At 31.6% G+C, this 144,179-nt stretch overlaps 5 protein-coding genes across 5 annotated transcripts in view; 4 read left to right on the top strand and 1 right to left on the bottom strand.

The window, feature by feature from the left end:
* Window positions 1-323, top strand: part of LOC139516529 (uncharacterized) — a 16,768-nt gene extending 16,445 nt beyond the window's left edge. The window contains exon 4 of the mRNA XM_071306696.1: window positions 1-323. This exon is cut by the window's left edge and continues 87 nt beyond it. Coding sequence (XP_071162797.1) covers window positions 1-323 — 323 coding nt within the window.
* Window positions 324-576: 253 nt separating this feature from the next.
* Window positions 577-5,727, top strand: LOC139515263 (ankyrin repeat domain-containing protein 50-like). The gene is made up of 3 exons (XM_071304827.1): window positions 577-1,258; window positions 4,646-5,305; window positions 5,339-5,727. The coding sequence occupies exons 1-3, from the start codon at window positions 577-579 to the stop codon at window positions 5,725-5,727; spliced, it is 1,731 nt and encodes a 576-aa protein (XP_071160928.1).
* Window positions 5,728-24,141: 18,414 nt separating this feature from the next.
* On the bottom strand, window positions 24,142-90,006 carry LOC139515262 (uncharacterized). The gene is made up of 3 exons (XM_071304826.1): window positions 90,003-90,006; window positions 67,331-67,813; window positions 24,142-24,269 (listed from the first exon to the last, which is right to left on the bottom strand). Exons 1-3 carry the CDS (start codon window positions 90,004-90,006, stop codon window positions 24,142-24,144), a joined length of 615 nt encoding a protein of 204 aa, XP_071160927.1.
* Window positions 90,007-91,081: 1,075 nt separating this feature from the next.
* LOC139516528 (uncharacterized) lies at window positions 91,082-96,331 on the top strand. Its single transcript, XM_071306695.1, has 2 exons — window positions 91,082-92,035; window positions 96,223-96,331. The coding sequence occupies exon 1, from the start codon at window positions 91,213-91,215 to the stop codon at window positions 92,026-92,028; it is 816 nt and encodes a 271-aa protein (XP_071162796.1). The 5' UTR covers window positions 91,082-91,212; the 3' UTR covers window positions 92,029-92,035; window positions 96,223-96,331.
* LOC139515261 (integrase/recombinase xerD homolog) lies at window positions 95,202-95,879 on the top strand. Its single transcript, XM_071304825.1, has one exon. The coding sequence runs from the start codon at window positions 95,202-95,204 to the stop codon at window positions 95,877-95,879; it is 678 nt and encodes a 225-aa protein (XP_071160926.1).
* Window positions 96,332-144,179: the final 47,848 nt, after the last annotated feature.

Raw genomic sequence — 144,179 nt, 5'->3', positions numbered from 1 at the left:
TTTTGACACAAAGTTCAGTAACCCTGGTGGGAAATTCTGGCACTGGAAAAAGTTTTCTTTCTAAACACATTGCCCTCATAATGAAGAAACATGGCTATACTGTCATTCTATGCAGTAAACCAGAAGATATTGGAAAATGGTTTAAACATGGGAGGAAAACTTTGTTTGTATTTGATGACGTCTGTGGCAGATATACTCTTAATCAACAAATTTACACTGACTGGAAACAAAGACTTGATCACATTATATCTCTTCTTGAAGACAAATGTTGTAAAATCATCTCTACATGTAGGTTGGAGGTTTACAAAGATGAAACTATTTAGCAATCTCTCTATTTTCAAAATTTGTAACATTGATTTAAGTTCACAAGAATTCAAACTTAGTGCTGCTGAAAAAATTGCTTTAGCTGAAGTGTACTTTAAGGAAAATACTGATGAAGTAAAGGAATGGTCAGAAAAATATGACTTTTTCCCACTTTTATGTAGTTTATATCATAAACAGAACCTCCAGAAGAATGTAAGCATTAGCTCTTTTTTTAGTAATCCTTTTGATGTTTTTAAAGATCAAGTTGTACAAATGTATGGAGAAAGTGATAGTGGTAAGATGAAGTATTGTAGCTTAGTCCTTTGTGTGATGTTTAACAACTCATTAACAGAAGAAAACTTGTCACCAAAAGATAAAAAGATAGGAGCAATCATAGAAGATTTACTAGAAGAATGTGAACTGATTAAAGGAACATCCATCAAACGTTTAAGGAAATCCCTGGAAACACTTGAAGGTACCTATGTGGTCAAGGTGGATAATAAATACAAAATAATCCATGATAAGTTGTTTGATTTCCTTGCCAAATACTTTGGGGAGAAGATGATACAGATTTTTATTGATCATGCTAATACTGGTTTTATTAGAGAAAGATTTCTTTGGCAAATAACAGATAACATGGGCACAGAAATAGAGTTTGTAATAAGAATACCTGATACCTATATAGATAGATATATAGAAAGATTGGTGAAAGACTGGGAGAATGGTAATGTAACCAATGTATGTGTCAACAGAAACATGAAATCTACTTTATTTACTGAAAACTTGGTAACTCATTTAAACCAACTTGATCTATCAAAGCAACAAGAACTTGTTTCTACTAAAGATATTTACGATAAAGATATAGCACTAGGTGGAAGTTGTTATGTGGGTACTATTACACTTGTCAAATGGTTGATCAGTAGGAATAGTGATGTTAATCATTGTACAGAGGATGGTTGGTTTCCTTTATTATGGGCAAGTCAGGAAGGACATGTTAATGTTGTTAAGGTAACACGATACCGAATGGCATATCTCCCGATTTCCAAACTTTTTGGCACACGTGTTCTTTGAATTGAGTTACATCGGAATATGTAATAAAAAATGGGGGTCACCATTTTTGTTTTCTTGGTATTTTCATAGGAAAACGTCAATTTTGGCGACAAATTTACCTAGGTATATAGGGGAAATGCCTTTTTTTTCGGCTTAACTTTTTAGATTTTCCAATGGATGGCTATGTTCTTATATACGGAGAAAAACAAAAAACTAACATAATATCCAGAATTACATACTGAATCCATACACGTATAGAAACTCATATGTCACCATCCTTGTTTTTGAGATAAATGGCTTCAAAGTTGATTGATACAATTAGAATTGGACCGAAAACGTGTGACGTTATTGAATACAGAATGTAACGTTACGGTATTACTACTCAGAGATATTGAAAACAAAATATGTGTCGGGATCTGAATGGTGTTTATTTTTATGTTTATTTCCGCTCGTCTGATTTTCATAACGAGCATATACTTGAAACTTGCTTGAACTGGTTGGTTCCACGTGAATCATGCATAAATCAGGTACACGTTGAATTCACGTAAATTTTCAAAATAAGATTATTAAAATATTTAATTAAAATCATGAAAAATACCTTCATATTTTTGTAAAGTTCACGTGAAAATAACATGAAAACTTTCACGTGGGATTCATTTGAATTACTGAGTTTTTAACTCCATCATTTAAGACAATGGTGGTGTCGTTGCTTCATCCATGCAGAAATAGAGTACTTTAAAAATTTGATTCAGTTAACAGTTTTCTAATTGATCGGTTTTTGATGGTTCTTTAACGTTCAGTGGCAAATAGTTCATGCATGTTCGGGACGATACAATACAATTTTGAAAACAGTTGTTAATAAAAGACACATTTGATGCACCAGTCAAAAAAGGTTTAACATTCTGTTAGTTGTGAATATTATGAGGGAAAATAATGATCCTGATAAAATGCACATTCTAAAAAATAAAATAACAAAACTCAAAGAAAAAATTCAAAACTTAAAAGTCCCTTATCAAATGACGTAATCATAAGCTCAAATACATTAAAAGAATGATAGATAAACAGCCATCATATTCTTGACTTGCTACACACATTGGTTTAGCGTGGTGTAAATGTGTGAGTTGGCTGCTCAACAAGTCGGACAAACCTTGCAAACTGTATGCAAAATTTCACAGTGTCATTTGTGGAAAATTATTTACGAACAAATCTTGAGATCATATATGCATTCTTTATAAGTGAAACAAACTGCAAATGCGAAATATAAAAGTTTCAGCTTGAAATTCCACATGTAGGAGATGTAAGCCGGAGTCTGCGTGCCTTTTATATTTTATCAAAACGCCTTATCCAGCAACCTGTCATGAACAAAAAATAAAGAAAATCCAGACGATATGCGCACTTTTAATATGAGTAGTAACACCAGGTACATAATTTAAACCTGAAGCAAAAAGACTGTAAACCCTATATACACCAAGTGCGGGATTGACGGTAGAACGGACGAGGAGAAAAAAAGCATTCTATAATAATTCCGAGTAAATTTTCTCCAGAAGAACAAAAGTTTTAGGACTTAAACACATATGTACTAGGAGACTGAAATGTTACTGTGATAATTATACTTTCCAATTTAGGGGGCCAACGTTTACTAAATTTACAAATTAGAAATAAAAAGATGCTCGTCCAATTTCCATTAGTCAAATTTTGCTTGATGTCTTTGGTTTTGATGTCGTTAAATGTCCAGATGTTGCTATCTCATAAATTGCAAATCCCATGTCTCTATTTATCATTCTTTGTACAAATGACATGTTCCATATATTTTTTTGTTTTATTTGTACTTGTAATTTTACAAATAAAGTTTCATGTTACCCCACTTTCATACTTAGCAAGCGGAAACGTAGATATTTCTTTTTGCGTAAATATTCGTAAACTTTGTCGATTTCTTTGAAAAAAATAGAGGCAATGATTTAAATTTTAACAACTGAAGTTTCAAGTGACGGGTGTAAATTGTAGGATTGATTGTTGGTTGCTTAAACGTCCAGTGGCAAATATGTCATGCATGTTCAGGACGAGAACAAGTTAACAATAATAGATAGGTTTTGTAATAGAGGCGATCTGGGAAGATGGTTGAGAAAATTTGGACTGACACTGGAAAATGAGGGTATACCATGTGAGCAATATGCCACCCATGACCTAAAAAGGCAACTATGTTAATTATCTATCAGTCATTTTGTCTCCGAACTTGTACATGTACATCATTTCCAACTCAAATCACACAAAAATATTTATAGATGCAAGTGGATACTTCGGACTTGCTTTAATCAGACTCTAACGGGACCTGGTTTTATTTTTTTTAAATTTTTGCCGAATCAAGTTCCCATGTATTTCTCAGCCTACGGTAACTTTCTCAGGCCTCATTCTCATGTTGCTGTCTGTCCTGTGTAGACTTGGTCTATGATATTACTAAGCTAGCACTTTATTTTTAAAATGTTTCCGAAACTATATCAGATTTACTCTGTACAGCCAATGAGAATGTTTACACTTGGAACACAGGAAATGTTATTCGGCAAAATAACCAAGTTAAACCACTTTTCTACATTCCATAATAACAATCTATTTTCTGTATGAGTTTCAAAGTCTGCTTGTATTGTGCTTTTTTGCCTTATTCTATCCGTATTCTCATCCAGATAAATTTCCTTTTTCCATTTTGCCCGAGCGGTGTTTTTGACGACCATTTTAACACCAATTAATAGTTGTACAGTTCCCCGTTTTTTTACACATCATCCTAAGTTTCTATAGACAAGATTTCTATTTTCAAAACAAAATTTCATTGGCATACGGCGTGCATCATGAAAAAGTTTTTATTGCAAAAATAAACTAAGAGTAAAATAAAGTGATAAAACTCGGTCTATTTTGCATAAGAACATATATAGATAAATCGTGCAGATGCTAAAATATTAAAGAAACAGAATATGAATTAAAAGTAAAAGTAAAGTAATACATTTTTAAAGGTTAAGAATGAGCAGAAGAATTGCCGGAAAACGATAAAACAATCTATGTCGAAAAGTTAACCGTTACGTATTGCATCAACACTCTCGGCACTCTGCATCTAGAAAAAGTAACCGTTAAAAATGTCACATAGTTTTGCATTGGCTTGTATGTGTGAACGTTATTCGATAACGTCAGGAACGATAACTCGTGGCGTAACGTCATTCGGTATCGTGTTACCTTAAAGAACTGATACAACATTCAGCTGATGTCAATAGGTGTGACAATAATGATGTATCACCTCTGTGTATAGCAAGTTATAATGGACATATTCATGTTGTTAAAGAACTGTTACAACATTCAGCTGATGTCAATAAATGTAACAATAGTGATGTATCACCTCTGTTTATAGCAAGTGAGATAGGACATGTGGATGTTGTTAAAGAACTGTTACAATATTCAGCTGATGTCAATAAGTGTAAACATAATGGTATATCACCTCTGTATATAGCAAGTCAGAATGGACATGTTAATGTTGTTAAAGAACTGTTACAACATTCAGCTGATGTCAATAAGTGTAACAATAATGGTGTATCACCTCTGTCTATAGCAAGTCAGAATGGACATGTTAATGTTGTTATAGTACTGTTACAACATTCAGCTGATGTCAATAAGTGTGACAATGATGGTGTATCACCTCTGTTTATAGCAAGTCAGAATGGACATGTTAATGTTGTTATAGTACTGTTACAACATTCAGCTGATGTCAATAAGTGTGACAATGATGGTGTATCACCTCTGTTTATAGCAAGTCAGAATGGACATGTTAATGTTGTTATAGTACTGTTACAATATTCAGCTGATGTCAATAAGTGTAAACATAATGGTATATCACCTCTGTATATAGCAAGTCAGAATGGACATGTTAATGTTGTTAAAGAACTGTTACAACATTCAGCTGATGTCAATAAGTGTAACAATAATGATGCATCACCTCTGTATATAGCAAGTCAGAATGGACATGTTGATGTTGTTAAAGAACTGTTACAACATTCAGCTGATGTCAATAAGTGTAGGAATGATGGCACCCCACCATTACAGATGGCTTGTTACAACAACATGATAGAGGTTGTACGTGTACTTCTTCAGTGTGATGATGTTGATATTGATCTTTGTGATGATGATGGATGTTCTTCACTTTATATAGCAAGTCAGAAAGGACATGTTAATGTTGTTAAAGAACTGTTACAACATTCAGCTGATGTCAATAAGTGTGACTTTAAAGGTAAAAATGCTCTCAATGTAGGACAGGAGAAAGGACATATAGAAATAGAATCATTGTTAAAGGGAAAAGGATTAAATCAACTTTTATGTCAAAATGATCAATTCCAGTGAAAGTGGCAAATGATGGGTTTTTTTATTGTTAGAATTTGAACATTTTCATACATTATATTTCATTTATTCAAATCCCTCATACATGTCATATAGCATGCAGTGGTCTCGCTAGCCCAAAATAGAAGGGCGCCTCGCCCTGGGTGCCCTCAGCCGCGCCCTGGGTGCCTTCATCGGCGCCCTGTGTGCCTTCATCCGCGCCCTTCTGCCCTGACGTCTTTTTCCAAAATTCTCTTGTGCCGTTTTGGTAAAATTGCCTTTTGTTTCATCGATTTCTGATCTCCAAGTTAATTACATATCTGACACCTGTGTGATTGCCCCCAGGTTAATCATGTCATTATAATCAATTACAATGACAAAGACTTAAAATGTGTTAATATCTAGGTAATTTAATTAGGACAATGTATCTTTTTGTCATACATTTGATGAATGTGTCAGCGAGTGTGTTTAGCTTGGGTCGGCATTTTCGATTTCCAAGTCACAATGGAAGAGTGTATAAATGAAGACTTTCATGACTTTAGAATTGAATTTAAGTCATCAAAATAAAACTATGCCTTCACAGAAATGCCTTCCATCACAACTTGTTAGCGACAAGCACAGTTTTTAATTAACGCAAACGTGTTGGAAATTAATTTTGGAGTTACTTCCCCTGTTTTAGCTTATTACAAATTTGTGCTCTAAAAATATTATCTAGTATCAAAAAAAGGAATAAAGAACCAATTGAATATATAATAACATAATAATGTTACCTTAAGGATATTAACTGTCTATGAACATATTAAAAAAATATATTGCAATTTCTGTTTGATAATTATACTTTTAGCAATCCATGTTCTAAACATTGATAAATTAGTAATACACAAATAGTTAGAGATAGTATGTTTAAAAAGCTGAAATTCTTATAAAGATAGAAAAAAAATTCTTCGACAATGGGTAGAGTGAAGCTAAACTATAAACACATAATATGTTGATGAAGATGTACTATATAATTCATAACTACACAAACAATGAAATAAAGACTATAGTTAAAATGCATCTTTATTTTAAAAAAAACAACATATACAGTAAAAAAAAAGAGATTCGTTAACTCGTGATACACACAGAAACGTAGACAAAAAAAATAGCAGTGCCTTTTCTTATCATAAAAAGTGCCCTGCCCTCCACTGGCACCCTGCCCCTTTTGATTTCTAGCTAGAGCACTGGCATGTATAGCTGAAAATAGTTTATAGTTTGAAGTATTGGCACTAGTCAATACATTGTACTTCCATTAACCGTTAGCTGTTTTGTTTTGTTTTTCTTTTTCTTAATTGTATTGTTGGGTTGCTGTCTATATTAACAAATCTCTTTTTATGCATAAAAATCTTGTCTTTCTGAATAATTGGAAAGATTTTTGTGAAAATACTGTTACATCAGATAAGGTAACTAACTCATGACTTGTTTTTTTCAATAAAAAAAACATAAGCAAATTATTTGGAATTGAAAGCATTTAAAGATTGACCAGCAGTATGCAAAATACGTACACACCCTCTAAAAACAGAGATGGATGGATATGCAAAAAGAAAAAACAATTATATAGATAATAACAAAGGTTATTTTGGATAAATTTGAAAATGAAAAACAATGTATTTGTGAATGTCCTCATTATAATCTCTTGGAAAAAATAGTTCTATAATATTGTAAAATTGTAAAAATTTTAAACCCAAATACAAATTTCAAATTGACTTGTTATTCAATAAAACCTAGTGGTATTAAAAATTATTGAAAAATTATTGAAATACACACATATATATAAATACTTAATATCTTGAACATAAAAAGTAGAAGGTTCACACTGCCTTTTTTAAGTTTTACATCTCAGTTCATACATGTATCTCCATGACATATACTAGTATCAATAGTGCTGAACGTTGTGTTCAATACCAATCAATCAAATCATAACTCCATGACTATAAGTACTAGTATCAATTGTGCTGAAAGTGGCGTCAAACACCTATCAATCAAATCAGATCATACCTCCCTGACTATAAGTACTAGTATTAATAGTGCTGAAAGTGGCGTTAAACACCAACCAATCAAATCAAATCATTACTCCATGACTATAAGTAATGGTAATAAAAGTGCTGACAGTGGCGTTAAACACCAATCAATCAAATCAAATCATATCTCCATGACTATAAGTACTAATATCAATAGTGCTGAAAGTGGCGTTAAACATCAACCAATCAAATCATATCTCCATGACTATAAGTACTAGTAACAATAGTGCTGACAGTGACGTTAAACACCAATCAATCATATCAAATCATACCTCCATGACTATAAGTACTAGTATCAATAGTGCTGAAAGTGGCGTTAACCATCAACCAATCAAATCATATATCCATGACTATAAGTAATGATATCATTTTTAACCTGAAGAGGATACATAATAAGAAGTAGGTCACTATAACTGTAAAGGTCAAAATTAGAGAAAAGGTAGTTCTATCTGACTTATTATCACGATAACAATGTAGTTTTATTTTAAAGCTTAGATCTAACTGTCATTACATAGTCCTTTGTTATGTAATACTGGTTAATTGATTTTTTTTATATTCATGTTATATCAATGGTCAAGTATTTAAATGTTTCATGTTAAACTACCCATATAAGTCTTAAAACAGATACATGTACAACTGAATTTGAATTTTCATAATGATTTCTAGTAGAGGTATATCTTGTTATTGTTAGTAATACAACATGTATATATATATCTGTTAGGATAGTTCTAGTAAGTTCGTTTAAATAAAAACATTATATCAGTTGTAGCTACTTAATATACTTACACATTTCTATAGGTATACATTATATCAGTTGTAGCTACTTAACAGACTTGGGGTAATTGTAATTGTAATCGTTAATCAGCTGTAATTGATTACAATTTTTCAAGTAATCAGTGTAATCATTAATCAGCCAAAAATCTGATTACATGTAATTTAATTTAATCAATTACTCTTCAAAATACCCTGTAATCATGATTACTTTTTGATTACATTTTGATTACAATGAAAAAAATCTAAAATTGTGTTTTTGGTCATTAAATGAACCTCTTTGTTCATATTTGATAAATTTTTAACATACTAAAATGGTTTGGTTACTTTAAGCTTGTCTACTTCAGTTAAAAATAAACTGTTACAGTATTGAAAAGTCATCATTAGCCTAAGCAGAGACATATAATACAATTATATACCTTTTATCTTGGTAAAAGATATTGTACATACATGTATATTCATCGTTTTATAATGATCTTCATATTAATATTTGATAATAACTGTTATATATTCAAGTAATACTTTTCTTTAACCCTGAATTATAATTTTTTGTTAATTTTTGTGATTTTTGTCAACTTTGAATTGACAGGTAGGAGACTAATTAAGGTTTGTTTTTATTGCAATTACCAATTGAGTATAGCTGTAGGGAAATATATATGATAAAAGATAAATCAGACATGAAAATTTATCTAATTAGAACAAACTAAATTAAAAGTTGGACAAATATGTTGTTTAAACTTTTTTTTGTATTTGGACTGGACGTGTAAAATGCAATGGTTTTTAGTACTTTAATACATATTGTATACAATTTGATTAAACATTTCTATTAAAATTTAACATAGTTTTAACTGGTACAAATGTAACTTTATTTCATCCATATTTAAACTTCCATAAACTGCAACTTGGAATAAATAAATTATGAAAGAGGTCAGAAGACAAACAAAAAACTCTTGATTATGATATATCTTTATTAAATTTAATTCAAAATAATTTAGAGATCATTGGTGATAAAGTGTAATGTATATATATGTAGTGAAATTTGGTGTTTATTTAAATAGATGACGTTTAATTTGAAGTTATCATTTTATAATTGAACCAAATAAAATATGTTCTCAAAAATGCTATAGTTATATTAAACATTTATTCATCCACATCATTCAAAATGTTTTGTTTTTAAATTCATTGTAATCAGATGTAATCATGATTACTTTGCCAATGTAATCATTAATTTAATCAGATACTTTCAGAAATGATGTAATCATTAATTTAATTTAATCGTACAAATGACAAAGTAATTGTAATTTAATCAATTACATTGAAAGTAATCGGACCCATCTCTGCTACTTAATATACTTACACATTTCTATAGGTATATATTATGTATACTTACACATTTCTATAGGTATATATTCTATCAGTTGTAGCTACTTAATATACTTACACATTTCTATAGGTATATATTATATCAGTTGTAGCTACTTAATATACTTACACATTTCTATAGGTATATATTATGCCAGTTGTAGCTACTTAATATACTTACACATTTCTATAGGTATATATTATGTATACTTACCCATGTCTATAGGTATATATTATGTATACTTACACATGTCTATAGGTATATATTATGTATACTTACACATGGCTATAGGTATATATTATGTATACTTACACATGTATATAGGTATATATTATGTATACTTACACATGTCTATAGGTATATATTATGTAAACTTACACATTTCTATAGGTATATATTATGTATACTTACACATTTCTATAGGTATATATTATGTATACTTACACATTTCTATAGGTATATATTATGTATACTTACACATGTCTATAGGTATATATTATGTATACTTACACATGTCTATAGGTATATATTATGTATACTTACACATTTCTATAGGTATATATTATATCAGTTGTAGCTACTTAATATACTTACACATTTCTATAGGTAAATATTATGTATACTTACACATGTCTATAGGTAAATATTATGTATACTTATACATTTCTATAGGTATACATTATGTATACTTACACATGTCTATAGGTATATATTATGTATTTAAAAAGAAATATAACGAAGTAGAATGTTCAATAGAAGGACCGAAAAAATAGGTATGATGCAAATATAACAAAGTTTTAACATACATACAGATATTCTAAATTTTATTATTTGAGAATGGAAATTTTGTAGAAATTTAAATAAATAAACAACATAAAAGAAGGAAAAAAAGGAAATAAAGATAATGTTCTGATAAATATTTTTTAAGAATTTTCGGTTTTGAGTTTTCCTTGAAGTTCGTATAATTTTGTTAATCTATAATTTTTTTTTCATAAATTTAAAAATTCCAAATGAATAAATCAGAATATTTGAATTTAATCTGTAAATTTAGACTTAATAAATTATGTTTATGTATAATATAAGCCAGTTATATATTTTTGCTGAGTGTTACCTGTATCAAATATAGATGAAAGGCTTTGGTAATATTGATGTATTTTAGACCAATAGATGTACATACATGTATATGTTATGTACAAGTTGTAATGTTGTACACATTATAATTTTTACAGATATTTTGTACAAGTTATCAGTGTTTTGTGAATTGCTTAACACAAATAGATGATTCAAGCACATAGTCTTTTGTTTCGCATATTTCTGTCATACTTTCACAACTTTATGATACAATATAATACTAAGCATTGATACAAAAAATATTATAAGACCACAAAAATTACTTTTAACGGATATCAGGAGAAAAATAAAATTTAAATTTAAAGCATTCAGATATTCTCATTTACAGTTGAGTGCCAAGTAGAATAGCACTAAATGTTAAGTTGAAGTATATAACTTTGAATTTAAAACATTAAACTAGTGCATTTTAGAAGATAAAACTGTATCACTTGGTACAAGAAGGTGTGTGTCAAAAAACTTATAATTTGTACAAAAACTCTGTACAAATTATAATTTGTATTAACTTATATCTTATACACAACATATACATTTATTCCATAGTGTTTATTTATTATTTTTTCTTTAGAATATTTTTATGAGCGTTTTAATGATTTACTGTATCTAAATAGTGAAAAAGTAAAGATTTTGAAGTTTTGTATATTTTTACCTCAAAAGAAAGAAAAGGCACTAAAATCTTATAAATAAAGTACATGTATATGGGCTTTGCTCATTGTTGAAGGCCTTACGGTGACCTATAGTTGTTAATGTCTGTGTCATTTTGATATCTTGTGGAGATTAGTCTCATTGGCAATCATACCACCTCTTCTTTTTTATGTATAGTACATGTATTTTAGATCTATATAATTACTAGTAGACAAGAAGCTGAAAATAATTGAAATGTTTATTTATTTTGACACATTCTAAAAAATTGTCAAAGCAAAACAAAAATAAATAGACATTTATAGTATATTGTTTTTTGAGGAGTACTCATTTATAAATTGCTGTATTATTGTATTTGGAGTCTTTAAAGAACAGTGGAGCATGAGAATGTGTTTATATTCTCTATAGAAGATAGAACTTTCATACACTGTAAATGAATTACAGCCTCAATAAACCAAATAATTTCTTACTTTTTGTAGTTTGTCATATTAACTTATACTTTCTAATAAACTTATATACGTATGACTGAATTTTATGTTTTGGAGGGTGGGCATTAAGTGTTATCCTTGTCCGTCCGTCCGTCCGTCCATCCGTACGTCCCAAAATTGGTTTCCGTTCTGTAACTTCAGTTTGCCTCTTCTAAACGTTATGAAACTTATATGCAATGCTTATTATAACTGTTCTAGAGTGCTGCCCCTTTATAAATAAAGAAAAATACAAAATATTTAGATTTCGTTCTCTAACTTACAAAATGTTAGTTTGCCTCAAATAATGTATGCAATTTACACACAATGCTTATTATCACAAATACAGATCAAGTTTGAATATTGATGTCGTCACTTTAATCATTCTCGAGGTATGCCCCTTTATAAATGGAAAAAATGCTAAAATTTTCATTCCTTTCTCTTACTTTAGTTGACTCAACTAAATTTTGATGAAACTTATACACATAAGACATAAAGCTTTAGACATAAAGCTTTATTTAGAGTCAGTATAAGCAAGCAATTACAAACATAAGCTCTGAAGAGCTTTTAAAACCGACATAACAACAAATAAAACAAAACATACATATCGAGTCATGCACACAACATTAAACATATAAAGCAAGAGTTCAATCAGTATATAAACATGCAGCACAAAAGTTCTTTAAGTATCTTACAAGTTTAACACATACTGGTACATGCAATTATGAGATAAAAACACAAAAGCTCAAATGAAATGGTTTGCACATAAAAAGCATAAAAGCACGTTAAGTTTCTAAAATTAGCACAAAAGCAGCAGAAGCACTATAGTAAAGATATTAGAATAAATTTGCCATGCTGAAAATAAAGCAACAAAACAAAAAAATAATAAGCAGAGATTAACTGGTTTTGCAGGCAAAGCATTGGCATGAGCTGCCAGACCAAGAATTTATCAAGTTCTTGAATTGATTTAAAGATGATTGCTTACGAAGCTCATCTGGCAGCTCATTCCAAAGCCTAGCACCTGCATACCTGAAAGATTGTAGGCCATATGCAGTTGTTCTTACATGTGGTAGATCTGCTGTATTCTGGTATCTGAAAGAGTAAGTGTTTTCCTTTAAGTGAATCAAATCATGGAGATAAACAGGACAATCTTTATTTATAATTTTGAAAACTTCAATCGCCAAAGATCGCATTCTTCTTACTTTTAAAGATGGTAATTTTGATTTGCAGAGTAGATCTTCATAACTTGCTGAATGGTCTTCGTAGATAAACCTTAGTGCTCTCTCTTGGATTTTCTCTATCTTTTTTGTATTTACCTCCCCACAAAAGTGCCAAACTAGTGGGCAGTAATTAAAGTTGGACATTATGAAAGAATAGTAAATTGTTAATTTTCCGAGTTTAGTCAGGTGTTTACCTATTCTTTTTAATACATTTAATTGTTTGGATGCTTTTTTACATATTATAGAGACATGTTCATTGAAATTTAGTTTAAAATCTATTGTTACACCTAGCAGTTTAACGTTATCTTCACACTCTATTTCATTACCTTCTAATTTAAATTTTGCTTATTACAACAAAACAACTATCAAGTTGCATGTTTATGGCGTCACTTCAACCATTATCGAGTTAAGATCTTTTAGCAATGGAAAAATGGCTAAAACAGTATTTTCCGTTTTGTAACTTGAATTTTCTCATCCAAACATTATGAAACCTTATTACTTATGACCACAAAACTCAAATAAAGTACACATTTGGCAAGCATCACTTTTATAGTTCTCGAGGAATGTCCCTTTTTAATATTGTATTCAAGCGGGGACATCATCTGTGTTTATGGGGACACATTCTCCATTTCTTTTATATAAATCAAAACGAATGGATCATTTCAATACTTACCATATATAATGTATATATTTCACAACATTATCCCTGAATAATCTTCTCAATGTATTAAAAAAAGAAACAAAAAATCTACAACACAAACTTGCAATCCACACTTTTTCCTGTAAGAGACAACAGCCATCACACATACAAACGGCAAACACGGCCATCGCAAATACAAGAGGAGAAAATGGCCGTTGAACATAAAACAATACAAAATGGCCATTATGCATACAACCGTTGAAAACGACCATAACACATCAAACAAAATGGGGCGGTTATTCACACATCAGACCAGAGAAATTAACCATTTCAAATACAAAATTATAATATGGGCATTACACATGTAAAAAGACAATACGGTCATTACAGATGTGTAAAACGGCAATTTCACATGAAAAAGAGAATACAAAACATTTAACATGGAACAGGAGACAACGGTTAGTAGACACACAAGAGGAAACGGCAATTACAGTTAAAACAAGAGGAAACGACAATTACAGTTAAAACAAGAGGAAGGGGCAATTACAGTTAAAACAAGAGGAAACGACAATTACAGTTAAAACAAGAGAAAACGGCAACTACAGTTAAAACAAGAGGAAACGGCAATTCCAGTTAAAACAATAGGAACGAAAATGACAGTTAAAACAAGAGGAAACGGCAACTACAGTTAAAACAAGAGGAAATGGCAAGTACAGTTAAAACAAGGGGAAACGGCAATTAAAGTTAAAACAAGAGGAAACGACAACTACAGTTAAAACAAGAGGAAACGGCAATTCCAGTTAAAACAAGAGGAAACGATTGCTACAGTTTAAACATGAGGAAATGGTACTAACAGTTTAAACAAGAAATAAAAAGGCAATTACAGTTGAAACAAGAGGAAACGGCAACTACACTTATAACAAGAGATAAAATGGCAATTACACTTAAAACAAGAGGAAACGGCAATTAAAGTTAAAACAAGAGGAAACGACTACTACAGTTAAAACAAAGAGGAAACGACAATTACAATTTAAACAAGAGGAAACGGCAACTACAGTTAAAACAAGTGGAAACGGCAATTAAAGTTAAAACAAGAGGAAACGGCAATTAAAGTTAAAACAAGAGGAAACGACAACTACAGTTAAAACAAGAGGAAACGGCAATTACAGTTAAAACAAGAGGAAACGACTACTACAGTTAAAACAAGAGGAACGACAATTAAAGTTAAAACAAGAGAAGACGGCAACTACAGTTAAAACAAGTACAATTAAAAAAAGAGGAAACGACAACTACAGATGTTAATACGAGAGGAAACGACATTTACAGTTAAAACAAGAGGAAACGGCAACTACAGTTAAAACAAGAGGAAACGACAATTACAGTTATAACAAGAGGAAACGACAATTACAGTTAAAACAAGTACAATTAAAACAAGAGGAAACGACAACTACAGATGTTAATACAAGAGGAGACGACAATTACAGTTAAAACAAGAGAAAACGGCAACTACATTTAAAACAAGTACAATTAAAACAAGAGGAAACGACAACTACAGTTAAAGCAAGAGGAAACGGCAATTACAGTTAAAACTAGAGGAAACAGCAAGTACAGTTAAAACAAGAGGAAACGACAACTACAGTTCAAATAAGAGGAAACGACAATTACAGTTAAAACAAGAGGAAACGGCAACTACTGTTAAAACAAGAGGAAACGGCAACTACAGTTAAAACAAAAGGAAACGACAATGACAGTTAAAACAAGAGGAAATGACAACTACAGTTAAATCAAGAGGAAAAACAATTACAGTTAAAAAAAGAGGAAACGACAACTACAGTTAAAACAAGCGGAAACGGCAATTACAATTAAAACAAGAAGAAACGACAATGACAGTTAAAACAATAGGAAACGACAACTACAGTTAAAACAAGAGGAAACGGCAATTACAGTTAAAAAAATAGGAATCGACAACTACAGATAAAACAAGAGAAAACGGCAACTACAGTTAAAACAAGTACAATTAAAACAAGAGGAAACGACAACTACAGATGTTAATACAAGAGGAAACGACAATTACAGTTAAAACAAGAGAAAACGGCAACTACAGTTAAAACAAGTACAATTAAAACAAGAGGAAACGACAACTACAGTTAAAGCAAGAGGAAACGGCAATTACAGTTAAAACTAGAGGAAACAGCAAGTACAGTTAAAACAAGAGGAAACGACAACTACAGTTCAAATAAGAGGAAACGACAATTACAGTTAAAACAAGAGGAAACGGCAACTACTGTTAAAACAAGAGGAAACGGCAACTACAGTTAAAACAAGAGGAAACGACAATGACAGTTAAAACAAGAGGAAATGACAACTACAGTTAAATCAAGAGGAAAAACAATTACAGTTAAAAAAAGAGGAAACGACAACTACAGTTAAAACAAGCGGAAACGGCAATTAGAATTAAAACAAGAGGAAACGACAATGACAGTTAACACAATAGGAAACGACAACTACAGTTAAAACAAGAGGAAACGGTAATTACAGTTAAAAAAATAGGAAACGACAACTACAGATAAAACAAGAGGAAACGACGATTACAGTTAAAACAAGCGAAAACGGCAATTACAATTAAAACAATAGGAAACGACAACTGCACTTAAAACCAGAGGAAACGGCAACTACAGTTAAAACAAGATGAAAGGACAATTACAGTTAAAACATGAGGAAACAGCAACTACAGTTAAAACAAGAGCAAATGACAATTACAATTAAAACAAGATGAAACGACAATTACAGTTAAAACAAGAGGAACCGGCGATTACAATTAACACAAGAGGAAACGGCAACTACAGTTAAAACAAGAGGAAATGACAATTACAATTAAAACTAGAGGAAACGGCAATTACAGTTCAAACAAGAAGAAACGAAAACTACAGTTAAAACACTAGGAAACGGCAATTACGCTTAAAACAAGAGAGAACGGCCAATGTAAATAAAACAGGCGGATATAGCAATTGCACATAAAACAAGACGAAACGGTCATCACACATCAAACACTAAAAAAATGCCATTAAACATAAAACAAAAGAAAACGGCCATAACACATAAAACAAAATGGGGCGGTATTTACACATTTGACTAGAAATGTGTTAAACGGCAATTGCACATGAAAAAGAGAATACAAAACATTTAACATGGAACAGGAGACAACGGTCATTAGCATACAACAATAAGAAACGGTAACTACAGTTAAAACAAGAGGAAACGACAACTAAAATCAAAACAAGAGGAAATGACAATTACAGTTAAAACAAGAAGAAACGACAATTACAGTTAAAACAAGAGGAAACGGCTATTACAGTTAAAACAAGAGGAAACGGCAATTACAGTTAAAACAGGACGAAACGGCAATTACAGTTAAAACAAGAAGAAACGACAATTACTGTTAAAACAAGAGGAAACTACAATAACAGTTAAAACAATAGGAAACGGCAATTACAGTTAAAACAAGAGAAATCGACAATTACAGTTAAAACAAGAGGAAACGGCAATTACAGTTAAAACAAGAGGAAAGGAAAATAACAGTTAAAACAAGAAGAAACGGCAATTACAGTTAAAACAAGAGGAAACGACAATTACAGTTAAAACAAGAGGAAACGGCAATTACAGTTAAAACAAGAGGAAAGGAAAATAACAGTTAAAACAAGAAGAAACGGCAATTACAGTTAAAACAAGAGGAAACGACAATTACAGTTAAAACAAGAGGAAACGGCAATTACAGTTAAAACAAGAGGAAAGGAAAATAACAGTTAAAACAAGAAGAAACGGCAATTACAGTTAAAACAAGAGGAAACGACAATTACAGTTAAAATAAGAGGAAACGACAATTACAGTTAAAACAAGAGGGAACGACAACTACAGTTAAATCAAGAGGTAAAACAATTACAGTTAAAAAAAGAGGAAACGAGAACTACAGTTAAAACAAGCGGAAACGGCAATTACAATTAAAACAAGAGGAAACGACAATTACAGTTAAAACAATAGGAAACGACAACTACAGTTAAAACAATAGGAAACGGCAATTACAGTTAAAACAAGAGAAATCGACAATTACAGTTAAAACAAGAGGAAACGGCAATTACAGTTAAAACAAGAGGAAAGGAAAATAACAGTTAAAACAAGAAGAAACGGCAATTACAGTTAAAACAAGAGGAAACGACAATTACAGTTAAAATAAGAGGAAACGACAATTACAGTTAAAACAAGAGGGAACGACAACTACAGTTAAATCAAGAGGTAAAACAATTACAGTTAAATAAAGAGGAAACGAAAACTACAGTTAAAACAAGCGGAAACGGCAATTACAATTAAAACAAGAGGAAACGACAATTACAGTTAAAACAATAGGAAACGACAACTACAGTTAAAACAATAGGAAACGGCAATTACAGTTAAAACAAGAGAAATCGACAATTACAGTTAAAACAAGAGGAAACGGCAATTACAGTTAAAACAAGAGGAAACGAAAATAAGTTAAAACAAGAAGAAACGGCAATTACAGTTAAAACAAGAGGAAACGACAATTACAGTTAAAACAAGAGGAAACGACAATTACAGTCAAAACAAGAGAAAACGGCACATACTGTTAAAACAAGAGGAAACGGCAACTACAGTTAAAACAAGAGGAAACGACAATTACAGTTAAAACAAGAGGGAACGACAACTACAGTTAAATCAAGAGGAAAAACAATTACAGTTAAAAAAAAGAGGAAACGACAACTACAGTTAAAACAAGCGGAAACGGCAATTACAGTTAAAACAAGAGGGAACGACAATTACAGTTAAAACAGTAGTTTTAGTTTAAACATATTTTATTTGCTCAAAGCGAAAAAGGATCAGACACAAGTAAAACATACTTATAAAGTCTTCTCCACAATACAATATATATAACAATACAAATTGAACGTGAGCATACATCATATAATATAAACAACATAAATATAACTTATCTATACTGAAAAAAGTAGAGGGAATGAGGAAAGAACGACAGAGATTAGGTTGATGATGATAATGATGATGATGTGTGTTTTACCTATGTTGATACTATACTACGAGGAATCGTTTTGATCTCTTTATAAAATTGAATACTTGTTTAACAATTTGCACATTTTGATCATAGGAAAGAGTGTCTCTTCCAAAAACCAGTAGTGTTAAGTCCAAATCGCAGCCTTCGGGAAGCCAGCTGAGACCATTAAACAGAATAGCCCTTTCATTTAGATAGAAAGGACAATCAAAGAAAAAATGGTGCATGTCCTCAATATCTAAACCACATTTACATGTTGGATCAGATATAATGTTAGCTCTAAACAAGTCACAATTCAAGAACGATGCCGAACATCTAAATTGGGTTAATATTATGTTCAATTTTCTTGGACCATATAAATAATGTTTTAAGTTAGATTGATTCTCATTTCGAATGTCGTAGTTTTTTAGTTCTACTTTGAATTTTGATAACGAGTCTACATTTCGAACTGCTATGTTCAAATTATTCCAAAGTTTAATTGTTGATGGGATAAAGGATTGGGAAGTTAGAGTCAGCCTGCAAAATGGTAAAATGATATCTTGTCCATTTCGCAAGTGATATTGTGTTGTACTTTGAATTTTAGGGGGCACAAGGTTACATAAATATTCAGGGGCATTATTATTCTGAATTTTATAAAATAATTGTAGTTTTCTTCTTTTTCTTCGTTCCACTAAAGTTTCCCAACCAACCTCTTTTAAGACAGTCTCAGAGTGTGTGTAAACAGGCAAACCTGTTACAATTCGTGCAGCTTCAAGTTGTAGCTGTTCTAGTTTAATTGAATAACCTTTTCCACAATTGTCCCATACTTCAGTTGCATATTCAAAAATTGGTCTAATAAATACTAGATATAATTTTTCCAAATTTTGTCGGCTAAGTTGATATTTGAGTTTTCGCAGTATATTCAGATGTTTTTTAACACTATTTAATATATTTTCAACATGGTTGCTAAAACAGTAGGAAACGACAACTACAGTTAAAACAAGAGGAAACGGCAATTACAGTTAAAAAAAGAGGAAACGACAACTACAGTTAAAACAAGAGGAAACGACAATTACAGTTAAAACAAGAGAAAACGACAATTACAGTTAAAACAAGAGGAAACGACAACTACAATTAAAACAACAGGAAACGGCAACTACAGTTAAAACAAGCGGAAACGACAATTAAAACAACAGGAAACGGCAACTACAGTTAAAGAAAAGAGGAAACGACAACTACAGTTAAAACAAGCGGAAACGGCAATTACAATTAAAACAAGAGGAAACGGCAACTGCACTTAAAACAAGAGGAAACGACAATTACAGTTAAAAAAATAGGAAACGACAACTACAGTTAAATCAAGAGGATAACAATTACAATTTAAAAAAAAAGAGGAAACGACAACTACAGTTAAAACAAGCGGAAACGGCAATTACGATTAAAACGAGAGGACACGACAATTACAGTTAAAAAAATAGGAAACGACAACTACAGTTAAATCAAGAGGATAACAATTACAGTTAAAAAAAAGAGGAAACGACAACTACAGTTAAAGGTGTCAGACCACCAATTAAAAGTCCCTATCTGTTCAACCAAATTTTGCAATTTTCATAGCTTTCTAAATTTTTTATCTTAAGTTTAACCTCTTACAAACCAGGTATGTCCTGAATCGTACAGGTATCACCTTTCTGCATGCCAATTTTCGACATACCTTTAAAGCCATATAAGAAAGAAGAGACCTTCCGAATGGATGTACCACTAAAAATAACCCCTGGTTTTCTTGAAATCTTAAATTAGTATACTATGGAGCGCATTAATCCTCAATTTTTAATTTCAACTCATAGACAAGTAAATTTGGGCTCAAAATGGTCTTAATATATTTCTCTTTCACCAAAAGTTTCATTTCTGCAAATTTGTTGAGTAGTTTAAGTAAACAATGACATCAAATGCACTATTTTTTGTCCCGAGTAGGCCTACTTTTACATACGTTCTAAATTTGAGGGAGTAATTGGTGGTCTGACACCTAAAACAAGCGGAAATGGCAATTACAATTAAAACAAGTGGAAACGGCAATTACAATTAAAACAAGCGGAAACGGCAATCACAGTTAAAACTAGAGGAAACGATAATTACAGTTAAAACAAGAGGAAACGATAATTACAGTTAAAACAAGAGGAAACGGCCATAACAATTAACACAAGAGGAAACAGCAACTACAGTTAAAACAAGATGAAAGGACAATTACAGTTAAAACATGAGGAAACAGCAACTACAGTTAAAACAAGAGCAAACGACAATTACAATTAACACAAGAGGAAACGGCAACTACAGTTAAAACAAGAGGAAATGACAATTACAGTTAAAACAAGAGGAACCGGCGATTACAATTAACACAAGAGGAAACGGCAACTACAGTTAAAACAAGAGGAAATGACAATTACAGTTAAAACTAGAGGAAACGGCAATTACAGTTCAAACAAGAAGAAACGAAAACTACAGTTAAAACACTAGGAAACGGCAATTACGCTTAAAACAAGAGAGAACGGCCAATGTAAATGAAACAGGCGGATATAGCAATTGCACATCAAACAAGACGAAACGGTCATCACACATCAAACACTAAAAAAATGCCATTAAACATAAAACAAAAGAAAACGGCCATAACACATAAATCAAAATGGGGCGGTATTTACACATTTGACTAGAAATGTGTTATACGGCCATTTCACATGAAAAAGAGAATACAAAACATTTAACATGGAACAGGAGACAACGGTCATTAGACATACAACAAGAAGAAACGGCAATTACAGTTAAAACAAGAGGAAACGACAACTAAAATCAAAACAAGAGGAAATGACAATTGCAGTAAAAACAAAAAGAAACGACAATTACAGTTAAAACAAGAGGAAACGGCTATTACAGTTAAAACAACAGGAAACGGCAGTAGTAGTGTTATGCCTGTTCTGGAACAGCTTCCGGTTTAATCGTATGCCTGTTCTGGAACAGGAGGTCAATCAAAGTTCAAATAAGTGACATTCCAACAATTGTCAGAATGATGTCATCAAGAATGTTGTAACCTTAGGAATGTGTAGAATGTGTGTATTTTGATTTTATGAATATACAGTATACATAGGTATACCTCATTCAATAAAGAAACTAATATGTTGTTTTCTCAGCTAGTAAATGATGTGATAAAGAAAAGATGATTAAAGCAAATTAAAATTTGTTCACATCTAACATCAGTGTTTCAAGTGGCTAAATTATTTTTTAAGTAAACATCATGTTCTCAATAACCTATATGTATATATAATATAAAATTGCGATTTTTATCCAACGCAATTATAGGTTTGAACGTAGTTTTCAATTTAGACTCGTTTATATATAATATATATATATAAGTCGTCTAAATATCAGCCCAACAAAGTTAGATTTGTAAATTTGCTTTCGCAAATGTTTTGTTCTTCCTTCGCCAGGATTAGAACTCATGGTACTGATATATCGTGCCATCAAATCGCCTCGCACTATGTCCGATGCGAAAGACCACTCAACTACCTAGGCTTACTATGGTACATTGTTTTAAAATATGTTACCTGAGTTTTTTTCATTGAGAAAATTATGCAGTGTATAGTTGTTAAACATCAATATATAAACATATAAACATATAACCTGATATAGTATTCAAAAATATGTTACCTGAGATAGCTTTGATTTAAAGAAATACAATAGTCAAGGACAATTATGTGATAAATACTATTATGCATTTACACTATATTTTGACATTGATGACATGATGTGTAAAATAGACGATAAACAACTATATACATGTCAACATCAATAATATTCATACATATGATAAAGTCTTTAACATATGTAAAAAACAAATAAAAAAACCCGCTAAAATTGAAAACGTACCTGAAACGAAATATATTGAGCTCATTTAATCGATATATATATTAAACTTTAAACTATACATTAAATTTTGAACTGATATAAGGTATGAAAAAAGTTACCTTATTTTTTTTTCTTCTTTGAAACAGGTTTCTAAATAAAAATAAATAAATTGATTTTTTTTTTAAAAAGAATTGCACCAATATATCATAAAGAATCATAGAATAAGTATCAAATGAAACCCATAAAAAAAAAACCAATCAAAGTATACACATGATTATATAAAAAATAATTTGATAAAAAATATATCTGAAACACGGCAAAACCATAAAAATGCGACAATATTCTGTATACTAAACTTGGATAAACTAGAAACTATGTAAAATGAGACATATATAAAAACAATCAAAAGAATGACTTAAATATCAAACTGTAATTTATAACATAAAAATTTGTCTATAAACCCATCAAGCGCAAGACTCGAAAAATATCATTTTCATAAACACCATCTATTTTAATTGAAATACCCGACCATGTAGTAGCTGAAGGTGTGACATATCACATATCACATAATTGATTTATGTAAAAACACGACACATACCACATTTCCTGTAAAATAAAAAAACAGCAAAAACTTCCTTTCAGAACTGTCTCGAATATCTGGAATAAAAGTGGGGAATGGTAAAAAAAAAAGATTAATGTATTGATAGTTAAGTTCTATCTTTACATATTAATATTAACAACACTAAGAATGTTAAGGTATATATCATATAAAAATCAGTTATATTAAAAGATCATATATTAAGAAAATAATTGACATAAATAAGTGTTTAATTATATAGATGAGAACGTTTACAACTTAATGATTTTATATGCATTGGTAAAGCTAGATTTTTAACATGCATTTTGAAACATTAAGGAACTCTCAAAAAGAAGCAATAAGATTGATAAAAAGAACTTCACATACAAAATTTACACAAACAAAATTTTTCCATCCATAGTATTGTATTTATGTACGCATTTATTTATCTGTTTCTGAATAAAATATTGTTTACACTAAAATTTGACAAGTTTGGTCTTATAACTGTGGTTTTTTTTTTTTGGTCTTTGAGACCTTCTCAGTACTTCCATTACATTGACATATGGTATTGGTTGATTCTGAAGGGATTATTTGTTTATTCCGAGCAAGTGCTGGTCCTGACCAGCCTATGGTTTATCATCTTGTTGTGCAGCAGGGTTTTCTTGGTGGTTAAGTAAATTTTGAAGTCTTTGTACAAATTTTCTTATAATTTCTATGATACCTTCAACAATCATCACCACAGCTAAGATATATTCTGTAAAAATAGTATTATCTACTTATTATTACATCTCTTGTTTCATCTACTGATATTCCATCATCAATTGATGTATAATCCTCATTTTACTTCTATCCAGTTGAAATTGTTCCATTTGAAATTCTTCAATAGGAGCTCCTTTTCTTTTGATATTTGATTATGAATAATGTTGAAGTGCTCAAAAGGATTATCAAAACTGAAAAATAAGAAGAATGTCCGAATATCATGGCTCGCACATTTCAATTATTTGGTTTTTTTCTGCCACAAGATATGATATGAATAGTTTTATTTTGAAGGCACCATATAACATAACTCCAAATGCTATAGCAAAAACCACTGAAAAGATGTAAAAAATAAAGATAGTTATTTTGAACTTACCTTTCTTCTCAGTGTTTTATTGTGTAATTATATTTTCCTTTTCTGTGATTTTTTTTCTTTCTTTAGTTGTATTTCTTTTGTTTAAGTTGTATTTCTTCTTTATGAATATGTTTTTTTTTTCTTTAACTGTATTTCTTATGTTTAAGTTGGATCTATTTTTTATAAATATGTTTTTTTTTCTTTAATTGTATTTCTTTTGTTTACGTTTGTATTTATTTTTTGTGAATGTGTTTTTTTTTTTTTTTGGCTAAATTTATCATAACATGTCAACAATTCTATTGAATACCTACTTTTTTTTATTAATAAATTTTATGAACGTTTACTTAAATATATATCCTACCAAGCTTACCCCATAAAATTAAAAAAGTAACTAAATAAACTCATGATATATTGCAAGAATGAAATTTTGTATTTGCGTAAAACACGCGTTTCGTCTTAAAAAAAAATCACTTGTGACGCTCGAAGAAACAAAGTCGAGCATTATAGTCCATACCAAACGACAGAAATACAGTGTTTTGTGGTCATTGCTACACGAAATAAATGGATTTTATGTAGATTTTTTTTAAACAAATGTATGTCAAATTGTTTAAAGGACAAACAAAATATGAAATATAGAACCCCATCTTGAGCCTGATATTACACACCATTTCAGTTCCTGGTTTTTTTTTAAGACCTTGCTTTACTTTTTACATCAAAAGAATGTAAAATGTCTGCAAACCTCTTAGTTCATGTTTAACGAGATCAATAATCTATTAATTGTTATGCCAAATATAATTATCTACATGTATTGTAATTGTTTCTATCTTTTCGAATAATGACTGCATGAATTTTATTATATATATATATAAATATATATGAGACCGTTTGTTGTGTTTCAATATAAAATATGATTGGTTTAAATGACAATTATGTATTGTTTACATGTTAATATTTGGATAATGCAGTACTGTTTTCTTATAAATTTTTTTGCTGGTATATAGACTTTGAAGGGGTTCTTTTAAAACAAATACACATAAAAAAGTTGATAAACAAAAATGAAATTTGGGAGAAGTTTTCGGGGATAAAATTTTCGTTCTCTTTGTTAAATATTCATATTTTATGCAAAACAAACCCATTTTCAATGATCTCAATTTCTAGTAATCAGAATGATTTTTTTTACATTCTACATATTCAAGAAGGTGCTATATGTATATATAAATATATATGTATTAAAAACTGTAACACAATTAAAATATTGTCCATACAATTCTGTCATTACGGCCCTTTTCATTGGAATAAGTTCCATATCTATATGTTTTTAGGGTAAAAATCAATGATACAAACAAAAATAGTTCATATCAGAAAAGAAAGCAATAAAATGAATAATATGTATATATTTATAAATGTATATGTTGAAATGAAGAATTACTAACAAAATAGATAATAAGTTAACGGAAAAGAAATTTGAGAAATTTGAGGTGATTTTACCCATAAAGAAGTCAACCCATTTATGGTTAAAGTATTTTGTAATGGGGGTTTATTCTCTAAAATATTCCTTTTCATGTAAGAATTCTTTATATATTTTTTTAGAAATGTTTTTTGTTGCAATAAAAGAATCGATAGTAGTTTGTATAAGTTTTATGTAGACTGAAGATGTGCGAATATTCTGGTAGCTGCCTTGTCAAATCAAACATATATAGCTACAGAAAACTTTTGACAATATTCTGTTACACAAAAAAAAAAACCAACTTGTTGAAAAATCCCTAACGAAAAAAAAAACACCGTTATAATATGAATTATTTTTAGAAGCAGACGAATTTCTGATTAAATTTTCGTAGCCATATTTGGAATAACGTTTTGAAATGTGTAGGTATAAATTCCTGTCCACTTCCATTCAACATGTTTGTAATCTGGCAAAACTGTTCTTTTATTAGACATTTAGTTAGTAGAAATACTGGTTTGCCAAATTATTGGCTTGCCATCCTTGATGATTTTATTTTATGAACAGACTCGTACCAATACTGAGTCATACTTGAGTTTTGAGATTTCAGAGTTTCTTGTTTGAAATAATTTTTGTGGAATTCAAACAGGTGCATACGGACAGTTAACACAAAGTCAGTATTGAAAATATCATAAACTGTACAATACCTTCAAAATAGACAAGATGAAGGCATCTCACTAAAGTTCATTTAATGGAATAATTCCCCGAATTAAAAAATATGTAGCTACTATTAGAACAGACCAATTGATCCTTCTAGGAAATCAAATACCGTCATATATAAGACCTTCGGATTTGTTAGACATTATCGGTCCATTTTTGTTTTGTTTAAAAGTTTTCTTTCTTTCTAAATTTAATTTGCCAAAATCTGATATTTTATTTATAATGGTTACTGTATACTTTTGTCCTTTAGCTTGCCTGACCTCACAATACACACGAGATATTGCTATGACTTGGAAAATTTTGGAGTTAATAATAATGTTTTTCTTTAAGTATATACATAAATAGATAAAGATTATAGCATTAACTGGAGTTAACTAATTTATGGTTGAAGTATTTTGTGATGAATTTCATTTCTCTGTAAAATATTCCTTTACATGTAAGAATCTTTGAAGCTTTTTCTTTCCTTCTAAACTTACTGATTTTAAGAAGATGTCTTATGATGTATATATTAATGTTTTTAAATGTTTTTTTGTTGAAATAAAAGAATCGATAGAATTTTCTGTAGGTTTTATGTAGATTGAAAGTGGGTGAATATTCTTGGTACTGCCTTGTCGGCTGCCAAATCAAATACCGTAATACAATGCCATAGTACCATTAGGGCTTATAAAAAGACATCAGTTTTCCATTATTTTTTTATTAAAAGTTTTCTTATTTTCTGAATTAAATCAGCCAAAACCTGATTTCTTTTTATAGTTGTTACTGTTTACTTTCACCTTTAAGCTTGCAAGACTATACTAGGTACGTGAGCTTTTGCTATAAGTTATTGTTTGCTGAAATGGTCATAAACTTTTCAAAATCGTCACTTCGAAATCCACTTGAAAGCTCCAATTTTCACTAACGTTTGTATAAAGATCCTTAGACTATCTAAAGGATAATGTGTTTGATTGTTCCTTTCTATGAAAATATAGAATAACTTAACCTTTTATTTTGCTCATATCTTAAATAATATGATATAATGTACCAAGTCAGGAATACGGCAATTTTAATTTAATAGTTCGTTTCTTTGTATGTTGCATTGTCGTTTGTATTTTGTTTCACTTCCGCGTTCTGTTGTTTAGTTGTTTTACTCTTATAGTTGATGCGTCCTCGATTTAAGTTTGTAGTTCGGATTGCGTTTTCTCTCCATCAATTTATGATTTTTTTACAACGGTATACTACTGTTGCCTTTATTTAAAAGATTTCCAATTTGTAGAAGGTATATTGGCATTCGGAGCTAAACATATTTTACAGATATCTACAATATTACATAAAAAATACAATTGTTACTAAAAAATCCGTAATTTCAAAGTTCACTGGTACAAATTGCAATCAAAAGAATGCATATTGTCTTTTTTAAATAATAAAGATAACAAATTTTATATCTGTTCAACCTTGAAAAAAGAAAAGTATATTTTTGATACATAAGTTTTAAAATGTTCTAAACATAAGCTGCCATTGATTGATTACATATTCAATGTAACAATAAAAAAAAACGAGTGGAAAAAGAATCATTTGATGTATAAGATATAAAGTTATTCCAAAGTCAATTAACCTATATGAATCTACGCCTAAAAAAAGAGTTTATCAAATAATGGAAGAGTTTGTATAAAACTGAAATTATTTTTTACAGATAAAATTTCTGAAATATTTTGTTGAAAATAGACCTCCTTAAGCATATATTAATGTACTTTCAAAAAGAAAAAAGTACAAAAAGCATACTAAATAAGTATAAATTGATCTTAAGCCTTAAACACTACAAATTACTGTGGGTCAATCAAAGCGATAGCACATATTTAATTATGGAAATTCATTCAGATGGGAGAGAAGTAGAAATTAGTTATTTCTTTTTGCTCATATCTATGCTAAGATGTTTTACAAATAAGCCTGAATGGAAAGAACGCTTGTTTTATACTGTTCTTCCAGACAATATGGTTTGAGGCAAAGTTTTGCACTTTCAATAAGTTACTTGATAAAAGGTTATCCTAAGTACATTTCAGTAATATTTGAAGCGCTCGTTATCCTTCAGAAGTAAACTGTGAAATAATTCATGCAAAACATTCATTCCGCAGTTATATTTAAATAGATTTTGTGATTAGTTATCAAAGGTAGCAGGATTATAATTTAGTACGCCAGGCGCGCGTTTCGTCTACATAAGACTCACCAGTCATGCTCAGATCAAAATCGTTATAAAGCCAAAAAAGTACAAAGTTGAAGAGCATTGAGGGTTGTAAAATTTTTATGAAGGACTTCATCTTTGTAAGTTCATTTTGCACATCACATTTAAATTGCTTGACACAAACCAGGATCAGGACCATAACTACGTTTTGTTCAATGTTAATCTACTTTTCTCTGAATTCATAGTGTACACATGATTAATACAACGTGACGTTATCCTAGCCATATGAATATCAGAACATTAAAACATTTCAGATAGAAAGTCAGCATTCTAGTTTTGGAACAAAACTTGAAGTGGGCAATTTTCGAAGCTGTATTTTGGCTATATAATTCTAAAATTATAAACATTTCTACAATTCTCTATGCAAAAATTCATTATGTATATTTTAACTCTTTTTAGGGGGAGGGGGTGACAAACTGATACCGGTAGTTGCAAAAAAAAAAACAAACCCGCAGTTTTATATTTACTGAATGCATCTCTAAGGCTTAAGAGAACACAATAATTCTGGTAGAAAATGCAGCGAATTTCTTTATAATGCGAAATAAATTAGAATAAAAACTTGTTTCTTTAATCGAAAATACAGACAGGAAAAACAATTATTCTTAAACTCAATGTTGTATTTAATTTTATCATAATTTTCAATGGAAACTATTTGTTCACTTCCCTTATAAATAAAATAAACTTATTCTTTTCAGAAATTAATAATCAAACAATGTATCTCCTTCCCCTTTTTAGACTCCTCTGGTTTTTTTTCTTCAATAGCCTAATACGTCAATAAAAGTGTGTGCAGTGACTCGTTTTATGATATACACTTTAAAACAATATCTACCAGACCAAACTCAAAACATGGACAATTGGATGTGATAAAGACAATTTTATTCAGGTTGACGCACTGCTCACTAAACTAACATCGAACCATTTATCCAAATGAATAGGATTTCGTTTTTAAGGTATACACACATATATAACAAAAATTGGTAATGTGTAAGAAAATATGGAATTAAGAAATCAGTGGATTAAATACATTACTATCACTACAAAAAAAAATCAAAGACATTAATCAAAGCTCGCCTGCTGAATGAGGTAGATTGGAGAAGAAACAAATCAAATAAGCCTACATCTGGAATTACAGCTTTACGAAGGAATATATTTATAGCATTCTTACTTGGACATTGTTGCATTGCCTGGTGTAAAAATGCATTCGATTTTATGATTAATAGTAGGCTCAAGTAAAAAAGTTGGCTTTACACGTATGAATGTATGCTGAATTAATATAACAATTCCACAACTTGTGGCATATTCGAAAATATTTTAAACAAAACTAAATTTATTACTGCATAAAAAAATGTTAAAGGAACATATGCAGGTCTTCAAAGCTCAATAAAGATGTTATAAGTTTTCAATATATAAAGGACGATGTGATTTGAGTGCCAAGGAGACAACTGGAACATATCATATTTTTATGTGAATTATTCTTTTCCCACCTTCAACTTAATCATATTTGTTTTGTTTTATTTATTGTCAATATATATATCGGCATATCATTTACAATAGTTTCAACAATCGAAATAAACAGGTTAGAAACTCACAGCAAAATTGAAAATAAAAGATATGTATAAAAAAGATGTAAAATCGGTTAAATGTCAAATGTTGTATGCCACTTCGAAATGCTAATTGAAAGTACAATATAGTAAAAAATCTCATTATAGATAACAGAATTGAAATTCATATTTGCAAGAGTTTTGTCAAAGCAAGTGTGTCCCTTTACACACTTCACATTAGGGTAAACATTGTATGGACAATTAAATATCTGTCTTGAATAAAGTACAGCATTCCACAGGAATTTCTTAAGTATGAATCATTGATATTAATAAAAAAAAAATTGGGGGGGGGGGGGGGGGGATTAGCCCGATGCCAGGATAATGTCAATGCGCATTACAGTAAAATGCATTCGATTTTGATCATTTGTATAAATTGAGCTTTAAAATGAATTATTATACAGATTTGAATAATTTGTTTAAATTGAGCTTCAAACTGAATTATTGTACAGATTTGAATCATTTGTATAAAATTGAGCCTTAAACTGAATTATTATATTCAGTATTGATTAAGTAAAATTGAAATTAATTTAGACCTGTATATGTTCCTTTAACAACTTTTATGCAGTAATGAATGTATTTCTGTTAAAAATATGTTCGGATGTGCCATGAGTTGTTGGATTGTTATAATAATCCAGCATACATTTGAACGTGTAAAGCCGAATTTTAACTTGAGCCTACTATTAATCATAACAGAGTTTTGGCAAATTTTACTATATTTAAAATCGAATGCATTTTACTGTAATGCGCATTGACATTATCCTGGCATCGGGCTAATCCCCCCACCCCCCCCCCCCCCCACCCCCCAATTTTTTTTTTATTAATATCAATGATTCATACTTAAGAAAATTCCTGTGGAATGCTGTACTTTATTCAAGACAGATATTTAATTGTCCATACAATGTTTACCCTAATGTGAAGTGTGTAAAGGGACACACTTGCTTTGACAAAACTCTTGCAAATATGAATTTCAATTCTGTTATCTATAATGAGATTTTTTACTATATTGTACTTTCAATTAGCATTTCGAAGTGGCATACAACATTTGACATTTAACCGATTTTACATCTTTTTTATACATATCTTTTATTTTCAATTTGCTGTGAGTTTCTAACCTGTTTATTTCGATTGTTGAAACTATTGTAAATGATATGCCGATATATATATTGACAATAAATAAAACAAAACAAATATGATTAAGTTGAAGGTGGGAAAAGAATAATTCACATAAAAATATGATATGTTCCAGTTGTCTCCTTGGCACTCAAATCACATCGTCCTTTATATATTGAAAACTTATAACATCTTTATTGAGCTTTGAAGACCTGCATATGTTCCTTTAACATTTTTTATGCAGTAATAAATTTAGTTTTGTTTAAAATATTTTCGAATATGCCACAAGTTGTGGAATTGTTATATTAATTCAGCATACATTCATACGTGTAAAGCCAACTTTTTTACTTGAGCCTACTATTAATCATAAAATCGAATGCATTTTTACACCAGGCAATGCAACAATGTCCAAGTAAGAATGCTATAAATATATTCCTTCGTAAAGCTGTAATTCCAGATGTAGGCTTATTTGATTTGTTTCTTCTCCAATCTACCTCATTCAGCAGGCGAGCTTTGATTAATGTCTTTGATTTTTTTTTGTAGTGATAGTAATGTATTTAATCCACTGATTTCTTAATTCCATATTTTCTTACACATTACCAATTTTTGTTATATATGTGTGTATACCTTAAAAACGAAATCCTATTCATTTGGATAAATGGTTCGATATTAGTTTAGTGAGCAGTGCGTCAACCTGAATAAAATTGTCTTTATCACATCCAATTGTCCATGTTTTGAGTTTGGTCTGGTAGATATTGTTTTAAAGTGTATATCATAAAACGAGTCACTGCACACACTTTTATTGACGTATTAGGCTATTGAAGAAAAAAAACCAGAGGAGTCTAAAAAGGGGAAGGAGATACATTGTTTGATTATTAATTTCTGAAAAGAATAAGTTTATTTTATTTATAAGGGAAGTGAACAAATAGTTTCCATTGAAAATTATGATAAAATTAAATACAACATTGAGTTTAAGAATAATTGTTTTTCCTGTCTGTATTTTCGATTAAAGAAACAAGTTTTTATTCTAATTTATTTCGCATTATAAAGAAATTCGCTGCATTTTCTACCAGAATTATTGTGTTCTCTTAAGCCTTAGAGATGCATTCAGTAAATATAAAACTGCGGGTTTGTTTTTTTTTTGCAACTACCGGTATCAGTTTGTCACCCCCTCCCCCTAAAAAGAGTTAAAATATACATAATGAATTTTTGCATAGAGAATTGTAGAAATGTTTATAATTTTAGAATTATATAGCCAAAATACAGCTTCGAAAATTGCCCACTTCAAGTTTTGTTCCAAAACTAGAATGCTGACTTTCTATCTGAAATGTTTTAATGTTCTGATATTCATATGGCTAGGATAACGTCACGTTGTATTAATCATGTGTACACTATGAATTCAGAGAAAAGTAGATTAACATTGAACAAAACGTAGTTATGGTCCTGATCCTGGTTTGTGTCAAGCAATTTAAATGTGATGTGCAAAATGAACTTACAAAGATGAAGTCCTTCATAAAAATTTTACAACCCTCAATGCTCTTCAACTTTGTACTTTTTTGGCTTTATAACGATTTTGATCTGAGCATGACTGGTGAGTCTTATGTAGACGAAACGCGCGCCTGGCGTACTAAATTATAATCCTGCTACCTTTGATAACTAATCACAAAATCTATTTAAATATAACTGCGGAATGAATGTTTTGCATGAATTATTTCACAGTTTACTTCTGAAGGATAACGAGCGCTTCAAATATTACTGAAATGTACTTAGGATAACCTTTTATCAAGTAACTTATTGAAAGTGCAAAACTTTGCCTCAAACCATATTGTCTGGAAGAACAGTATAAAACAAGCGTTCTTTCCATTCAGGCTTATTTGTAAAACATCTTAGCATAGATATGAGCAAAAAGAAATAACTAATTTCTACTTCTCTCCCATCTGAATGAATTTCCATAATTAAATATGTGCTATCGCTTTGATTGACCCACAGTAATTTGTAGTGTTTAAGGCTTAAGATCAATTTATACTTATTTAGTATGCTTTTTGTACTTTTTTCTTTTTGAAAGTACATTAATATATGCTTAAGGAGGTCTATTTTCAACAAAATATTTCAGAAATTTTATCTGTAAAAAATAATTTCAGTTTTATACAAACTCTTCCATTATTTGATAAACTCTTTTTTTAGGCGTAGATTCATATAGGTTAATTGACTTTGGAATAACTTTATATCTTATACATCAAATGATTCTTTTTCCACTCGTTTTTTTTTATTGTTACATTGAATATGTAATCAATCAATGGCAGCTTATGTTTAGAACATTTTAAAACTTATGTATCAAAAATATACTTTTCTTTTTTCAAGGTTGAACAGATATAAAATTTGTTATCTTTATTATTTAAAAAAGACAATATGCATTCTTTTGATTGCAATTTGTACCAGTGAACTTTGAAATTACGGATTTTTTAGTAACAATTGTATTTTTTATGTAATATTGTAGATATCTGTAAAATATGTTTAGCTCCGAATGCCAATATACCTTCTACAAATTGGAAATCTTTTAAATAAAGGCAACAGTAGTATACCGTTGTAAAAAAATCATAAATTGATGGAGAGAAAACGCAATCCGAACTACAAACTTAAATCGAGGACGCATCAACTATAAGAGTAAAACAACTAAACAACAGAACGCGGAAGTGAAACAAAATACAAACGACAATGCAACATACAAAGAAACGAACTATTAAATTAAAATTGCCGTATTCCTGACTTGGTACATTATATCATATTATTTAAGATATGAGCAAAATAAAAGGTTAAGTTATTCTATATTTTCATAGAAAGGAACAATCAAACACATTATCCTTTAGATAGTCTAAGGATCTTTATACAAACGTTAGTGAAAATTGGAGCTTTCAAGTGGATTTCGAAGTGACGATTTTGAAAAGTTTATGACCATTTCAGCAAACAATAACTTATAGCAAAAGCTCACGTACCTAGTATAGTCTTGCAAGCTTAAAGGTGAAAGTAAACAGTAACAACTATAAAAAGAAATCAGGTTTTGGCTGATTTAATTCAGAAAATAAGAAAACTTTTAATAAAAAAATAATGGAAAACTGATGTCTTTTTATAAGCCCTAATGGTACTATGGCATTGTATTACGGTATTTGATTTGGCAGCCGACAAGGCAGTACCAAGAATATTCACCCACTTTCAATCTACATAAAACCTACAGAAAATTCTATCGATTCTTTTATTTCAACAAAAAAACATTTAAAAACATTTATATATACATCATAAGACATCTTCTTAAAATCAGTAAGTTTAGAAGGAAAGAAAAAGCTTCAAAGATTCTTACATGTAAAGGAATATTTTACAGAGAAATGAAATTCATCACAAAATACTTCAACCATAAATTAGTTAACTCCAGTTAATGCTATAATCTTTATCTATTTATGTATATACTTAAAGAAAAACATTATTATTAACTCCAAAATTTTCCAAGTCATAGCAATATCTCGTGTGTATTGTGAGGTCAGGCAAGCTAAAGGACAAAAGTATACAGTAACCATTATAAATAAAATATCAGATTTTGGCAAATTAAATTTAGAAAGAAAGAAAACTTTTAAACAAAACAAAAATGGACCGATAATGTCTAACAAATCCGAAGGTCTTATATATGACGGTATTTGATTTCCTAGAAGGATCAATTGGTCTGTTCTAATAGTAGCTACATATTTTTTAATTCGGGGAATTATTCCATTAAATGAACTTTAGTGAGATGCCTTCATCTTGTCTATTTTGAAGGTATTGTACAGTTTATGATATTTTCAATACTGACTTTGTGTTAACTGTCCGTATGCACCTGTTTGAATTCCACAAAAATTATTTCAAACAAGAAACTCTGAAATCTCAAAACTCAAGTATGACTCAGTATTGGTACGAGTCTGTTCATAAAATAAAATCATCAAGGATGGCAAGCCAATAATTTGGCAAACCAGTATTTCTACTAACTAAATGTCTAATAAAAGAACAGTTTTGCCAGATTACAAACATGTTGAATGGAAGTGGACAGGAATTTATACCTACACATTTCAAAACGTTATTCCAAATATGGCTACGAAAATTTAATCAGAAATTCGTCTGCTTCTAAAAATAATTCATATTATAACGGTGTTTTTTTTTTCGTTAGGGATTTTTCAACAAGTTGGTTTATTTTTGTGTAACAGAATATTGTCAAAAGTTTTCTGTAGCTATATATGTTTGATTTGACAAGGCAGCTACCAGAATATTCGCACATCTTCAGTCTACATAAAACTTATACAAACTACTATCGATTCTTTTATTGCAACAAAAAACATTTCTAAAAAAATATATAAAGAATTCTTACATGAAAAGGAATATTTTAGAGAATAAACCCCCATTACAAAATACTTTAACCATAAATGGGTTGACTTCTTTATGGGTAAAATCACCTCAAATTTCTCAAATTTCTTTTCCGTTAACTTATTATCTATTTTGTTAGTAATTCTTCATTTCAACATATACATTTATAAATATATACATATTATTCATTTTATTGCTTTCTTTTCTGATATGAACTATTTTTGTTTGTATCATTGATTTTTACCCTAAAAACATATAGATATGGAACTTATTCCAATGAAAAGGGCCGTAATGACAGAATTGTATGGACAATATTTTAATTGTGTTACAGTTTTTAATACATATGTATTTATATATACATATAGCACCTTCTTGAATATGTAGAATGTAAAAAAAATCATTCTGATTACTAGAAATTGAGATCATTGAAAATGGGTTTGTTTTGCATAAAATATGAATATTTAACAAAGAGAACGAAAATTTTATCCCCGAAAACTTCTCCCAAATTTCATTTTTGTTTATCAACTTTTTTATGTGTATTTGTTTTAAAAGAACCCCTTCAAAGTCTATATACCAGCAAAAAAATTTATAAGAAAACAGTACTGCATTATCTAAATATTAACATGTAAACAATACATAATTGTCATTTAAACCAATCATATTTTATATTGAAACACAACAAACGGTCTCATATATATTTATATATATATATAATAAAATTCATGCAGTCATTATTCGAAAAGATAGAAACAATTACAATACATGTAGATAATTATATTTGGCATAACAATTAATAGATTATTGATCTCGTTAAACATGAACTAAGAGGTTTGCAGACATTTTACATTCTTTTGATGTAAAAAGTAAAGCAAGGTCTTAAAAAAAAAACCAGGAACTGAAATGGTGTGTAATATCAGGCTCAAGATGGGGTTCTATATTTCATATTTTGTTTGTCCTTTAAACAATTTGACATACATTTGTTTAAAAAAAATCTGCATAAAATCCATTTATTTCGTGTAGCAATGACCACAAAACACTGTATTTCTGTCGTTTGGTATGGACTATAATGCTCGACTTTGTTTCTTCGAGCGTCACAAGTGATTTTTTTTTAAGACGAAACGCGTGTTTTACGCAAATACAAAATTTCATTCTTGCAATATATCATGAGTTTATTTAGTTACTTTTTTAATTTTATGGGGTAAGCTTGGTAGGATATATATTTAAGTAAACGTTCATAAAATTTATTAATAAAAAAAAGTAGGTATTCAATAGAATTGTTGACATGTTATGATAAATTTAGCCAAAAAAAAATAAAACACATTCACAAAAAATAAATACAAACGTAAACAAAAGAAATACAATTAAAGAAAAAAAAACATATTTATAAAAAATAGATCCAACTTAAACATAAGAAATACAGTTAAAGAAAAAAAAAACATATTCATAAAGAAGAAATACAACTTAAACAAAAGAAATACAACTAAAGAAAGAAAAAAAATCACAGAAAAGGAAAATATAATTACACAATAAAACACTGAGAAGAAAGGTAAGTTCAAAATAACTATCTTTATTTTTTACATCTTTTCAGTGGTTTTTGCTATAGCATTTGGAGTTATGTTATATGGTGCCTTCAAAATAAAACTATTCATATCATATCTTGTGGCAGAAAAAAACCAAATAATTGAAATGTGCGAGCCATGATATTCGGACATTCTTCTTATTTTTCAGTTTTGATAATCCTTTTGAGCACTTCAACATTATTCATAATCAAATATCAAAAGAAAAGGAGCTCCTATTGAAGAATTTCAAATGGAACAATTTCAACTGGATAGAAGTAAAATGAGGATTATACATCAATTGATGATGGAATATCAGTAGATGAAACAAGAGATGTAATAATAAGTAGATAATACTATTTTTACAGAATATATCTTAGCTGTGGTGATGATTGTTGAAGGTATCATAGAAATTATAAGAAAATTTGTACAAAGACTTCAAAATTTACTTAACCACCAAGAAAACCCTGCTGCACAACAAGATGATAAACCATAGGCTGGTCAGGACCAGCACTTGCTCGGAATAAACAAATAATCCCTTCAGAATCAACCAATACCATATGTCAATGTAATGGAAGTACTGAGAAGGTCTCAAAGACCAAAAAAAAAAAACCACAGTTATAAGACCAAACTTGTCAAATTTTAGTGTAAACAATATTTTATTCAGAAACAGATAAATAAATGCTTACATAAATACAATACTATGGATGGAAAAATTTTGTTTGTGTAAATTTTGTATGTGAAGTTCTTTTTATCAATCTTATTGCTTCTTTTTGAGAGTTCCTTAATGTTTCAAAATGCATGTTAAAAATCTAGCTTTACCAATGCATATAAAATCATTAAGTTGTAAACGTTCTCATCTATATAATTAAACACTTATTTATGTCAATTATTTTCTTAATATATGATCTTTTAATATAACTGATTTTTATATGATATATACCTTAACATTCTTAGTGTTGTTAATATAAATATGTAAAGATAGAACTTAACTATCAATACATTAATCTTTTTTTTTTACCATTCCCCACTTTTATTCCAGATATTCGAGACAGTTCTGAAAGGAAGTTTTTGCTGTTTTTTTATTTTACAGGAAATGTGGTATGTGTCGTGTTTTTACATAAATCAATTATGTGATATGTGATATGTCACACCTTCAGCTACTACATGGTCGGGTATTTCAATTAAAATAGATGGTGTTTATGAAAATGATATTTTTCGAGTCTTGCGCTTGATGGGTTTATAGACAAATTTTTATGTTATAAATTACAGTTTGATATTTAAGTCATTCTTTTGATTGTTTTTATATATGTCTCATTTTACATAGTTTCTAGTTTATCCAAGTTTAGTATACAGAATATTGTCGCATTTTTATGGTTTTGCCGTGTTTCAGATATATTTTTTATCAAATTATTTTTTATATAATCATGTGTATACTTTGATTGGTTTTTTTTTATGGGTTTCATTTGATACTTATTCTATGATTCTTTATGATATATTGGTGCAATTCTTTTTAAAAAAAAAATCAATTTATTTATTTTTATTTAGAAACCTGTTTCAAAGAAGAAAAAAAAATAAGGTAACTTTTTTCATACCTTATATCAGTTCAAAATTTAATGTATAGTTTAAAGTTTAATATATATATCGATTAAATGAGCTCAATATATTTCGTTTCAGGTACGTTTTCAATTTTAGCGGGTTTTTTTTATTTGTTTTTTACATATGTTAAAGACTTTATCATATGTATGAATATTATTGATGTTGACATGTATATAGTTGTTTATCGTCTATTTTACACATCATGTCATCAATGTCAAAATATAGTGTAAATGCATAATAGTATTTATCACATAATTGTCCTTGACTATTGTATTTCTTTAAATCAAAGCTATCTCAGGTAACATATTTTTGAATACTATATCAGGTTATATGTTTATATGTTTATATATTGATGTTTAACAACTATACACTGCATAATTTTCTCAATGAAAAAAACTCAGGTAACATATTTTAAAACAATGTACCATAGTAAGCCTAGGTAGTTGAGTGGTCTTTCGCATCGGACATAGTGCGAGGCGATTTGATGGCACGATATATCAGTACCATGAGTTCTAATCCTGGCGAAGGAAGAACAAAACATTTGCGAAAGCAAATTACAAATCTAACTTTGTTGGGCTGATATTTAGACGACTTATATATATATATTATATATAAACGAGTCTAAATTGAAAACTACGTTCAAACCTATAATTGCGTTGGATAAAAATCGCAATTTTATATTATATATACATATAGGTTATTGAGAACATGATGTTTACTTAAAAAATAATTTAGCCACTTGAAACACTGATGTTAGATGTGAACAAATTTTAATTTGCTTTAATCATCTTTTCTTTATCACATCATTTACTAGCTGAGAAAACAACATATTAGTTTCATTATTGAATGAGGTATACCTATGTATACTGTATATTCATAAAATCAAAATACACACATTCTACACATTCCTAAGGTTACAACATTCTTGATGACATCATTCTGACAATTGTTGGAATGTCACTTATTTGAACTTTGATTGACCTCCTGTTCCAGAACAGGCATACGATTAAACCGGAAGCTGTTCCAGAACAGGCATAACACTACTACTAACGGCAATTACAGTTAAAACAGGACGAAACGGCAATTACAGTTAAAACAAGAAGAAACGGCAATTACTGTTAAAACAAGAGGAAACTACAATAACAGTTAAAACAATAGGAAACGGCAATTACAGTTAAAACAAGAGAAATCGACAATTACAGTTAAAACAAGAAGAAACGGCAATTACAGTTAAAACAAGAGGAAACGAAAATAACAGTTAAAACAGGAAGAAACGGCAATTACAGTTAAAACAAGAGGAAACGACAATTACAGTTAAAACAAGAGAAAACGGCAACTACTGTTAAAACAAGAGGAAACGGCAACTACCGTTAAAACAAGAGGAACGACAATTAAAGTTAAAACAAGAGAAGACGGCAACTACAGTTAAAACAAGTACAATTAAAAAAAAGAGGAAACGACAACTACAGATGTTAATACGACTACTACAGTTAAAACAAGAGGAACGACAATTAAAGTTAAAACAAGAGAAGACGGCAACTACAGTTAAAACAATTACAGTTAAAACAAGAGGGAACGACAACTACAGTTAAATCAAGAGAAAAACAATTACAGTTAAAAAAAGAGGAAACGACAACTACAGTTAAAACAAGCGGAAACGGCATTTAAAATTAAAACATGAGAAAACGACAATTACAGTTAAAACAATAGGAAACGACAACTACAGTTAAAACAAGAGGAAACGGCAATTACAGTTAAAAAAAAGAGGAAACGACAACTACAGTTAAAACAAGAGGAAACGACGATTACAGTTAAAACAAGAGAAAACGACAATTACAGTTAAAACAAGAGGAAACGACAACTACAATTAAAACAACAGGAAACGGCAACTACAGTTAAAGGAAAGAGGAAAGGACAACTACAGTTAAAACAAGCGGAAACAGGAATTACAATTAAAACAAGAGGAAACGGCAACTGCAGTTAAAACAAGAGGAAACGACAATTACAGTTAAAATAAGAGGAAACGGGAACTACAGTTAAAACAAGCGGAAACGGCAATTACAGTTAAAACTAGAGGAAACGATAATTACAGTTGAAACAAAAGGAAACGGCGATTACAATTAACACAAGAGGAAACGACAATTACAGTTAAAAAAAGTGGAAACGGCAACTACTGTTAAAACAAGAGGAAACGGCAACTACAGTTAAAACAAGAAGAAACGACAATTACAGTTAAAACAAGAGGAAACGGCAACTACAGTTAAATCAAGAGTAAAACAATTACAGTTTAAAAAAAAAGAGGAAACGACAACTACAGTTAAAACAAGCGGAAACGGCAATTACAATTAAAACGAGGGGACACGACAATTACAGTTAAAAAAATAGGAAACGACAACTACAGTTAAATCAAGAGGATAACAATTACAATTTAAAAAAAAAAGAGGAAACGACAACTACAGTTAAAACAAGCGGAAACGGCAATTACAATTAAAACGAGAGGACACGACAATTACAGTTAAAAAAATAGGAAACGACAACTACAGTTAAATCAAGAGGATAACAATTACAGTTAAAAAATGAGGAAACGACAACTACAGTTAAAACAAGCGGAAATGGCAATTACAAGTAAAACAAGTGGAAACGGCAATTACAATTAAAACAAGCGGAAACGGCAATTACAGTTAAAACTAGAGGAAACGATAATTACAGTTAAAACAAGAAGAAACGATAATTACAGTTAAAACAAGAGGAAACGGCCATAACAATTAACACAAGAGGAAACAGCAACTACAGTTAAAACAAGATGAAAGGACAATTACAGTTAAAACATGAGGAAACAGCAACTACAGTTAAAACAAGAGGAAATGACAATTACAATTAACACAAGAGGAAACGGCAACTACAGTTAAAACAAGAGCAAACGACAATTACAATTAACACAAGAGGAAACGGCAACTACAGTTAAAACAAGAGGAAATGACAACTACAGTTAAAACAAGAGGAACCGGCGATTACAATTAACACAAGAGGAAACGGCAACTACAGTTAAAACAAGAGGAAATGACAATTACAGTTTAAACTAGAGGAAACGGCAATTACAGTTCAAACAAGAAGAAACGAAAACTACAGTTAAAACACTAGGAAACGGCAATTACGCTTAAAACAAGAGAGAACGGCCAATGTAAATAAAACAGGCGGATATAGCAATTGCACATCAAACAAGACGAAACGGTCATCACACATCAAACACTAAAAAAATGCCATTAAACATAAAACAAAAGAAAACGGCCATAACACATAAAACAAAATGGGGCGGTATTTACACATTTGACTAGAAATGTGTTAAACGGCAATTTCACATGAAAAAAAGAATACAAAACATTTAACATGGAACAGGAGACAACGGTCATTAGACATACAGCAAGAAGAAACGGCAATTACAGTTAAAACAAGAGGAAACGACAACTAAAATCAAAACAAGAGGAAATGACAATTACAGTTAAAACAAAAAGAAACGACAATTACAGTTAAAACAAGAGGAAACGGCTATTACAGTTAAAACAACAGGAAACGGCAATTACAGTTAAAACAGGACGAAACGGCAATTACAGTTAAAACAAGAAGAAACGGCAATTACTGTTAAAACAAGAGGAAACTATAATAACAGTTAAAAACAATAGGAAACGGCAATTACAGTTAAAACAAGAGAAATCGACAATTACAGTTAAAACAAGAAGAAACGGCAATTACAGTTAAAACAAGAGGAAACGAAAATAACAGTTAAAACAGGAAGAAACGGCAATTACTGTTAAAACAAGAGGAAACGACAATTACAGTTAAAACAAGAGGAAACGGCAACTACAGTTAAAACAAGAGGAAACGACAATTACAGTTAAAACAAGAGGGAACGACAACTACAGTTAAATCAAGAGAAAAACAAATACAGTTAAAAAAAGAGGAAACGACAACTACAGTTAAAACAAGCGGAAACGGCATTTAAAATTAAAACAAGAGAAAACGACAATTACAGTCAAAACAATAGGAAACGACAACTACAGTTAAAACAAGAGGAAACGGCAATTACAGTTAAAAAAAGAGGAAACGACAACTACAGTTAAAACAAGAGGAAACGACAATTACAGTTAAAACAAGAGAAAACGACAATTACAGTTAAAACAAGAGGAAACGACAACTACAATTTAAACAACAGGAAACGGCAACTACAGTTAAAGAAAAGAGGAAAGGACAACTACAGTTAAAACAAGCGGAAACGGCAATTACAATTAAAACAAGAGGAAACGGCAACTGCAGTTAAAACAAGAGGAAACGGCAACTACAGTTAAAACAAGCAGAAATGGCAATTACAGTTAAAACAACAGGAAACGGCAACTACAGTTAAAGAAAAGAGGAAAGGACAACTACAGTTAAAACAAGCGGAAACGGCAATTACAATTAAAACAAGAGGAAACGGCAACTGCAGTTAAAACAAGAGGAAACGGCAACTACAGTTAAAACAAGCGGAAATGGCAATTACAGTTAAAACTAGAGGAAACGATAATTACAGTTAAAACAAGAGGAAACGATAATTACAGTTAAAACAAGACGAAACGGCCATAACAATTAACACAAGAGGAACCAGCAACTACAGTGAAAACAAGAGGAAACGGCAATTACAGTTAACACAGGAGGAAACGGCATTTACAGTTAAAACAATAGGAAACGGCAACTCCTGTTAAAACAAGAGGAAACGGCAACTACAGTTAAAATAAGAGGAAACGGGAACTACAGTTAAAACAAGCGGAAATGGCAATTACAGTTAAAACTAGAGGAAACGATACTTACAGTTAAAACAAGAGGAAACGATAATTACAGTTGAAACAAGAGGAAACGGCGATTACAATTAACACAAGAGGAAACGACAATTACAGTTAAAAAAAGTGGAAACAGCAACTACTGTTAAAACAAGAGGAAACGGCAACTACAGTTAAAACAAAAGGAAACGACAATTACAGTTAAAACAAGAGGAAACGGCAACTACAGTTAAATCAAGAGTAAAACAATTACAGTTTAAAAAAAAAGAGGAAACGACAACTACAGTTAAAACAAGCGGAAACGGCAATTACAATTAAAACGAGAGGACACGACAATTACAGTTAAAAAAATAGGAAACGACAACTACAGTTAAATCAAGAGGATAACAATTACAGTTTAAAAAAAAAGAGGAAACGGCAACTACAGTTAAAACAAGCGGAAATGGCAATTACAATTAAAACAAGTGGAAACGGCAATTACAATTAAAACAAGAGGAAAGGGCAACTACAATTAAAACAAGAGGAAACGGCAACTACAGTTAAAGCAAGCGGAAACGGCAATTACAGTTAAAACAAGAGGAAACGATAATTACGGTTAAAACAAGAGGAAACGACAATTACAGTTAAAACAAGAGGAAACGGCAATTACAATTAACACAAGAGGAAACAGCAACTACAGTTAAAATAAGAGGAAACGACAATTACAGTTAAAACAAGAGGAAACGGCAATGACAGTTAAAACAAGAGGAAATGGCAATTACAGTTAAAACAAGAGGAAACGACAACTACAGTTAAAACAAGAGGAAACGATAATTACAGATAAAACAAGAGGAAAAGGAAACGACAATTACAGTTAAAACAAGAGGAAACGGCGATTACAATTAACTCAAGAGGAAACAACAACTACAGTTAAAACAATAGGACACAAAAATTACGCTTAAAACAAGAGAAAATGGCCTATGTAAATAAAACAGGGGGAAATAGCAATTGTACATAAAACAAGAAAAAACGACCATTACACATTAAACACTAAAAAAATGCCATTAAACAGAAAACAAAAGGAACGGCCATTTCACAAACCAGAAGATTAACCGTCATCATACACATTCACTCTCAGAAAATGGTGAATACACATTAGAACAGGAATCAAAACTGAATTCATATAATTTGGACCTGTAGCAAGGAAAATATATAGTGCATAATGGTCATTTAGTCTTAGATGCATGCTTTTTTATTAGTCGTTAGCGGCTTTGAACTAGCTGTTAGTTAACTGCAAGTAGTCTCAGATCTGTAACTAGTGTTATTTTGTTGTTGTGATGTACAAGTACCCAGCCACGTCCATTACAGTTCAAACAAGAGGAAACGACAACTACAGTTAAAACAAGAGGAAACGGCAATTATAGTTTAAAAAAGAGGAAACGAACACTACACTTAAAACAAGAGAAAACGACAATTACAGTTAAAACAAGAGGAAACGGCAACTACAGTTAAAACAAGAGGAAGCGACACTTACAGTTAAAACAAGAGGAAACGAAAATAACAGTTAAAACAAGAGGAAACGACAACTACAGTTAAAAGAAGAAGAAACGGCAATTACAGTTAAAAGAAGAGGAAACGGCAATTACAGTTAAAACAAGAGTAAACGACAATTACAGTTAAAACAAGAGGAAACGGCAACTACTGATAAAACAAGAGGAAACGAGAATTACAGTTAAAACAAGAGGAAACGAAAACTACAGTTAAAACAAGAGGGAACGGCAATTACAGTTAAAACACGAGGAAACGGCAATTACAGTTAAAACAAGAGAAAACGGAAATTACAATTTACACAAGAGGAAACGGCTATTACAGTTAAAACAAGAGGAAACGGCAACTACAGTTAAAACAAGAGGAAACGGTAATAACAGTTAAAACAAGAGAAAACGGCAATTACAATTAACACAAGAGGAAACGACAACTACAGTTAAGACAATAGGAAACGGCAATTACTTTTAAAACAGAAGAAACTGCATTTACAGTTAAAACAAGAGGAAACGACAACTACAGTTAAAACAATAGGAAACGGCAATTACGCTTAAAATTAGAGAAAACGGTCAATGTAAATAAAACAGGGGGAAATAGTAATTGCACATAAAACAAGAAGAAACGGTCATTACACATTAAACACTAAAAAAGTGCCTTTAAACATAAAACAAAAGAAAACGGCCATTTCACATACCAGAAGATTAACCGTCATCATACACATACACTCTCAGAAAATGGTGAATACACATTAAAACAGGAATCAAAACTGAATTCATATAATTTGAACCTGTGGCAAGGAAAATATATAGTGCATAAGTGTAATTTAGTCTTAGATGCATGCTTTTTTATTAGTCGTTAGTGGCTATGAACTAGCTGTCAGTTAACTGCAAGTAGTCTCATATCTGTACTTAGTGTCTTTTTGTTATTGTGATGTACAAGTACCCGGCCAAGTTCACTTGTCAATCTGATGAGTTAAGTCTTTTTCAACTGATTTTTATATATTGTTATTATGTTGGACTATCATACCACTATCTTAGGTTAGGGGAGGGTTGGGATCCCGCTAAAATGTTTAACCCCGCTTCATTCTATATGTATGTGCATGTCCCAAGTCTGGAGCCTGTTATTTAGTTTTGTCGTTTGTTTATATGCTACATATTTGTTTTTTCGGACATGTTTTGCACATAAATGAGGCCGTTATTTTTCTCGTTTGAAATAATTTACATTGTCATTTCGGGGCTTTTTATAGCTGACTATGCGGAATGGGCGTTGTTCATTTTTGAATTCCATACGGTGACCTATAGTTGTTAATTTCTGTGTCATTTCGGTCTATTGTGGAGTGTTGTCTCATTGGTAATCATACCACATCTTCTTTTTATATTTACATTGACATTTCGGGGCTTTTTATAGCTGACTATGCGGAATGGGCGTTGCTCATTTTTGAATTCCATACGGTGACCTATATTTGTTAATTTTATGTGTCATGTTGGTCTCTTGTGGAGAGTTGTCTCATTGACAATCATACCGCATTTTTTTATACTTAGTCAAAAGTCTGCCAAAGAAAAAAAACCAAAACCAAGAGCTGCCTGCATGATTGAAAGTTAAGCCTGCGTACGCATAATGTAGCTTGATGTATTGAAATTCTGTATTCAGGCAATAACCGCATACGATTGTGGGCTTTCAGACATTCATTTTATGTAAGCATTACCTCTGTGTTAAGTTGTCACGTGGTTACTGCAGGGTCAGTCAATCTGACAGAATTATGAAAATCAAGGAACAAAGCCTGGTTTTAATGTACTATTGTTATTCGAAAAATTAATGCAACAGTTCAATATTGCGAATCTTTGATGACTATTCTCATTGTTTGTTTTTGTTCTGATTGAGATTGTGACACGGTGATGACTGCTGTACCCCTATTTTGGCCTTTTTCTCATTTTTTTCTGTTTTGTTAACGCATCGTTGTACATTTAATGGAATCTGATGCGAACGTCATACAACTCAGAGGTTTAGCGCTATAAAACCAGGTTCATTTCACGTAGAAAATCGTAAGAAAATGCCTGTTCCAAGTCAGTTATATGACAATCGTTGTCCATTTATTTGGTCAGTTTTGTCTTATGATTTAGCCATTAGATTAGGTACTTCCCGATTAAAACTTTCCCCAGAGTTTAGAATGGTTGTGCTTTTACCTAGTTTTTGAGCTTTGTATTTTGCTATTTGATTTAGGACTGTCTGTTTTAAATTTTACTCTGTGTTTGGTATTTTTGGTATTTTGTTCTTTCTAGGAGCGATAAAAACAAATGAAAAGACACAATCTTACAATTTGTTACGGCAGATCGCGTTCTTCCTTCATGAGACTCTGCAAATGAGCGATTATGATTTTTACAGTACATTATAGTGTTTTTAAGAATAGTAAACTTTAACAGTAAAATATGCTGAGATAAACTTTATAGATAAATTATTTTACTTTAGATAGAGTAACCAATATTAGAACCTTTATATGTGCTGACTGCATTGTGTTATGTCGTATTGTGTATTTTACATGTTGAGATGCACTTGTTTTTTTTATTTTGGGACATGATTGTAAATATGAAAACTAGCGTAGGCAGATGCTGCATGCTGTCGGTTATTCGTGCTTTTTGTTGCTTATAATTACAAGGATGTTTAAAAATAAAGGTCAATGAGATTCGAAGATTAAAAAGAAAATCCCCAAATATAGAGAAAGTGGTGAACATGTTGTTTTTAAAGTGATATGCAGTTGAAAATACGGAATGTCAACTATACCATAAAAACTATTGGCAAAATATCTTCCTTTAAATAAGATATTTTCTGTCAAGGACATCCTCATGGGAAAGCTTTCCAAAGACAAGCATTACAGTTTTAAATTAACAATACATACTTTTTATGCAGTATGATCTTCAAAAACTAGGGAGCGCATGTTAAAATACTTTGACATGAGATTCCTTCTTTTCTGGCACTCCATTTTTAAATAGCCAAATCTGCTTTCAAGTTGCATATTGTACGCTTAAATGCAAAGAACCGAGTTTTTTTTTTAATTTTACGTATACATTTAAGAAGACAATCTCTATGATACTACTTCCTTTTTTATATTTATACGATTTGTCGATATTGATATTAGCATTTAGTCATTGTTATTTCCCCTTTATGTTATACAAATGTCGATATTGATATTAGCATTTAGTCATTGTTATTTCCCTTTTATGTTATACAAATGTCTATATTGATATCACCATCTTATCAGCTACTGCATATAGGTTCCTGAAATGAGAAGAATAAATATGTTAATATGTCGTCATGCTTCTCAATACAATTTAATTCTAGTTTATATATATCTCATGTCGTCGTCCTAATTTTCATAACTCTGTCCTATAATTAAATTATTCACCCTAAATGTTTAAGTATTTTATGATTGATGAAATTCAATGGAAATAATAAAGACTTTCAATGGCCTTTTCGTCTCAGTTACTTCTTTACTAAAATTTGTCTGTCTCCCAGTTCTACGCTGGATAACAAGAATCATTTTATAGCATCAGTTGATGGTTTTTCATATTATAATCGGTAATGAAGTTGCTGCGTTGAGACAGCTATTTACGGATTATCTTATTTAAATACATACACTAAGGTATAGAATATTAACGATTGTCTGAGTACACACTTTTATATAAAAGTCTGACACATATTCAGTTTTCCAGTGCATGTCGTTTTAATTATGGCAATCTGTTGAATACGATACCTTTAGCTTTCTTTAATTTTTGTTCATTCATCCGTTACATTTTAAAGCTAACACATGTACACTTGTTTGTGGTAATCGTTATTGAAATCCGAACAGTGAACTATATTTGTTTTTTCTTATTCTATAAAAACCTATGTTCGTACTTTTATAAGCAGAGGTAAAAAGATATACTCAGTCTACTTGTCTAAAATTCAATATTAGTAATTTTACAATTAATCGAACGATCTTTAGTAAGATAAACATCCTTAACTTAACTGCAAAATATTATTGAACATACTCTCATTCAATTTAGCCTTTTGCTGATCAGGACCATCTAATATGTATGGGTATTCCCTTTCGGGCAAGTTATCGTAGAAATAGGGGCGACAATTAGCATCCGTCGTACCAATCACTACCACCCAAATGGTGTCTTCTGGACAGCCGCAATGATAACTGCTTTCGTAAAAATAGCGATCAACGGTTTGGTCGCTGTGTCAAAAAAAATATATATTTTATTGCATTTGCTTATAACCATATATATTTTTACAGTTCAAATTACCCCCAAAATATGCAAAGCTAAATATTTGTATGCGATTTTGAAATTATCCAAGCTTTTGTTGAGTTTTGCAACCATTGGATTGAAGCAACTGCCGGGTGGCATTTCACTTCTGTAGACGACATTGTAATTGAAACGTCCATTTACAGCACTGTTAAATATGAATGTATTCGAAACACCTCTGATTTCCCTGTTCAAGTCACAGCTTAGTAAAGGGTCGCAATTTGTCGTTTCTGAATCAAATGCATTCTGTGTTATTTTCTTTAAAGTGTACACTACATGTAACACGCCGCGATTGGTTAAAAAAGTCATAAACAATAACATTTTATTCAATGACGTGACGTTATTTAAGAAATAATTGATGCCAGCTATACTTTATTGTAGTTTTAACATGGGTAGGCATTATATTCGTGATTATTTTTGCCAGAGCGATAGCGAGGGCTAAAATAACACGAATATAATGCCTACCCATGTTAAAACTACAATAAAGTATAGCTGGCATCAATTATTTCGATTCTGATTAGGACAATTACGGTAATTTCTATGTTCGCTGTGTATAGGTGCACAGTATTTGTGTTGGCTCTTCCATCAACCTTCCTGTCGATTTTTATCCAACTAGTTCAAACCAGTTTTAATTTCGCAAAGTTGTTAATTTCTAAAATTCAAAATTGAAACAGAAATTAAAAAAATAATTTATTAACTAAAACACTATTTGTGTCACAATATAACAGAAAAGTTATATTACAACAGTCTTTTCCTTTGAGGTCAATTTCTGACACGCGCATTTTCAAGTCAGATGTCAATGGCGGTGGACGCACAAGGAGAATCGGGTAGGTCTTTATTTACTAAATTAATCGTTGATATTCCGCCTGTTAATATTGTAGCATTGGTAAATATGTTCATATCTGATAGAGGATTCCTTGATAAAGTTTTGCTGACATTCGAGACTTGGCAGGAGGGGCCCTTTCAGTTTGACATATCTCCATTTTACTTGCGGTGGCTACACCTTGTAAAGTTGATCAAAGGGCACGCCTTTGTGCATCTGACGGTTTCAAATGCTGTATAACATGATGATTAAAATTAATACTAGGTGACAATCTTGTTGCATTTGTAAAATGGATTGGAAACCTTGGTGGTATATTGGTAATTACGCCTATTTTTTTTTTTATAGGAGAATGGGGTTCGATTCCCTGCTAGGGTCAATCCATTTTATCAGAAATGAAACAATTTTGTCATTGCAGTACAACAGTAATAATAACCTATACTTTATTTTATATTTTATCGTCGGAACATATGTTTCAATGAAATAATTATAAAATGACATGCCTTTTTAACAGGAGAGATGAAACGTATTTTTCAGAGGGAGGGGTTTTGAAGTTAGAACAGCCAACATGAACGTTGTGGTATCTAGGTCAAATTTGACAATTACGAATTTTAACACATTGTTGTTATTGGAAAAGTATTAGTAACAAAATGTGTATCATTTTAGTGTTTGAAAGTGCTTTAATTTAAGGAAATACATTAAATGCATACCAATTTGACGAAATTTATTTTTCTGCCGTAGTCAATATACGCATGTGTAAACTAATTTTATTGGATAATAAAGTATGGTTTCTTTACAAAGCTAAAGAAGCACGTCATATCAGAATTTGATTTTCATGATTTTGTAGTACGAACAATGCAATTACCCATGGTGTTTCAAATTCTGAAGCAGCCAATTGAAAAATCTTTTTTAAGAGTTTCGTTTCTAAAATACTCTTTCCAAGTTTGAAATTGCCTTCCAACAGCTTTGATTCGTTTAAAGCGGAAAAAAATTATTTACAGAACACAAGGAAAACCCCAAAAAAAGGAAAGCCACTCCTACTGCAAATGCTTATTTTGATGTAGACAAAAATGCCAGCCCTGCGAAATGTTTTAGCGTATCAACTAATTATATATATAATGAAGCTGTATAATGAAAGGTATTTTCTTTGTGAGTTAATGTTTTGTATTTTACTTCAATTGTTAAAATATAAGTATAACATTGAGAATGGAAATGGGGAATGTGTCATAGAGACATCAACCCGACCAAAGAGCAGACAACAGCAGAAAGTCACAAACAGGTCTTCAATGCAATAAAAATTCCCAAACACGGAAGCGTCCTTCAGCTGGTCCCTAAACAAATATATACTAGTTAAGTGATAATGAACGCCATACTAAACTCCAAATTTTACACAAGAAACTAAAAGTTAAAATAATACAAGACTAACAAAGGCTAAAGGCTCCTGACTTGGGACAGACGCAAAATTGCGGCGGGGTTAAACATGTTTGTCAAATCTCAACCCCCCCCCCCCCCAATACCTCTAGCCAATGCAGAAAAGTAAACGCATAACAATACTTATATTCAAATTCAGTTCAAAAGAAGTCCGAGTCTGATGTCATAAGATGTAACCAAAGAAACTAAACAAAATGACAATAATACACAAATAACATCAGACTGCTACCAGTTAACTGACATGCCAGCTCAAGACTTCAATTAAGCTGATTGAAAAAGTATGTCTTCATCATATGAATATCAGGCACAATCCTCCCCATGAGGGGTTTAATATCATACCATCATAACATATATGAGAAGAACATAACCCGTGTCATGCCAAGAACTATTTTTTATATAAATGTGTTTAGTTCCGATGCAAAGACCCTATAAGTGAATCAATATTAACGCCAAAACATGCAATCTTTAATGACCTGACAACAGTATCGTAACTATATCCCTTCTTAATAAGTCTATTTAAAGGTTTTGTTAGCTTCTGAGGTGAATACTGACATTTTTGTGCTTTATAAAAAATATTTCCATAAAATATTTGATGTGAAATACCTGAACGTATAAGAAGTCTTAACATTTGAATATAATATGTTTAAAATCAATTATAGAAATTATAAGGGTAAAAAACTACTGTAAAGAAATGCAATAATTTACCCATCCATAGAGAAAATGTTGAAAATAGACGTGTGTGTCAGGTCTTTGAAAGAACTTTAACACAGCCGTTCCATAGAAAACCAATTGGAACTTGTTGAAAGATGGCCATCACAATAGATCTCAAAACCCAATGTTCCTTTAAAAATAGCTCAACTTTTACCTAAAATTATACAATACAATGCAATATTTTCCGAGTTATTGTAATTATCTAAAACAATTTATATCACAAACGTGTCATAATAGTGCAAATTTAATTCATGTCACAGACAAATTGTTGTTTATGGCTAACTTTATACAGGGGTTTCTTATTAAATATATTAAATATTTAAAGAACATTATACATTATACTTAACTTCAAGATCTGCTATGAAGATATTATTCTGAACGCATCTTTCTAATCACACTTCAAATAAAGGATAACCATTGATACAGTTAATTATATTTCAGATCTAGACATGCATCTATAAAATGACAATATGGTTCGGTTAAAAACAAAACCATATTTGCACTAACATGAACTACACAAATGGTGCCACATTTGGATCATCAGAAATCACAACTATTGTGAGATTCGTTTTTATTAGTCCTTTGTTTTTATCTAGTGTTTGTAGTTGGTTATGATTTCTTGCTGTGTTTATCATTGTTTTAGAGACGTGTGCTGTGCATTTTATATTTTGGTGTGGTGTGGTGTAAGATTAATTCTAATTGATATTAATTACTCATTATACAAATATGTATTCAAGAATCAGTCCTTGTGACACTGCAACATGATTAACACAAGCAAAATTAACCTTCGGGAGCACCTGCGATCATCCCCAGTTTTTAGATGGGTTCGTGTTGCTCATTCTTTTTGTTTTCTATGCTGTGTTTTGTGGACTATTGTTTTTTTTCCGTTTATGTTTTTATTTATTAGCCATGACGTTGCCAGATAATTTTCGACTGAGTTTGAATGTTCCTATGGTATCTTTTGCCTCTTTTTCAGAATTTTCAGACATATTTATGACCGGGGTCTGTTTATTAAGAAGGTATAATGATAGCTGATGGTTTTTATTTTTGGTATAAAGGTTTTTGTATTGAGAAGTAATAATGATACGTAATGGTAGATTATATGTTTTTGGTAATGTCAGTGTATTACCCTTTTTATATATCATTCCATATAGTGTATACTTTTTCATTTACATATATTATATGAAAAATAAAATTTGTGAAGAAAAAAATTAGATTTGAAGTTAATCGTCCATCTTCTTTTCTAGCTAACACTATTTTAAATAAAACTCTTGTCAGCAAACTTTTATGTAAAAAATCTGTTTATCTCGAGATGAGCGCAAAGTTGATCATGTTGATTAAATATTTAGATTTCAATTAAAATATATAACAAATCTTTCACTTCATATAACTATGTTGTTCTTTATTAAAAGAAATAATACACTTATGTTTTTAACATTGATGCATTTATTTTGTACGTCAAAACAATTTTATGCAATCAACAGTGAAATATTTAAATTTTAAACGCGAGCCGAGCGTTTTAAATATTTCATAGTTATCTGTTGAGAGTGGATACATATCGTACCACACATGATTTGGTGGTGGAATCTGTCTCTCTTATGATTTTTTATACAATACGCAGACCAACGATCTTCAAAATGATGTGTTCTTTCTTTATGATGTCATCAGATATAATCACCTTTTTTCGTGGAAAATTAGGAAATTCAGAAGAAAGCAAGAAATATGATGTCATAATCGAATTTCGACCAATGTATAACTAAGATGAAACGAACCACACGTTGATCAAATAAAAGTAATCAACATATCGGTATAGGGACAAATCGTGTAACAATTAAATACTATAGATATAAATTATATGTACTTGATAAATGTCAATTTACCTGGTCAATACTCGACATGCTCGACCAATTCTTTTTTTTTTACTTAACCAACTAGACTGAATAATCTGTCTCTTTGTAAAGCGCAATCGGTGTGTTAGCAACACCTTATTGACCCAAGGTTTTGTGAAAGAACCTCTCATTCTCTTTCTTTAAAGGTTTATCAGAAAGTACCAAGTATCAAGACATCATCATCTTATATATGATAGATAAAATATTCGACTTTTTCGTCTTCACTAATATTACAAGATGGTCTACAGTTTTAGATTTTGGGTGCTGCATTTTTAAATCTTTTTATCTTTTCATTTTACATGTTTTCCCCATTATAAGTCTTCTTGACTTTCGTATTCCTGGTGTAGATAAGCTCCTGTGTGGGATTCGGACGCAAAGGTTTTTTAGTTTTATTTTTCTTTTGCTTACCCTTGAATTTACATCTACTTAATTTTTACTCTACCAAGATAGCGTATTCTATGTAAGGTATGTACTACCTACTTAACAAAATCGTCAAATTTTCTATCTGCACTTTTTCGTTCGTTCCTCTGTTATATTTCAAATAAGAACATGTAAATTGACTGCCATAGAGACAACTCTACATAAAGAAAGAAATTAACAACTATAGGTCACCGTAAATCCGTGTCCGTTTGTTTGAATTTTGTAATCAGTATTGTTGTATTCTGTGGCGTATGCTTACATATTTGTGCTGCTGGATTCCATTTATTGTCACATTAATGTGTTATGACTTGTTGACCTGCTCACAACAATTGTGTCAATATGACTGTCCTTTACACAACTGTCATTTAGGACGGATGTTGGGCTAGCTTTAAAACCCATGATTAATCTACCATTATCTATCCTGTATTGTGTGCACTTTTGTTTTTCCGTTGGTTGTTTTATCTATTAGCCGTGGCGTTGTCAGATAACTTTCGACTGAGTTTGAATGTTCAAGTGGTATCTTTCGCCTCTTTTTCAGAAATTTTAGCAAATTTTATGACTGAGGTCTCTTTATTAAGAAGTTTTGATGATAGGTTATTTTTATTTTTTTGGAACTGAGGTTTTTGTATTAAGACGTACTAATGATAGGTAATGGTAGATTATTATTTTTGCTCACAAAAATTGTGTCAATATGAAGGACCTCCTGTTGTATGCATAATGGTCATTTCTCCTTTTATATGTGTAATGTCAGTATTATTTTGTCTTATGTACATGATGTATAATTCCAAATGTCTTCTGTGATATTTTTTATGGCCGTTTTCCCTGTTGCTTGTGCAATGGCAGTTTCTCTTGTTGTACGCGCAATGACCATGTTCTCTTTTAATGGTATATAATTCTAGTTTTCTCGTTGTGTATGTGTTATGACTGTTTTCTCCTTTTGTATGTGTATTGGTCGTATTCTCTTGTTTAATGTGTAATTGCCGTTTTCACTTCTTGTGTATGTAATGGCCGGATTTCTTGGTTTATGTATAATTCCCATTTTTTTTCTGTTCTATGAACAATGGCTGTGTGTCTCCTGTTGTATGTCTAGTGATCATTGGTAATGTTGCATGTGTAATTGCAGTTTCTCTTGTACGCGTAATGGTAATTTTTTACTGTATAATTGTAATTTTCTCATTTTGTATGTGTAATGGCCGCTTTAAATTCTCCTTTTGTGTGTGTATCGGCGGTATTCTCTTGTTTTATATGTAATGGTCGTTTCCTATTGTTGTATGAGTAAAAGCCGTGTTCGCCCTTTGATCTGTAATGGCCTTGTTCTCTAGCAGAAAAATATATGGATTGTAAGTTTCAGTACTAGTTGTTGTAGATTTTTTGTTTCTCCTTTTATAGATAGAAAGGTAATTCACGCTTTATTTTGTCAAATTGCAGTTTCTTCTTGTTAAATCTGTGATGGACGTTTTCACTTGTTGTCTGTGTAATACATGTAATCACATTCTCGTATAATAGTACAACGGCTGTTTTCTTCAGTTGTATATCTAACGATAGGTGTGTCCTGTTGTATGTGATATGGCCGTTTTCTTCTGATGTATTTGTAATAGCTTTATTCTCTTGTTGAATGTATAATGACCAGTTGCCTCTGTTGTTTGTTTAATCTCCGTTCTCCATCTCGCATGCGTTATTGCCTCCTTTAGCATGTGTTATGGTCGTTTTCTCCGGATAAATTGTAATACCCGTATTTTGTTAATTTGTGTGATGGTCGTATTTTCTTGTTGTATGTATAATGGCCGTATTGTCTTAATTATCTGTTATGGTCGTTTGCACCTGTTGTATGTGTAATGATCGTATTATCTTGTAATCATTAATCGACGTTTTGTTTTCCTTATATCTGTCTACCACCTGTTCTCTCCTGTTGCATGCATAAAGGTCGTTTCTCCTTTTATATGTGTAATGTCAGTATTATCTTTTGTTATGTATAATTCTTAAATCTGCTGTGATATTTTTAATGGCCGTTTTTTCCGGTTGCTTGTGTAATGGATAAATTTTTTGTTTTATATATAGTTCCCAATTTCTTCTGTTCTATGCACAATGGCTGCGTGTCTCCTGTTGTATGTCTAATGACCATTGGTAATTGCATGTGTAATTAAAGTTTATCTTGTTGTACGCGTGATGATCATATTCTCTTTTTATTGTATAATTGTAATTGTCTCATTTTGTATGTTTAATGGCTGTTTTAAATTATCCTTTTGTGTGTGTATCGGCGGTATATCTTGTTTTATATGTAATGGCTGTTTCCTATTTTGTATGTGTAAAAGCCGTGTTCGCCATTTGATCTGTAATCATGGTAATGGCCTTAAAAAAATGACAAAACAATATATGAATTGTAAGTTTCAGTTGTTGTTGAATTTTTCTTTCTTTTTTATAGATTAAAAAGATTATTCACGGCTTTATTTTGACAAATAGCCGTTCTTTCCTGTTGCATAAGTTATGACCGTTTTTTCCTGTGGTATCTGTAATCCGCTCAAACAACATTTTCCAAAAGACCAAGAAAAAGTATATTTTCACAAAACGCATTTGACTAACAGGTTGAACAACTGGTGTTCTTAAACCTTGCTGACTGCCACTGACGATTGCTAAATAAATTGATCACAAGAATTACAAATTGGATCTTTATATTAATTTATTACCCAACAGAAAACAATAAACTTGCGGAAATGATGGTATACCACAACTATGAGTTACTCAAATAACTAAACCATAAGAAACGAAATTACAATTTAATTTTCTGGTCTATACATGTATTTAACGTGAGTTGCTCTTATTTTCAAAGTACTTCCTGTTTTAAAATACTTCAAGAAAAATAGCAACAACAATACATTTTTTATGCCTCTTTCTCCTCTTATTATTTTTAACCATTAGATAACAATAATTGTAAATTGCATGCACATTGTACACAACAATTACTTTATTATATATGTACGAAGACCTTGATTTGCTGACTTCTACATTTATTTTTTTCTCATTTGTAATCATGCCACCATCTCCTTATTTCTTTTTCATTACATCATACATCAGATCATAAAATATCATACTGTTCAATTAGTTATAAAACATTCCTATAAAAGTGTTTTTTGTCATTGTTTAGATCAAATATAATCAACATATTAAACACCGGAAATTGTCTTAGTAAATAATATTCTATATAGTTTCATATAACATACTGAAATATAAAAACAATATAATATCTTTTACAAGTTTTAAATCAAGCATCAAGAAATACCCGAACTGACATTCAGCCTCTCCTTGCAAAAATAGTTTACAGAAAATAAGTTTTTATGGGACCCCAGCAGTTTCATTACAATTGCACATATGTTGTTGAAAAATCTCAATCTATCATGATATTTACTCAAGTAATTGTATCATTTTCTGTTGTTAACTGTGTTATTGAAACGTATACATGTATGTATAATTTTCAGTTTGAAAATGTCTAATTAAACAATACAAGCTAAGCACATCATTGTTCCGTTTAAACATTTTGTATAGAATGACCAGTTCGGATTGTTTGTCTTCTCGATTACCTGCATCCCAGACACTAGTTCACAGGTGTTGGTGTGTTGATTGATGTTGACTCCAAGACAGTCACTATCCGGTGAACATTTTGATAAACAGCTCATTCTACTAGTTTGTGTTGACGTTGAAAGTAATTTCATGTTACCGTAGGTACCAAGGACACCACAATATCGTCCAATGAAGTTGGCTTAAAGAGAAAGAATAATATTAGAAAGGGTTGATAACAGTGTTTAAGTGATATCGCTTATATTTCTTTTATCGACAATTGATACTTTGATTTAATTAAAATTATGTTTCTTATGTTTTGTATGTGTCTCATGTTTATGTTGTGACTAATCGTCCATGGAAATTTGATCTCTATAATAAAAAATCTAAAATCCAGTACCGGTCATTTTTGTATCCATACTAGTGTCAATGAATCGTTTAGCGTAAAGTCAGTTGCAATTACATTTGACTTCAAATTAATGAATCGGTTCAGGATTTGTTAAGAGTATTCAAAGTTATTATGGAGAAAAAAACCTTTAAGAGACTGACATAGTCTCAAAAGTAACAGAGCGAACACGTCATTTCTACACAATTGAACTTTTGTGCTAGTTGTTTCTATACATTCAATATGCCAGACATGTGTGAATTAAGATCAAACGACGAATGTGAGGAATGAAAAATATATGGCATATTTAGTTTCTGTTTCTTAAAAACACGGCATAAGGAAAATAAATCCAAAGTACTGATACCAAACGTAACTAGGTTCATCCCTAAAAATAATAGATCTTGAGGCAAACAGATTTGAACACCTGTATTTTATTCTTTTAAAAGATCATTTAAAATCTCCGTGACTTTAGGATCCTCCACTAGTCAACCAAAGTTCCAATGTATATTGAACACAACTACATCATATTATAAATTTATTGTTGCATTTTGGTGATTTATATCGGTTTATAGGTTAGGTTCGAGCTCGAATTGTGGAAACTGTACCACAAATTTAGATACCTGCCTTTGCAAAATATGAAGAAAGGCTGAAAATCAGACAACAGGCATTCATACGAATATTCGAAGTTCCAGTAAACAATCATTACTGGATTGAAAATAAACCATAGTATATGTCAATGAAACTTAAATACATGCACCCTAAAGACGTACTGAATAATTTTATAACCAAGTATAGCAAAAGAAAACCGTCCAGATTATTCCTAATTCGTTCCGATTCTTGAAGAGGAATTTATTCTTATCAGGAAATAAATCCCAATCATTGAAATAACTGTCTTTTGAAGAACGACACAAACCATTCCGGTATACAGCCTTTAGATGTTTGCCCTTTTACATACTAGTAATCGAAGAAGTGAAACGTCTTGTGCAGTTAGAATAGCATTTATAAAATAAGATTCAAATTTGAATACAGTAACACATTCAAACAAAATAGATTGAACAAGTTTGTGATTTCTGGGCTTAAATGTATTTACAGAAGTTAATATAAATTACATTAATTCATGTTAAATTAGTTCACTTACAAAATATTCTATATAGTCCAAAGTCCGTCTGCTCCCCAAGCAGTCATCACTCCTATTCCGTTTATAGGTATTGAATTCGGATCTGTCCATGTCATTACCGTTTCTGTTCCGATATTAGTTTCTTTAAAAACGGTTATTTCACCGTTGGTTGTCCATATCACAAACAGTGTTGTTCTCTCTGTGCAGCTTAATATGCCAGGTGTAGAATCAGAAATGATGTTAACAGCGTTATATTTCCGACGAAAAACTGACTTTTTATTAGCTTTTGCACCAATGCATATTTCATAAAATTCCAGAGACTGCAGATTCTTTGCAGCAGATAAGAGAATAAAGGAGTTGTCACAAGCTTCCACGCTGATCCTGAACTGGTTTTGTGAAGGAAAAATACCGTAATCGGATAAGCTTGTGTAATAGTTAAACACATCCGGTGTTTGACTTGCATCGACATTCCCACTGTTCAAAGTTTTTATCCATATTTCATCGAAACAATTTCCTATAGCAAAAACATAATTAGATAATTAAATATAGATTTGGAACTTTGAGAGCAAATAGAATAACTTTTTATTTGTATTCCTGATATATTATAAATCGTAAGATAATACTGATCTGACTCAGCCTTCTATCTGATTTTGATTTTGATTTAACTTCAGTTTTTAGTGTTGTGAAGCCACTTCTAAGCACCGCTTTTAGGTTTTTCCGTTGTAGCCTGTTTTTATTGGTTGAGGAAGCCAGAGTGCCCGGTGAAAACCAACAACCTTCAATAGAAAAACTAACAATCCTAATCAGTAAAGACTGAAGTCGAGTGCACCAGTTTAAATGGGCTCTAACTCATAACCTTAGAACTGAACTGGCTAGTGATAACAGTAGTAACTACTAAGCCCACTCGGCCACAGAAGCCCTCTCCTTTAATTTGAAGCAAGTGTCATAAAGGATAAAAATTATGAGTCTGTTCTTACAACTTTTATTTATAATTGAAGATCAATGAATTCCAATCATTTTTAAAATTAGTCAATTTTTTTTCTTCTGAAAAAACCCGCAAAACAATAAAAAAACTAAAATGGAACTGCAGAGACAATCGAAATTCAAATTGTATAACCAGAATGTCCAACAAATTGTTGGTAGGAACACTACTGACTAGTCTGAACAGAAACGTCAATTCCGTTGAAGATTGACGTTTTATAACCAATTTAACATTTCCTTCGAAAAGGTACTAGGTGATGTTTTCCGAGGAAAGAAGTCACTATCCAAAATAGCCTCTTTTATGCAGTCAAATTTCCGCAAATCGGCTCGGTCAATATCTTACAGCAAGAATTTCTTTGTTAATTTGTTTCTTAACCTGAATAAGCATGAAATGTGTTAAAAGCTAGCAATTAACAAATTTTATCTGATACTCATCTTGTGAAAAAAAGAAGACTTACCACAATAAACATAAACCACAGCTAATAAGATAACGGTAAAACTATTCATATTGAGCTGCTCAGTAATGGTTTGTAAATTTTATCTTCTCAAATAATGGTATTTATACATTGACAAATGATTAAAGCTGATGACGTAGAAAGATAACACATAGAAAACAAATCTATGAACGAATACAAACTTAATTTTTTTATCAGACCGATAGCTTTGCGATTATTGGACATTGTTTAATATTTTATTGTCTTAATAGGTAAATGTTAGAAATGAAAAGATTACGCGCAACAAACTTTAAGGTAAATATTGAACCGGGGTTTTCATTCTGTCCGTGACATATTCATTAAATCTCTAAATATTCAATATCCAATTTTAAATAAGCCATGTCATATATCTTATCCAAACGTAAAATTGTGTTTTATTTCAATACGTTTAGATAAATGTTTGCTTAAAACTCTGCATTGCGTACGTAGATATTAACCTTGTTCTATTTCTCAAAAAATCAGATTTGAGTACCTTATATCTTACAGGAAATAGAGTAAAGTCACAAATTGGATTTGCAATGAGATTGTATTGTGAACAACGATGCAGTCGACATTTAATATTAAAGTGGCAATTACTTGTCATGAAATTAAAATAAAAAAATCAAGATATAGGTATATTTTTGTACGTGTTGTATGTTTACAATACCAACTGGTAGTTTACTTATCATTTAATTAAAATGATTGCCATTCTAATGTCACTTTTTACAAGGAGGATTTTACAATGCAGTATTGTCGATTGATAACATATGGGTTATGTTTGCAGTAAGTGTTTTTAATTGACTGAAACCCAATTGTGTCCCTCTTCATTTCGAATGGCTGCTTTATTCAAATGAAGCTGACTTCCTACAAACTCGTCTTAGATATAATGGAAAAAAGGTAGCATTCTTCTGTTACTACACTTACAGCTAGATGATGTCTTCTTACTAAATTTCCGAGAGCCGTGGTGTTGTGGTTAAGGCATCAAACTACTAATACAAAGGTTCCTGGTTCGATCCCCGTTTCGGGGAGAAAATTTCAGGGACTGAATTTTGGGCTCTCCCCCGACACTATTTGCGAGTATTGTCTTGAGAAACGATAGTTCGTCGGGAGGGGATGATACATGGCTGACCTGTGTTAGGAGAGAGACATATCTCTTGCACGTAAAAGACATCCTGATAGATTTCGAAAAAGAATAGGCTAATGCCGCTACAATGCAGCACTCGCACCCGCAAAGTATAAAGGAATTGATATAAGTTGCAATAGCTTATTTACCAATTATGAATAAATATGTTTAAATTAAAAACAAATTTTAAATCAAAATTATGATACTGCGAAAAATGTAAAAAAAACCAGTTCTGATACTTATTATGTAGAATAGTTGGCTCCGTCCATGATCCATTGGTAAATAATGGTATTGTTTACACATGAATAACGAATATAAAGAAAATCAATAACAAGTTATGTTGTCAATTTGTAAGTGTTCATCTTCGAATGAAATGTTTTGAATTGCCGAATTGGTATCGTTTCTCTCCATTCAACTTACTAAGGTGAGAGGTTTAGCTAGCTTAGTGAACCAAGTTTTATCATTCATTTTCCACATAAGAAAATACCTTACCAAGTCAGGAATATGGTAGTTGTTTTCAATTCGTGAGATGACTTGAGTTTTTTCTTTTGCTACTTTAAATAAGACTTTCCGTTTTGAATTTCTTTTGGAGATCAGTATTTTTGTAACGTTACGTTTTTGTCAATTTAATTAAAAACGGACGTTATAGCATGTGCTAGCCTAGAAAAACTGTCATTTGTACATAAACGACATCCGCAAGTTTTACTTGAATATATATATTTTGTTTTAAATCCAATATTTTAATTCTTTCAATAACAAAAGAGCATCGGAAGTACATTGTAGTGTATTTGCTTCTGAAACATCCGGTTAATCATGTCTTACATCCTTATTTTCATTTCATTAAATTTATTTCAAACAACTTCGTTCGTTAGTTTAGGAAATAACGATTGTTGAAAAAAAATCTTATGTATCATCAGCTTGGCAGTCAGTATATCAGTTCTTCAGTAGTAGCCAGTACTAAAGTACTGACTACTAAGCTGATGATACATAAGACATTACAGAAGTACTGGCTACTGAACCGAAGAATCACTCTTTGACTGATAGTCCGCCAGCAGACGTATTGACCCAGTGATGTCAAAACAAAAAGTAATTCGGTACTGATATGAATTATAACAAACCTATCTTATTTCATCTGTTGATACTATTTGTAATACTTTTTTGTTATAAAGTAATGTTAATGTTCACTTATTCAGGGTTATATCTGGTCTATATAAAATTTGATAAATGTTTGGTATTATACTGTTACATTTATAAATCATCCATTTTTTAAATGTTTTATATTTACATCGTATCATAGATCAAGTTTATTCGTTCAGTGTATGTTCACTTGTGTTAATGTGTCCTTTGATTGAGTTAAGCCATTTCAATTGTGTATTTCTATGTTTTGATGTTACAGCATTATTTCAGATAGGGATGAAGGTTTAGTACCATTAAACGTTTAAACCAGCTGCAATTGGTTTCAACTGTCATAAGTCAGAAATATGATGTTAAGTAGTTGTCGTTTGTTGATGAGTTTCTCGTTTCTTGTTTTTCATATAGATTAGACCGTTGGTTTTCCTGTTTGAATGTTATTATTTGTAATGTGTGGGGCACTTGATAGCTTGATGGTCGGTGTGAGCCACAGTACCGTTCTTTTACCAAAATCGTTTACTTTATAAATTGTGACTTGGATGGAGATTTGTCTCATTGGCACTCATAAATTTATATATTTATCTGAAATTGCTTGTTTATAAATTCTAAAATATATAAAATCTAGGTTTTGTCTCACTTAGGCAAAACTGACTTTGGATGAAGCTGGCTTTTTGTGGTCTTTTATTGCCAAAAAGCTCTTAAAAGAGGGACAAAAGATACCAGAGTGACACTCACACTCATAAATCGAAAAAAAAAACTGACAACGCCTAGCTAAAAAAAACCCCACTAAAATGAATAAACAAACAATAGAACACATGACACAACATAAAAAACTAAAGAAAAAGCAGCACGAACCCCACCAAAAACTAGGGGTGATCTTATGTGCTCCGGAAGGGTATATCATTTTAATTTCCGTATTTCATATTGACTGGTTTTGATATGAAAACGCAATGAGATAATATAAAATCAAATGATTGTGTTATCTAAATTAATTACGAGGCAACCATTATTATAAAGCGCTCATATTGTGGTATGAGTGCCAATAGAGAAGACGTTACTAAGTTGAAAAACTTGTGTCTAATCCAGTTGTCTCTTTTTTTGGAACAATAAAATATGTTTAAACTATAAAGCGATCTTTGTTATAAAAATGATAGTTAATCACGATTAAAAAAGAAAGTTTTCAAATTCAAAAGACTATTGCAGCAAATACTTATCATTTCTCTCATGTAAATACATATTGACAAATTGAAACGTTGACATTTCAGTTTCCCTTCACAAATAAATAGTATTTAGATATACATGATATACAAACGCCATCACCGTGTCATTAAATGTCATGAAAACTAGGGAAATATTAACAATCCGGAAATGATTTAAAGGGTTATCACGTATAAAAAGGTAAAAAAAAAAAAAAATTATATCAACATGATCAAATATATGTTATGTGACAAGTCCTAAAACGTTTCGTATCTAAATAGATGTAAATTAAAATAGATTTGCGTGAGACTATAACATATTTTGCACTAACTTTTTGTTTAGTAGTACGTTGTTTTATTTCATTATTATATATCGATTCGTCTCAACAGTCTACAGCATCTAGGCAACAATAAGTGATACTAGCGTAACATGGTCATCTGTTAAAAAAATAAGATGTAATTCAAAAAGTTGAGGAAGTTTGCATTATTTAGCAACCCCCCCCCCCCCCCCCCCCACCTGTTATCCAACTTTTCTATTTGTCATGGAAAAAATTATATTTTCAGGGTAAAACCTTTTCTGTTTAAGTATTTGGAGCTGTTTCTGTTTTTTTAATGGCAAGTTAAACCTTGAGTAACCGTTTATCGGGTTCTGCAAGAAAATAGCCATTTGGTTTTAGGAAATAAGAAGCCAAAATTAAATATTCTGTGAATCTTTTTTATTTGTGTATTTTCTTCAATACAATGATATATATATATATATACTTTTTTTTATGCTATTAAGCAATACAAGATTTAGCATATCGTTGACTAACATTTTGTATAGAATGACCAGTCGGAACGGATGGACTTATCGATGACTTGTCCTCCAGACAAAAGCTCACACTCTTTGGTTTTCACATTGAAGTTGACTCCAAGACAAGCACTATTCGATGAACATTTAAACAAACATATTATTCTGCTCCGTTGTACTGAAGTTGAAAGTATATTCATATTACCGTAGGTTGAAGGAACACCGCAATACTGTCCGACAGCATACGTAAAAGCTAAAAAAAAGAAATTATACTATAATTGAAAAGCTATAATGTTTGTTATGTATACAATTAAACATGTTATACTTTGTTTATAAAAATAAAAACAGAATAGACAGTACCGCGATGAAGAAGTAGTAAATGAATCATATTTTTAACATCAATTTGAAACCTAACACAGATGCTGATCATGATATGTAAGCAACAAAATGTATTCAGTTATTGTTCATTGAGTATGTTGTTTTTTGTTTATTATTTGGTACATAAATCATGCCACTCGTTTCTCGTCTAAATTGTTTCTTATTTGCTCATTGCGGGGCTTTAAATAGCTTGGTATGTTATTTGGGATTGCTAATTGTTATAGGTATGGTGACTTTTAGTCGCAAGCATGTACATAATTTTGTCTTTGGTAGACATTTATCTCAATGACAATCACATATTATCTCCTTACTTCATATTGACACGTTAAATTGTAAGCTGAGCTGGATATTCTACCATGTAATAATCGTTTCTTAATTTAAAAATGTCGCATCTAATGGTATGTTACTTATCAAACCTGATATACATTTGAATAAAAAAAGCTAATTTTTTTAATACCTTCAGAAAAAAGAAGATTTAACATTTCTTTAGAAAATTAAAGAACTATCCATTTTCTGTTGTTCTGAAAAACGGTTATTGACTACAAATTAAAAATGATTGATAAGTTGAACTTACATATAAATAATAGCCGTATATTAGAATCTAATCTATACTGTATGCCTTGATTTAAGGAATGAAAATACAGTCCTATAAACGATTGCTTTGATTACAACGGCAGTGTTAATTTTGAAATTAAGTTTACCTTATAAAAGCTTAATGGTTAGTACCCGAGCTCAAAAAGATAAAGCTACATAGTCTAAGTTTTTGAAAATGCTACTGATATATGAATGATCGGTATAAAGTTATGCCTCTAGCATCAAACAGTACAAATGTTACTTTTCATAGCCACATAAAATGAATTGTAGATGATTTAACGTTTCTATTCCGATTCAACGTTGCAGCCTATTTTTTCGTCTATTTTACTCAACGTAAGTACTTATTAAACATTAACTGTTTAAGTGATTTGATCTTGTTATGAATATGTTTCACTTTTTGAAACTGCACATTGCACATGTACAGACAACGTTCAATTACTGAAAACGTTTAATGCTGGTTCACTTACTTGAAGATTCAATAATCCAAATTCCATCAGATCCCCATCCAGTCATTATTCCTACTCCCTGAATGAGTAATGGGATAGAATCTGTCCAGTCTATTATTGTTTCTGTTCCTACGGCAGATTCTTTGACAAGGTATATTGTTCCGTCAAGTGTCCATCGGATCTCAAATGTGCTTTTCTCTGTGCATCCCAAAATGTTAGGTGTTGAAATCTTCAGTTGGTTAAAATCATTATACTTTCGACGCAAAAATGTTATTTGGTTACTTGATCCACCGATACAAATTTCATAAAAATCTTGTGACTTCAGATCAATTGAAGCGGATAAGAGAATAAAGGCATCATGACAAGCTTCAATTTCAAACCTAAAGAACTGTTTTTCTGAGGGGAAAACACGGTAGTTCGATAGACTGGTGTAGTCATCAAAAACATTCGGTTTCTCGAAGGAATCAGTTTCCCCACTATCCAAGGTTTCAATTCGAATTTCATCTACAATTCAAAAGAAAAACATCAGATGTAAAAAGGTTTACAAATAATCAGCTGTTAAATAGAATTAGAGAATCACATGTACGCTAAAGGAATAAAAATAATGCCTGTGATTTTACCTTTCTAAATCGATTTAATGCTCGCATTTCATAACGTATTACGGGGGAACTAGTGATTATGATAAACACAATAAAGAATAGTAAAGAATAGCAAAATATACGTGCAAGATTTCTGAAAGGAGAGATATCTGATCGGATCGCATCTACTTTTACGATTTATAGCAATCTATAATTACGAATTAAATCCGTGTTCATAAAACAAACCATGATGATGATACATACATCGTTTTTTTTACTTAAATTCCAAAAACGCATTCTAAAAGGCAATACTAAGAACATCTTGAATGAAGTTGCCTATATCATAATATCTATAAACTGTCACAAATATCCAAAAAGTACATTGAAACGATTCAAAATAATAACTAGTATATAAATAAAATAAATGACAAGAACATTAAAATACGAAACAAATCATTATCTACCCAGGTACTGGCCGTATGAACCGTATGAATATAGTTGTATGTGCCTTCGAAAAGTGGAATGGGGCAAACAAAAATGTATTCTACTACCATGAAAATACTTTAAAGTGAATTTATCAAAATCTTTTTGAATATTTCTAATACAGATTATTATAATTGATCATGTGAAAAATCTTTATCGGTTCCAAATATAAAGCTGTTGGACGTAATTTTATTGCATTGATAATATTGATTCACCGTTCTCTGTCTTGCACAAAAAACATCGGTTAACGAAGGAAATCTTCGATAGTGTAATAGACTACTGTAATAATGAAAACAAAAAATGTTTCTTAATATCATCCACGTTCCCACAGTTAAACACTTTAACTACAAATCACAAAAATCTGAATGTGTAAAACGAAAAGATAAAGTTTGTAAACAGAATTTCATTATTAGGTTTCATTAAATGTATATATGTTATTTATAAAGATGAACAGTTTATAAAATATGAATACGGCCATATATTTTACTTCTAATTCTTACGTTAAGATGTGTTAAACAAAGTAAAATATAAAAAAAAAATGATACCAAACTTCGAGGAATATTAAAAACGGAAAGTCCGCAATCAAAAGTACAAATATAAAGCTCAAACATATGAACCGAATGAAGAACCACTGTCATATTTCTGACTTTGGACATGCATTTTCGTATGTAAAAAATGGTGATTTACATCTGTTCTTTATAGTTAGCTAGACATCTCAGTTGTATGACAGCCGCATAAAATTCCATTTTGTGAAGCGAAGTTATGCATCATAAATCTTTTTTCCTCAAATAATTATATTAATATATGATCACGATGACGTGGTAAACTTTCAATTAAAATGTAACAATATTGTTATATTGAAATGAAATTACGAAATGTTTTTTTAGTACATGTAGTCTTCAGTTTGTAGTGCTTTTGTTATATATACAGAAGGTTTCTTCAATATCATCCTTTCATTTCTTATACATTAACATTTCGGGTTGTTATCTGCTATAATAAGGCAAATATTGAAACAATGTGTCGGTCTTTGGTCTTTGGAAGAAGCTTTTAACCATTAAAACATTATGCATTTAAACTAGGTTAAAACATTTGGTATTATTTTTAAATTTGTTTAGAAGTGTCGACAAATATTTATCAAAAGCATTCATTATTGATTATTGATTGTATATACACTTGCTTTATCATGTTTCCTTGAAATGCCAAAAAATATATTGGAGTTTTTTTCATTTAACCAAAATAAACATAATGATTGCGCATCAAAATAACAAAATCTGCTATGAAAACAATATATGATTATCCAGAATAAGGTGACTTTGATCTGCATTCTTTTTTTTACCGTTGAGAAACTTTTTTTCTCGAAAAATTGTTTATTTGTTTATATCAACCCGCTAAAGAGACAAAATCCACACTCACGTGCTAGTAAGCAGTCAAAGCTACAAGTAATTCAGGCAACCAAGGAGGTATTAGCTGTTGACAAAGCCTCAACAGTTTAAGATGATACCGAGGTTGGACAACACGTGTATGTGTGACGGTGGAAGCTAAAACTCTGATGCCAACACAGATATCATTGATCAAGTCAATATTTATTAAAGGTATCATGATTATAATTTAATACGCCAGACGCGCGTTTCTCTACATAGAACTCTTCAGTGACGCTGATATGATAATAGTTATAAAGCCAAACAAGTAGAGATAGGAAGAGCATTGAGGACCCAAAATTCCAAAAAGTCACAACCGTATACAAAACCGACAAATTTATTTTACCAAATTGCTCTTTTATATCCTCAGGATGAATTAATTAATTTTAATCAAAGCTATCCGGAGACTCCATTTGAGAGTTAACCCCCTTCAGTATATGATATAAGTGACATGCATTTCTAACTGGTAAACAATAACTGATAGAGACCTAGGGTCTTTTGATTTAAGATCCTTGGTTCAAAAAGATGAAAATAAGGTCAAGGTCAAAGGTCAAGGTCATATTCTAAAGTTTGATTTTGGCTTTTTTTTACTCTTTTTCATAACCTTTAAGATATCTACAAATTATTTTTACTAAATTGTTAGTTACGACATGTCGTAACTTAATAATTTTGGTTGAAAGGGTGCGTAGACAATAAATGGGAGTTGTCGCCCCTATCATATCTAAAATTTTGCTTGAGACCTAGGGTCTTTTGATTTGACATCCTCAGTTTGTGACCTTGAAATTGAGGTCAAGGTCATAGGTTAATTTGACGTTCTATATTTTTACCTTTGCTTTAAATTCATATCTATACATAATAATGCCATAGGAACTGACATTTTAGACCGATTTTTAATATTTTAATATCAAAATAGATATTCACTAGTGGAAAGACCTTCAATTGTTCTCTGCACAATTGGTTTTTAATTAGGTCTTTCCACCTTTCCGTGGATGGACCTTTTGGATTTCTTCTGATTATTATTTTTTTTCTTCCGCCAACTTTTTTTTCCTTTGCTGTTTTTTTTGTTTTGCAAGACGTCGCTAAGACATATAGTATATGATATCGAACAGTAAATACGCTTTTGAAACTGACACCACGTAACTAAATTCTTTTCCATGTAAGAGTTATCTCCCCGAACACTGTTTTTCTTGTTATAACTTATATGTCGCAACCGTATAAGAAACCGACAAACTTATTTTACCAAATTGCTCGTTAATCCTCAGCTAGGATGATTTGATCAATTTTGACTGAAGCTATCCGGAGACTCCATATGAGAGTTATTTCCCCTTTTTTGTTTGATATAAGTCAAATGTGTTTCTAACTGGAAAACCATAAGTGATAGAGGCCTATGGTCTTTTGAATTGAGGTCCTTGGATAAAAAAAAATGAAAATGAGGTCAAGGTCAAAGGTCAAGGTCATGTTCAAAACTTTTTTTGATTTTGACTTGTTATCTCTCATTTTCAGAAATCTTATTTGATATCGACAAAATATTGTCACACAATTGTTAGTCGCGACATGTCGTTACACATAAATTTTAGTAGAAAGGATACGTAAACATTTGATGCGAGTTTTCCCCCCGTTTATATCAAATATCAGTCGTACGGTAATATAACTCATTAACAATATAAAGTAGAGACCTAGAGTCTTTTCATTTGAGGTCATAGTTTCTGACCCTGAAATTGAGCTCAAGGTCATATGTTAATTTAACGTTCTAGATTTTGACCTTTGCTTTTACCTCATATGTATTCATGTTAAATCTATGAAACTTTTTCAATAAGGTTGCAAGCAATATGACGTTGAAAAACATAACCGGAAGTGACCTTTTGAAAACCGGAAGTAGCTAATTTTTGTAATAAATTATTGTAAAAGTATTTTAAACCATATATTTTTGGAATCAGCGTCAAGTAAACTATAAGACAGTACCGGAAGTAACATATTTTGAACCGGAAGTAGACCATTATCTCCCTTATTTATATCTTTTTGTATAGAAACCTGATATTTTTGGAATCAGCGTACAATAAGTTGTCATTTGACGCTGAAATTGACATTTAATAACAAATTTTTAATATTTGCATATAAAAAAAATCATTACTGGTGGAAAGACCATCAATGGTTCTCTGAACAATTGTTGTTTTATTAATAATTCTTATTATTTTTTTATTTTTTTTTCTTCCGCCTAATTTTTTTCCTTCGCTTTTTTGTTTGTTTAGCAGGATGTCCTTTAGATATTTGGAATGTGATATCGAACAGTTTATAAGCTTTTAAAACTGACACCGCTGAACCGAATACTTTCCAATATACGAGTTATATATATCTCCCCGAACACTGGAAGTGACCTTTTGTAAACCGGAAGTAGCTATATTTTGTACTTAATTAATATAAAAGTATATAGAATCATATATTTTTGGAATCAGTGTCAAGTAAACTATCAAAAAATACCAGAAGTAACATGTTTGAGGGGCCAGCTGAGGGACGCCTCCGGGTGCGGGAGTTTCTCGCTACATTGAAGACCTGTTGGTGACCTTCTGCTGTTGTTTTTTTCTATGGTCGGGTTGTTGTCTCTTTGACACATTCCCCATTTCCATTCACAATTTTATTTAAACCGGAAGTAAAAATTGATCTCCCGTATTTTATATCTTTTTGTATAAAAACCATATATTTTTTGAACCAGCGTTCAATAAGCTGTTATTTGACATTTAAAACCAAATTTTAATATTTTCATATAAAAAAATATCTATACTGGTGGAAAGACCATCAATGGTTCTCTGAACAATTGGTTTTTAATTTTTAAAGAATTTATTTTTTCTTTTATTTGATTTGACTGTAGCGAAATTGATGAATGAGTCTTATTATAAAAATTAGTATTTAATCTTGTATGCTGGATGATTTTATTTAGACAAAGACATTCATACTTATAAATGTATGTTATCTGGATATATAGCGAAATTCTAGTACTGTATTTTAGACCAGTGCTATACATAGAATAAAATACACATATGATCCTACGTATTAATATTGTTCCAGTTAAATGTATTTTATATTTGCTTATCTAAAATGAACACCAACGGGATTTTATAAAAGGTAGTTAGACAGTGTGTCAGTACAGCGCAAACTGCAGCACAATTCAAGATGAATCCACAGTTTTCTTGAAACAATAAGAGAATAAAATATATCGGCCGAAACATCATTTTAATGTCTATCAGGACAAATGAACTCTGAACTAAAATGAATGTTAGATACACTATGTTAGTAATAAAGGTCATTTATACTTAGTTCTCACATTTATTTATTTGTAAAAAATATATCCGTAATCCTAACAACAACATTATTATATTCAAATTTACCGATGCAAGTTGTTTTATTTAACGCATTTTTTTCCAGGGTTATACATGTATATGTAGTTTTCATTTTTAAATTGCTTTACATCTGCATTTTTCATGTATTTAATATTGTATTATTTATTGTGTCAAAAATCAAGTTTATTCGTTCAGTGTGTGTTGTCTTGTTTTTGCTTATATGTCTTTTTGATTGAGTTAAGACATTTTAGATGATATCTTAGAATGTGTCTTTCTGTGTTCTAATATTACACTATGCTATTTGAGAAAAATGTAAAATCACAAAAATACTGAACTCCTAGTAAAATTCAAAACGAAAAGTCGCTAATCAAATGACACCATGAAAAGCTCAAACACATTAATCGAATGGAGAATAGCTGTCATATTCCTAACGTGGTATAGACATTTTTGTAATGTAGAAAATGGTGTATTAAACCTGTTTTGATAGCTAGCTAAACCTCTCACTTGTATGACAAACGCATCAAATACCATTATATTGACAACGATGTGTGAACAAAACAAAAAGACATACCGTATAGCTGGTTATTTTCGCGGGGTGTAAATCGTCGCTTAATTTTGCAGAGAACAAAATTGCAAATATAAATTCGGCCAGTTAAAAGTGTACATGCTAAGGTATTGATACAAGCTTTGAATCCGCCAAAATAATAACCGCATAAATATTTTGTATACCTTATTCAATGAAATTCGCGTAATTTTACACCCGTAAAAAGTAACCTACGATACAGTAATAGGTTAAAATGACAAAAATAGGGGTACAGCAGTCAAAATTGTTTTATAATCTTAATCATTATAAAAACAAACAAAAATGTAACATAGAATCTGGTACTGAGATGCCTGTGTATGTCAAATTCGAGGTACAGATGGGTGCGATCCTAACCTGTACAGCTAGTTAACTTAATAAACAGACTTGATGACTGGTAAAAATTATCGTAGGTAAAATTACTGTTATGAAGGCTCTGGCAATTCCAAAGTTTTTCATTTTCTCACAGTTTTACAAAATATTTCTCTAATTTTTGTGCTATTTTCACATTTCTTGATCTGCACCCATCTGTATAAGTCTAAAAATGAGGCGGCGGAAGCCATGTTTGTTGTTTCTGGAATTTTTTAGTTTTGGGGAATATATTAGTGAAAATTTAGGATTGTTAAAGGAAAGAACATCATCCTTATATCTAAATGTGAAATTATATAACCTGTCTTTGTTTATCTTTCTGTTTTTTACAAGTCACTTAGTGTCTTAAGTTTTTGTGAAGGTTGTTGTATTTAAAACTTTTAAACCTGCATGCTGCCTTTATTTACACCACTCCTAAGTCAGGCACCTGTTGTACAGTTGTTCGGATGGATGCATCTGCGGACTATGATAGAAAAAGTATCAAGCCTAAAACAGACAAACCAGAACTGGACAGTTGTTCTGAATGGATCAAAGCTAGTCGATCATGCATTCGCAAGCGAATTCAGATACTACGATGCACTATAAGCACAAAGGTTTCGAGACTATTCAAGAACCCGGATTTTGTGGATGCGTTATCATCTTCGTATGAAAAACATGTAGTAGTTCAAGAAGGTAAAGCCTCCAATAATGATATCAGTTAATATGCCGACATTGTTGTGATTTTTCAAAAATATCAACATAAACAACTTGATGTGAATTACTGGAACTGTAAGTTATCTTCATGTTGATTTATATTAACGAATGATGTCCTTGTATCGATGATAACATTTAGTAACTGTTTTAACTAGTGTGTGATATTGAAAAACCATGGTGTAATAATTTTGGAGTAATACATGTATTTCTTTGTTAAAATCATAAACATTGTTAAATACAAGAGCAAATCTACCAAATGAACCATACGGTTGTAACACGGAAACGTCACCATCATGGATAATTACCTATAGGAAATGAAACAAAATCTCTTTTATCAGAATTTTTGGTATTACGATGCCTGTTAAAATATTGATCTCAAGACCGAGGAATGGGCAGTGTTCATTTTTAGTATAAGATGTATTTAAAGTCATTTCAGCAGGATATATCTCTTTGGTGTGAATACTGAATTCGTCATTATTGAAAGCTTATATATTATCCAAACCTCGAAAAGTGTTAAAATTAAAGTTTTGTATCAGATGTTGTTTTGATGGGTCTCTTATGATTTTAGTCAGACATTGTTACTATTTATAATACAGAAACAGGCTCGCATTTAGTGACGCACAGACAGTCCGCATTAAAAATCCAATAACTTGACAATGTATAGAATCTCTATTAAGAACACAAATGTCATCTAGTAAAGATTCAAGGGCAGTTATTGTATCAAAGACATATTTGTTTTGTTTGTTGTTACTAAAAAAATACATTTTTAGTTTTCTTTCTAAACAATGACATAAAGAGTTCAAACATGTATATTCACATTCGGACTTTTAAATACTCATTTTAATTAAATGTGTTGAGATAATGAGTCAAAGTGGTATATACATTACATGTGTGCAGTTTAAAAAAAAATGAAAACTTTTAACAGATTCAAAATCACAAGTATAAGCATGCAATTATTATTGTACTTTAAAAAACGAATTTTGACACTTCAAAAGTGAAGGCCTTATTTGAACAAATTATAGCCAGGTATTTTAGTGTACCGAGTGTACTAACTAGTAAGAAAAATAGATAGTTTTAGAAATTAACCTAAACATTTATACATTTACTTTTCGTAAAATTTTATACAAATATATCAAAATATAATTACTAGAGTATAGATACAACTTAGACTATGCAGAATATGAAAGCATTAAGAGTATATAAATGTCTCTCAACAAAAAATCATAATTTAGCCCGACGGTGATGAAATAAAGTTGAAAATTCATTTCCATGGTCACCTTAACAGAACTTCGTCTGTGCAGAGTATATGTAAAGAGGTTGAGAGGCGTTTCTACTTCATCGTTTGTATGTCAAATATAGTGAAACAAACGCGTTATGTTTATGAAACAAGTTAAACAGTGTAGGCGGAGAGTTAACTTAAATACAATATAAAATACATGAATTATATTTAATGACCTTAATGTATTTGTTTTGTGACTGGCATCTTTTATACAGACAGTATCATATAAAATTAATCAACATTTGTTGCCTTCATATGAGTTGTACATCATTAGGTTATATAGTTTATCTAGTCTTTTTTATATGAAAAATCTGATTAAAAACAAATAGAAATAACCTATCCACTACATGATCAAATTGAACCCAGAAGACCATTGAGAAATGGGTTGTTGAAATCGGGACAGTCTGAAGTGAAAAGATAATAATATCCCAAAGAAAAAATACCGACATATTTTACTATTACAACCATAGCATTTGCACTAAATGATTTGCATTAAAACCATTCAGTATTTGATATATTAACTTCACACAAACTTTTTACGCATAACTCATCAGTCTTTGAAATGCTTTGAATTTTACACATAAGAGATAATAGACGGCACTTGGCACCAATAATGTTTGGTCCTTCCTAAACTTCGTCGAACAAAATCAATTTATTTTATACTTTATATGCATCCTCAAAATGCACAAAATATTTACCAATTGGTGTTAAAGAAAGATGAAAAACATGTAGACTATATGTTACATTTGAAAATTGTACAAAAAAACTTACCACTATGAACAAACAACAGGAGTAACTTGATGAAAACGAAATAAACAGTCATTTTAATGTTGAACATTTCTTTTACTAGAAACAAAGATCTATTCATAACCTTAAATATTCTTTTTATAAGAACTTTTTGTTGTTGGTGTTCAATAGTTTCCATGACGAAAAAATCGAGTATTTCAAACAAAAATTCTAATTGTTGGTTACTAGGATTATGACATATTTTGAATGTGTACAAATTACACGTCTGCAGTATTATCCTTTTGTAAAACTATATATGCATAGCAGATATAAATTTAAACAAATGCAAATATTGAATTATGTATTTTTTTGTTTCTTTTCTTGACACTGCACGAAAACTTCTGATAATTTAACTTTTTAAATATGTATGTAACTTATCGTTCCATAGTTTGGTATAATTTCAATTTCTTAATCTATTCAAAACTGCTTAAAACTATTTGCTTAAAGCTTTAATAATACCTTTCAAGTATTAATTTGAAATAATTCAATTTTGAAGTGTATTGATTTTGATATCAGTGTTGTGTTCATATCTAACATATCTAATAAACGATTACTTCATCGGAGAAAAAATCAAACAACCAAACAAGACAAATCTCCGTCTCAGTCGCAATGCAATAAAGGTCAAATAACGGCCTTCTACAAAATCCTTAGCTTTTAATCCATTTTAATAAACTTTAGCAGACACTTTTATAATTGAATGTTTTTCCAATAGGTTTCTATGCTACACCAATGCCCCCTTCTGGCGGCTTAATAGATATTTAAACATTGTAATTCCTCTAACTAGGTCTCCCGTGGGTGGTTATCACGGATGACAAACCAGTAACAAAGTTACAAACGTGGTAAGCATATCGTAAGGAACATTAGTACCATGTTTGGTATAAAGGTTCTTTACATTAAGTCATTTATGACATATGTCTCCATAGTGTTCTACGTTAAACTAATTTTCTCCTGATGGCCATTATTAACAGTAAATCGTTAACAAAGTAGCAACACTTCAACAATACCTCATAAGGAACATTTATGCCATGTTTGGTTTCATTCAATTTTATTCATACATACAAATGCTTCTTCTATAACAAACATTTGTTAGTTATTCACCTAGGGTCTTATGTTAACCTAATTCCCTGCCGGTGGCCATCTAGAATGATGGTTTGGTTACAAAGTAACAACAATTGGTCAGTTTCCCATAAGAACATTCATGCTATGTTGGTTTTATTCGTTCAGTAGTTTTCTAGGAGAAAACAAATTGCATATATTTCCCATAGGGTTCAATGTTTAACTTACTTAAAAGCTTAAAATCCAGAAAAAAATAAAAATGGGCATAATCAAACTTGAAGGTAACAATTAGGACGCAGAAATATATGCATTGTTGTTAGTAGTATTCTAACGTACCAGGATTATAATGTAGTGCGCCAGACGCGCGTTTCGTCTACATGAGACTCATCAGTGACGCTCATATCAAAAAAGTTATTGAGCCAAACAAGTACAAAGTTGAAGAGCATTGAGGATCCAACATTCCTAAAAGTTGTGCCAAATACGGCTAAGGTAGTGTATTCCTGGAAAAAGAAAATCCTTAGTTTATCGAAAAATTCAAAGTTTTGTAAACAGGAAATTTATAAAAATGATAAAATTAAATTGAGAAAGGAAAATGGTGAATGTGTCAAATCGACAACAACCCGACCATAGAGCAGACAACAGCCGAAGGCCATCAACGGGTCTTTAATGTACCGAGAAACTCCCACACCCGTAGGCGTCCTTCAGTTGGCCCCTTAAAAATTAAGTATACAGTGATAATTGACGTCTTACTAAACTCCAAATTATACACAAGAAACTAAAATTAAAATCATACAAGAATAACACAGGCCAGAGGCTTCTGACTTGGGACAGGCGTTTACCTAATTGATAGAATATGCAATTGAAAACTAAATAAACGTTACACCCTCGTAGTATAGTTTTAGAAATGCACTGAACAATGTTGGCCAATGTAGATTCAAATGTCTTGTCTTAGGGATGGATACTTCCTACTATTTAGAGAACCATTTTGATTCAAACAAAAGATGCTTGATTTCTTAATCGACAACATATTTGGAGGAAGTGTTTTTTAACAAACTAATTGCATTCGCATGGGAACAAGTTGAGCACCTTTTATTGTCAACTTTTTCCTTTATTTCTATTATGAGGCTGACTTCATACAGTAAGTTCTAAGGAAGAAAGGTAAAAAGTAAGCAATATCCAGTAACTTTACATTCCGCTATATAGATGATATTCTCTGACTAAATAATTCAAAATTAATTCACTATGTTGAACGCATATATCCCATCGAATTAAAGATGGATGATAATTTCGATACAGTTACGTTTGCCTAGCATCTTGACTTACATCTCGAAATTGACAATAAGGGTCGGTTGAAAAAAAAATGTACGATACAAGAGATGATTTAAGCTTCCCAATTGTGAACTTTACATTTCTATATAGCAATATTCGAGCAGCAGCTACATACTGAGTATATATCTCCGAATTGATACAGTATTCCCGAGCCTGTATTCCTTATCATGATATCCTTGAAATACGTAGCTGCTCACAAGGAAGCTTATAAACCAAGAGTTTCAAACAGCGAAGTTGAAATCATCACTTTGTAAATTTTACGAACGCCATTACGAGTTGGTTGGCCATTATGAAATATCCGTTTCACCGATGATACCGGATATGTTCCTTATGTCGTTTCTATAATCCCGTTTCCTGTTCACGAATGTGACCTACCGAATGACACTATTAACCGGGTTTGTAATAACATAATAAACACGACGGGTGCCAAATGGAAAGCAGGATCTGCTTACTTTTTCCGGAACACCTGAGATCGCCCAAAGTTTTTGGTGGGGTTCGTGTTGCTAGGTCTTTAGTTTTTCATGTTGTGACTTGTGTACTATTATTTGCGAGTTTGTCGTTTTCTTTTTTAACCATGACGTTGTCAGTTCATTTTCGATCTACGAGTTTGACTGTCCCTCTTATATCTTTCGCCCCTCTAATGTAGCCCATATGTACATGAATGGATCAAGAGTAAATTATCTGCGGTAATACAATTATCATAAATCAGTCAATCGCAAAATTCAGATAAAACTTAGAAGTTTTTTTTTTAATACGTGTAAATAAAGTAAAAACAGTATGAATTAATAAACAGATCAGGCTGCAAGAAGATGGTTTTAATCTTTTTCGTATTATCGAGAAAGTAATAACAAAATAAGTATTTAGTGATTATGACAATGAAAACAATGACAATAGGTACATAAATCATAATGCGTATTGTAGCAGATGATGTAACAACATAATTATAAAAACGAACTTCATAACCTAACCATGATAAGGATCGCAACATTATGTTCAAAATATTTTAATAATTAAGGTGTTAACCAACACCTGAACTAATATTAATTTGGCTCTTTTAATTTTCTTTAAATTTTGACAAAGTATTAACTTTGTCCTTAAGACAAAAATATAAAAAAATTAAAAAAATTGAACCAACCGTTTAATCAGATAGATTACACTGGTTATATAGCAGTTTGACAAACACTTATTTTGATCATTGAAAAGCTTAATATTACCTTAACAACACAACTGCGTAATTAAAACGTTTTGCTGATTTTACAGGTTTATCTCCCTGTAGTGTTAGGTACCACCTTAAGTAAGCAACATATACCATTTTTTAACAATAAACTACTTAAACTGAATGTCTTACTTACAGAAAAAAAAATGTAAACGGTATTGGTTTTAACATGAAACCTTTTTGGAGCTACACAGCCCATAAGTGGAAATATCAAAACCAATAACATATATTGTTTTTTTTTATTATGCTCCTTTAAATTGACCATTACATTTGTAAGTACACTAAATTATTGTCACTTATTACTGTTTTTGACACATTTTTCATTTTTTGTTATACATACAATCTAAAAGAAAAAGCAGAGATGTCCCTGATTGCACAACATATTAAATAATGAAGACCAATTAGAAAACAATAATGCATATTATATCTGCTTACTCTTTCCGGAACACCTGAGATAAACTTTTGTAAAACTGGATCTATGTTGAAACCTTATCCTATTTGGCCAAGAATATTTATTCGGGCGCAGTCGCCTTGTGTTCGATGAATATATGAAATAAAACACCTTCTTTAAAATTGATGTATAAAAAAACTTACTTGTGACTTTATCATGTATATGTTGCAGGAATTACTTTTCTATTAAATTCAGACCTTCAGATTACCAAACTATATACTAACATGATTATTGTATAAAATATAGTGAAGGTAAACAAAATCAAATCCGAAGTGATTTAAAACAAATACATATTTATAAGTTTAGAATATACTGTACCTATGACAAACATGTGTACTTAAATTCATCATTTTATATTCGAAATACATTTTTGTACGCCAGATAAGCATTTAATCAGCAAAATACTCGTCAGTGATGCTAGAGTATAAATAAAGGTAAAAGGGCCCCAAAAAAATCAGATGCTTACAGTGCAATAACAGTAAGATTCTTTTACATCTGATAAATCAAAGACAAAAGATAAATCCATTTAATAAATTTTAATCTCCTAAGCATTCGTATAATGGTATGAGTTTTTTTTTTTTGATTTATTTTTGATTGAATAAAGCCTAACAATTGATATTTAATAGTGTGTTTTCTATGTTGTGATGTTATACTATTGTTTCAGAAAAGGGAGAAGGTTCGGTACCATTTAAACGTTTATTCCCGCTGCAAATGCTTGCACCTGTCCTAAGTTAGGAATCTGATGTACAGCAGTTGTCGTTTGTTTATGCAGTTCATACGTGATTCTCGTTTCTCGTTTTTATATAGATTAGACCGTTGGTTTTCCCATTTGAATGGTTTTACACTAATAATTGTTTGGGGCCCTTTATAGCTTGCTGTTCGGTGTGAGCCAAGGCTCCGTGTTGAAGACCGTACCTTGACCTATAATGGTTTACTTTTATAAATTGTTATATGGATGGAGAGTTGTCTCATTGGCACTCATACCACATCTTCCTATATCTATATATGATGATACAACAAATTTACAGAAAAAAATACAAATGAAAATGAAAATTTCTAAAATAAATTACTGAAGCATCGCCGTAAGTATGAGTTAACTATATTTGTCTTGTGCATGTTATCGAATTGCAAAACCATATATTTACATTTCAACATTAACTTCATGTACTTGAACTGACTAGACTATCTATATAAATCTTTATCTTAATTCGAAACTATTTTAAAACATCTATTTTATCGGCTATAAAAACCGGGCCTCAAAGTTATTGTGAAATTGCCTTTTTCTAGAGGTGGCGTGAATCAGATGTGGATATTAAAAAAAATCAAAGATCTTTTAGAGTACATACTATCTAAGACTCTTAAATCTTTCAATAGTATTAAAACATTTCACTCTACTACACTTTACACAAGTATTCTCCATTCAAAACTGAAAGACAAATTTAAAGAGTTGTTATTGCTTTGTTTCATAAAAAAAAACGGCCAATGTAGATACAAGTATATTGTCTTAAGGCGAGATAAATCTTACTTTGTAAAGAATCACTATGAAACCAAAAAAAATCTCTGAATTTCTGTGTTATTTGGTCTCTTGTGGAGAATTGTCTCATTGGCAATCATGCCACATCTTCTTTTTATGTTATCAAGACGCTTGATTTCTTGATTGTTACGTTTGGATGACGTATTTGTCTACAGACTGTCGACATTCCATCGGAAATCAATTGTGTCCCTCTTCTTATAACTTGTTTCATGTTGATTATGAGGCTGACTTCATACAGGAACTTCTTAGTAAGAAAGATAAGAAGGTAGCAATGTCCTTTATTCTTACTTTCCGCTATTTAGCTATAGATGATGTTCTCTCACTTTATAATTCAAAATTTGTTGACTATGCTGAACACATCAATCCCATTGAACTAGAGATAAAGGATACAACATATACAGATGTGTCTGCCTTATATATTGACTTACATCTAAAATTGACAATGAGGGTCGTTTGAAACAAAATTTTACGACAAAAGAGATGATTGCAGCTTCCCAACTGTGAACTTCCATTTCTATATAGCAACATTCCAGCAGCGTCTGCATACGGAGTATGTTTCTCCCAATTGATACGATATTCCCGAGCTTGGATTTCTTTGATACAGGGTTGCTGGTTACTAGAAAGATATTACAGCAAGAGTTTTAAATGGTGAAGTTGAAATCATCCCTTCGTAAATTTTACGAACGCAATCCCGAGTTGGTTGACTGATATGGAATATCCGTCTCCAGAATGATATATCGGATATGTTCCTTATGTCGTAACTAAAATCCCGTTACCTTCCACAAGTGTGACATACCGCATTATATTATTTACTGGGTTTGTATTAGCTTGAACATCACGGGTGCCACGTTTCGAGCATGATCTTCTTACCATTCCGGAGCACCTAAGATCACCCCAAAGTTTTGGTGCAGTTCGTGTTGCTCAGTCTTTATATTTCTATGTTGTGTCTTTTGCATTATTAATTGATTTGACTGTTTGTCTCTTTCTTTTCTAGCCTTGGCATTGACTGTCCTTCTGGTATCTTTTACCCCTATTTCAAATCTGTTGAATCGATTTTTTCACTTACTTATCATCGATAATGATAGGATCAAAGACGCGCATTTTATCTTCAAAAGAGTAAATTCGCAAAAATACTGAATTCCAGTGAACATTTAAAATAGAAAGTCCCTAGCGAGATGGCAAAATCAAAAAACTGAAAAAGACTCATCAGTGACGCTCGACTAAAAAATATTAAAAAAAAGCCGAATAAAGTACGATGCCGGAGAGCACAAAACACCATGTATGCCAAATACAGCAAAGGTAATTTACATCATGTATTCTTAAGGTAGAAAATCCTTAGTATTTCCAAAATTTAAAGTTTTGTGAACAGTCAATTATTGATTATGGCCATACCAATGATATATTTTTTGGCACAACACTGAAAATGGAAATTACTTACCACCATTTGTATAAACTTGATACACCATAACTATTATCAAAACAATATTCTTCGTTATACTTTGTATAGCAAATGTATGGCATATAAATCTCATCTCCAAAAAAATGTATATATACGGAATATTTGTTATGTATAATTGATAACGAGGACGTAGAAAACTTTCAATTACAAATATAATGATATTGATCCGATTTCAAAAATTTAATATTTTGATGTTTTTTTGAAATAATCAAATATTTGTAATCCTTTTTATGTTGATAAAGAAGATAAATATAATGTTGTTGTATTTTATTCATTTAGTTATTATTTGTTAACACTCAAGGTTAAATCGGCTTTTACATGAGCAAATATTAAAATGACTGGTCGTGTATTATTTAGTGCAAGAAGCTTTTAACATTTAAAATCGCATAATTATTTAAAATATGTTGATACAATTTAGTATAATTTTCAAATCAATTTCCAAGCGTCGATAAATACTATTGAAAGCATTGATTGTATCAACTTATACTTTTGTTTTATGTCGACATTGAAATGCATATATTTTCAAATCATATTTTATTGAACAAAATCATTTATAAAAAAAAATTCATGATTTAAAACCAAAATAAATAGAAACTAATAAACTGGCATACATTATATATATCTAAAATGTGCTGACGTGTTGGATATACAGTAAAAGGTTTTAAATAAAAACGAGTCCTTAACCAATCCAAATATCTCAATACAACTCCTGAGACACAATTCTCCTTTTCTTGTAACAACATAAATCTTCAGAGATGTTGAAATAAGAACGAGTCCTTAAGCAATCCATGTTTAAATAAAAACGAGTCCTTAACCAATCCAAATATCTCAATGCAACTCCTAAGACACAATTCTCCTTTTCTTGTAACAACATAAATCTTCAGAGATGTTGAAATAAGAACGAGTACAATCCAAACACCTCAATATTATCTTTAGGACACACTCTTCTATTTTTGTAACAGTATATATCTTCAGAGAATCAGTGACCTATCGTATCATTAAATACATATATAGTTTATTTTCATGTATTTGTAAATATTTGAAATAGTCGGTCGATATTACAATTAGTTTCGTTTTAAACCAAACTATGAACTTATGCATCGATTATATACGGATAATTATTTTATATAGTGTTAACCGGCATAACTATCGCTTCATTTGCAGTTGAAAAAAATGTTTCTCATACTTTAATGAATTCGTACTGCAGCAAAGCCTGTTATTTTTGGAAATATTCAAATCTTACTTTTCGCAGTTATGATACATGTAACTAGTTTGAGTTTAGTGAAAACTTTTTCTACAATTGTGATTTTCAATACTATTTTACTTTTGTTTTGTCCACTGTTCATTTTCTAGCATAGATAAATCAGTCTAAATCAAAGCTTTATCAAATTTTGTTGAATTTGACATCTAAATTATTGTCATTCCTTTTATCATCTTAAGCATTCACAAGCCTGTTTAGTGTCCACATAAGTAAAAAAGTAAAATTACAAACATACTGAACTCCGAGGTAAATTTAAAAAAAAAGTCCAAAATCAAATGACAAAATCAAAAGTTAAAACACATCAAACGAATTGATAACAACAACTGTCATAATCCAGACTTGGTACAGGCATTTTTATATTTAGAAAAGTGTGGATTAAACCTGGTTTTATAGCGCTAAACCTATTATTTGTATGACAGTCGCACAAAGATCCATTATATTGACAACGATGTGTGAACAATACCAACGAACATCTTCATTACCATCACACTAAAAAAAGTTGTGATGAATATCTTAATAGAACACAAACAATTCATTAACGACAGACTTTCATAATAGTGCGGGGACCAGACTAGATATTTCCAAATTTAATCGTCAAACATACTATATGGCTATATTATATATATCATTGGATTCTTAATAAGAACAACTGAAAAATCAATGTCGTAAAAAAAAAATGTGGTGGCAGTTTTGCATAAAATAAGGTCAAAGATCAAATAAACTATTTTAATGTTTACACCTATGTTTTTCAAGATTTTAAAATATATGTTAGCGGCAATAAGTGAAATTAGGCATTAAGCTTATATCCTAGGCAATAAGCTAACGCCTAGGCATTAAGTCTAATGCCTAAATGATGTTAGGCATTAGTCTTCAATCCTAGGATTTAAGCTTATAAATCCTGAAAAATGTGTCCAGGCATTAAGTTTAATGCCTAAAGTATAAATGCGAGTAAATAAAAGACATTTATTCAATTAAATAAAAATTATATATTTGTTACATAATAAAATTACGAGATTTTAAGATATATATAGCAATTTATGATAAATATAAGATACAGACATATATTAATTCAATAAACAATTGATTATATCAAAAACGTTAAAAAAAACTGGCTTAAAACATTTATTATTATGAATATTGACGTTTTCTGAACAATTGTTCTATTAACAAAGATCAACACACATACATTGATGTTACATTAGATCTTTTGACTGGTGACATTCAAACTCTGATATAAATTATACATTTTGTTTTTATTGTGAGTATGCATATTTGGCAAAAGCTCATGCCTGACTATGATCAGAAAAACAAAACACTAAATCACTCGCAAACAATTAAAATTAAACCAATACCGTCGAAGAGGTCTTAACATCTTAATTCAGCGAACATTTTCTTCTGTTTCATCTGTCAAATAAATTAAATTTGGGATTTGTGCATAATTCCGACCCCTGACAGGTCCATAACTCCGTTCATGTAATGTTTTGTTGTAAACAAGCACCTGACTTTTTACATGGAGATGTTCCCTTACATGAAAACATAAGGTCTAACAATTATAATTATGTTGCTAAATGCCATTCTAAATACACGGGATGAAACGTAATGTTATCCTCTCGCCATCCGTACTCTTACGGAGATCTCATAGGGGGTATAGCAATGTATGATGCTGTCAAAATTTGAGTTTGTAAAGAAGTACTTAAACTGGTGTTTTAGTGCCATACCACAGGGAAGCAACCAGAATGGACTTAATATCTACTGATGATAAGCTTGGTGCATGTTATTCATATCATAACGATTTTTTTTTCTGATAAAAAGCTTTGAAACTAACTTTCTTAAACATACAAAAGCTCTTTCTTTGTCGGACCTTCCAAAGATCGGCAAACCACTGAAATCCATGTGCGTATCCTTCAAAGTCTTGACGATTGATTTCGTATCTAATCTAAATAGAGATTAAGTTGTATCGCTTCTGAAAAGAGCTTGTACAACATGCATCTGTTTGAAAATTGATGAAAAAAGGCAGCTACATAGTTGGTGAATAGGCAAAATCAGTATTCGACTGTCCTTTACACATAATACAATGATAATAATAACTTCTGCACCCACAACAAGTGTGTGTGTGTTATCTGTGTAATGTATAGTAATGTAAACAAAAAGAACAAGTACATCCATATACAAAGTCAATAATGACATCCATTAACTGTAGTGTCTGAAATAACATTGACAATTTCAGGATTTCCTAACGTTCCAGCTATAAGTAAAGCTGACTATCAGGTGGAAGCTTTGTCAAAGTTTTGAAGTATACAATTACCAAAGAAATTTAAGAGAACCTATTTGTCATATTTATCATACAAGAAGTTCTGTCTTTTTTAACCTGTCTCTGTGTGGCGTTCCCTTTCCGCAGCCTTTATGGAGTTTTGTGTGTCAAAGCGATCAAACATGTCTGCTGCTGGTAGGTTAAAGCATTGAGACATATCTATACAATAGTCAGGTGCAAGATCACAGACCGGTTTTTTTTTTCTAGCACCTATACATTAAACCAATGGAGGGTATCAAAAGTACAGAATAAACTTCAGATTCGAATTGCCTCACCAAATTAGACTTGTGTGGTTTCTTCATGGTGCCGTTATCGTGAAAAGGAAACCGGAATTTGACAGACAGGTCGAGACAGCACACTCTCTATTGTAACACCATCGATCTGCAGTTTTCCAAAACCAATGCATGTCTAAATACAAGTTCTGTACTTTTGTAATCTCACTATTATTTCCCCCGATTTACATTTTAATAAGGTTTGTTTTTGAGGTCATATTTTCAAAGTTTTTACTTTTGACTATATTGGACTATAAAAACTCCTTGACTGGCCTTTATAAAGAAAACAAGTTATGAGTTGTTCAGATATTAAAAAGCTTTCCTCCATCACTATGAGAATAAATTCCGGTTAGCTATTGGTATTGAGTGTGGGACACGGCATCAATGAGATCAGGCATGATTTTATTCAGATGGTTCACAATGGCTACCATGTTCTTTGCCTCTTGTCGTTGGTCTTGTTTCCTCGTGATTATTTGAATTATTTTCAGTAAAACTATTTCTTAGCATAACATCACTTAGGGATGCTAGGAAATTTAAAGTTGACTCCAAGACAAGCACTGTTTAGAGAACATTTGGACAAGCATGTCATTCTACTGCGTTGAATTGAAGTTGAAAGTAACACCATATTACCATATGTTGTAGGAACACCACAGTAACTCCCGAAACGGAAAACTAAGACAGAAAACAGCGTTAAAACTCTAAGCACTTTTTGTGTTAAATGCAATTGTTACATTTTTGTAATAAATTACCATTACTATTTCGTTTTAATGATATGTTTGTCTTATCAAGTGAATGTTGAAACAGATGAATTCAGTACAGATCACTTAGCATCCATAATTGACTTGATACAACATTTTTTGACAGTAATGATTTTAAAATTAACATTCTGTCATATTTTTTTTTAAGTTAACAACAAATTCAACCATTTATTGACAGCTGTGAAGTAAGTGTTTTTTCATGGATAGAATAATACCATCGCTTATGTGAAGGGCCATTCATGTACTTCAAAATAATTATGGTTATTGACCAAAATCAATTAGTAGAATGAGTTTCATGGCGTTTATCACTATCGAGATTTATCCTTGCAATTAATTGCACCACAGGCACTTTGATATGAGAGCTAAGTTGATTTTTAACTTTTTTAAGAGTATTACGGCAGGGGTACATTTACACCATAGTATACACATATCAATAACACGATGATACGTGAGCATAGGCTTTCTTCCGAATCGTGACAATTGAACAATGAAAAACAAGTATAAAGAAACGGAATCCCACCACAGTTCTGTCCTCAAACGACATTTGTCAAGACCCTCCACAAACGGATTGGAATGCCGACTTCTATTCATAAAATCTGGCAACTAATTTGATTAGTTTAGTTTAAACCTATTTATTAATAGTGGATTGGGAAACAAGTTTTGCAACTAATATTAATCCCTTTCCACTTTGCAGGTGCGAGTGCTGCCTTGTAGCGGCATAAGCTTACTGTTTTTCGAAAATCTACAAGGGTGTCTTTTACGTACAAGAGATATGACTCTCTCTTAACACGGGTCCTTCCGACGGACTACCATCGTTTCCTCAAGACCATACTCGCAAATGGTGTCAAGGGAGAGCCGAAAATTCAGTCCCTGAAATGTTCTTCCCGGACTGGGAATCGAACCAGGAACCCTTGTGTTAGTAATCCGATGCACTAACCACTACAGCACGGCTCTCTATCAACTAATTTGATGTGGTTGACGTATAAAATTACCTCTACCATTAGAACTGCATTGGTTGACCCTTCGTGACACCGATTTAGCTCGCAAATTTTCATTTGGTTAAACAAACACACACAACCGTATAGAACTCCACCTACACCACAAATGCAATGCTATAGATTCAGCTGGCCATAACATAACATTTTGGTAACGTAACCTTTGTCAGCAGGACATTGTTAATTACCATTTTGGTCACATAGGTCTTTAACTGTTTCGATTCTTATAGATCCTTTGCCTTCAAATAATCGGCTTTGAGCATTCCTGGTGAAGGTAAATCTAGAAAAATGGTCCAGACGCCTGAAATGTATAAGTCTTGTTTTAATTTTTTGGACATATATTTGATGAAATCATCAAAATAACTGAAAAATGTAAGGCTGGTGTTAAGACTATAAATAGACCAGACGATATAGTCAACCGAATATGCATAACCGATGATCTTATATAAAGTCCATAAACACTGACAAAACCGAACGAATGGAAAACAGTATAATATATAGACCGAGCTATAACATAGGACAATACATACCCATGCTGCCTGACTTTTAAGTTATCGAACTATATAAAATATAATATGCCTGAAATGAACTGTAAAGCATAAGGAAAACATACTGTATACAGTCTAGATGGTTTTTTCAATCTTATTATGTATATTTGAGAGGCAGAAGATACCAAAGGGACATTCTTACTTATAAGTCAAAAAATAAACTGACGACGACATTAAACTGACGACGACAATAAACTGACGACGACAATAAACTGACGACGACGATAAACTGACGACGACATTTAAAGAAAAGACCAAAAGACAAACAACAGTGCACAAAAACAACATAGAAAACTAAAGACTGAGCAACACCAATAAATCAAAAGGTTGATTTCGATAATTCAAATATCTAACATATTTAGGGCTTGAAATATGATTTGCCACTATAGAAAGATAAGGCATGCTCTATAATCACAAGTCTTTAATAATAACACCCCAATTCGGATAAAGGCGACTTCGTGTCGATGGAATCCGCGTATCAAAAAACGGATGCAACAGCAGTTTTTCTAACGAATGAACTAAGTTTAGGTGATCTTATATGTATAATACGTTTAACCACTAGGATCCTTTCCTATATTCTTATTTGCTTTTTGCTACAACCGATGCAATATATATTGACCAAAGCTCAACCAGTTAAGACCAATAAGCGGGATTTTAACTCGAACTGGTGATTTACTGCACTAGTAACCCAAATTTAACTTGATCGGACAAAAACGCATTAACGCTGTTTAAATGAGATTAATCGTCATTTGATAAAGATTGACAAAAAATAAAAATCATTTTTAATTTATTTCAATGCATATCAAATCATTTTAATGCCAGTCAAATAGATTCGCTTGCAGTCGTTCAATTTAATTCAAGTTGGTGGAAAGTTACTTCAAACAAATAGGCCACGCCCTCGTTAAACTATTTCAAACTGGTATTAATTCGTTTTAAACCGTGTTGAACCCGAGCTTTTAACAGGTAAATCACTCAAGCAAAACAACATCGATGTATCTTTCGTTTATTTGTTTCAAACTTTATCGACTTATATATATATATATATTCATTTCTTAATTTGGCGTATAAATATTCGCATTCGCTTATATCCGCAGTAATTCGGTTTTCACACATATATATCTGGATTTCGCGCCTTTTCTCTTGTCGAGAAAAATTTACTGATCAGATCGACACGTATACTGACCTTGGTAATATGAGTGAACCTGGACCGGAATCGCCTATACGAATTCAACGCAGTGAAGAACGTGAAGGGTCTACTCGATTTTCACCTGAGGATGCCTTATCGCTGTTTACCCAGAGCCTTGATTTGACATTGAGAAAGCACAAAGAAGAGTTATTCAAGGAGATTGACACGCGAATTGGTGCTAAAGAAGTTGAAAGTGTTCCTCCGGTAAAACAGACTCCTAAATTCAGGTACGACGGTAATGAAAAGCAATTTAGTTTTAACGGAGAACGTTTAACAGAACTTGAAAAGACCCTCAAATTCATAGAGAAAGATTCCCCGGCTTTAGCCATTCAGTACCTAGAAAAGAGCATAAAGGCCCTAAAGGAAAGAAATAAGCTTCTTCGAATAGCCGACAAGTACGGGTGGGACGTAGTGGACGAATATATAGACGACCCTATTACAGAGGGGACCGACGACGCAACAAAGTTAAGACAAGCCGACTACCGGGCCAAAGCTAAGAGACGTAACAAAGTAAGCACCCGTCCTGCTCCTTATATTCCAGAACCAGAGAGTATCTTAGTTCCTCAAGATGAGCCTTTTCGTAAAACTTCATCAGCATCTACAAGAGAAGTATCTAGAAACTACAAATACCCGGCTGCCCAAGGATCACAAACCCGCACAGGACCTCGTAACGGTATCTACAACCAGAATGAGTACTTCACCAGTTCACAACCAACAGACAGGTGTTACTACTGCAATGGAGAGGGTCACTGGGCCTATCATTGCCCAAAGAGACGGAGGTTCCAACCAGCCGAGACCAGTGGCTCTTCAGGAGCAAAGTGATGAAACAGTTAAGTACAATTTATCTCCTTTTATAAGTCACGATCAAGATTTTGAATTTGAGTGCTCCTCAGCCAGCTCTTTTAGAGTAGATAATTTACGGAGAAATTTAGATTTTTGGAAATATACTTTAAATGCTAATAATTTTGTTCTTAATGTTGTCGAATTTGGATACCTTATACCTTTTTACAAATTGCCACCGTCAGTTTTTTTAAAGAACAACAGTTCAGCCGTAAAACACACATCTTTTGTTGAGTCATCAATTATAGAATTATTGTCAACAGGTGTGATTCGTGAGGTGAAAGATCACATTCCTTTTATCGTTAATCCGTTATCGGTGTCAGTTAACGGCTCAGGTAAAAAGAGATTGATTTTGGACTTGAGGCACGTTAATAAGTTTAACGAAAAAAGAAAATTCAAATACGAAGGTGTTACTGAGGCTTTGCAATTTGTATCAAATCCAGGATTTCTGATAAAATTTGATTTAAAGAGTGGTTATCATCACATTAATATACACGAAGATCATCAAAAGTTTTTAGGTTTTTGTTGGATTTTCCCAACTGGCCCCCGTTATTTCGTTTTTAGATGTTTACCGTTTGGTTTGTCTACAGCTGGTCACGTGTTTTCTAAAGTGTTGAGGCCACTAGTTAAGCACTGGAGATCACAAGGTTATCGTATGATCATATATTTAGATGACGGTTGGGGGATTGAGTCCTCTTTTGAGGATTGTGCGAAGCTTTCTAAGGTCGTAAAGCATGATTTATTGTCAGCAGGTTTTTTCCTGAATCATGAAAAAAGTATTTGGGACCCCACAAAAGTTTTAACTTGGCTTGGGTTCCGTTGGCATTTGGACACTTTTAATTTAGAGTTACCTGAAGATAAGATTGAGCGTTTTAAATCTACTATAGACGATATTTTTAGCAATATCAATAATATAACTGCTAGACAATTAGCACGAGTTACTGGCAAGATTATTTCATTTATTCCCAGTTTTGGAAACATTTGCAGAATAATGTCTAGGAATATGCTCATTCTTATCGCCGCTAGCGATTATTGGGATTTTCACATTCAGTTAACCGACGAAGCTATTTTTGAATTAAACTTTTGGAAGAATAACTGCACATCACTTCCCAGGAAATCTCTCTTACCCGTTTCATTTTTGCCAGATAGAATTGTCTTTACTGATGCAAGTGGTTTCGCTTGTGCGGGGTTTGCTGTTGAAACGTCAAATAAAATTGTACATAAAGTGTGGACTCCCGACGAGGCAAAGAAAAGCTCTACATTCAGAGAACTTTCAGCAGTATTTATAACCCTATTTTCCTTATTGCCCGATTTTCAAAATCGTTTGGTGAAAATTTATACGGACAATCAAAATGTAGTTAAAATTGTGCAGGCTGGGAGCATGAGATCAGAATTACAAGACATCGCTTTGAAAATTTTTAATCTATGTATTTGTAATTGCATATCCCTTGAAGTAGAATGGGTTCCCCGTGAGCTTAACACTACTGCAGATTTTTACAGTAAACTATTTGACTTTAATGACTGGTATGTGAATGATGTGCATTTCAAGTATTTTAATTCTTTATGGGGTCCGTTCGATTGTGATGTTTTTGCCGACTATAACAATCACAAATTACCGATTTTCTTTTCGGCGTATTGGTGTCCTGATACTAGTGGTGTTGATGCTTTCGGGTTTTCGTGGAATACTTATAACTGTTGGTTAGTTCCCCCTGTTCACCTTGTTGGTAGAGCATTAAATCACATGTTAATTTGTAAAGGAAAGGGTACTATCGTTGTTCCGAAATGGACCTCGTCATGTTTTTGGCCTTTATTGTGGTCATCATCGAACAACCAATACAAATCTTTTGTAAAGGATTTTGTAGAGTACGTTAAACCATCTGGATTTTTTTGCCAAGGTTCGGATAAAAATAGCATTTTCATTCATTCTCCATTAACTTTCAACGTTCTTGTTTTAAAGATTGATTGTAGTTAAATCCGTAAGTATATCACTCAATATCCATTTAAATACTTATTTATTTTTTATTAGTTTTATTTGTATTTTTTGTCGGGTGTTATACTAGTAGTTTCAGACCAATCCTGTTTTGGCATAGTAGTATTTAAAAATTATTTTGCGACACGCATTTGTTGAGCATACTTAAAATTGGAGTTATGCATTAAATACGCATTTTATAAGGTATGGAATCGTTTATACCGTCGTTTGCACTTACCAAAGTCCCGTTTGGGCATAACTTAGGTTCATTTATTATATTTTAATCTATGTCAGAGATAAGTCCCGATTGGGCTCTCTCGTGTGCTTATATGAGTCCCGTCTTGGGCATTAGATTGATTTATTCTTTATTTGTTCTTTAATGGAGAGATAAGTCCCGTTTGGGCCCTCTATCACATTAACATAAGTCCCGTTTGGGCCCTCTATCACATTAACATAAGTCCCGTTTGGGCATTGTATTGTTTTATTTTGGAGAGATAAGTCCCGATTGGGCATCTAGCACGTATACATCAAAGTCTCGTTTGAGCATTATTCTGTTTTATTGTGTTCGAGATAAGTCCAGCTTGGGCCTCTAGTATGAATGAGTTATGTCCCCTTCGGACGTCAAGATATTTTATCATGCATTGTTGAATTTTACAAAGGAGATAATTTCATTTTGGTACTCTCAAAATGCCATTTAATTTAATGATTTTCTAATTCATATTAATACATTTAACCCGTTAATTGTATACTTGTAAATCAAATTGAGATTATTTTGAATAAATTCTTTTACATATAGTGCTTCGCTATATGATTTTTTAAATCAAATTAATTTCATTTAAAATTTATTTTTCAGTTTAGATTCAAACATTCACATTGGGAATCCTTAAGGCATTTTTCTAATCCTGACTTGAAAGCTCTAACAGTTTCTTTGTGTTCAGTAGTAACTGCTTCAAAAAGCGAAAATACTTTGAAGAAATATAAAGGATATTTCAAAAGATTCAAATACTGGTGCTTAAAGTACAATCTACCGTTTTTGCCTACCACTGTGTGTACAGTTGCTCTTTATCTTAACTATTTGATACAATCTGGAGTTTCCACTGCCGTTTTAAACGCAGCATACTATTCAATTAAGTGGGAACATGATCTGAATTTATATGACAGTATATTAAATGACAAATTACTAGACATGGTATTAGAAGGTGGTATAAGATTGTTATCTAAACCTTTGAAAAGGAAAGAACCCATCACCCCTACGATTTTGAAGAGTATTATTGCAAAATTTGACAAAAATGACAATCTGCCAGGGTTGAGAATCTGTGCTATGATGTTGTTAGGGTTTTCCGGGTTTTTAAGATACGATGAGTTAGCACACATCCGATCTTCTGATTTAACGTTCAACGATTCTCATCTACAAATAAACATTCAAAAAAGTAAGACTGATAGATATCGACAGGGTAACACTATTTTGATTTCTAGAACTGGTACAGACCTTTGTCCAGTTGCTATGCTACAGAAATATTTTCGCGTTGCAAGTTTGCCAGTTGGGAGTGAAGATTACATCTTCAGAGCTCTTTCATACTTCAAATCTATTGATAAGCATAAACTAGCTTGCACGAATAGGCCGCTTTCTTACACTCGAACTAGGGAAATTATTTTAAACGCGATTTCTGAAATAGGCCTGAATAGTTCTTTATTTGGCTTACATAGTCTAAGGAGCGGGGGCGTTACAGCAGCTGCTAGTAATTCCGTTCCCGACAGGCTTTTGAAAGCTCACGGTAGATGGAAGACAGACAAGGCTAAAGATGGCTACATAAAAGAAAAGTTAGAAAATAGACTTAAAATTTCTCAAAATTTGGGATTATAATTATGTGATTAGAACATCCTTCCTTCCTTTGTTTTTGTCGAAACTGATCAGTACAATTTCTCATCCCAAATTGCTTTTTGTTTTATTTATATATAATTAAGACAATTTTTATGTTCGTATGAGTACAGCGAAGAAGAACATAAATTCATTTCTTAATTTGGCGTATAAATATTCGCATTCGCTTATATCCGCAGTAATTCGGTTTTCACACATATATATCTGGATTTCGCGCCTTTTCTCTTGTCGAGAAAAATTTACTGATCAGATCGACACGTATATTTTGCATTGATGATATGTAATTGCAGTTATTTCTGTTTCTGATGTAACATTTTTATACTTGTAGATTTCCTACCATTATTCGGAGATCCAGAGACCACGACTTACATGACCAGAGTTGTCACAATTTATTTCTATTATATATTAAACTGATCAGTACAATTTCTCATCCCAAATTGCTTTTTGTTTTATTTATATATAATTAAGACAATTTTTATGTTCGTATGAGTACAGCGAAGAAGAACATAAATATGCGTGTATTCTTATTAAAGTCACATATTTCACAATTTAAACAAATGCATGATCAATACACGTAACATATAATGAATTTAAAGGAAAACATTAAAATATTGATGCACGGTTTAAAAAATGCAAAACTTGTGAATCTGTTAAAAAATAAAATAGTTAGATGTTTAACATATTTTTAATTTGCCCAAATGCAGTAGATCTTTATCTCACATATTCGTTTCAAAACTTACTGAGTGCTATGAAAAGTCGTGACTTGTAAGTAACGTATGGTCCATTGCAATGACTTACGAAACTTTATGTATTCCTGTATATTTCTGTTTCTCTTTTTCTGTCTTTCTATAGTGTACTCGTAAATTAAATATAGACACGGAAATTAAAGTAACTTACATAAATTATTTATTTTTAAGATAGTTTAAATCGATGTTTCTTATAACTTCGGTCAACAACAAATATTCCCTAGTTGTATATTGATATATGGAGTAGCTTGTAATAAAAAACATTGTTGTGTTAAATAATAAAATTAATGAAGATAGTGCTGACATTTGTTGAATTTAATAAACAGTTAAGTCTTGCTCAAAATTGTAAATGAAGTAACAGCTCAATAAACTTTTAAAACTGTGACAAATTGTAATACCGGTCACTGACGCGAAACTGGCATTAATTGTGGAAAAGCAGCAAAATACGAACATTTGTGAATTGTGGTTCCGAATCTGTAAGGGATTATTGTGCTGTCATGCACCGTGACGTACAAAAAGTCTTGCTATAAATGAACATGTATTCTGTTTATATGAGATAAATTTTAGTCTGCGAAAACGATGGGTAGGTTGATTTAAGTTTAACGACCTTGACTTGCTCTAAGTCGACATTCTCTACTGCATTTAAAAAAAAAACCGTGTATTTACGTTTACGGCATTTAACATTTTAATAAAAATGTCTACCTACCAAATGAAAATCCACATCAACATTATTTAAAAAAAAAACAAGAATGGAAAAGAATCAACTATGCATTGTTGCTCTGATATAATTTTTATTTACTGTATTTTAGCGGTAATTTCTAAATAAAAAATTATTGTCAAAGAAATAAAATATTTCATCTAGGTGCTTTCGTCGAAGTTCGCGTTACATATCAAAATGAATTTCATTGGTCGGAACAATTGCAAACTTTCAATCCAGGTGTTCTCATCGAGGTCCGCGTTCATGTTTCAATTCAATACACAATATTTCATCTAGGTGCTTTCTTTGAAGTTCGCGTTACATTGTAAAATGAATTTCATTGGTCGGAACGTTTGCAAACTTTCAATCCAGGTGTTCTCATCGAGGTCCGCGTTCGTGTTTCAATTCAATACACAGTACAGTAAAAAAAAAACTCCAGTCTAAACGGATGACACCAAAAACAAATAATTTGGTAGAAATATATTATTTACCTTTTCTTTTTAGTTTTTTCATTTCTAAATATTGGCCTTTTTAAAAGTTGTAACAGAGCTGGAGGGTATCATTTATCAGTTTATGATTTCTAAATAAAAGAAACATAACCCCGTTGAATTTGACAATATACACTAAAACTTCTACGAAAGTTTTTATTTTTTGAAGTAGTACACTAGATCAGGTACTACCAAGATAGCACTCTCTTGTATCTATACTGAACATAACTGCACAATATCAACACTTGCAATTTATTACACACACATATGTTTCAAATATTTTGGCAACGAGCATCACTGAAGAGACATGTATTGTCGAAATGCGCATCTGGTGCAAGAAAATTGGTACCGTTAATTTTATTATAACAATACATTACAGATTCTAATTATACATACACAGTAATATATATTATATATTTTTTTATTCTACAACGTAAGTTCAAGAATCTTTTATAAGTGAGGGTGCTATCTTTAGTCAAATTCAATATACAGAGAATCACAGTTTACCAAGGACGTACGAGCCGCGGTATAATTGTATTAATGTATATACCATGTACGGGAATATGTCGGACCCCTTCTAGGATTTGCATATTTGTAAAAGTCAGATATGTCTATCAAAGAGTATAAGATACTTACATTTTTCATGTATAAACAACAAACACACCTATTTACCAATGTATTTAATATTCATAAACAAAGAAAGCTAAGTTACAAATGATGGAATAATAAGTTCACATATATTTCTTTTTCGTACTTTAAATTAACCAAAAGATAATCAAGATAATTAAAATAAACACTATAGTTCAGATTTAAATAAGATTAAATTTAAGGGAAAAAAAAAACAAAAAAACTCACAAATTTCTATAATATGAATATATAATATAGGCTTATACCTAAATAATGATAATTCTAAAACATTTACTTGAAATGTTTTTATATAAGGTAATCTGGCGCAATACCCGCAAGGGTAGCCGCCATTAAACTCTATTTAGTAGTAGTAGTAAAAAAAAATATCATTCGGGTTGTGAGTCCCGGATCATCACGGTCGTGTTTTTTGTAGCACCGCACTATACTTATTTATTGTTCATTTTCACATTTTCAGATTGAGTATCGACTTTATTTTGTTGTATACAAGTAAGATTAATATAATCTTTTCAATAATAGATACTAATTTCTTTTGTTTAAACTTATTTACAGTATATATATAGTTTTTTTTTTGTTTACCTTTGTCTTGTCCGCCATGATGGACGAGTCAGAAAATACTCAGTTCCGAACTGAGGATTTTTACAACGCATTGAGCAGTAGTGACCTAGAAACTACTGACAATGAAAGTCAACAGGGTCACTCATGGACAACCCAAGTTAAAAAACGTAAAAGAGTAGCAACAGGTTCCCCCGCTACCACCCATAACAACACAGTTATTAGAGTACCCTCCCTCCAAAATGCCCCCAACAAATATTTGCTCATAATAGCTAGTATTAACCCATCCATTAAACTTGGAAGACAAAACCCCATTAAAATTCAAAAGGCCCTATCGGATTCGGTAGGAGTTGCAAAAAATCTAAAGCAACTCGCAAACGGCAATTTACTAATCGAGTGCCAAGATAAACATCAATGTAAAGACATCCAACAAAGAACCTCCATTGGTGAATGGTCGATTAGGTCAAGTTTGCCCAAATCGACTACATCATCAGCTGGAGTGATATACAACGTGCCGCTTGACATCGATATTGAGGATGAAGACTTAAAATCAGTCATGAAAGGTCAAAAAGTTAGTAAGGCAACACGTTTAACATACTATATGATAAAAATAGTAATACAAGAAAAACGTCAAGATCAGTCAAACTGATCTTTGATGTTCCAATACTACCCCAAACCATAAATATTGGATTCAATAGTTACAAAATAAAGCTATATGTACCAAATCCCATCCAATGTTACAAATGTCAGGGATATGGGCATATGGCAGGTAATTGTAGCAATAAAAGAAAATGTAGGAAATGTGGTGAGGACCACCAATCCAATGAATGTAACACAGAATCCCCAAAGTGTGTAAATTGTAAAGGTGACCATCCATCGAACTATAAACTTTGTCCCTCAAGGGAGCAACAAAAACAAGCTCTCAAGGTAGTTAAAAGAGACAACATCACATTGCATGAGGCAAATAAACAAGTGAAAGCTAAGGCTAAAGCAAGACCAGTTGTTCAGCAACTAGAAGCTGAACATACTGATATCAAAAACGGTTATAAAAACACCAATATAATAGACCAAGTAATCCCAATTATAAGTGTTGCAATGCTTAATATACTTACATCCCAAACCCCAACAAGTGATCTTAATTTAGAAAAAGTTATTGGTTTCGTATCAATGGCAACCAAACAAATGTTTGGATTTGATTATGATGTTTCGAAAGGTCTTCAATTGGCCAATAGAGTAACAACAGAAATGCTATAATGTATTATACAAATCATAAAATATTAACAGAAGTAATGTTATATGTTCTATCTGTGCTTATAATAGCTAACTTTACTAGTTTACTAATATACAACATAATGTTCAGTATTGTTCATTGGAACTGTCGTGGTATTCACAATAATGCTGCAGAGTATATAGCTATGTCGCAAATAAAGCCCGATATAATATGCTTCCAGGAAACATGGTGTAAAAACGAGCAAGACCATCCACATGTAATGGGTTATAAAATAGCTGATTTTTCTGTTCGTAATACTAAATCACATGGAGGTACAGCAATATATGTCAGAGAAAACCTCCCATATCTGAAAAAGAATATTGATAGTAATTTAGAAATATCATGCATTAAATTTAATTTTGATAATAATGATATTACACTGGTCAATCTTTATGACACAGAATCAGATACCAAATTACCACAATATAATAATATATTTGACCAAATAGAGGGAAAATTTTTACTGTGTGGAGACTTTAATGCCCACCACACTATGTGGGGTGGTAAACATACAGATACTAAGGGAAGAGAGTTGTTCTCTTTCCTTGAGTATAAAGATATAGTACTTCTTAATGATGGTACAGGTACAAGGTGTAACCCCAGTACATTAGAACTGGCACCTATTGATTTGTCTTTTTGTAATTCTAGTCTAGCTAGTAAAATAACATGGTCAGTTGACCTCACTAGTTCTTATGGCAGTGACCATCATGTTGTAAATATTAATTTTAGTCATAAACAAATACTAACTGATGATTCTGAATCAGTATATAATTATAAGAAAGCAGACTGGGAGGCATTCTCCAGCAAATGTAATGAACATTTGAGTCCTGACATGATTTCTGACAATATAGAAGAAACATGTTCAAGACTAACAAACAAAATACTCCAAATAGCTGGGGAGTGCATCCCAGTCAAATTAAAAAATAATAAACCCAAAAAACCACAAGTACCATGGTGGACACCTGAATGCACTAAAAGTGTTAAAGAAAGGAATATTTGTAAAAACCGTGCCCAACATACAGGTTTTGGTACTGATTTTACTATATATAGAGAAAAAGAAAGAGCGTGCAGAAAAACTATTAAAGCTGCACAAGCTATGTATTGGGAGAGCTATTGTAACTCGCTAAATAATGATAGTAAATTGTCAGATGTATGGAAAAAAGTAAAATCAATGTTGGGTAAAACATTTAAAAAATTAAATTTACCAACCCTGTTATATAATAATACCAAATATGAATGTACTCAAGACAAAGCAGATATACTTGCTACAAATTATGCTCAAGTCAGTAGTGATGATAATTACTCTGACAATTTTAAAAGTCAGAAACAAGATATAGAACAAAAGGAGTACAGTAAATTATTACACTACTATAAGGATAACTCTGATAGTTATAATGAACCATATACTATGCAAGAATTAAAAGATGCTATCAGTGATACATCTGATACCTCCCCTGGAAAAGATAAAATTATGTATTCCATGTTCAAACAATTTACAGACAAATCACTGTCTGTGTTATTACTTTTTATTAATAGAGTTTGGTTTTTACAAAAACTTCCAAGTGAATGGAAGCATTCCATTATATCTCCAGTACTTAAACCTGGAAAAAACCCCACAGACCCACAGTCATATAGACCAATAGCCCTTACATCTAACTTTGTAAAAATTATGGAGAAAATGGTAAATAATAGACTACGGTGGTATCTAGAAAAAAATAATTTCTACACACCAAATCAGAGTGGATTTAGGAAAAATAGAAATACTATGGAACAAATAATTAGAATTGATAATGATATTCATAAAGCATTTCTCAAAAAACATTTCACAGTTGGTGTATTTATAGACTTCCAAAAAGCATTTGATATGCTTTGGAAAAAAGGGTTATTAATAAAAATGGCCTCACTAGGTATAAGAGGTAATATGTTAGGATGGGTAAAGGATTTTCTTAGTGACAGAACAATACAAGTTAAAGTTAATAATACTTACTCTGAAATATTTATAATTCAGAATGGTACACCACAAGGTAGTTGTATAAGTCCTACACTATTTAACATCATGGTAAATGATATATCCAATAATTTAAAATACTGTGCTATGTCACAATTTGCAGATGACAGTGCTATATGGTTATCTGGCAAAAGCAATAAATATCTACAAAAAAGAATACAAGAGGATATAGATACAATTAGTACTTGGTGTGATAAATGGGGTTTCCTCATATCACAAACAAAAACTGTAGCTATGATATTTAGTAAGAATAGTTCCCCTAGTATTAAACTTAAACTTGGAGAAACAATATTGTCATTTGTTAAAGAAGTCAAGTTTCTAGGTATGATCTTTGATTCAAAACTAACATGGTTAAAACATATACAATATATAGAAAGTAGATGTTCAAGGGTGTTAAACTGCATGAAATTGTTAACTGGTACCAAATGGGGTGCAAACTGTTCTACCCTGAGAACAATATATATATCAATGATAAGGTCAAAGATAGATTATGGCTGTGAAGTTTATAACTCAGCCTCCCACTCTGTCAAGAAAAAACTAGATAGTATTCAAGCCCAAGCATTAAGAATATGTGCAGGTGCTCATAAAACTGCCAGTATAAGTGGATTACAGACTGAAATTGGTGACCCCCCATATGAGTTGAGAAGAAAAAGTCTTATTACTAAGTCTTTTTTAAATATATTAAGTCTGAATGACACAAACCCAACTATAAAGAGTTTACAAGAAAACGCTAAATATGAATTTAATAAGGAAAAAATTAAGGAAAATCAAAAACCATATTGTGTTACTGCACATGATACTATGAATAAATTTAATGTAGACTATAATACTGTATACAAATGTAAAGAATTCCCAACACCACCATGGCATGTTCTAAAACCACAGGTCAGAACGGAACTTACAAATATTAATACAAAAAAGGATAGTCCTCACCTAATTAAAAGTGAAGGAAATATCCTCATTGATAACAAGTATAGTTACTATACTATATATAAAAATATTAATTTTCGCGAACCATTTAGGTCACGGAAATTCCAAAATATGGCATCAGTAAGGAGAGTTGTGCAAATAATGTGAATACACAGAACCCCCATCCAAATTATCTTTAGCTAAAAGTATTCATCATTTTCTATTTTATATGTACTAACAACATTCCATTTTTCTATAATTTCGATTAAAATATTCCAAAATCTGAGTTAAAAAAAGTCAAATGCCCAAAATAAACATTGTCTGATTGGTTGAAGTACTGTGGCGTCAATGATAAGCATAGCAAGCCTCGATGTAAAGCACACGCTTCACATGAATAAGGAGAGTTTACAAATAATGTGAATACACAGATCCTCCATCCTATTTATATTTTGCTGAAAATGTTGCAATGTTCATCATTTCTGTTTTGATTCTGCTAACAACATTCCATTTTTTCTTTAATTCCGATTTATATATGTGGAACCCGCAATAAAAATAGATGGCCTCAATGATTTAAACGCAACGCAAAAAATTCCGTTGACCCTGAATTCAACGGATCGATAATAGCATCATCACCATCAACAAAATGTTTACCGTTATCTTTGTGAAATTTCAGTTATATAGTTCTTTAATTAGAGAAATTTTGGTAAGTATTACTTATTAATGTTAAGGTTCTACTGATGTGCTCCTCTAGACCTTTTTGACGGTCCGTTTTATCCCATTTATCTCAATATTATCTCCGATGACAGTAATGTCAACCCGACCTATTCGTGTCAAAAGTGAAAATCGCATCGATTTATTGAACTAATTTCTTCTTAAACTGTGCATGCATTATTTCTGTATTATATGATAACCACTCACATTCACGTTGCATGTTTGCATGAAAATGGTCATGTATTAGTGAATTGTAAGGGCGAAGCAACTTGAGGTCAGTGCGCGATCACGTGACATTATTATTTGTAAACAAATTTAAAACATGCTCCCCGCGTAACACGTGTCTGAATTATCCTTTCAAAGTGTTATGAATCTTTCAATCACTATTTTATGAAATATTTCTAGGTTTGCATATCAGTAGTCAAAGTGAATTAAACGTAGTTCTTAGTTGTGTTTTTTTTATATAGAATTAGAAGGTAAATCTACATAAGGGGGTCTCATTGGGGGGGGGGGGGGGGGGGGGTGTTCTGATCCCAGATCCCACTTACTGTTTTGTCAGATTCCCATATCCCGCTTACACTATGTACATGAGCAATTTTCATTTTTTTGTCATTTCCGGGGTCCTGCAGAACCCCATTTCCCGTTTTCACGACAGACCTCATTTCCCGTTTTCATGACACAATAATTTGACTTTCACGTTTCACGCTTGCGAAAAATTGTCAATATTGGTCACGCTTAGACCCAATGAGAACCACACACTAGTCAGTATTTAACTTCACCCAAAAAGATGACTCAACTTCCCTCTATATTTAAAACCTGCATACTAATTTAAATAGCATTTGCTCCCCTTGAACACTATTTGGCCCCTTCCGTGTCATTTCCCTTTAAATTTGCTGAAAAGTCATACTTTAAGTCTATTTACAGTAACGGCTAATATTTGATTTTACCATCTTAATTTCAATTTTCATATTGAACACATTTGACCATTCAATATGAGTTCCCATGTATTTTTGTCATATATGAAGGAGGTTTTAGGTCATGTTTTCCTAAACACCTTATTGCTATTTGTCTGTCTGGATTGTTAAAACCACAAAATCAAATATTGATGAATATGCAAGTTTTCAACAATCCCGGAACATTAACAAAGATGTGTGTGAGAGGGTGAAAATTACCCTTCTGATGTACTGATATTTTTAGCACCCCAAGTGAGAATCTAACTCAGGACTTTCAGCACTGTAGCCATCGGTCTTAACCACAAGATCACGAACTCACATTTGATGAACTAATTTCTTCTATATTAACTGTACGTGCATAAATTCTGTATTATTTGATAACCAATCACATTCACGTTGCATGTTTGCATGATAATGGGTTCTGTATGAGTGAACTGTAGTGTATTGCAAAATTAATGCAAATTGTGACGTCAGTGCGCCTTCACGTGACATAATTATTTGTAACCAAACCGGCTTCTCATGTAATGTAACGGTTTATTTCGTCCTCTGTGATATTTTATCCTGAGGATAATTTGTCCCGGTAATTTTTTTCCAGGCATGGTATTTCATTTCACAGGTTGATTTTTCCCAGAGGAGTGAAAATCTATCAGATTTCTGTGTTATGCGGATAGTATGTACGGGTATATATTTGCCGTATTATATTTCACAGAACCGTGTGAAAAAGAGTCCCATTAACTACTATGTAAGTTACTCTCAATCAATATATACCTGACTATAATTATAAAATGTTTACAAAGGTAAGCAACTGTCTAGGGCCAGGTAAGGGAGGGGAAAAATTAGTATTAGTACTATTTCGCAGAACGATAAACAGATGCATAGACAGACCAAAGGGGTGGGGGAAATTTAGCTTATGACATATATGTAAGAAATCATTGAAGCTTGATGGGAGTGGGCAACCTTCTGGTCCATCAGAGCCCCCACACCTTTTTGAAAAGTTCTGGATCTGCCACTGAGATTTGCAGGTTTTCTTAGTAAAGATACCTTAAAATATCACAAACTGTGTGCTTTCCAGACCATAGTTTACATTTTTTTTCATATTTTGCCGTGTCAAAATGACCTAAATTTAAAGGACAGTATATAGTCCCAAAAATGGTATATCACATTCTACACATCAAGATTTTAGCAGGAAAGACTGCCATTGGAGTTTTTAACCATTGTGACTTTTTAATTTGATCTACTCCACTAATTAAAGTCGTTGATTTAGAATATTTAAGTAGGTTTGTCCACATTTTGGTATATATTAATACATGTTTAGAAATAATGTTGAGCCTGTTCCTAGATGCCTGTTATAGACTTCAATATTTATTGTTTATTGAAAATAAATGGAATCAATTCTTTCAGAAAAGTTTAATTCTATGGAAATGTATCCCCCCTTTTATAAGTTGAAAAGGCTACATAGAGGTCAATATACAGTCTCCAACAGAAAACCAAAAAAGGAAAAATAAAGTGAATTTTGGAGAATTATTAAATGTACATGCATTTGAAATATTTAAGATATATTGTTTCAATTTTTTTAGTTCTAGGTTCCACATAACTACCATTTTAGAAAACGATTTCAATGCTAAGTCTATTAGAGGGATATTTGATTTTCATTGGTTGTAAATATGGAATCTTATTCAGTGGCAAAGGAAATAGACACTGACAAGTCTTAGATAACATTTTATATAGTTTTGAATTTTTCTTCGTCAGTTGACTAAAATTAGATGGAGGTGTGTTCTAATTTCCAACAGAGGAGCAATCAACCTATATCAATATGTACATGAAGCAAATTGATAGTTGCTAGATACTGAATGATTATATCCACAATAAAGGTTTAACCTGTGCATATATACTTAAAACAAGATAAAAAAGTCATGTCTTTTTCAGGACTTCTGAATCCAATCATGTAGTATGGAATGTTATTGAGATATGGTTTGGGTGGATGGATGGTCATGAAGGACCTGTAGTACAAAGTATATCACTGGATTTAGCTCTTTGTCTAAGTGTATTATTAAAGTACTTTGCTTTGAGCTCAGTTCATTGTTATGCAATTCATTCTTTGTGAAATTAAGATTTGACAGACAACTCTAATGGACAAGGATTTGTCAAAGTAGTATCATCTCTATGTACATGTACAATGTAAGTATTCAGGAGATAAAAGCATTCTATTTTGATTTGAACCATACATTTTATAAAAAAAAGTGGGAACAAATTTACCGGACAATGCTACTCCCACTACTAGCAATATGATGCTAGGTTGTTTTAATACATCTGTATTGCCTGCTGATGACTCGGCCCTGAGTGTAAACGGTCCTTCAATTAGGAGGGAAAAAAATTATAAGGCCTATCCAGTCTAAGGGAGCTACCATTTGATTTTTATGGGGGGAGCTAGGATGAAATTTGAAAAAAAAGGCAGGACAGGATTTTGAGTAAAAAAAAAAGGCAGGATGAGTAACTTGGCAAAAAAAAAAAGGCAGGATGACAATTGTTGTAAAAAAGTCAGGATAAGCTAAGAAAAAAAGAGGCAGGACTGAATAGACTGAAAAATAAAAAGGCAGGACAGAGATTACAACTAAAAAAAAAGGCAGGACAAAATTTTTCATCCTAGCCCCCCCCCCCCCCCCCCTAAAAATAAAATGGTAGCTCCCTAATCGATTTCTAAAACTATACTTCATTGCACATGTTCAACATTTTTATACAACCACAAAAAATTTGGGGTCGTAAATTGGTATCCTGTCCGAAAGATGGTTTCTGGATAATAACTTTATTATAAGTCAACAGAAATCAACAAAATTATAACACAACGTTTATAACCACAAAAGGAAGCTTGGGATTGATTTTGGGGGTTATGGTCCCTAAGGTTTAGGAATAAGGGGTACAAAGGTGCCCAAAACAAGCTTTAATCTAGTGTCGGTTTAAAAAGTTGTGTATAAGTATTTCAATTGTTCTGAAATTGTACCACAATGTTTAATACCATAAGTAGAAGGTTCGGATATATTGTGTGGGTTATGGGACAAACAGTCTAATAATTACGGACCAAAAACAAACATTTTTGTAAATTCAAGACCCTTAATTGCAGTTTGTCCAGAATGGTTCTTGAATTACCTAATACCAATGCTTTATGAAATCTTCTTTGAAAATTGGAGTTATCTTTCTTTGTTCAGTCAACTTAAATCAATTATACAATATACAATGCAATATTCACTTTATTACCAACTGATAAATTAAAGCAGTCATTAATAACCATTCAGTGATTGCAAGCACTTTCTAGGGTATGCCCTTTTACAAATGGAAAAATTATACATTTTTTTAGTTTCTGATCTCTTAACTGAAGTTTGTCTCCTCTAAATGTTTCTCATTTCAGAAATTAAAAAGAAAATTTCTTTAGATATTTTTGTTTGAAAGGATTAATATTCAGCAGCATAGTGAATTGCTCCTAACACAAAAGCAAAACAAATATTTAAGTTCATTAGACCACATTCATTCTGTGTCAGAAACCTAAGCTGTGTCATCTATTTAATCACAATTCAAACTCAGAGCTGTTTCCAGCTTGAATGTTGTGTCAATACTAGCCCCAACTGTTCAGGCTTCGACCTCTGCAGTCATATAAAGCTGGGCTCTGCGGAGCATCTGGTCCATTCATTTGTTTATTTTTCAATTTGTGTGAATTAACATAGTTACAGTAAATGCTAATTACTGCACTTTCATACCACAACAAATATTGTATTGGTACATGTATCACTCAAATGTGTATCCATATAACAAAAAAAATGAAAAGGAATAATTTTGCATTACCTTTTGAATACTATGACTTTTTAGATATGTAGACATATTAAGACTCATTAGTAGATGTTGATAATATTGGCTTAAAATGCTTGAAATTCTATCAGATTACTTTTGGAGCAGTTATGAGTTTTGAAATTAGAAAGATCATATCATATGCAACAAGTGTAGTAAGTTTCAAGTTGATTGGAATTCAGCTTCATCAAAAACTACTTTGACCAAAAACTTTAACCTGAAACTCCCACTTCCATTTTCTATGTTCAATGGACCGTGAAATTGGGGTCAAAAGTCTAATTTGGCTTTAAAATTAGAAAGATCATATCATAATGAACATGTGTACTAAGTTTGGAGTTGATTGGACTTCAGCTTCATCAAAAACTACCTTGACCAAAAACTTTAACCTAAAGCGGGACAAACGAACGAACGGACCCACAGACCAGAAAACATAATGCCTATCTACTATTGTAGGTGGGGGCATAAAAAATTTAATAAATAACACCCATAATGCTCAGATTGGTTGTCATCGTGCAACATAGTTAATAACACCATATAGAAAAAACATAGAACTCATTTTGTCATAAGACACTGTCAAACATCCATACATACCATCCACACTCATCTGTGTCCACACTTGTAATTATTTAAAAATATATACAGATGGATCTAAGAATCCAGAAAACAACACAAATGCATGTGCTTTTGTAGTTCCGGAACTTAAAGTAAAAAAAGGTTTTAAATTACAAAATCATGTTTCAATATTTATGTGTGAATTGACAGCCATACTTTTATCTTTATATTGGTTAGAAGAATTTCAACCAGAAAATACTGTAATATTTGTAGATTCACTGTCAGCACTAAAAGCTATTACAGGAAGTATTTTTAAAGTTAAAACACAAATAATTTATGACATTCAATATATATATAGTAAACTGTCCAAATTAGGCCTAAATATCATTTTAGAATGGATACCCAGTCATGTGGGTTTAAGTGGTAATGAAATGGCAGACACAGCAGCTAAAAAGGCTCTATCAATAGAAACATGTATAACTAGTATACCACTTTACAAAGAAGACATCAAATGTTTATGTAAAAATTTACTAAAAAAAATGTGGCAACAATACTGGGAAAATAACACAAAAAGTAAACAACTACACACTATTCAAAATTCTGTTAACTTTTGTATTACCATACCAAAGAGTACTAGAGAAAGAGAAAGAACTCTATTTAAACTTAGATCAAGTTATATATTCACTAATAAATTCAAATACACAATGGGTAAATGCAATAGTGAACTGTGTGACACATGTTTAGTAGTGGACGATATGCAACACTACCTGTTTAACTGTAGGAAGTACCTACCACAAAGACAAAAAATGATGGAAAAGTTTGAAACATCAGGGGTAAAAGATCTCTCATATAAAAAGTTATTTTCAGGATATTCTCAGACACTAATCCCAATATGGGATTTTTTAATAAATACCGGTATGCGATAAAAGTAAAATTATTCAGAAAATACTGAAAATCTAGCTATATATATATATTTCTAGTTTCTAGTGTAAATTTTGTAAAAACATGCTTAAAATTGTTTTAATAGGATACTTTTGGTCAGGGTTTGAAAACCTACAGATATTATCAGTAACGTAACGGTACCCAAATTGCAACGAGTACCCAAATTGCACCTATTTAGCAAAAATAGCAGCGGACATCTTACAAGATTTCCTAGAGACTACACAATTTGTATTTTTATGATTTGATACTATGCACATCTTTCAACATAGGTAAAAATATTTAGATATGCACAAAACGTTCACAGTATTTATCAATAGATGAAGTGTTTACTGAAAAAGCAAAATGTACTGAAACGTCGCCATGCGACGTCATCAAAACGTCATCTTTTTAAAATGATCAAATACAATATGTTACAAGTACCCATTTAAAAAAAAATTAAAAGTAAGCATGGATTTATATCCGATTGTTCAAAATATTTGAGGAAATTAAACAAAAGCTCTGTTATTCGACTTTTGACGATGCGAATTTAAGCATAGATGCAATTTGGGTACTCCTCATTTCAGAATCATTGATGGTTTGGAGGTCAGTTTAGACCAATTTTTCTATGATTCCATATGGATTAAAAATCGAATAGGTATACCTTTATAATAAAGAAGGATACGGCTACAAAATAAACACAGAATGGACATTATTGTCTTTATCATAAAAAAACGTAGGTGAAAAAACTGTCAAAATAGGTGCAATTTGGGTACCGTCACGTTATAGGTAAAGAGAAATATAAAACTTTAGGGCTTGCAATTCATTAGTAAAATTACTTTTAAACAAAATATTGTAATATTAGTCACTGGACAACAATTCATGGATTTGAACAAGTATGACAACAAATATCAAATATTCAAAATACTATTACATCTGTAACAAATGATTAAATGAACTCTTAATAAGAGAAAATCTAAGTAAGGAAATGAAAATGAAATTAATTTATAATTAATTAGCATTGAATAGATTCTTTTTTATAAATTTGCTTATAAATACATGTGATCATATGTAAAATATCATGCCACAGGAGTCTGACATATCTCCCTGAAATCATCAATCACAATCACTCTCTCGTCGGTCCATCCCAAATCAAATTGGGGACACAAACCTCACAATAAGAATTAACTGCATGTATATATATGTACCTAACTAACACTATGAGGAATGTGATTCAGCTGCTGTCAATGGATAAACTATTGACACCGTAGCTAAAATATTGATAGGGTTACACATGGGGTCGACTGACGAGATGAGTTATCTTAATGTGGGATATTTTTCTTTAAGGGCACTGGCTTGCCAGAACCCCGGTCATTGTGATATGATGATTTTAAGAACCAACCAGCACATTTTACAACGACCAAAAACAATGCACCGTGTAAATACTAACCTTGTATTAGTATTATTGTCTATCATTTTTAGTCACGGCTGCTAAATCATCCGTTTAGACTGGAAAATGTTTGTTTACAGCCTCCTCGCCGGGTATGCTTGCAGCACATGGTTACCACGTGGTACGGCTGCAAGTATTTACCAACAATTTATTTCTTTACAGTGCAAGGGAAACAACTCCAGTCTAAACGGGCGACACCAAAAACAAATAATTCGGTAGATATATATTATTTACCTTTTTTTCTTAGTTTTTTTCATTTCTAAATATTGGCTTTTTAATAGTTGTAACAGAGCTGGAGGGTATCATTTATCAGTTTATGATTTCTAAATATAAGAAACATAACCCCGTTGAATTTGACAATATACGGCACTAAAACTTCTACGAAAGTTTTTATTTTTTAAAGTAGTACGTACACTAAATCAAGTACTACCAAGATAGCACTCTCTGGTATACATCTATACTGTACATAACTGCAAACATGAACACTTACAATTTATTACACACAAATATGTTACAACAATACATTATAATTCTAATTTGTATATATTTTTTATTCTTAGATAACGTAAGTTTAAGAAACTTTTATAAGTGAGGGTGCTATCTTTAAGTCAAATTCAATATACAGAGAATCACAATTTACCAAGGACGTACGAGCCGCGGTATAATTGTATTAATGTGTATACCATGCACGGGAATATGTCAGACCCCTTCTACGATTTGCATATTTGTAAAAGTCAGATATGTCTATCCAAAAGTATATGATACTTACTATTTTCATGTTTAAAAAACAAACACACCTACCTACCAAATCATTCAATACTTATAAACACAGAAGGTTAAGTTACAAATAACGGAATAATAAGCTCACATATATTTTTCTTCATAATAAAAAATTAACCAATAGATAATCAAGATAATTAAAATACACACTATAGCTCAGATTTAAATAACAAGATTAATTAAATTTAAGGGAGAAAAAAAAACTCACAAAATTTTTAGAATAGAATACATGATATAGGCTAACACCTAAATAATGAAAAATTTAAAACATTTACTTGAAATGTTTTTATATAAGGTAATCTGGCGCAATACCCGCAAGGGTAGTCGCCATTAAATTCTATTTAGTAGTAGAAAATATCAAATTTATACTCTTCGACGTCCGATTAAACAAATGAAATTTAGAGGAATAGCACTTTTACAATTCTTCTAACACAACAAAAGTATCTATCTTTTTTGCCAATGCAAATTATTACTATTTATATTAGAACAAGGATTTGTATACTCTGCAATTTATTGAGACAGTAACATTAATATATTATTGTATTAGCACCCTTTCATTTAAGGTAATAAAATCCTAATAACTAAATAAAATTAATTGTATATTTAATGATATAAACCAGAGACATGTATTATATGTCTCTGTATAAACTAAATGAATTGCTTCGATATTTCTATAATCAATCAATAAATTTATGATACATACGAAACTTAATGAATAATTATAGTTTGTAGTTTTTCAAAATAACTATTATATCCGATAAAAATGGGAAAATAAATCTATCGGATAAAAACTACCGATTTTTCTTTATTGGAGTCAAATTTGCAATATGGATTCATACAGGGCAAAATATATCCTCAGTAACGGAACAAAACAAAAAAACATCATGGTAAAATAAAATCCGTCATTCTTTTAGAATAGTTCTCGAAGGTTAACATATAGTTATATAATGCAGCGACTCTGTGGTATTGCGACGTCAAAGACGTTATATCTGCCACTGGACATGTACAAAATGAGAAAAAAATGAACTTTCTTAAAACTGCCGAATAAATTTTTTGGAGGCAGACAGGTCAAATAAAAGTAGATATCAATGAAGCAAATATGGCATTTTGTTTCAAACTGATATATATGTGCATGAAATAAAAATTTCCATCATATTTAATTTAGGGTATTTACGATTACGAAAGCGTGTTGAACGCGACGTTCGGTAAAGACGGCTGTTTTTAGCAGCACTGGTTAGCATATTTCGTCTTTTCTTGCTTCAAACCAATCCATCATAAATACACCAGAGATTACTAAAATAAAAGTCTTTTAGCAATGAATTTTTTAGGTAGGTATTAAGCTTCAATTCGACCATTAACTACCGTAAATTTTCGTTTTTTTCAGTATTACGAAAAAATATGTTTTAATCCCTGACCTTCCAGAAGCTTATATACTTCGTTCATTCGATTGTATGAAAGTTTTTTTTAGAAACCGGTCTTTTAATGCCCAAAACAATTAAAAGATAAAAGCGATGTCTGTTTAAAGAAACGAATGTCATTCTAAAAAAAGAACGTTTTCGCTGTTTACGTCGTCCTGATGCAAACGTCAAAGTTGAAATAAAAAGTACACTCTAAGATTACCCTAAAGACATTTCGCTAGCTGTGCTTATGACTAAATTTATAAATCGTTCATTTGCAAGCACAGAAAAAATAATTATGCAAAACATGTGATAAAACTTCCCAATTTAAAATTGAGAAAAATCCAACAGGAAACCAAAGAGCTATAGTCTAATAAGGTTCGGTATTTATTTAGAAACAATCTCCATCCAACTTCAGAGTATATGACGTAAATCGATTTGTTTACTATAGCAAAGCAACCAACAGACAAAATAAATCTTGCCTCCCCGATAAAGACTATTTATTTAAAGACACGGAATAAAAATTAAGGAAATAATAGCATGTTACATTGGTCATGTTGGTTACAAACACATTTATGCAAACATGAAGCAGCTGTTTCTTGACTGAACTGGTCAGTGGTAATACAAAACCGGGGTTTAAAAAAAATGAAGAAAAAGAAGCAGACATTTTTAATTTATAAAAAAAGCAAATCAGAAATAGTGTTTAACTGAATTTGAAAGAAAAGAAATTATAAAAAATATAGTCTATAATATGTAAATATTTATTTCAGAAAGCTAACAATAAAATGAAGGCAAAATATGTGATACTTAAGAACATTGGACGGGGCCGTAACAGCCTCATGTTGGAAATTAAAAAAAAAAGTTGAAACAAAAACTTGTCTTCATCATTAATGGTACAAAATCAAAATAGATTATGGATAAAACTTAAAAAAGAATTCTTTGGTTTCAAAGAAGACTTATATTTATGTGCATTATACATTCCCCCTATAAATTCAAACTATTTTGAAAATGATTATAGCTTTTTAGAAAATGAGATCAGTACTTTTGCAAGACAAGGAAAAATACTTTTAATTGGGGACATGAATGCAAGGACTGGTAAATGTCCTGATTTTATTACAAGTTGACACTGAAGTTTCTAGAAACAATCAAGATAATGAAACAAATGTACAAGGTAAATTCTTATTAGAACTATGTATTTCCTCAAGGTTACGCATCTTAAATGGCAGATTTATAGGGGACAGCCTAGGCTACTATACTTATATGTCAATAAATGGATACAGTGCTGTAGATTATGCATTTATAAGTGAAAGTCTCCTGTCCTCAGTGAAATACTTTAAAACTGATGATTTTACTTACTTGTCAGATCATGTACAGATTCAGTTAACATTAAATTGTAATATAAAACAAACTTTTGACCTTAAAAGTCATATAGAAAAAAAATGGAAATATTTGAAAGGATATAAATGGCCTGAAAATTCACATAACTTGCTACTTAAAGCTCTTATGTCAGAGCATATAAAAAATGATATAATGAAGTTTGAATTAAATGAGTATCAGGAAAATAAAAAAGGGGTTGATGGGGCAACTGAAAATTTAACTAACATTTTTGAAAATATCTAAAATCAATGTAAAACACTATGTTGGTAATAAAGTGCATTTCTACTGATTTGGAAGATCTTGTAAATGTCTTTGGCTTAAACAAGAGCTTAATGATGCATGGTTACAGTACACGAACGCTAATTTTTGACTGGATTCGTGTTGCTAAATTTTTTTCGGATAAAAGACCAAAATGAAAAACCTCTATTGTGATGAAATAAGTATTATTTATACAATGGATACGCTTTGATTCATGAAAACAAAACCATGAGACCGGAGTGCGAATGATTTGTTTTTTCTGTATCAACGCTTATCCATTGTGTCTTCAACTTATTGTGTTGATGTTTTTTTTCACAATTAAAACCTTTTCTTAATTAGAAGGTACTGTAAGTAAGTTTAAATAACTCTGATATCATGTTCCACGATTCATTAATAAATAAAAGTTTACAATAAATGGAGAAGAGTAATGCATATATAACATTATACGTCTGTCTTTCAATTATTTTGCATCTACATATTATCCGTAACTTATAAAATACGACATATTCTAACTTATTTCTAAATATATATCATAAGTATGTTACTGATATTCCTAGCAAGCAATTAATTCTAGGCACACCACGAGGTACTCCCATAGGGATTTGCGAATAAACATTTGTAAGGATAATAATTTATGTATTAAAACAGATGAAATCATACTATGTTTATAAAACAAAAAATAACAAATTTTACATGTTTAATGTAATCATTTACTTTCCAAATACCTGGAATAGCCAATTAAATAAATCCAAAATTGAACGGAAAACACCGCTATTATAACAAAAATATTCACAATAACAATAAAAAAATGAAAAACTAAAACATAGGAATAACAAAGAGCAAACATGGATTCGAACCTAAACCGACAAGTCTATACTTCTTACTTGACTCTAAAACTCATTGATCTTAACCTCGCGGCTACCAATTTATCCTATACGATTGTCTACTATGTATATATAAACATGATAAAGTTACAAGCCCTGTGTGTGGACTGTACCGATATGTATCATATGTTCATTTATATATATATATATATATATATAAAATAGACATCTTAATTGTAAATTGAAGAATGTTTCCTAAGGTTATTAAAATAGAACTGTGTTTGATGATGAAAGCATGAAACTTTGCACAACATGGCGACCATTTTCAAGATGTCTATCAATCAATCAAAATTTCCCGACCAGTTATAAGTTAAAACAACTAATATTCAACCTAATCTTTTAAAAACATTTGAAATGTAATCTGACGTTTCTAGATATTCATTACGTTGTATTTGACTTTTTATTTTTATTACAAAATGGCCGACAAAAGGTTAAAATAAAATAACAAATGAGACCCGGCTTTGCTGAGATTTATTTCTTCGATCAAATTGCACTTTGCAATATTCTAGGGATTATGTTTCCATGATGATGCTTATATGACAATTCAATCAAAGTTTCTATAAATGGAAACATTCGAACGTTTTCAGGACGCCATCAGAATAGGTTGCTCGACCGTTTAGTAGAATCTGAGTCACATGTGATAATGAGTCTGTTCCATTTTTCCCTGCCACAATAGTTTCTTTTTCCTCGATTTTGGTAACATCAAGATGATAAATAAATACTATTGATCACCGAATTTCCACTAAAAATGAGTAACATCCCGAGTACTACCAGCGGGGGCAGAAACTTCACGCCCTTCCCAACACCTGCTTTGACCCCTAGTTTTGACGAAAGGGGACTTGTGAAGTTGATGCTTTCAATGTAGAGTTATTTGCTCTTTAATTTTAATGTCTGTGTTGTCAAATAGTGAAATTCTTGTTTATTCCTCGTTTAGACATGAAAAACCTAACTTCATTTCAAACGTTCACATTCGATCAAGCTTAAGATAATTTACATGTACCAATGATTTTACATGTTTTAAATTTTGTGATACTAAGGGTTAGAAAAGCGACATGTATATCCACTATTATATGATATATGCCTAACAACTGGATATGACTCATCAATCTATTTAAACAAGAGCACCTACATAGTAGCCATTTGTATAACAAAAACTGCGTACGTATACCCGTCGTAAGCTTAGAGAATCATGTGTGTTTCCTTGTAGACTTTTATGTGGAAAACCTGATAACGTTATCTCAATGGTTGGTTTTATCTTGTTAATTATATTGGCTATGGACAAAACAATGATGTAGTTGTGCTGTACCTTTTCCCTTTACAATTGTGTAACTCTACTAATAGGCTTTATCTACATTTACCATTTAGGATAGAACATTTTACATTTTCGATTAAACCCTTCCCTGTCAATTCTAAATCTGTCAAATCATTAGCTCCACAGTGAATTATAATAAAAAGAGGAGAAGGTAAAAAATTTCTTTTTGCGTCCAGTAGGGAGTCCAAATCTTTAATCTGTAAACCAGGTTGCCCAATCCAGTATGTTGTTATGTAAAGCAACATTATATCTGGGTGAAATTTGATCCGGAGGAAAACATGTCACAGAAGTTGTTGTTATCTTTTTATCCGGAGGAAATTATTTCCCTGGGATGTTTGTTCCTTTGCCGTAAAATTCTATCTGCATGGGTAGTTAACTTATTGAATAGTTATTAGAAAAAAAAACTCATCCTTTAAAAATACTTTGAAATAATTAATAGTGTATTTGAAATAAAGCAAAATTGTTAAAAAAAAAAATGTACATTTGTATTATAATGGGAAATAATTTCACAAATTATCCTTGAAAAAATTTCCTGAAATATTCAAGTCAATATCATCCTTTTAAAAAGAAAATTATCATGAAACATAGGGAAGAAAATCAGAAGTAATTTCAGAGATCGTAATTGTGAAAATAATATCATGATTAAATAAGGTTAGTGAAATACATGTAAAAGTGAGTTGTTTTCAGATCTCAGTACACATATAAATTTAAAAGTAAGGTAGAAATATAGTTGCATTACTACTGTTAACAGTATTAGAATAATTGATTTTGATGATATTTTTAACTATACAAATTTTTGTCTGGGGACAGAGATGACGTTGTTGATTATATGGAAATCAGATAAATCATAGCATAACAATCTATTAGAACAAAAGCGTGTTGAACAGCTGGATAGTTTTTACCGGTGAAATTTTATCTGTCTTATCAAATGCAGTTGTAAATCATCTTTTTATATAAATGAATATATAAAAAAATAAGATTCAAGTAAAAATTTCACTATAAAATAGATTCATGATTATATTATACTAATATCTATGAATTGCTCATAATTACCTCCCTTTGATAAATTATGCAAATTTGGTCTACCTTTGTGAAACATTTTATAATTATAGTCAGGTATATATTGATTGTGAGTAACTTACATAGTAGTTAATGGGACTCTATTTCACACGGTTCTGTGAAATATAGTACGGCAAATATATACCGGTACATACTATCCGCATAACACAGATAGATTTTCACTCCTCTGGAAAAAATCAACCTGTGAAATACCATGCCTGGAAAAAAATCACCGGGACAAATTATCATCAGGATAAAATATCACAGAGGAAGAAATAAACCGTTACACTTACACCTTTTGACCCCAGTCCAAGGTTGTTCCTACCATATGTCTTCGCCTCTACGTTGGCCCAATGAACAAGGGCACTTCCAACAATCCATAAAATCTTGGGACCTGTGAAAACCTGTAGCTTTTTAGCCTTTTGAAACTAGAAAAATTGTAACCTAATATAGCGAGAATAAGCATGCGATTTCCATCTGCCTAATCTCATAATTACCTCCTCTGAGACCCCCTGCCTGGCTAGTTCCGTGGCTCCCCCAATTCTAAAATTATGTGACCTAAAATGACCTTTACTAATATGAAGAAAATGTAAAACTTTTTCCAGTATACTACTGAATTGGTATCTAGTTAAAGGCATACCAGCATAATGGATAAACAAATCTGTATTGTTACAGGTAGGTCGTACCTTTAACTATTCGTTAATGAGTCGTACCGGACAGTAGTTTTTTTCCGTTCTCAGGTATCAACAAAGTAACAGACTTTCCCTTTTGGTCAGTTTTTGACCACCTTACTCTTAGCTCCATGACTTTTCTCCTAACTAAAATATCAGAAATTGTTAAGTTGGAGCCATTTATAACAGACTTGGATTTTGAAGTGTAGGGTTTTCCCCTACTCTTAGCAAACCAAAGAAGGCAACAGAAAAAACTGCTGAAAATAAAGCAGCTTCATATTTATTCTTACATACTTTATCTAAACAACTAATCAAATCTGATAACAATTGCACTGTAATTGGTGCTCTAGTGTCATTACGTTTTCCCCCTTGAATTCTTTTTATTCCTTCTGATGCCTTTCCAATTATAAAGAATTTTGTAGTATCCTGTATCCCTTGAATTTTATGATGGTATGAAACTCCTGATATATAAAATGATATGGTCCTCCCCCCCCGAAAGACCCTCTACTGACAAAAAAGCTATCAAATTTAACAAATCATTGACTGGCATCGGCCAATCCTGTTTCAATTTATAAGATGATCTAAAAGTACAAAGTTTTGACAGAGCCAAATTGTATGATTTTTGTGTATTTTTGGACACACCTTGATTGACAATTTAATCAGCCACCTGACTTAAATGTTCCAGATCTGTGTTTGAATTTTGGTTGGCCACTGGTCTGCTTCGGAGCTAGGCTTCTGAACTTTTCCCACTGAGAACGAGAAAGACAATCAGCAATTTGGTTTTGTTTTGAAGGGAAATAAATTGCCTTAACTAATGTATTATTTTTTAAGTTCATTAAAACCATTTGTCTTACTAAAGTCATAACTCTACTTGATTTGCTAGTTTTCATATTAATGATTTGAACAACCGCCTGATTATCAACATGAAAAAAACGTTTTTTGTTAACAAAATAGGATTTCCATGACATAAGAGCAGCTACAACTGGAAACAACTCTAACAATGTCATATCTCTAATGATTCCAGTCTCAACCCAATGTTTTGGCCATATGCCTTTGGCCCACTGACCTGCAAAATAGATCCCATACCCGCCTTTGGACCCCCTGCACTATCAGTGAACAACTCTAATTGTTCATTTGAAACCCATACATTGTCTGTTATTACAGTGAAACCATTGTATTGTTTTTAAAAGTCTAACCAAATTTCTAAATCTGCTTTCATCTGCTTGTTTACTCGAATTTTGTAATACGATTTTCTTACCCCGATTGTTGAATTCATGAGTCTGCGACAGAAGGTGCAGCCTGGAGCAACTACCTTACACGCAAAATTCAGGAGCCCAAGAAGGGATTGCATATCTTTAAGAGTTACTTTAGAACTGTCCAAGGTATCTCTGATGTTTTGTGAGAGTTTGACAAGTTTTTCATTTGGAAGTCGCATGATTAAATTCAGTGTATCAAATTCTATACCCAAAAACATAAGTAATGTAGTCGGCAAAGTAGTCTTGTCACTAGCTATATAACAAGAGGAATGCCTATTTTGTTGCATACCTCTTGGAATAACTTCAAAGCATTGCCAACTTTTGATGTTTGGCTCGACTCGACAAAAAGAAAATCATCTAAATAATGGAGGATATCATAATTTCCGCTTTTTAGCTGTATTATCCAATGCAAAGCTTTTGCAAATTTCTCCCACAGGGCACAACTTATTGATGCCCCTATAGGGAGCATTTTATTAAGATAATATTCACCCTGAAGTTGTATCCCCAACAAATCAAAATCGTGCGGGGCAATTGGCTACAAACGAAAAGACGCTTTTACGTCACACTGACTTAATCGGGCAAATGTTTTGTGTCTATTAATCAAACATGCTGCTTCGTCCACTGAACTGTACTGCACTGAACAATGATCTTTATCAATAAAATTGTTTATTGAATTATTCTCAGGATAGGATAAATGTTGAATAAGTCTGAAATTCCCATCTTTTTTTGGCACTAGCCCAATTGGTGATACCTGAAGTGTGGGAAAAGGTGGGTATCTGAAAGGACCAGCAATGCGACCAAGTTTAACTTCCTTCATTAATTTTTCTTTAGAAATTTTGGGTAGCTGTAATGCACTTTTTAAATTAGAACTCTCCCTTGGTTCCCTAGAGCCAACACATTTTAATGAAAAACCGTATTTGAAACCAGATATAATTTCATGTGTTACATTGTTAAGTGGGTAAAATTCTAAATAATTTTCCAAGACTGATACTTTTATAGGAGTGTTTCCCAATGAATAAAAATTAATACTTTTTGATACTTCTTCCTTGGGCCCGGTTATTACATTGGGCCTTTCTGTGTTTGCAACTGCATATTTCACATATGTGTTTAAACCTACAACGAGGGAAGTAGGGACAGTCATTACCATTATTATAGTGTTTACATGACATATTTACACTCCCACTAGTTACCTGTGATTGTTCATGTGTTCTATTGTTTGAAAGTGTAGCTGCACTTGAGTTATAATAAGCCCGATTTTGTGTATTTGTTCTATAACCCTGTGATTGCACTGACACACTGTTATGTACTGTTGTGATGTGTAATAGCCAATATTCACCGTGTATATTTCCCCAAGATAAATTTGGATTCTTTTCTATTTTTAGCCTAAATTGCTCATCATAGGCGGCCTAGTTTTCTGACCTTGTTGCCGCTAATCTTCGCGCATATATTTTAACAATTCCTGTGCCCGTTTGCTGTATTTCTCAATGTAGACACTCATAAAAATTATAAATGCTGAAGTCCATTCATTTATTGACAAATAAACCCTCGACGATCTTTTTTCAATGCAAATTTTACCCCTTTTTAATTTCAAATCGCCCTCGTTAACCTCTTCCATTTCTTTTTGCGTTCTCAAAAGAGAATGAAGCTCTGGCCATGCCAAATATGGCATTGAGCTAAAGGCTGCAACACCCACGCGAATATTTGATTGAATTAAACCAGATTATTGAAAATATAAAATTTTTATAATCTCAATTAATGTACACTAGTTTCCATGACGAAAAAATCGAATATTACAAATAAAAATATTAATTAAACGTTCCTTAGATTTAAAAGATAATTGTCATGTTTTGAATGTGTACAAAGGAGTCATTTGTAGTATTTTCCCTTTATCCCAATTATGTAAAATTATCTTTAATTAGGAAGAAGGTAGAAATTCAAACAAATGCATATTGATTTATTGCTTTTATTTCGTTTCGTTTCTTGGCACTGTGAAGGAAACTTCTCACCATTAAAAATTATAATTATGTATTTAACTTATCCTTCCGCAATTTGGTATAATTAAATTTTCAAATCGTTTTATAGCTGCTAATAACTATTTGATTCAAACTTTAATTGTACGTTAAGATAATCTGCAAAAAAATCAATATTGATTCAATTTGGTTTTCATATTTTAAAAAACGATTATTTTATCAGTGAAAAAAAAACAACATTAAAAAATACAAGTTTTGCCATACATTTGAACAAATTTGAAACATTACGAAGAACAGGCATCAATTATAAAATGTATATTTCCTTTTTTTTATTTCAACCGTTTTCGAAACTTTAGAAAGTGATTAAAGTGAAAACGTTCATAATCAAACTTTATGAAAACATATCAGACGTGGTTACTGCGCTATTTTGAGACGAATATATAAAACGTTGGAATTATTAAAAAAATATTAAAGGCCTATTATCAGATTTTCAAAATTCACAAACTATTTGTTTTTTTATCATTAAAATAACTACTGTAAATAATATTATTGAAGAAGTTCATATTTGAGAAACCTTATATCCTGTTGGATTCGTCATTAATATACTTATTTCTTTTACTGTGTTGTTTTTAAAATGAACAAGAGAGCAAAAAGGGTATTTTCAGGTTGATATTGATTCCTATCCGTATCTATATATATGTTAAAACTAATGGTATTTGGTATGCAGTTGTATGTGTGTTACAAAATCTAATTTATATGGAAATAATATGGTCCTGTCCCAATATTCATGGCGCATTGACTTTGAAACCTTTACACAGTTTACATTTAAAAGTTTGTGATCCGGTAAATGTACGTAAGTCAACAAATATATGGTAAACAGTTGCTCTAGCATATTGACTTGAGAAATCTGATTTGCTTGCATATTATTTAGTTCTGCACGTTTTGACATGGTTCGTTGGCTTTCCATACAAAGGACTGTAGTATTAACTCTTTGGAGCAGACGATGCCTGAGACTAAAAATAATTGTTAACCATATTAAGTGTGTCAAGTATTAGCCGCTGTACATTTACTAAGTAACTAACGTCACTAACGTTACCTACTTTAACTGGTTAATATTTACTATTAAACGAGAATACCTCATTGTGTGTGTCGCTTCTCTTCCTTCCACAATGAATTAATAATCATGCCTCTGTGTCCTATTGGTACCATGCATAGTCGCATTTGTCATCCATTCTAATGACTATTCAGTTTGGGTTATATTTGGCGAAAAACAAAAATAAATGCGTCCGAAATTTGTTCCGTTATCAGACAGACTTTTAAATCAGACATGACTACCAGTTTTAAAATTAAGAAACGATCGTACGATAGATAACAAAAATAAAAAATAAATAAGCCAATCAGAGTGTTGTCCATATCAAGGTTTTTACATCGTAAGAACCCATTACTATTATACCTCGGTTTTAACTTGCTCATAATTTTTATAAGTACTCGGACGGGGCAGGACAAATATTTTCACGTTTATCTGCATGTATACTATAAATTTATATACTACAGTAATATATACATGATATAGAGACTCTCTATATGATATAACAGTGATCGCCAGTTTTCACATAAACTCGAAAATAATGGAATTTAACAGAAAACAGAATAATAACCGGCTTTGAAAAAAAGAGAGAAGGCTTGAAAATATTGTTCTGTCTCTAAGAACCTATATGACTTTCGATATCATTTCAGTAAGTTAAATTCTCGACATCTAAAACACTTTTACACATATAAATCCGAAAATAGTAAACATACTTTCAACCAAGGTAAAAATGCCTGCCATTTCGCTTTTAAGTCTATCAAGTCTTCATGTTTGAATCTTGCACATAAATTTCACAAGAGTACTCGGGGACTGGACAATTATTAACGCGTTGATAGACTCTCTTTATAATATAGCAGTGATCGCCTAGGAGAAGAAATTTGAAATTGATAGTAAATAGCAAATACACTTTATTTACAGTATACTTTTGTTTATAATATACAGAAACGTGAAATTATGGAATCAAACAAAAGAAAAATAACGGACTTTGGAAACAAGGGACAGGGCTTAAACTGTTTCAAAGTACCTATGAATTTTGATACTTTTTTCTTAAATTCTCCAGACATTAAATCTTTTACTGAAATTCTCCAGACCCAAATCTTTACATAAAAATTCTCCCGGTAACAGTTCACATTCTTTCAACCAAGTTCTCAATGCCTGCGATTTCGCGGGTGTGTTCTAGTATAACTAAAAGTAAATGCAGGGTACACATTATAGCATCATGACACCGAGAAGCACCCATAAAGTCTTAATCGCACTAGTTTTCGCTGCTTTTTAAGACCTGCGATTTCCACAGTGTTTGTTTGTTACCTTTATGTGTCTTCTTTATTGATTTATGAGATCTGTAAACAACTTATTGCCCTCATTTGAAATACCACTTTTATCAATTCCAATTATTTTTCATCTTAAGGTCACAGTGCGCAATAGAATAATGAGCAATAACTCTACAGTATACGTAGCAATTAAAGGGACGACATGACAAAAGGTGAAACAATTCAATAAAAAACGACATGAAAAACAAAAAGACGTGAGAACAAATAGACATATAGTAACCAACGACAACCACTAAATCTTGACATGAGACAGGCCCATATACAATTAGGGGATTTGGTAGCCGACTTAAACCAACCTGCCACCAAGACCGTTCGGTTCAGCCTTTTTGCATTGTTGAATGATCAAATAGATTATCTGAGTTACGAACTGTCCATGGTCAAGAGTTTTCTCCTTTTACGCAAAAAAAACTAATTTCGTATAATGGTTTAGAATCATTTACTATGCCGAATTAAAACTTATAAGAGACACTAGGAGATTTTTGGAATTAGTAATGAAGCTTTTAATGTTCAATTGAAATAGTCAAAAACGTTGACATATCTACTATCGTTTCATTGAACGTTTCGGTTTGAATGATATCGATGATGTAAGATATTTTATATACAGATGGGTGCAGTCCTAACCTGTATAGCAAGTTAACTTTGATAACCAGTCATTTGGACTGGTCAAAGTTAACCTGTGACCGAATTTAGGACTGCTCTGACCAGTCATAGGACCAACATCTAGTTAACTTGAAAAGCGGACTTGGTCCTAGGACTGTTTTTATGTTTGCCAAAAAGTATAACTTGGAAACAGGTTCGCTATTGATATAAGTTAACTTCGAACTAGTCCTGTCATAAGTTAACAGAAGTTAACTTTTGCTTCGACAAATCCGATCAAAACCAGACCTAAAGTTAACTTTTGACTGGTCTGCATAACACTGATCAACACTGAGTTAAGGTTCATCATAACAAACGAACAAATATGGCTGTATTTTCATGCCAAAAATTACTCTGAATAGGGCAAGTTTTAATGCCTGGCATCCACTAGATATAATAAAGTGAAATGCAATTTGTGTTTCAGAAAGATAAAATCTCTTTTGGATTTTGATGGGCATTTTTTTTCCTTCATGGAAAAGGTGTCAAAATTAACTAAGTTGTGGTACAACTATGAGATGCTCCCTCAGGTAAAAAACTGGTTTGTATTGTTTTGAATGTCCTTAATTGACATGGACAAAAGTTATCTATATAACTACAGGTGAGTTAAAGAGTTAATCTGAGTCCGTGAGTGGACAGTATCAAGGTAATTCATGTGTTTGTTTATTTTTACAGCTTCTGCAGAAAGGAAAAAAAATGCCCATCAAAAACCAAGAAAGCTTTCATTTTTCTTAATCACACAATGCATTTAACTTTTATATATCTACTGGATGCTAGGCATTAAAACTTTCCAAACAGCACGGATACGTCTGTACACAGAGTAGTTTTTGAGGTTAAAATACGGCCATATTTGTCCATTTGTTATGATGCACCTTAACTTGTAGTCAGGACCGCTCTACATTGACTTTATAAAAATATTTTTTGATATCTTTGTTTCGTAGTATAAACATCGAAAATAAAGTAAAATTAATACTTCAGTTATATAAACAGGATTAAATACAAATATTTGAAAATAAAGTACGCATAAAACGTTGCTTGTTTATACACAAATTAAATTATTTATCTGTGAGCTGCCAATCTATCAATTAAAAAAAAAACTTGGTTATAATGATAACGGGCACTGCGTGAATATATATTCCAATACCTATTATATTAAACCATATTTGAACTTAATATTATGTATATCTATGCAACGTCGCATATTAGATGTTTGTGATACGTCCTTGATCTATGTACTAGCCACAATCAGCAATATTTTAATTTCAGGAGCGAAATTACTATACAAAATGAAAGCCTCATTAAAACACATGACTACAAAATTTTGTCTGCACAAATTAAAAGTCCCAGCATGTCCTTCTTTTGTACAATCTATATACCATGTATACCCGCATAGTAAATCAGCCATATTTGTTATGCCAGGATTCAATGTATAATACAACGGACAGCTATATTGCAATACAATAACTACATGAACAACGCATTTTTGTTCGCATAAATTTAGGGTGCCAGCATGTCCTCCTTTTATTCAAAATAATGATACGTACCAAAATGTCAGTAGTTTTGATACCTCATGTTAACTTGTACAACCAAATGTTCTGACCGCATTAATTGACCAAAACTGACCAAATGTGCACTTTAATTTGTTAATCTATATACCATGTAAACCGGCATAGTGAATCAGCCATATTAGTTTGTGTAAGAATTCAATATACAATACAATGGACAGCAATATTGCAATACAATAACAACAAATTTTTGTTAGCATACATTTAGGGTGCTATAATGTCCTCCTTTTATTCAAAATATTGATACGTAACAAAATTTCAGTAGTTTTGATACGTCAAGCTGACTTGTACAACAAAATAATTTGACAAAATTGACCAAAGCTGACCATATATGCACTTTAATTTTTAAATCAGTATACCCGCATAGTAAATCAGCCATATTTTGTTATGTCAGGAGTCAATGTATAACACTATGGACAGCAATATTGCAATACATGAACTACAATAGCGACACATTTTTGTTTCGCATAAATTTAGGGTGCCAGCATGTCCTAAAATATTGATACATAACAAAATTTCAATAGTTTTGATACCTGATGCTGACTTGTACAATGAAATAATTTGACCGCATTGACCAAAAACTTACCATATGTGCACTTTTATTTGTAAATCTATATACCCGCATAGTAAATCAGCCATATTTTTTTGATGTCAGGATTCAATGTATAATACAATGGACAGCTATATTGAACATGAACAACACATTTTTGTTCGAAAAAAATAAGGGTGCCAGCATGTGCTCCTTTTATTCAAAATATTGATATATGTAATAAAATTTCAGTAGTTTGGATACCTCATGCTGACTTTACAACAAAATGATTTGACCGCATTGACCAAAACTGGCCATATGTGCAGTTTAATATGTAAATCCTTATACCATGTATACCCGCATAGTAAATCTACCATATTTTTTATGCCAGGATTCAATGTATAATACAATGGACAGCTTTATTGCAATACAATAACAACATGAACAACAAATTTTTGTTTGCATAAATTTAGGGTGCCAGCATGTCCTTCTTTTATTCAAAATATAGATACGTACCAACATTTCAGTAGTTTTAATACCTCATGTTGACTTGTACAACAAAATGATTTAACCGCATAGACCAAAACTGACCAAATGTGCACTTTAATTTGTTAATCTGTATACCATGTTTACCCGAATAGTAAATCGGTCTTTTTTTTTGTGTTAGGATTCAATGTATAACACTATGGACAGCAATATTGCAATACATGAACTACAATAGCGACACATTTTTGTTTCGCATAAATTTAGGGTGCCAGCATGTCCTCAAATATTGATACATAACAAAATTTCAATAGTTTTGATACCTGATGCTGACTTGTACAATGAAATAATTTGACCGCATTGACCAAAAACTTACCATATGTGCACTTTTATTTGTAAATCTATATACCCGCATAGTAAATCAGCCATATTTTTTTGATGTCAGGATTCAATGTATAATACAATGGACAGCTATATTGAACATGAACAACACATTTTTGTTCGAAAAAATTAAGGGTGCCAGCATGTGCTCCTTTTATTCAAAATATTGATATATGTAATAAAATTTCAGTAGTTTGGATACCTCATGCTGACTTTACAACAAAATGATTTGACCGCATTGACCAAAACTGGCCATATGTGCACTTTAATATGTAAATCCGTATACCATGTATACCCGCATAGTAAATCTACCATATTTTTTATGCCAGGATTCAATGTATAATACAATGGACAGCTTTATTGCAATACAATAACAACATGAACAACAAATTTTTGTTTGCATAAATTTAGGGTGCCAGCATGTCCTCCTTTTATTCAAAATATAGATACGTACCAACATTTCAGTAGTTTTAATACCTCATGTTGACTTGTACGACAAAATGATTTAACCGCATAGACCAAAACTGACCAAAGATGCACTTTAATTTGTTAATCTGTATACCATGTTTACCCGAATAGTAAATCGGTCTTTTTTTTGTGTTAGGATTCAATGTACAATACAATGGACAGCAATATTGCAATACAATATCAACACATTTTAGTTCGCATAAATTTAAGGTGCCAGCATGCCCTCCTTTTATTCAAAATATTGATACGTAACAAAATTTCAGTAGTTTTGATACCTTATGTTGACTTGTACAACAAAATGATTTAACCGCATTGACCAAAACTGACCATATGTGGACTTTAATTTGTAAATCTATATACCCGCATAGTAAATAAGCCATATTTTTTTTATGTCAGGATTCAATGTATAATTCAATGGACAGTAATATTGCAATATAATAATCACAAATTTTTGTTCACATTAATTTAGGATGCCAGCATGTCCTCCTTTTATTCAAAATATTGATACGTAACAAAATTTCAGTAGTTTTGATACCTTTTGCCGACTTATACAACAAGATTATTTGACCGCATCGACCAAAAACTGACCTGCATATGTCATGTATGTGCGCTTTAATTTAAAAATCTATATATATCCGCATAGTAAATCCCCCCCCGGAATCAATTGAGAATGTCAGCGTTTCATCTCTGTATTCATAATATTGAACAGACTCTAGGGTGTGTAAAACAAAACTATTAGGCCGCATCATCCAAGTACATGTACCAACACTTACATGTCTGAATTAATTTGTGCTTTTTAATAAAAAATGTATATGATCTCGGTTCTCTTCAGGGAATAGTATACTGTTAATCTATTATGTCGGTTGGTTGATTTTGTTTGTAGTTAAACGTCAAGTGCATGAAGTGACAACTATTTCATTCATGTGCACAAATCTCTCGACAAATCTGACGAATTTGACGAGATTGTTGGTAGTTTGACCACATCGTACATATCCGGACACTGTACAATTTTCGTTAGAATATTCTGCGGAAAAAGAATAGTAAATCCAATCCAAAGAAGTAGAATAACAATGAAATATCCATGCATGTATAAATGCATAAAGTAAAAATTAGGAAGAGACAGGTAAAAAACGGGGAACGAAGTAACGTCGACAAAGATGTTGATATCCTATAATACAAGAATGTTGTTCCGATTCGTTGGATAACCTTTCTATCCGCCTTCTAATTAAAAAATATGATAGCTCTATGTAATTGACTAATGTATATAAGAATATATAAAATTAAAAAAAAGAAAGAATTGTGTTGTTATGAATAATGTCTAGTAGAGTATAGCGAGTAAAGAAATTTGCTATCAGAGGCCTTCTGGGGAAGAACAATGCGACTGTTGTTTATACATATTTTAATAAAGCTGAAGTCTGATATGAAAAGTCGCAAACAAGATAACATTTCATAAGCAGACATGTCCCCAGGTCTGGTCAACGGCAGACTTGTCCACAGGTCTGGTCAGGAGCAGACCTATCGACGGGTCTGGTAAGGAGCAGACCTGTCCACAGGTCTGGTCTGGGGAAGACCTGTCCAAAGGACTGGTCAAAAGCAGACTTGTCCACAGGTCTGGTCTGGAGCAGACCCGTCGATAGGTCTGCAGCAGTCATAAAAAAGCAGACCGTAGGTCTGATCCACCGTAGACATGGTAGACGAAGTTAACTTGCTGGTCTGCTTAAAAATTCTCAAGTTAACTTAAAAAGCAGTCAACAAGTTAACTCTAAGTTAACTTTTGTCAAGGTTAGGACCGCACCCATCTGTATATACATATAAAATGACTAAAATAGCCAATGATGAATCTTACGGGGCGATGGATCATATAATCATGATACAGTACACTACAAAATATAATATATAACACATCTAAAAGGGTACAACATCACCAAAAAATCAAAAAAAAAAAACATAAATAAATGTTAGATATTTTGACTAAGGTTAAACAACTGATTTTGACTGCGTACTTGTACATCCCTGCCAAATGGAATAGAAACCTGTAATTGAAACTTGTATAATTCAAAATTTGACATAGGTTATGAAATAGCAACAGAGTAATATGTAATATTCTTAATTACTTTAAGATTTACGCTGATAATTTTTTTCAATATTGAAGAGTGGGAGGAGGAATAAATTCCTTAAAACTATAAGTGTCCAGTACGAAAGCATGCGTTACTGGAAACAAGTGATGGTAGGGAAAATGCGTGACTCATTCTATGTTTTTTTCATTTATGCCCACTTGGAAACTGTCCTTAGATTTCTTATCCAAAACCTTTCCCAAGCAAGTCTGTCGCTCTTGACCAACCCTCGTCGTGGTCTATGATAGTGATGGTAAGGTTTTAATTATCAGCTTGGGCGTGCCAAGGTGATCTCTAATGACGACTTACGGGGAGGTTGGGCTTGCAAGTGTAGTCACTTCGATGACCATTCATGCGTTTGTTGAATGGCTGTTCGGTATCGCAAACATACTGCATGCCACATCGAAACTGAAGAAAGTATACAACATTATGGGTTTTGCAAGTAAAATTGAAAATATAGTGTACACAGACCCGGCGGAGTGGCAAGTAAATGTTTGAATATTCAGTATTTCTTTGCAAGTCAGACATCGTCGGTTACCACACGGTTTGTACTATCCTGCAATTGAACAGGTTTTGTTAGAGGAGACGTCAGCTCTCACAAATGAGTCGTTCAGACTTGCTGGTCTCCGAAAAACTAAGACATGAGGTTAGGGAAAGATCTTGGATAATTTTGGGTGCTTGGCAATAATTTGCCAATTGGCACGAATCAAACGTGAAAGGTTATCAAAGGCAGGACTGTATGTTATATCAACGTCACTATTTTGATGTGCCTCTTCTGTTTGTACTTAAGTAGGTCATTGCGGCTGTTATTGTTAGCACGCGCACACCCCTTATCTATGTCCCATATCTTATAACCTCGTTTAATCAAAAATCCGCGAAGTTCCTGTAACCGTTTAGTGACAGCCTCCTCAGAGGAACTAATCCGATTTACTCTGAGAGCATGACTGTATGGAATACTTTTTGTACAGTGTTAAGGGTGATTACTTCGGGGAGAAAGGTACTGATGTCTATCTGTAGGTTTACAGTAGCGGTTTTTTTTATATGACATCGTCCTTTGTAGACGTAGTTGTGTCTTGGAAAGACATTTTAGAGTCGGAAATTTTATATGTAAATTTAATTGACTGGTGGGCGTTGTTTGCATGTCTGATAAAATCATCCAGTTTTTGTTGAAATTCATTTTATTTGATGTCAATATCATCGATGGAACGGAACCAAGTCATGGGTTTGGATAAAGAAGTTGAAATGATTTGTTTCTCTTATTTGCCAATGAAAATGTTGGCGTAAGACGGTGCCATTTTCATCTCCAACGTTGTCCCCTTTATCTGAAGGTTATAACATCATTACAACGGCACTTCCCTTGTCTGCTGGTTTTATCACAATACCATCTTGGTTTTACAGCGATTGTATGTTTTCTCGTCAAAAGAGGTAATATAAAACGACGAGTACTTGTTGCTAGCCATGTGAGCAACATTCGATTTGATTTTGTCGAAAAGATCTTCCAGTGTGTCTGATTTGCTTGGTTTTGGAATTCATGCACTCTTCTTTTTAAAGCGCGGAATTCTGATTTCTTCCTCCGAGTCAGACGTATCTTAGTCTTCCTCATTATCCTTGTCACCAAAGTATTCTTTACTTCTGGGGGTTCTGTCAAAAATATGCAGGTCATCTTTCAGTTTCATATTATCTATGTTACTGGGGTTAGGGCAAAATTTCAAACCCTTAGATAAGACTTTAATTTCATTCTCAAGTGTTGACTTTTTCTTCGAAATCTACGGTTGCGAGGCTTTTTAATTGATTTTTTTTAGTCTGGTTAAAGGGTGGCTAAGTTGTACGCCATCACAATAAAATGTGTTTATCTGCTTGACGTGAAGCTTATGTGATTCAATACGTCAATATATCTACAAATAAAGTTTACAAATTTAGTTTTTTACTCATAGTTGCACACTGAAATATCTCAGGTCAAAAAACCTTTTAAGTTGTTGTCGTTTGCAGTATTTTAAATTGTTGAATATAACTAATTAAACCTTTCCCAATGCCATTTGAATCAAATCGTTCCACACGTAATTTACCTTGATAATTAAAACAGTGTTTATATTATTGTTATTTTTTTTTAAATCCACATAATTATTCAGTTTTGAAATGAGGATCGAAGAAAAATGGCTAAGTTCATTTCATAGCACAAGAAATTATTAAAATTTTTAAGTTAATCGCAAATAATTAGAAATTGTCAAATGTACCATCGTAATGAAATTTCCCAGACTTTTTTTTATTCTTGTAAGTGTATTCATGTCACCACCGATGTTTTATTTTAGCCCTGATAATTGATACTTTAAAATAAGGAATAACCTAAAACAGTTTTTTTTTTATTGATTTTCATTTTCGTTTATAAGCAGCAACATAATGTAATCCAATTTGAAAACTGGTATTGTATGAATGACATAAAATGTATTTAACGTTTTCTGATTGAATACAAGCCAGCTTCCAAGCAATGACCAAAAATCGGTAACTCGGAATCGAAAAATGTCGATGGGTGAAAGATCTTGCTCTGGAATTTAGACAAGGTTTTTATAACAACGACTCAGTTAATCGCAAACTGTTGCATTGATGATGGTAAACATGCGCTCAGGAAATTTATCAAAATTATACTGAAAGGTGTTGGTTCACTAACTCATATTTTTGGCCCTAAAATCCTGATTTTACTTAACTGTAATAAAGGTGTGAAAAGTATGTCAAAACATATCTTAAAATGTCCAATTGTTTCAGTTATAAAAGATTTTTTACCAACGACGTCATTAGAGATGCATATCTAACGTCATAAATGTAGGCGAATTTGAGAACGCCTTGCAGATTTTGGGGAAATTTATGTTATTTGTCTCAGAAATTAATAGTTGCGCCATCCCTCACCCACAAATATTTTGCTGAAATATTTTAAATAAACCATATTCTTTACTTTTTAACCAACATTTCAATGGGCAAGTGTTGGGTCACATATGAACTTATGATATAAGGTAAAAAAAAATAAGATAAATTTTTAAAACATTGGACAAAAATGAAAGATATACCTGTTTCAGCCTTATCGATTTATGACTTTTGAACAGCGGTATACTATTGTTGCATATATGTAATATACTTTAAAAATATGAAGCAGATGTACATTTGTTCTTATTAAACTTTCAAAAATAACACATATAGCAATACATACATAGTAAGTTTACTCGAACTAATAAAGTTTTCAAAATTTACCTTTACAGGAACGTTTATTAAGGTTACTCGCTTTACTCCTTTTCAGAAGGCAGAACGGATGTTTTCTGTTATTCGTGTTTTTTTTTTGTTATGTTTTATTGCTTATAATCATACATGAACTAAAGGTCAATGAAATTGGAACACAAAACAGAAAACCCGCCAACATATTTGTCAAGTTGCGGTTTTAATAATATTCTGTGGTATACACGATATTTCAACTTAACCATTAAGAAGCTTGGTTAAATATCCTTCTTACAATCAGATATTATCTGCTAAGGAAATTCCTATGAGAAACGCATTCCCTAAACAATCATTATAGTGTTAACTTAGAAACATATAATTCTTTTGCAGTATGATCTTCGAAAATAATTAAATACTTTGCGATTTCCTACTTTTTCTGTCACTTGCTACTGGACACGAGTTAACACATAGCAAAACCATCTACTTTTTATTTTTAATATTTTAAATACTAAATACCATTGTAATTTTATGCATACATTTAAAAATACAAACTCTAAGATAATATTTAAATGTTACATAAATGTAAATATTGATTTCACCATCTTGTCAGCCACTGCATAGGTTCCTGAAATGACAAAACAATTATCAGTTCATCATCATCAACCAGAATATATAATGTAATTTTTAGTTTATATATAATTCGTTTCGCCTTATTTCAATTACTCTTTCCCATTATATAATGCTTACTTCTTTATTATGTTCAAATTGACAACATTCCAGTGAAATAATCAGTACCGAAAATCATTTGCCCTTTCATCTTGCTTATTTACTTGAGAAAGATTTGCCTATTTCTTATTTATCACTCTGGATAATAAGAAATGCGTTAATTGCATCACTTCGTTGAAATAGTGTGCATTATTGTTGTTTAGGGGTCAGATAAAGCCGGCTTCTTATGCGATATTTCTCGCTGCGTTAAAGACCTATATATCGCCTTGGGCAGTTTTCTGCTCTTTGGTGCTTATTGTCTCTTTGACACATTCCCCGTTTTTATTTTCAATTCTAATAACCAGATTCTAAGCAATTATGAATTTGCTAGGTTTAAACAGTTGTGTGGTTATCCTTTATAACATACGAAAACAAAGGTATCGAATGTCAGCGATTGGCTTAGCACTTATTATTATGTAGTCCACCACATTTTTCGTTTTTCAGAAATTGTCGTTTTTTGCTGTATATAATAACTTTTTTGATATCATGCCTTTTAAGCTTTCTCTGTATTATTTTGGTATATGTGTTGCACTTTCCAGCTTACATTATTATTTGTTCAGCTCACTGTTGAAACCCGTACAGTAATCTATATTTGTTTTTTGTTATCCAAGTTCTTCAGTGTTGTCGTGTGATAGTTGTCTCATTTATAATCAATCTGTATCTTCTTATTCATATATTTGGAAGTAAAATATGCACTCAGTCGAACTATCAAAACATACGATGTTAAATAATTTGCAATACGTTAGATAATTAGCCTTATTAACATCTTCAATTTAACAAATACATTATTTAACATACCATCGTTCAATGTAGTCTGAGACTGATTAGGAGCATATAATATGTATGGGTATTCCTTTCCAGGGCGATAGTTTGTATCTGCAGTATCTATTACTACCATCCAAAACAAGTCACTCGGACAGCTGGCATAAGGACTGCTGATGTAGAAATGGCGATCGACGGTTTGGTCCCTGTATAAAAGAAAAAAGTGTTTTAGCCTTTATATCTAAAGATCAATATATGGCGTTGTCAGTTTATTTTCGATTTATGAGTTTGAGTGTCCCTTTGGTATCTTTCGTCCCTCTTTTACTGTATTCTTACATATGTTAATGTGATTTTGTAATCATTCATGATTTGGTTGCGATTTTACAACTAATGGGTCGAAAAAGTTGTCGGTAGACAATTTTTCTTAGGATGTCATCTTGTGGAAACGTTCATTTACGGTACTATAAAAAATGTGAATTTTTAACTGTGTCATAATAGGGTTTTTCTACCACAAGGCATAGTCGGCTTACCACTTATTTTGAACATCTCTTTTGAGTTCTTGTTTTTTATTTTGGTGATGACATCCGTCAGTTTTGATTTGTATGTACATACCTTTAAGAGACGAAACAACATCCTTTCTATTTCTTCTATCATATAAAATGATAAGCTAGATAATTGAGTTTTAATTACTAATTTTCTTTACTAGAAATCATTAGAATAATTTTGCAATATCTTTTCATAATCCTTCTTTGACAATATACTGACATTCTAGTAATTAAATATTAATATTTTAGAAATGATTTACCCATCCGTAGAGAAAATGTTCACTGTAGTCATTTGCGTCAAGTCCTTGAAAGTATTAGAACGAAGCCGTTATAAACTAAACCAATTGTAACTTGTCGAACGGTTGCGATCAAAATATAACGCTAAATCCATTTCCCATTTGAAACTAGCTCAATTTTTACCTAAAAAGATATTATACTATACTGTATTTTTAGAGTAATTGTAATAGTTTACAGGATTTTTTGTGTTATTAAAATTTACTGTTACAAAATGATAGAAATTATTATAAATTAAGGAATGTATCTCCCTCATGCAAAGCTCTGATTCCTTTCACGGATTTGGCTATACTTTTTGGACCTTTTGGATTATAGCTCTTCATCTTTTATATAAGCTTTGGATTTCAAATATTTTGGCCACGAGCATCACTGAAGAGACATGTATTGTCGAAATGCGCATCTGGTGCAAGAAAATTCGTACCGTTAATTTTATTACTTCCACTGGGTCGATGCCTCTGCTGGTGGACTAATAGTCCCCGAGGGTATCACCACCCCAGTAGCCAGTACTTCGGTATTGGCATGAAAATACGGATTTTTTGTGTTATTAAAATTTACTGTTACAAAATGATAGAAATTATTATAAATTCAGGAATGTATCTCCCTCATGCAAAGCTCTGATTCCTTTCACGGATTTGGCTATACTTTTTGGACCTTTTGGATTATAGCTCTTCATCTTTTATATAAGCTTTGGATTTCAAATATTTTGGCCACGAGCATCACTGAAGAGACATGTATTGTCGAAATGCACATCTGGTGCAAGAAAATTAGTACCGTTAATTTTATTACAGTAATTCATGATAAGTACAAAATCATTTAGAAGTAGACCTCATGATTTCCTCTCACTAATTAATTAACAGTTTGGTGAATCTATGAAATACACATCCCACATCAAACTTGTAAGAAAGAATGAAAATTTGTGCCTTCGATCTGCCTTGTATCTTGACTTATATTAATGTTATTGATAATGCATGTCAGCTAGGAACAAAATGTTGCGACATAAGAGATGATTGCATCTTCTTCATTATGAAATCGCCATTTCAAAAGATTACAACAGCACCTGTTCATGAAGTATATATACGATTGATACAATATTCCAGAGCTTGACTATCCCATAATGATTTCCATGATGTAGAGTATCCGTTTACAAGGAAGACAAAAAGATGATAAAACAAAAATAATAATGCAGTGTGAAAGAAGAAGTATATATCTATGTCACATATATAAATATTCATGGAAAAGTGTGTGTTTTTGGAGTGAGATCTTATATGACTGGCATGTCGTATTGTATTTAATTCTATTTTATGAAAACTACACCATAGAAAATGGTTTCGACCGTCCAAAAAAGTAAGAATAAGGTGTTGGCTTTAACAACAAATATTTTCAACCTGCAGTTAGGCTGCACGATTGGTGTTGGAACTAAAACAATAAGCTGTCAAAATATAATGTAAACTATACGTATATACCATCATGCTCTATCATTGTGTTGTACGTAAAAAGAGGTAGAAGATATAAAATGGTCAATGTATTCTTAAACTATTGAGGATTTCCTTTTACATATGTAAGGGTAAAAGAAAACTCCCTATACTCTTGTTGTAAATATGTAAAGTTCATCAATATAACTGGCATATAACTTATTATATATCATGTGCCAGAGGAGAATATTACAAGGTTATTGATAATTAATTTGTTTGTGATAGCAATTCCTTATCGTTTTTTAGTGTTAGTCAAACAATTTAAATTTGAAAATAAAATGTGAAAGGTAATAAAGGTATCCGTTTTTTGTTTTTATTCACCATATACAATACGAAACCATGCATGTAGTACCACGTGTCACATGATTCATGTCACAACAACAAAAGACCTTTAAAAATTGTTTTAAAAGGAAGTTTTAAAAACAAATTTTCCCGGTAGATCGTATTGCTTTAAATGTAACAGAGCGATAATTACAAGTATAATTATTTTTAGTTTATTTGCATAAAAGTCTTTCATATATAACTTGTGCACATAGGATTACGCAAAACAACAGGTGACAGCTGTCATGATATCTTCTGACTGGATTTGTAGAAGAATTGTTTAGATGAGATAGACCAATACAGTTTGCTAATGATAACTTTATACAAGATAAACAGGTGAGAGCTTTAAATTATTTTCTGTAGATGAAGTAGTTTGTTTTTTCACCAAATTGTTTGATGATGTTTTTAACTGAAGTATTGTTTTGAACAATGTTTAACCCCGCCGCCATTTTGCGCCTGTCCCAAGTCAGGACCCTCTGGCCTTTGTGAGTCTTGTTTGATTTTTAATTTTAGTTTTTTGTGTATAATTCGGAGTTTAGTATGACGTCCATCATTACTGCAATAGTATAAATATTTGTTTAGGGACCAGATGAAGGACGCATCCGGGTACGAGTTCTCGCTACATTGAAGACTCATTGGTGGCCGTGGTCTATAAGTGTCTGCTTTATGGTCGGAGTATTGTTGCTTTGAATAAATCTTTGAATATTGAATTCATCGATTGACCGTTGTCATTCAATACAGAGGAGAATATAAAGAATCACTTATCCGCCTCTCATTCAGTACTAACATAAAACATGTAAATAAGAATGATAACAATTTTCTGTTTACATACATGTTAAAATCAGAAAGACTACATGTATGATGACATATAATGACATATAGTTAACTAGAAATGTATACTCGCTACATTGAAAACCTGTTGGTGACCTTCTGCTGTTGTTTATTCTATGGTCGGGTTGTTGTCTTTTTGACACATTCACCATTTCCATTCTCAATTTTATTGAGAAAAAAAAAATAATGGTCTTTTATTGTCTAAATGTTGATATGAAACTTACTTCATGCAGAGTATGCTGATTAGGAAAAACTGGCTTCATATCCTTCAATTAGGGACTTTCTGTTTTAAATTTTCCTCTGAGCTCATTATTTTTGTGATTTTTCTTTTTTATATATTGGTATTGTTCTCAGATTTCAGACAGATTGAGAACTTACAAACAAGACCAATGATATTTCAGACAGATTGAGAACTTACAAACAAAACCAATGATATTTCAGACAGATTGAGAACTTACAAACAAGACCAATGATATGCATGATTGGATGAGTGACCGATTTATCAGTTTAATACATCTCTTGAGACACCAACCCTGTACCCCTTCAATATGATCTCAAATTATACATAACGCTGGTGTATATCCATCAAGGAAAATTAGCAAAGGAATTGAACTTAAAAAAAAATATAAATAAAACAAAATTGTTGCTATCTCTCGACAAGAAAATGATACTAGCATTTGTAAAATCTTCCTTCTTTAAAAATTCCTGCACGAAACCCACACAAAGGACGAACACGAAGTATTTTCCTAAGTTGAAGATTTTTTTAAAAACAAGGAAACATTGTTAGAGATGTTTTGTTAAAACTATTGTTCAATTAAACAAAGAAAGAGATGTCTCCATTACAAAAATGTGACTAAATACGTGAATAAAAAACAATACCGTTCAGGTCCTTTTAAACTGATTAAATCTCGGCTTTACAATTACATTGTCATGCCCGAGGTATTTTAAACAGATATATCATGTTAAGGAGGAGGGGGTATTTGCGAAAAATACCAGTCGAGGAAATGTTAAATTTCGCGAGCCGTAAGGCGAGGGCAATTCATTCTCAAGACTGGTATTTTTCGCAAATACCCCTAAAGAACATGCTATATCTGTTTATGTACACCGAATGCTAATGCTAAAAAACGCATTGATGATCGTTACGTAACAAGCGTCCAGTCGGATAGAGTATTTTTTGGCAAATACCAAGGCACAGAGGAAAACAATATTCATATGAAAACAGTGAATTGAAGAAAATACACAGGCTATCAACCAATCAAAACCCAGGATTCTTGCATAAGGTGTAATTATTTATTAATGTGTATAGTTTTGTTTTTAAAAAACACGGTTTATTATGGATATTTTTTTTTTTTTAATATACTTTATGTGACAAGTTATTCAAATTAGATATAGTATAAATGTCAATATGAAAACACCACATCAAAACCCAAAATGAGGTAGAAGATACAAACTATAAATAACCGTGCTGTTTCGTTATTAATCACAACTCAAACCGCATTGCAAGCTATAATGGAAATGAATGGAGCTGAAGTTACCGTTGCAGAAAAAGAATTCACAAGGAAGGTATCGACTTACATTGGTTATGTAAACAATACACAATTACTTCTTAGGATAAGAAGATCAGTTGATAACATAAATTACAAAACGTAGAGCAAAAAGCAAGAATTTGGATATTTAAATCATTTTTGGTGTTTTAACAATGCGTTAACTTGTTTCGTTTCCTTCTTACATATTAAGGCGAACTGTACGTAATATAACTACTCAACAGATTTGTTTTTAAATTTTACATGTGGATTCTGCTTGTAACAATACATCAGAATATGAAATTAAAAAAGGGGTAACCGTTTTCGTTTTTCAGATACAAGTTGTTGAAACTAACAGCATAATACGCCAGAAATACAAGGGATATATAGGGAAAATCATTAAAAACGGCAGATATTTTTACTTTATAATGATTTTCTTATTCGTTGGTCAACAATTTATTTTTTAATATTCGAAATTCGATTAAAAAATAAACAACAAATCCATTGGCCCAAAGAGAGTCCTTAGCACCCGTGCTGGTTTTCAAGCTAAACTCTCTTGAAGATTGATTTTTAGCGGAGAATTATAAAATATTCGGCATCGTTATTGATGTCTACTGTAACGTCACCACAAATTCTACACTATAACGCTATTATACCCATTGTACCGTACACTATTGTCGTGAGTGATAAACACATTTTCCTAAGTATTGGAAATGCTAAAAAGATAAAAGCATATTCGATTGACATGGTTGATAATGATACACAATTGGTAAATAGCTAACTGCAAGTGAACGAAAGTTACTATGTAAACTTTAACTCCATCGTTTCTTCATTCGACAGGGTTCCACATCTTTTGTTTTAAATATTTGTATTGTTCTGGTAATTTCTAATCAAATATAGAGTTGTTTAGATTAGACAAGAATGATTCTATACATATTTGAAAAATTCAGTTATAATATTGGACTCTCTTCTTTTAATTCTTACCAATTCCTGTGCTATTCGCACACAACCCATTTTATTTGAAAAGGTCACACACGTGCACATGATTCAATATTTCTTTAAAAATTCCTTTCTCAATAGTTTGTTATTTTCTTTAACTACGCGACATACAAGGCATTATTATGGTAGCAATGTTTGCTGGAGATTCATGAACAAAGGAAATAATTTCTTGTACCATTATTTCTGAAATGTCCGCATGTACGACTCATAAAAAAAAATGGAATCTACAAATGCATATCATCTTGGGAATGGCTATCATAAGGTCAAAAGAAGAACCCGTATGAGAACTTCAGAAAAATAAAACAGATCGGATTTTTTTAATATAACTTCCCGTTGCATAGATCACTGCCTGAGTTATGCCTTAGCTCTGCAATAAACTCAGGACCTCTAGAAAGTTCGGAAAGGCGACAACTTTGCTTCGGAAGTTGGCAAGGAGACTGTTCATAATGTAATGCTTTACCAGTTTATCTTGCGTATTATGTCTGTATCTAATGCAAATAAATTGGTTTTGCTTATGTTTTATAAAAATCAGGAGATGTGGTATCATTGTAAATTGGACAACAATTTGCCACAGTTTAAGGTAGATCTATCGGGTGTAGGTTTTTTTTCTGAGCGTCCTTCCTTATATATATTTCCCGTAGAATTTTAGACAATTCTATTGTTATGTTTTTTCAATTAGAATATCTTAAGTTTCCTATATATAAACAAAATGAAATACCCTGCATGTGGTTAATTTAAATGTAAAAAAAGGTCCGTGACCCCCGGTTTTTATATTGAAATTTGAAATTACTTTGACCAAAAAGTCCTTTACAGAATTATGCTTACGAAACATTTATCGCCGAAAATTTTGAAACCCCAACTGCCTTATCGAATGCAGTGGATTTAAGCAATCATAATAGGATACCATAAGGCCATCAACCATGAGAAAAATCCCAAACGTTTCGTCGGTTATAAAAGGCCTCGACATAGTAACATTATTTTTTTCACCCTGTATCTTCTTCCCTCTACCTTATATTCTATAATTCTATAAATACTAGTAATCTTCAATATTGAGACTTAAGAAGAAAAAAATACGTTAAAATTGTATTCTCTACTTCTGAATGATTCACAAAAGAACACCACAAGAATGAACATTTCGCTATCCTTTAGAACTTGGAATTTGATCAAGAAAAAAACTGCATGTTCTATTTTTATCATACATGTGTAGTTTTAGTTTCAAATATGGTTCTTAAATTAGATTTTACTTTTCCCAAATATTGCGGACGGAATAGAAGACACCTGTTTAATTATTTTCTGCTTCAGTAAGAACTGAGATTTGGATGAGATAGGTGATTTACTTATTCTGAGATAAATGTTACTGTGCTAAATCTTTAGTTTCTGTGTAGTGTTTTGTAGATGGCATTTGATTTTTTGTTCGTTTTTTTTTCCTTGTAAGCTTTGTCCTTAATTCCACTTATACATGTTTGAATTGTTTCGTTTGAGGTCGATTACCCTTTACTATCGTTTATACTATTCACACAAATATAAATTATTCTAAAATTTCCAATTGCATAAAAAACGGGATATGCTCAAACTTTTTTTAGAATTGTCACTAGTTTATTTGTTTTTTCTTTATTTCTGTTGAAATAAATACGAGCGATATAATATACCCGGCCACTCCTGCATGAGGCTAGAACAAAAACAGTTGCAGACTAACACACAATATAAGCCCGTGATACTAACATTTCTGATTGGAGTCTGGCAATTGTTTTGAATTTTTTAGATAGCACAGGAATACTTGTGTGGGTTCATGATCATAGATAGACAGCACAAAGTCGATGAAATGATGATTTCTCTTTCATGCACCTATTTCCTGTTCTGGTAGTAAGGGAGATAACTTGCGTAACTAACGTTGCACGTTTTGTATCCCGATTTGCGCTAGAGGCGTGCAATTACGTATACTTCGCCATAATAGTAATGATACATTCCGTGATAATTCCCATAAGAAATACAAAGACATCTAAAGATTACTTTTTAACTTGGCAGATAATCCGTCAAGATAAGAAATGTCTATAGTTTTCATGTCATTCGTCTTTAGGGAACTATTGACCGCATTGATGCATTGTTAAGATTACCCTAGAAACCCATTTTATGAATGGAATTTTGCAAACAGATATGTTTCATTGAATAAACAAGAAAAAAATCACCTAAATGTAAGGTTTTAAAACTGATGAAATCTAAACTTTAAAATAATCTTGTCATGTTACTGTTTTTTTTTGTACAACTTCAGGTCAATATC

The sequence above is a fragment of the Mytilus edulis genome, chromosome 3 (genome assembly GCF_963676685.1).
Source record: "Mytilus edulis chromosome 3, xbMytEdul2.2, whole genome shotgun sequence".
Classification (NCBI taxonomy): domain Eukaryota; kingdom Metazoa; phylum Mollusca; class Bivalvia; order Mytilida; family Mytilidae; genus Mytilus; species Mytilus edulis.
This window is presented reverse-complemented; position numbering and strand designations above follow the sequence as displayed.

Excerpts from the sequence above, each read along its gene's own strand:
- LOC139515261 (XM_071304825.1), top strand. The coding sequence starts at position 95,202 with ATGGTATTAGAAGGTGGTATAAGATTGTTATCTAAACCTTTGAAAAGG.
- LOC139515262 (XM_071304826.1), bottom strand. Across the intron at positions 24,270-67,330 it reads TTGGATTATTGAATCTTCAA|AATATATCTTAGCTGTGGTG; the intron begins GTAAGTGAACCA and ends CTATTTTTACAG.
- LOC139516528 (XM_071306695.1), top strand. The coding sequence starts at position 91,213 with ATGAGTGAACCTGGACCGGAATCGCCTATACGAATTCAACGCAGTGAA.
- LOC139515263 (XM_071304827.1), top strand. The coding sequence starts at position 577 with ATGTATGGAGAAAGTGATAGTGGTAAGATGAAGTATTGTAGCTTAGTC. Across the intron at positions 1,259-4,645 it reads TAATCATTGTACAGAGGATG|CAAGTTATAATGGACATATT; the intron begins GTTGGTTTCCTT and ends CTCTGTGTATAG. Across the intron at positions 5,306-5,338 it reads TTCAGCTGATGTCAATAAGT|CAAGTCAGAATGGACATGTT; the intron begins GTAACAATAATG and ends CTCTGTATATAG.